At 37.6% G+C, this 144,179-nt stretch overlaps 3 protein-coding genes and 1 long non-coding RNA gene across 7 annotated transcripts; 3 read left to right on the top strand and 1 right to left on the bottom strand.

Annotated features, from left to right (window-relative positions):
* Positions 1–4,549: 4,549 nt before the first annotated feature.
* On the top strand, positions 4,550–21,996 carry znf281a (zinc finger protein 281a). Of its 2 annotated transcripts, none has more exons than XM_067418834.1 (7): positions 4,550–4,766; positions 8,718–9,253; positions 13,865–13,966; positions 14,070–14,193; positions 17,044–17,127; positions 17,280–17,398; positions 17,468–21,996. In XM_067418834.1, the coding sequence occupies exons 2-7, from the start codon at positions 8,813–8,815 to the stop codon at positions 19,130–19,132; spliced, it is 2,535 nt and encodes an 844-aa protein (XP_067274935.1). In that variant the 5' UTR covers positions 4,550–4,766; positions 8,718–8,812; the 3' UTR covers positions 19,133–21,996. The 2 variants fall into 2 exon arrangements, with proteins under 2 accessions (XP_067274935.1, XP_067274936.1); XM_067418835.1 differs by lacking the exon at positions 4,550–4,766 and adding an exon at positions 4,791–4,932.
* An 18,393-nt stretch (positions 21,997–40,389) lies between these two features.
* On the top strand, positions 40,390–70,697 carry si:ch211-198m17.1 (mucin-13). Of its 2 annotated transcripts, none has more exons than XM_067428967.1 (12): positions 40,390–40,628; positions 54,727–55,494; positions 57,986–58,087; positions 59,566–59,672; positions 62,161–62,219; positions 62,311–62,465; positions 63,174–63,308; positions 63,527–63,569; positions 63,860–63,897; positions 64,073–64,169; positions 64,302–64,488; positions 70,041–70,697. In XM_067428967.1, the coding sequence occupies exons 1-12, from the start codon at positions 40,580–40,582 to the stop codon at positions 70,161–70,163; spliced, it is 1,863 nt and encodes a 620-aa protein (XP_067285068.1). In that variant the 5' UTR covers positions 40,390–40,579; the 3' UTR covers positions 70,164–70,697. The 2 variants fall into 2 exon arrangements, with proteins under 2 accessions (XP_067285068.1, XP_067285067.1); XM_067428966.1 differs by having other exon boundaries at positions 64,299–64,488.
* Positions 70,698–73,477: 2,780 nt separating this feature from the next.
* mpp3a (MAGUK p55 scaffold protein 3a) lies at positions 73,478–112,497 on the top strand. 2 transcript variants are annotated; one of them, XM_067418832.1, is made up of 20 exons: positions 73,478–73,627; positions 91,956–92,011; positions 92,096–92,214; positions 92,385–92,462; positions 92,769–92,849; positions 92,948–93,085; positions 93,511–93,592; positions 94,113–94,198; positions 96,581–96,655; positions 96,769–96,965; positions 97,445–97,509; positions 98,003–98,023; positions 98,864–98,905; positions 102,913–102,978; positions 103,926–104,087; positions 104,693–104,773; positions 105,216–105,309; positions 105,406–105,514; positions 108,513–108,641; positions 108,946–112,497. In XM_067418832.1, the coding sequence occupies exons 2-20, from the start codon at positions 91,975–91,977 to the stop codon at positions 109,123–109,125; spliced, it is 1,842 nt and encodes a 613-aa protein (XP_067274933.1). In that variant the 5' UTR covers positions 73,478–73,627; positions 91,956–91,974; the 3' UTR covers positions 109,126–112,497. The 2 variants fall into 2 exon arrangements, with proteins under 2 accessions (XP_067274933.1, XP_067274934.1); XM_067418833.1 differs by lacking the exon at positions 102,913–102,978.
* LOC137053636 (uncharacterized) lies at positions 81,336–83,660 on the bottom strand. The gene is made up of 3 exons (XR_010899949.1): positions 83,542–83,660; positions 82,902–82,939; positions 81,336–82,210 (listed from the first exon to the last, which is right to left on the bottom strand). It is a non-coding gene; the product is annotated as an uncharacterized lncRNA (long non-coding RNA).
* Positions 112,498–144,179: the final 31,682 nt, after the last annotated feature.

Genomic DNA, 144,179 nt, shown 5'->3' with positions numbered 1-144,179 from the left:
TATTCATACAGCAAGTTCTTTATTTACCTTCACATTGCAAACAAGCAGAGATGGTCCAAACTGCAGTCCAATCCAATTGATTGGATGGTTTTGGTTTGCTATTGCTGTGATCTCATGTGAATGACAGGTTGTCCCGCTCTCAGAAAAGGGAAGGTCAAAGAAGTGAGGGCTGCACTGCACTGCTAACATAAAAAGTGTCTTTTTTCTAAATACTCTTAACTCATAATTTGCTCTTAACGTATAGCTTTAAAAAGTAGAGAAATGGCATGCTTATTTTTAGTTGTTGTAGTCATTCATTGGGTATAGAAATTTGAAACGGCATTCTCTTCCTCTCTCTGTTTGCTCCTTTGGGGAATCTTAAATACATGGGCAGCCAGCAGACCAGTTTATCTGTTTGTGTGTTTTATTAAACATTATTACAATCCCTACAATGAAAATTCTTCTGGCTCTGAGAAATAATGAACACAGATGAAAAAGCGCCTTTCTTGTTGATGGAGGCACTGTGTATTTAGGGAATTTATTAGGGCAATGACTTAATATCGATAATGAAATATTGAGCGGGGGTCTGGTATTTTTATTATCTAAGGCTGTGTTTATCCAAGAACATGATTAAATAAGTTTTTTCAAAGACAGTATTAAAGTATGGATTATGTGACTGGTCTGATTACATATCTGAACTGTGTTTGAAATGAATCAGGGTCTCATGTTTATTAGTGATTGACAGGGACAAGGTCGCCATGATGATCACTGGCCCCATGTGGGAGACGCATATTTTGGATTGCTATACTCTCCTCCCTGATGTATAAACAATATAATACAATACAAGAACCCCAGATGCTGTTACACAGCCTTTCAGATTTGGAAATGAAAAGAAAGAAAAAAAGATGAAAAGAAGGGAAGGAGCAGAAAGAGATGGGGACAGCAAGCATATTAATACATGCTATCTCTTGAATAATGAATGAGCTCTAAGAATTGATGGCTGGTATATGATATCACCGGACCTGTCCAGTTTCTTTTAATACAGTCATGAGCTGTAAATATACTATATTTATGGACTCCACTAGACCCCGGAAGGTGTGCTGTGGTATCTGGCATCAAGTTGTTAGACGCAGATCCTTTAAGTCCTGTAAGTTGGAAGGTGGGGCCTCCATGAACACTTTTTTGTTCAGCACATCCCACAGATGCTCGACTGGATTGAAATCTGGGGAATTTGGAGGCCAAGTCAACACCTCAAAGTCATTGTTGTGCTCCTCAAACCATTCTGAACCATTTTTGCTTTGTCGCAGGATGCATTATCTGTTTTCGTGAACCGTTTTCTATGAAAGGGTGTACATGGTCTGCTACAATGCTTAGGTAGGCGATACGTGTCAAAGAAACATCCACATGGATGGCAGGACCAAGGTTTCCTAGCAGAACATTGCCCAAAGTATCACACTGCCTCCACAGGCCCGTAGTGCATCCTGGTGCCATGTGTTTTCCAGGTGAGCGATTGCACATGCATCCGGCCATCCACGTGATGTAAAAGAAGTTACAGATGTGATTTATCAGACCACACTGTAAAAAAAAAAAAAAAAATGTCTTCAATTGCAAATTTTCAAGTGACTGATCACATCTAAATTTTTCAGTTGGCTGAACTGAAATTCTGTGAATTGATGCAATTTAATTCACAGAAATTCAATCCGGCCAACTGAAAAATTTAGATGTGATCAATCACTTGAAAATTTGCAGTTGGACCACTTCTGATAGATACTGATATATAATAAATGTAAACCAATATATATAATAATGTGAAAACAGCCTTTAGCTTCATAATATAGCACTGTCTCTCATTAAATATGAAATAATTGCATGTTCTACAATTTATGAAGAGGAAAATAAGCCTATGATAATATCAGACTGTATGAGCAGCCTTATTGTAATATTGTCTGATCTTAGTCATAATAATGTTTCAAATGAATTATACTGCGTTCCGAACACACATAAACACATTGACCTATTTGACAGAATATTGTCAGACTATAGAATTTGTGAAGAATGTTCTATGCATATTTAACCAGTCCAGAGATGGGAGAGATTTCATATACACCTATATTGAAAAATAAATAAACATGCTCCTCGCACAGCTGACCAGTTGCATGTGCATATTAGACAAATTCACGGAAAGCGGGGAAAAATCCCACACTCTCAGATTACAGGAATTATTATCTCTATTAAAACAGCAATATTTCAATCATACCAGATTTTTCAGGCATTTAAATAGTAAGGTACCAATGAGGAATGTTTTTGACCAACTAAATGGCTGTTCTCCAAAACTATTCAAGGTAAGCACAGTTTAGCGTAAATTTGGTTTATGTTTTTTTCTTATTTCATTGTCTATATCTTTGTTTCTCTCCGGATCTTCTCTTAAGTGTCACTATTTTGGTAGTTAATTAGGCGCTATTTGAGGATCTTTTTTTCTTGAATTGTGTCACAGCTATCCTATTAATTTGAGAGCCATATTACAATGGTAGGATGCACTGTGTCCTCATTTTGGAGGACCCAATGGGATGCCACCTTATTTCTGAGAGACAAACACAGCTTGAGAGAATAAAATAGGCAAGGCAAGGCAAGGCAAGTTTATTTGTATAGCACATTTCATACCCAATGGCAATTCAGAGTGCTTTACATAGAAATTAATTAAAACAGTGGTAACAAATGCATGTGAAAAAAAAAAGAACACCATATGGACGAATAAAAAATTAAAAACAAGCATAGTTAAAACAGTCGTAAAGATAATAATAGTAATTAAAAAATATATAATAATTAAAAAAAAAAAGATAAAATAAAATAAAATGGTCAGATCCACAATAATAGTCTGATATAAAAACAAACATTCTTCAGTTTACAGCCTACATACATGTACCATCTTAATTAGAACACCTCTCATTCATTTCCTTCTCAAGCACGTTCATAACATCCATTTTTATCACTCTTCCCTGATTTTTACTCAGAAACCTTCTTGTTAAAACCCTTACTCACTCATCATACCCTCCACAGATTTACACATACTCAAACCTTATTAAAAATAGGGGATGGAAGCTTCAATGGATTGTCATGAAATAAATAAATCAATCAATCGATCAATCAATGTTTTTTTTATTTTTTTATTATCTGTTAATGTACATGAATATGATGAATTTGCCAAAAACAAAATATTATCTTATATTTGTGAGAAGTATACACATGCTGCATGGAAACCCATTTCTGTCACATATTAAAAACATCCTAAAAATATAAAAATCATAATCAACACAAAATGTTGAAAAGTCAAAATTATGAATTTAAAAGGGACATCAATCTGTCTGAAAATATGACAAATATCCAGTTGAAATTTTGACATGGAAAATTGAAATAGCTTTAACTTTGACAAAGTTAAAATTGACAAAGACTTTAATTCATAACTTTGAATTACTACATCATAGTGTAATTTAGACTTATGTAGCCTAATAGTTGTGAAATAAAATGTTGTAATGACACAAGTCATTGGGACATAATAATTCATAATTATGAGGGGGAAAAAAATCTGGATTACTACATTCTACTTTATAAATATTAGAATTATAATATTAGAATTATAGAATTTTAATTTGAAAAAAGTATTGGGTAAAGGACATTTTTTTTAATACTAAGTCATGATTATGAGAAAAAAAGGTAGAAATTATGACTTTAAAAGACTTAAATCATAATTTTGATTTACTATAGCATAGGCTAATTAGGCCTACTTTTTATGTAGCCTAATACAATTAAATAAAAAGTTGTAATTATGACACAAAAGTCATAGGACATAATTTATAATTCTGAGATAACATTTTTTGCTAAAACCATAACTATGACATAATTTGACTGTCATAATTATGACAAAAGTAAAAATCATGAAAAGATTATATTGTAGGCTACTAAATCGAAATATTGACATATTTAATCATAATGAGACAAAAAAAAATTAAAAAAATATATTACAAGGTTCTCATAATTATGACTTTTTGATCTCATGACAGTCGTCATTTATGAGAGACCTTTTTCTCATAAATGATTTAGAAAAGCATGTTTTTTCTTCTTCTTGTGTGACGGAAATGGCCTTCCATTATGACACAAGTCATTAGTATGTCCTAATGACTTTTGTGTCATAATGGAAGGCCATTTAGAATTTTGAGATAACATTTTTGCTAAAACCATAACTATGACATAATTTGTCATAATTATGACAAAAGTAAAAATCATGAAAAGATTATATTGTAGGCTACTAAGTCGAAATATTGACATACTAAATCATGAGATAAAAAATAAAAATAAGAAATTACAACGTTCTGTCATAATTATGACTTTTTGATCTCATAATTATTATGACAAAGTCGACCTTTTTCTCATAAATAATTTACAAAAGCATGTTTTTTTTTTCTTTTCTTATATGACTGAAATGGCCTTCCATACGAGTGCGGTAATGCAAACGTGAATTCTGCTGAAAAGCTTCCCAATAGCACCCACTAGTCTAGCCCGTTCTTCTGTGCGATAGTTCACTATCGGACGCTGCTCCAATGCCCTGGATCGGAGCGTCTGTCTCCTCGCAGGACCCGTCGTCCTTTCTACCCACAGTTCCCCGCGCTCAGACAAGATGGAGGAACGCAGCAGCTGCGGGAGAACAATGTTTGGACTCTGAACATTAAAAGAAACGAGCGAGGGGGGAAATACAGAGCGAGAGAGAGCGCGCCAACGGTGGACATGCACTGGTAAGCGAAAGCCTGAGAACAGCTTTGCGTGAAGTTTGATGCGCCGTAGAGGTGCACGCAAGCGGGGCAGACAACAAAGCGCAGCGTCGTAGTGTAGCATATAGCCGCGTAGCTTGACGCGGAGCATCAATTGTTCGTTGGAGTTGCATGGTGCTGTTTATTATGGGTAAGCGCTGTCGCTCGCACAACCGCACCATTGTCCCTACTCTATATGCCTTCATTTCTTGTTTTGAGCATGTGACGTAAAACAAAATCCCACTACTTTCCAAAGTGCTTTTGTAGTTAGTTATTGCAGATATTTTTATTATATTTGTAATTATATGATTGCTCGTTGCATGTTCTACACTTCGCCGGTGCATTTTATTAATTACGCGTCGCTTAGCCGGATAGCTAGCGCGTTAGCGGCGAGGCCCTTTGTGAGTCGGCATGAAGTTATTAATATGGATCCCACCATAACGGTCCTGCTTTAATATCAAAAACTTAAAACTCCCACGTTCACATTATAAATTTCAGTGTCCCGTGCCACGGTTCGTGTTGTTTTTCTCTCTCTAATATGGCCACTCCGTCCTGAATTGAGTTTCGGTTTGATTTGAGTGTGTGAAATAAATGATGTATCTCTATGATTTATGAGCTAGCTCAGTTGGCTAACGTATGCACGAGCTATTTACATACCATCTGCGTCGCGTGCCGTCTGCGCGCACTCACAACAAAGAGACGTGAGCCGCGTGAGATACGAGACGCCTCTACAAGGACAAAGTGTTCCTTTATTACTCCACAACACGTTTGGACCCACTTTATATTAAGTGTCTTTAACTTTTATATACTAACATTTGAATTAATAACCTGATATGCGCTTATCGTGTACAATATCGTTTTTTTTCAAATGTATTTGTATAGCGCTTTTCACAATACTGTTTCAAAGCAGCTTCACAGAAAATGCATGCACCTACATTACAATTTAAAGTGATTTATCAGAGAAGACCAAGTTATGTATTTCAGAAATGTATACAAAGCACACAGTTAGCTAATAATGCATTATTAATATATGTAATAATTTAAGGCACAACATATGTATGTTTGCACGCACACACACACACATAAAGACACCTAATATAAATTTGGAACCACGTGTTATTATAAGATATGTTTTGAACCTCTAATAATTAGCCGCATTTTTGAACTGTCTATGTCTTGAATTGGCTCCAATTTATTGTAGTAGTTAGACTTCATCTTTGCCCTGAATGTGAAGTGACATGGATGGCGAGGTTCTGACTAATGCACGGCATCTGGTTCAAATCCAATCCAGCAGCCTTTTAAGGGGAAATTAATAGTATGAATCATCGGATGTCGCATGAATCCAAAGAGCAATTGGCCATTGACTTCCCGGAAACATCATGTGTGGCTACTCTCGTCAAATCTGCACACATGCAATAAGACAGGCATGGAGACCAATCTGTAATACCACTAACTTTAAACTGATAAAAGCTTTTTTTAATTTATTATTTTAGTGACGGGCAGCGATGAATAATACAATGCCCCATTTAAAAAGGGATATTTGGACCAAATGTTTTTAATAATTTACCTCCATGTTGTTCTAGACCTGTATGACTTTCTTTGTATCATGAAAGAATATATTTTGATATTTCTTGTCCATACAATAGAAGTAAGTCGTAATGAAAACTTTGGTTTGGTTACCTACATTGTTCAGAATATCTTTTATCTTTTAGGTAAAAGTCAGATTGTAATTGTAATTATTTAACAATGAAATATCTTTCAGTGGATGAACTCACTTGATCAGTTAGAATGGTTTCAGTGCATCATGATTTGACTCCTGTCATTGTTTCATTGTTTGTGCTTAAGTCACTTATTATATTTTTCATATTAGATTTCAAACTTATAGTATAATTAACATTTGGTTTGTTCATATGAGAACATGTAGGTAGACACAGTAGATTACATATGTGATTTTAAAACTTAAATACAGGGCTAAATAAATTTACAAACTTGCATAGTAATGTGTATCAATTCTATTAGACCATAAGAAGTCAGTGCTGGATGCTCAGTCTTTAAACTCTTGACATTTACATATAAAATAACCAACACAATAGATTAATGTAGGCCCCCATAAGAAATATTTCTCTCACGTTTTATTTGACACAAGACTTAAAAGTATAGGAAGAATATCCCACAGGCCACCATCCACTAACATTCCTAATGTTAGACAGGTTCACAGGGCACAACATCTGTGTTTATATTTAAAACATGATCTTAATCCTTAACGTTCAAAATAGAGCATGAGAGCAAACACTCGGCAGTTTGTTTTGCATATAGCGTCTTAAAATGACTGTGCATGTGTAAATACTGGGTTCTTCAGCTTGAAAATAGAAATGTTGTCATTACATTCTTTTCTAATTAGTCCTCCTGTTTGGTTTAATTTACAAAAAAATCAGCTATTGGAATGAGATCTTTGTCAGTAAATAACCTTTAAATGTAATCATAATCTTCTCTAGGTTGGGACATTTAATGAGAGAAGTGTTGTATTTGTGTGCTTTGGACTATTTACAATTAAAATACATGTAGATGTTACTGTGTTATGAAACTAGTCAGTTAATGACTCTATAATAATACGAGTAAAGATTGAATAATAAAATATTCTATGAGATCAAAGATTTGATCTCTGCAGCACATTTAGCTTTACAGCAGCTGACATGTCTTTTGTGTCTGACCCACAAACCTCTGTGATTAATCCAGTTAAGCACTAGTTGGATCAAAAGAGCATATGGCTACTGTTCCTAAGTTTGTCCTCAAATATCTACACATCACACTAGTGCATTATGATTTCCATCACTTTGGAAAACCTCAAACCATTATTGTTCTCGTGCATACATTTGTCTTAGTGACCTGGTTTTAAGGAACCTCAACAAAACGAAAACTCTTCAGAGAGTTCTGGTTTTAAAACTAATATGGCTACTTGGTTCTCCATGGCACATTTACACTCTTGTAGCTTTTATAGTTTTTGCCAAGTCAAGATTTATTTGATCCTCTTAGCAATGAAGATATAGAATATTAAGGAATTCAAATTCAAAAATAACTGCAAGATTGCAGTTGTGATGCCAATTTTTATGGGGTTGTATTTAATTACTGCTACTGATATCTAGAATGACATATACACTACTATTCAAAAGTTTGGGGTAAAACATTTTTAATTTAGGGGTCACATTTTCAAACCATTTTTACTTTGTGACAGGGTGTATTATCCTGCTGAGAGAGGCAACAGCCACTAGAGAATACCCCTTCCATGAAAGGGTGTACATGGTCTGCAACAATGCTTAGGTAGGTGGTGTGTGTCAAAGTAACATCCACATGAATGGCAGGACCAAGGTTTCTCAGCAGAACATTGCCCAAAGCATCACACTGCCTCCACCGGCTTGCCTTCTTCCCATAGTGCATCCTAGTGCCATGTGTTCCCCAGGTGAGCGATGCATGCACCCGGCCATCCACATATTGTAAAAGAAAATGTGATTCGTCAGACCAGACCCGTCATCCATTGCTCTGTGGTCCAGTTCTGATGCTCACGTGCCCACTGTTGGCACTTTTAGTTGTGGATAGGGGCCAGCATGGGCACCCTGACTGGTCTGCGGTTATACAGCCCCATATACAACAAACTGCGATGCACTGTGTATACTGACACCTCTCTTTCAGATCCAGCATTAACTTCTTTTTTCATTTACCTGTCAGTGGTCATAATTTTATGCCCAATCTGTGTTTTTTTATGTCTTCATTATTATTTTGTAAATTGCAAAAAAAAGCGAGTAAAATCACTTTTAGTACTCAATATGCAATTTACAAAACTAATTCCTTCTGCTACTTGGCTAATCGGACACAGTCGGCAGCATTGTAATGTACTGTATGTGAAAAATGTCAAATTATTTTCTTTTTTGATGTCTTTAGGATGAGTGAAGTGGCCTTGCATTGAAGCAGACCCCATCGCCCCCATTCCAGCATCAGTGTCTGTGTGATAACACTCTGAGTCGTGCCCCTTCAACATGAGCCTGATCCAGGACAAACTTGGCAATGAGTTCCTCCGCTCCAACGGTGGCATGGAGCCAAGCTTCGGTCCAGGCATGCTCATGTTCAGCCACCTGCCCCCTGTTACTAGTTTCACCCGCCTGGCCAGTCAAACAGTTATGGCTGACCTTCAGCCTCACGAGATGATCCTGAAGAAGGAGAGGGACTCGCCGGACTGTGGAGGAGGAGGGCTGAGTGCTGGAGGCATGGGTGGCGGAGGTGGCATAGGAGGGATGATGGGAAGTGTGGGCGACTATGTTCATGCCATGGGCATTAAACAGGAGAAGGTTTCTGAGCATGATTACAGGCTTCCTCTCTACCCGGGGGGTGGAGCTGGAGTACGAAGTGGAGGAGAGTTGCTGGAGGTGTCGCTGGGGAACCATCAGAACCTGCTGGTGCACGACCTCAGTCTGGGAAACGTAAGTGTGCAGTTGTCTGTCTGTAGAATTACCTTTAAACTGAAAATTACCCCATGATTTACTCTCAAGTCGTCCTAGGTGTAGATGATATTCTTCTTTCAGATGAAAACAATTGGAGTTATATAAGAAAAAAAATGTCCATGTTAAATCAAGCGTTATAATGGTAGTGAATGGCATCCCAAAATGTGAAGCCCAAAAAATTGCATCCATACATTGTAAAAGTAACTGCACGTCAACACAGATAATGATGCTGAAGTATAAATGAAAATGACATGTAGCTCACGGTGCAGGTCTGACACAGAAGTATAAAATCACCCTTAACCCCTTAAGTGTCACTGGCCCACCGGTGGGCCCATTTGCCACTGCATGTTTAAAACAATATATCCTATATTTGTCCTGATCTAATGTTGACAAACTATATATCATTCGAAAGCTTACGAACTCAAGATTCATCCTGTGCAAACCGATTTGAAATCGGACCTTGCATTACCATGGAAACGGTGCTCTAAATTATTCTAGCGGGCTCCTCCCCAAGTGGCGTTGTCATGTTTCATATTTATTTAACATATTTATTTAATTTATAATAAAAACCTTTTCTAATCTTGACAAAACGCATATCGTCGGAAAGGTCTTAGTCTCACGGTTCTATATCTGCAAACTGTTTTGTGATATTTACACAAAAATATATACATTTGACACAGGAAATTGCATTTTAAAAAATCTATGGAATTTCAATGACACCCGGTGGCTATTTGTGGTACAACGCCTAAAACAAAACTTCATGGGAACTTCAATTTTTGTGATATCAACTTCAAATTTGGAACACAAATTGATTAGACATATGGCTTTGATTTGATAGTAATTTTAGAGTCCACATTATTTTGTAACATATATATTTTATATTAAATATTAAATATCTAGTACAGTATTTTTGATTTACAGTACATTTAAACTTCCATAACTTTTTTAAACTTAACTTTTTTGAAATTATTTCACTTGAGCAATACTCTGCTGACTGTCTTCTTTAAAATGAGACCAAACTTATGTCTATATTCCAAAGCATTCTTGAATTGCAACCATTTAAGATTGGATAGTGAATTTTCATGTATATTTTCAAAAAGGGGGGTGACACTTAAGGGGTTAATGCCTCTTGCAGTTCAAAACACTTACATTTTTTTTTTGTTAGTATAAAGGACACAAGCAAAGCAGCTGTATGGAGAACGATTATAATTAGGGCTGGGCAAGTTATCGCGTTAACGCATTAATTAATACCGACAATTATTTTATCGCGCATTAACATAGTTATTTATTATATTGAAAGCACGTTGCTCACTGCCTCTGAATACACATACAAACAAACCATTGGTCACAGGAGAATACTGTCTGTAAGCCAAAGACTGGACAGTCTTGTCTGGGACAAATAAAATATTAAAATAAACCAGAAACACAAGAGTGATTCAGATTTTTTGTTGTTGTTGTTTTTATTATATTAAACGTAAACAGCGATTTGATGAATGTATCTCTGCCTCTGGTAACAAAGTCGCGTTGAGGCTCGCTGTCTCTTTGTGAGACATTCGTGGAGAAATCAAAACAATTGAGAAGCAATACAAACTCACAGATGAAACATACTGGGGTAAAACTGAGCTTTTTGTAGTTATTGATATTTATGATATTGTTAATAACACAAGTCGACTTTTGAAGACAATCACTTGCTGCCCCCTATTGGCAGTTATGTTTAAAAGTATGATTGCATGTTTTATTTAGAACATCAATCTTATATCATTAATTATTGCAGCTGTATTTTTTGCAGTTTAAATTGTTTAATTTGATTGGTACCAGCCTATAGTGTCTTTACTATTATAACTGAATTTATTAATCAAATGGAAGAATTTAACATGAAAGATGATGCATAAATTTAATAAGATTTTTTTTTTTTTAAATACCTTTATAAAATTAAATAACGCCCTAGGGTGAATATCTCAAAAATGCAGATTTAAAGGGATAGTTCACTTTGAAATTAAATTTTGATATGTTTTAGCTTACCTCATGGGCATCCGAGATGTAGGAGTATTTGTTTCCCCAGTAGTTTCAATTTTGATCATTTTAGGTCAAACCATTCTAGTCTGTGCCTTACATAATGCAGGTCTATGGTCACCACCTCAAAGAGCATACACAGAGAAGTCCAAATTAAACAATCCCCCATCGTAAGTACACACTGATGGCCTAAGACACCAAACAAGCGTTTTGTGTGAGAAAACGAACAGTATTTATATCGTTTTTACCTCTTGTACACCACGGGAAACATGCACGCGCACCCTCTGATCAGTCGGACGTAGTGGTGTACAAGAGGTAAAAACGATATAAATACTGTTTGTTTTCTCACACAAACCGCTCGTTTGGTGTCTTAATTTGGACTTCTCTGTGTATGTTCTTTGAGGTGGTGACCATAGACCTGCATTATGCGAGGCACAGACAAGAATGGTTTGACCTAAAATGATCAAAATTGAAACTACTGGGGAAACAAATACTCCTACATCTCTGATGCCCATGAGGTAAGCTAAAACATATCAAAATTTAATTTCAAAGTGAACTATCCCTTTAAGTAGGCCCATGTAAAAGCTGACAGAACACTGACGAGAATATTACTACAGAATCAATATATGTATACCACCAATTTAATTTGATTAAATTAATGTTTAAGTTGATATTTACAATAAATATTGTAACTGTTACTAACTTATAACTGCTGTAAAAAACACCTTATTTGTTTAAAGTGTTTGCAAACCATATGTTATTGCACTTTTGTTCATATAGCAGCACTTTTGTATTCATTTTGTAATTTTGCGCATACTGCGATTAATCCTGATTAACCACAGAAAATTGTGATTAATCGCGATTAAACATTTTAATCATTGCCCAGCACTAATTATAATGGATGAAAGCACTTTTTTTGGGCTCCCATTCACTGCCTTTATAAAGGATTAGCCAATCCAAAACTCAGATTGTGTTTTTTTCAAAGAAGGATGGCTTAAAGGGTTAGTTCACCCAAAAATTTAAATTCTCATTAATTACTTGTTCATCTTTGGAACACAAATGAAGATATTTTAGTTATATATTAAGGCCTTCATTTACACCAATGTCATTTCCTTCCTCAAGACCCATAAAGGCACTAAAGACGACGTTACAAAGCCCATCTCACTACAGTGGTTCTACAATCATTTTGTGAAGCGATGAGTAGTTTTTGTGTACAAAAAAACCTACATAACGACTTATATAGTGATGGGCTGATTTCAAAACAAAGTTTTGAACATCAGTTTTCAGATTTGAAATCAGTGTATCGATTCACGATTTGGATGGCCAATGTCATGTGATTTCAGTAGTTTGACATGCAATCCGAATCATGAATGCTTTTTATCATGTTGTTTTTGTTTTAATGTTTTTAAAATGTTAATATAATCAAAACGTCAAATTTCCTAGACTCGAGTTAAGCCAGATTTATCAAGTTCTAGATTCTTACAAGTCATATAGCTCTATCCAAAGCTGAGCTTAATGCAGAGTCCAAGGATTTTCCAAATTGTTCTTCCTGTTAGTGATGTCATATCATTTATGTGGATGAGTGACACGACTAATGCAGATTTGTCCGTGGAAATGTAAAACAGCACCTTTCCTTTTCATACTGTGATAATTAAGCCCTTTCCAGGGTTATAAGGGCAATGATCCCATTTAATCATTATAAGGGCTTATTGATCATCTCATCCGCAACGATCGCTGAAAGGAAGTCGAGCTGAAGCCGACTGCATCTGGCTCTGTCTTTGTGCAGTAGCCAAAGGCAACTATGATTACATTAATAAAATGGTGACTCATTTTAATCCACAATTATTTTTAGCAGTACTTCAAGAAATAGCACGCATAACATGTTTGTTCTGTTTTTTGTTTTCTGGTTGGTTGGTTGGTTTTAACCTATACCAGTAGCTCTTCCTCCATGCTGTTCTTTGTGTTGTAAGAAAGGTCATTTAAAAGACATCAGAATAGAGCAAAGAGTGAGGGTTTTTTTGTTGTCTTGTTTTCTATTTTATTTTGTCAATGTTTATTTTTATTTTGAGTGATAAGGAATAATTAATATACTAATCTCATTCAGGTGTTTTTTGTGTGTGTGTTTCTGCAATCTCTTGTTGTATACTGCTCAAATGTGACACGCTATTCAGATGTGCAGCTGGTCAATAATCCACGTGAATTTTTTTTGTTTTCTTCCATTGATGGAATCGAAAATGCCACTTATTCTCTAGGGATAGATATAGAGGCTCGTAAATGAGATTTACCACCATGCCTTCTGCCACATGCACAGTAGGGAATACTTTTAAATATTCAAACTAGACTTTCTTCTATTCTGTGCATATTAGGGAGTTTTGGCTGCTTTTTTGTTTAATTAAAAAAGGCACAGAGTGGCCCACATGCAGTGTCTCTCATTTACGCAATGCAAGTCTCAGCCTACTATGCATACAAAATGAAAAACAGATTTGCGTTTCACAAATGTTGTGTGAATGAATGGGGTTTTTGTTGTCTTTTATTTAGTCTGCTCCCAATCCCATTCTATCTTTGTTATCCTTCCAGCTGTCAGGACGGCTGGTAAAGGAATCCTCAGGGAGGAAAGGTCGAAGGTCAAACGGCGAGGGACAGGAGGGCAAGACACGGAGGAAACGAGGAGAGTCGAAGGTGCAATCACGCAAAGCTTTTACATACAACAAAATGTAAAGATATACCATCATGTAATAATATTAGTGTTGTCTAATGCTGATCATTGTTTCATTGTCTGCAGTCAATGATGCTGGATCCAGATGGAGGGAGCTTGTCTCCAAACTCTAAACCGCACATCTGTGAGCACTGCAATGCAGCGTTCCGAAGCTCCTATCATTTACGCAGACATGTGCTTATACACACAGGTCAGCATGCGTTTGCTTTTACACTCAAGAGCGTGCATAATTTAGCATGTGCTCTACACAGTAGACAAACATTGGCCTATGCGCACGGTGTCATCACCAATCAATTGGGTCCAAGAATTAACAGGCAGTATTAAGAAGAAATTTAAGGCTGTTTCAGACTGCAAGTGTCAGCAGTGCATGAGCTTCACGTCAGTGGAACTACACATTACTGCAGCTGCAAACTCGTGACAGCATTCACACTGGAAGCGTTTGTACAGCTTTACAGCAGCTCTACCTAATGCGCTACATAATGTTTACTTACATTATATAAGTGAGTATTTCTTTATAAAGATAACTAGCCTATATTTGTTTTTAGAAGTTGGTCATTTATAAATTTAACAGTCTTTTAACAGTTTAAAGTTTGTTAACATGGGGAGATGTAGGCTGCAACATTTGCATGTAATGGTAAACGACCAAGAAGACGGCTCCGATCATGCAGTTTCATTCACGCTTCGATATGTTTACAAGACAGTTAACTTTGCGGACAAACAAAAAAACCCTGCACACTGGTTTGATTTGGGTAGTGCTCGGGTAGTTATACTACTATTTACTATTTTGTCTCAGTGACAGTAATATTATTTATTTTTCTTAAGCAAAAAATAACTTCAGATGCAGCCACAAATCTAACACTGCAAGCTGAAAAGGGTATTTTAGTTTTACAATACTGTATAAATCTAGTAACAAATAAATCTAGCAATATAAAAAATAATTATGCATAGATGGTTGCTTATTTTTCACTTGAGATGTATTATTAGTATTATTACATAGAGATGCTAAATCTACTGTAGGCTATAAAAGTAACCTAATATATTATTTCAATTTCTTTACGTTAAACAGAATTTTTTTGACGGGTTGCCTTGAATACCTTTGAGTGTCAGTGTTCATGGTATGAAAGTTTTTCTCAAATGAAACAGTAAACTCATGAAGTGACAGTTTATGCATTCAAGTCCTGCAGAACATGTAGGAGTAATATTTAAATAGTATTTTGCAGTTTAATATTCACAGACACTAGTATATATTTGGCTACAGTCTGGAGCCCTGGGCTTAGATAAACACGGAAGCGGCTGAACACAGCAGCAGGTACCGAATATACACCGAGTCGGTAACTTGCTACTGAAACACTGGTATCATCAAAAAAAATTACATTTCAGTACCGAATTTCTGAAATACTGCTAATGCGTTTTCATTTTTTCTTCCTTGCTCTAAAAGTGGTTGCTTGTAGCAAAACGCAACTCGGCTGTCGTCATTATGGCCCGGCCCGCCGACTCTATACACGACTTGATTGGCCCGTCCAGATTGGGAGGAACACAGCTCAGAAGGGTATTGAGAGTTCCTAGACGACACTTGAGGGCAGATTAAATTTGCTGCCGCTAGGGTCCGTCTAGATTTCTAGGCTAATTGAAGTTAGAAACATATACCAATGTTTTACGTAACTTTAGAGACGGTCCCTCAATTTGCGAACGTCAAGCAGACTTTATGCCAGTCATATAAGATGCGCTAGTTCTGCTGCGTTTGTTTGAAAGTATTTTTGGGGCTGAAATAGAACAAAAATTGCCAATCACTGTATGCTGAATGAATCTCCTGCGTAGTACATCGCACAATCTTCTCTGCTTTTAGTGTAGATTTCAGTGAGAGAGCTTTGCGCTCTGAACAAAACTTCGGCTAATCTGAACGCCTCTGATTATTATATTCATAAACTCAATAGAAACACGTGTGATGTACAACGCGATTATAACAAATGGATTTTGAGAAGACCATAAGAGATGTGGCTAGTGTGAGTGTTACATGCGCCACAGCCAACACACACCCGCAGATGGCGATTGTTAATGTCATTTAGTCTTTTTTGAATGTTTGATTGCGTTCGGTGTGTGACGCGAGGGAGCTTCCATCTCTCTGAATTATGGTTTTGCAAACATCGTCTTGCTCTGCGGTGTATGGCTAGCCACAGTGCTGCTCAATGCTATCGTGCTATCTGGCTGCAAACTGCGAAATTGATTTCCTGAGCAGGGGCTTGTCTCATAACTCTGTGTCTCATTGATCCGTGCCTCCATTCAGGAAATCCATTCCATAGTTTGCAGACAGCTAGCAGACAAGCAGGCAGGAATCATTTCAGCAGACAACGTTAAAGCGCAGACATGGCTCATGGATATCGGATTTCTCCGCTGGTTGGATCGGGAAAATCTGATACGTGAATTACGCTGGTATCGGTCCCGATACTGGATCGGATCGGCCCCATCCCTAATTGCTGAAAAGATGTGCAACACCTAAGTGACAATATTTTGGGGATTATTTTTATTACAACAGACGTAACTGCCTGGATAGGGGAGCTTTTGAGGATTGTCATTGACAACGGGAACTTTTGAGGATTGTCATTGACAACGGGAACTTTTGAGGATTGTCATTGACAATGGGAACTTTTGAGGATTGTCATTGACAACGGGAACTTTTGAGGATTGTCATTGACAACGGGAACTTTTGAGGATTGTCATTGACAATGGGAACTTTTGAGTAAAAAAGGTTGAGATCCACTGCTTTAATAGTGCCCAAATAGGGCAGCCAGCTCTTCAGTTCTGTTTTTTTCTTCATTTCTTCAAATATTTCATAAAAAATGCTATTGTTTTTTTTTTTTTTTACTGATTTCTGGCAAATGTCTTTCTAAAGTACTTATTTTACTCTTATGCACACTGATGCCGGTACACACAGTACAAATACATAGGGGTGCTATAGGTCACATTAAAATCCATTATGTTGTATCTGATGTCATAATCATAATGTAGTCATTATGAACACGGTCAATACTCTCCTTTACAGGTGAGAGGCCTTTTCGCTGCACTCAGTGTAACATGAGCTTCATTCAGAAATACCTCTTACAGAGACATGAGAAGATCCACAGTGGTAAGTTCCTCAAATTTGTTCAAACTTCAGCTTTCATTTCCACATTTATGTCTTATTTGTTTGCTGCATGTTCATCATGCTTCATTGCAGGTTCTGTTTTTGATGTACATTTTTTGAATCCTGTTTGGTCTACAACTTATTTTTCTATTCAGGAGAGAAGCCATTCAGCTGTGATCAGTGCAACATGCGTTTTATTCAGAAGTATCACATGGAAAGACACAAGAGAACTCATAGTGGAGAAAAGCCATACAAGTGTGACACCTGCCAACAGGTGTGTTTCATGCAGTTTTAACCAGTTCTCATTTGGGTATGCTTTCGTCTTATACTGTTGTCCCTTTAGTATTTTTCCAGAACAGACCGGTTGCTGAAGCACAAGCGAACATGTGGAGATGGCATAAAAAAGGGCGTGGATGGAGCTGAGCACGAGTTGGGCGGCGCAGGTGATGGAGAACACGGCAGCTACGGAATCTCTCAGGGAAATGCGGCCACACCTGGTCGCAAACGAGGCAAGTCAAAAAACGCTGGTGAGGGGAGTGAACGCAAGCGTAAGAAGTCATCTGGGCCTTTGGGGATGACGCATAGTCAGGGAGCGGATGGTTACGGGGTGCATGACTTCAGCTCAGCTGGGGACCATGGGGTCTCAGCAACGTCATCTTCAGTCCAGGCGGGCCCCAGCATGCATGGTGAACATGGCCGGGCTCCCAAGATGGCCTTCAAGAAGGGGAACAGGAAGTCCCTGGAGAAGAATAGTCACCCTATGGATCAATCCAAGCCAGGAGGCATGGAGTTGCCTGGTGGAGTTGGCTTGGAAGGCCTTGGACTTCTTCCAGGTCCAGGTGCCAAAAATGGACCCAGCAGTAACTATGACGATGCCATGCAGTTTTTGAAGAAGAGACGATACCTCAATGTGACAAACAATGGTGGTGCCGGTTCTGGAGCTTCAGACTACGATGTGGGTGTCAATCATCTCCAGTCACAACCGACAGTCATTCAGGGTGTCGTTTCTGGAGTTCTAGATGCTGATGCTGCGCTAGGCCTGCTGGACTCGTCTCCTTTGGGAGATTTAAAGCAGGACAAGTCTGGAATCCCAGATGAGGTTCTCCAGAGTTTGTTAGACCATTATGCTCACAAGTCTGATGTGACTTTTGACATCACTGATCCACATCACGTGGAGCTCCAGCCAGCCGGAACGGATGCCACAGACCCATTGGGACCCGAGGGCTCCCCATCAAGTCCCAACAGTGGCGACAAAGCCGTAATCATGCACGAGTACTCGCGTTTTCTTCTCCAGGCACTAGAGCGAACCAGTCACAATGCAAGCTTCCCTTTGGGTCCCAGTCCTGTTTCTGTCGTGACTACCACGGGACCATTTCCTGGGCATAGCCCGCTTTTGTCAGATAAGCATGTGTATACTTCCTCACCTCTCGAGTACTCGTTCTCACAACCAGTCTCTTCTTCGCCCTCCCTTTCGTCTGTGCCAAAGTCTCACTTTGGTCTCCTAGAGGGCTCTTCGCCTCCAACGGGCTTCCACATGAGCAGCCTGGAGCAATCTGCGCACGCGCAGCAGCTCACACCTTCCCAGGAGCTCACAGAACAGCTGGACAAGCAGCACACCACTCCTCCTCCACCTTCACACACCCCCAACGCCAACGCCTACCAGATCGCACCTCAGCCTCCTGACCTGGGCGGTCTAAAAGAACCGCAAGGGCCAAAAAATGGAGCCGCAGCCACTACTGGAGGATTCGCCCTGGCTTCTTCCCAGGACCTGGCCACCCTGGACCCAGCCAAGGCTTCTTATCAGATTGAAAACTTTGCCCAGGCTTTCGGGGCACAGTTTAAAGGGGGCCGAGTGCCCCTGGCCTTCAGCAGTGACTCGGGGCTAGAGGTAAATCACCGCTTACAGACATCAGTCTCCGAATTCTCAGGGTATAGCAGTCTCTTGGCTGATGCCAGTGACCCAGTCAGCAGTGGCTCCAAAACCCCAACAAGCCAAAGTTACAGGTGAATGGGCTCCTGTGCCTAGATGCTCAGATGGTGGTTTTCTATTTTTTTTTGTCATGCTGTCTTTATTTTGTGTTGTTGTTGTTGTTGTTATTATTATTGTTATTATTATTATTATTGTTATTATTATTATTGTTGTTGTTGTTATTTAGTTCTCCAACTTTAATGAAATTTTAATATTTTTCTCACTGCCATTTATGTTAATTTGAAATTTCACTGTCCTTTGGCCTGCAATGCATTTTCTATTTCACCCCCCCCCCCCCTCCCTTCGCGCTTCAATTTCCTTTGGAAAACAAGGAAACACATCCTTTTTTTTTCTTTTTTTATTCTTAGCAGACCTTTAGTTCTGCTGTTAATCAATAGATGGGAAAAAAAACTAGTGAAATAGTTTACTGTTTCCAACATTCACTCACATTTTAGTAATTGACTTCACAAGCATGTTAAAATAACTATGAAATTGCAATGGCAGGGAGTCACCCAGAACTGAAATCGTCTGTTACAATGATTCAAGTATTACTCAGGAAAATGTGTGGACGGCAAATCTATAAGAAGGGTAGCAAGCATTCATCGACGAGGCAGACGCTTTGCAAATACAAAGAGCTTTTTCAGGAGATGTTTTTTTTTTTTAAATTATTCTTCTGAACGAGTGCAACAAGTAGAAGACCGAAGCGCTGCCTGCTAAATTACACTGACACCACTTTCCACTTAGCTGTATAGAGATTATGGTACTTTTATCTCAATGTGAAATGCTTACATTCTCTTTCAGTAAGGGCCATATATATATAAATAAATATATATTTATAAGAATATCTGTATGTAAAATAACATATAATCTTTCTTGAGACTGGCAGGTTTTTTGGAGGGAGACGGAGGGATTGAGTTTGTGAAGGGAGTCCTGTGACTGACAGCACACAACGGCTCCTTCACTCTGTCCTCCTTTTTTTCCCCTTGGATTGTGAAGCCAAGGGCTGTACACTAGAGGGCGCTGCATGCGAGCATGCAAGTGCCTCTTGGCACAGGCCAGATCATGGGATTCTTCTGTGCCTGTCTGGCATGTTCATCTCTTTGCCCACCCCACCCCCACTTCACCTTCTTTGTAAGAAAGAATCCCATCTAGCACTTTTTTTAAACCTGTTAATTTTACATGGTGAATGAAACTACCCAGGCTGATGATCACAGTATGTGAACTCTGCTAATGACATGCTGTTTTTGAAAAGGGGCGGGGTTCATTTTAGTAAGTGTAGATTATGTTGAAAAGGCCATTGATGAGGTCTTTCTGATGGAAAACTTTAGTTTCAATGGGACTTGTTTGCTGGAATTAAGGGTGGGCTTTCCTTGGGGTGGGAGCATATAGGGTGTATTTTTAAAAATATATATTTTATTTCCAGCTTCTCATGGATGTAGGGCAGGTTATAGTTTGTTTTTAGAGGGTTTTTTTTGTGTCCGTTTTGTTTTATTTAAAAAGTATTGGATTTGGAAAATGTGCGGTGTTAAAATGGCCCCTTTTTTACAGATTATCGTGTTTTTTCAGGCCTTTCATCAGAGGCAACTTGTAAAATGTCCCGCTCTTAGTAATTTATATAATATAGTTCCTAAATATACTGACTTACAGTCCAAAAGGAATTCAGCCAACTTATTGCAGTGTGCATGCAGGGCAAAGTATTACCTTGAACTACATTTTTATACATTTGTTTTGTACTGTACAAGTATTATGGTTTTTTTGTTTGTTTTTTGAACGATCAATAACTGTCTTCCATCAGCGCTGTTGGCGGCTGTTACACTGTCCTTGACTTACTGTCATCTAACATTGTTCTTTCATGTTTTACTCCTTTCGCACCTGCCAATACCCCAAAGGACAGAACCACATGCAAGATTTTTTGACAGGTGTCCGTCTCTTGGGGAACACAAACAGACCACTCTAACTCATTTAGGAAGGTTGAGGTACTCCGTTCACAATAATGGTAGTAATAATAATCACAATAAGGAATGTGATGATTTGACTAAAATGAAATCATTACAGCTGATGATTTTCTACTTCTTATCACTGGTGACCGAAGCAGGGATATCAAAGAGCAACTTTTTGTAGCATAACTGATGTGTGGCTACCATTAAGAAGCGCCTTAAATAGGCACTGATTTTCCTCTTTCGGGACAATTTTCTGCAAACAAAGCCTAATGGCATAGACATTGATTGTTCTCTGTCCGGACCATGCGCACAGTGTATTTCTGAACATAATTTCCTTTTCCGTTGGTCAATTTGTATTGTTTCAATAGCTGTAAGGACAGGAGATCCAAAGATGTGATGAATAAACTTTGATTTGAATTCTTAGCATGCAGATTGTGCACAATCAGTTTACTTGTGTTTAGAACTCATCCCGTGCCCTGCAGTAATGTTCATTGTTTGGTTTTATAATTTGCCGTGGAGCACAGCTGAAATATGATTTCACGTTCAATGTGTAAAGCACCCTCAGACACTGTTACGCCTCAAATGAGATCCTGTTTGGCTTGAATAATGTCAGCCATCAATCTGTCAGTGGTTGTCACAATTAAGTTCTCTTGACGGTTTCTTTTTTTTTTTTGTGCGATCCTTGCTGTTTATTCCTGAAAGTATTTATTTTGTTTACACACAGTTAATAACACTACATTAATTTCCTCTCCCTTGGTGAATTTATTTTTTACTTTTTTGCATGTACATTTCTGATAACTGTTCTTTTCGCCCCCTTTTTGTCACCATGCCAAATTTGTAGCTAATGTTCTTTTTCTCTCCTCTTATTTTATTACCAGATTCTTGTGATCTGATACACAGGGCTATACCTGTCCATTTTGACTTTATTATTGATTAGGAAAAACAATAAAAATGCTGATATCATTGTGTTCGGACGATTGTTTTTTTTCCCCATCGTGGCATGTCACAGCTCTTTTTACTTATATCTTGTTTGATAAACGCATTTTTGATTAGCTCAACAGATAGAATTGAAGGACTTGTGTAGGTGGACTTAAGGTTCTGGAACGCTACTGCAAGAGCAGAGGTGAATTTGAATCTAATCTTGATTATTGCTGCATGTCATTATATTGACTATACGTCAAGGTACTTACCAGGGTAATTACTTTATGAAATCAAGCAATACATGCTAAAATTATATTTTATTATTGGTATATCATCGCTTGCACTACTATGAGGTAATATATGTAGCGGGAGTGTGGACTGTTTTCCCGGTCTTTTTATAGCTATCTACCCAGCCCTGTATGATGTCTGTTCCTATGAAGTTGATCAGAGTTAAAAGTATAGTTCACCCAAAAATGAAAATTCTGTCATTTACTCACCCTTATATTGTTACAAATGAGTTTCTTTCTTCTGCTGAACACAAAAGAATATATTTTGAAGAATGTTTATAACAAATCAGAACAACCATTCACATAGTAATTTTCCCCTACTATGGTAGTGAATGGTTGCTCTATCTGCTTGGTTACAAACATTCTTCCAAATATCTTTTGTGTTCAACAGAAGAAAGAAACACTTACAGGTTTGGAACAACATGAGGGTGAGTAAATGATGACATAATTTTCATTTTTGAATGAACTATCCGTTTAACCATTCCCAAAGAGCCATTTAAGCTCTCCATTGAAATGGAGTGAAGGGCAAATCAAATAATTTTTGGTTCAATATACTCTACTCTGCACTTACACACTACCCTCTTTTAAAAGTAATGCTTGTATTACTTTAAAACAGCAAGAATGTTAAATTGACCAAAAATTTCTTTGTTCATCACATTACATGGTTTCCACAAAAAAAAAAAAAAAAAAAAAAATTAGCAGCACAACTCAAAAGTCATCATATTATAATAACTTCTGAAGGATCATGTGACAGTAATGATGCTGAAAATTCAGCTTTGCATCTCAGGGATAAATTGCATTTTAAAATGTTTAAAATGAAAATCTTGAATTATATTTCACAATATTATTGATTTTACTGTGTTTTAGGGGTGTGTATTCCTGTTTTCTCCTTTAAAGTACTTATGTTCATTGACATCTTATTCTTTCTTTTTAAAAAAAAGGTAAAACCACTTTTATAATTGACTTTTATATTTAGATTACATTTATATTTAATAGCCTACACAATTAGTTTACTAGATTTTTTTCTAATTGTAAAACAATATTTTAACGAAAATAGCATTATAGTGTCATTAAGTTGTCACTGGATATACAAATTAGGTAGGGCTATCTGAAGTTTCAGAAAAGCTGTATGACTAATTTGTAATGACTAATAGCCTACTTTTTTATTTTTTATGTAGTGACATTTTTAAAACGTTCTTCTAACAATGTAAGAATAACGTTTTAAAGCTAACATTTTTAGATTATCAGTAGGCTAGCAAATAACGTTGGCACAACGGTCTAATAATGTTAATGCAAGAACATTTTTTGATAAGTTTGAGAGAACTTTCAGAGACCGTAGCCAATGTTCTGAGAACGTTCCATGTTTGCTGGGATGATGTATGTTTCTGAATGAATTATAGAGCAATTATTGAACCAAGACGAGAGAGGAACTGGCCTGGATTTATGTTGTTTTATTATGTGTGTGTGGGCAGTCGTCCGTGATGGGCTGCCCGTGTTACTTTCGTTTTGTTTAGTTTTACTTCATTAAAAGTTTTTTAATGTTTGCCGGTTCCCGCCTCCTTCCTTCCCATCTGAACCCCATTACACGGCGTAACCATAAACCTATCGACAGTTCGACACAAAGTGTTTTGCCTCTTACCCCGATGCGCGTCATATAAACGCATTAACCTGCTTTCTGTCGGCTTTTTGAAGTGCGCATGTGTGATAGGTGACAAAAACGCAAACTTAGCAGATTTAAACGCATCCAGCGGGTGTTTTGCATAAAGGAAGGACATCACAAACGCAGACTCTTTTAAGACCCAGATTTATAAATTATAAAATTATAAAAATGTGTTCTCATCTCATGCAGCAGATGTAGAAGAGGTTCAGTCAAAATGTAACCTCGGTTCCCTGAGAAGAGGGAACAAGTATTGCGTATGGGAAAAACTCCTTTTCTCGAGAATATGAAGCAAAACTTTATTAATAAAGGTAAAGCAGTGCAGCTGCAAGGCAATAGCCAGGCGCGAGGAGTGCTCTGATTGGCCGGGCCGCGGCAACTGCAGGAACCTATGGTGAGGCGGCTAAGAGGAACAAACCAATCGGGGCGCTCCAGAGAGACCACCGAAAAAGGGGCTTAAATTTGCGTACAGGAGGCTATATAAGACCCTGATTCGCCATAGGTGTCAGGTTTTAAAAATCGACTGAAGTGACACCTGAGAAGCACGAACACGGCACGCAATACTCGTTCCATCTCTCAGGGAACCAAGGTTACGAAAGTAACCGAGTACGTTCCCTATCAAGAGGTTCCTCGCATTGTGTATGGGAACACAATGTAAAATGCCATGTGTGCTGACTGACCCAAAATCCCTAACTGAATGAGGGAAAGACAAAAAACCTCTTGAGAGACCGACACAGGCAGGCTTCGTAAGGGGAATGAAAGAACCGGAAGAGTTGGTTCGTTTGAACACCTGACCGGACATAGTCGGATCTATGGTAGAGTGTAATGTTGCTTAAAAACGATTGTGTATAAGTGGAACGCCATAGCAATCGTGTTTCCAGGGCTGCAGAAGGGCCCTTAGACGGAGAAAAGCACTGCTTGTAAAGCTAGGACCTCCAAATTGTAGAATCTGATAAAAGTTGACAGATAGGTGCTGCCTGCCGCTGCACAGATATCTTCCATGGAAGTGCCACATGACCAAGCCCAAGACGAGGCCATGCCTCTAGTGGAGTGAGCTTTAATCCTGTAGGACAGGTTAGGTTCTAGACCTATATGCTAGTGAGATCACAGTGTGAGAGTCCTTGTCTCATGACAGCACAATCTTAGTGCGGCCACCGAAGCAATGAAGAGCTGATCTGACTGTCTGAAATGGGGTGGAGCACTCTAGATACAATCTCAATGCTCTGACTGGGCAGAATAGGTTTGGGTCTTATTCTCTCTGAGACACGGGTAAAGGAAGCAGTGTAATGACCTGCATACTGAAAGGGGTTGATAGCACTTTGGGTATATAACCATGTCTCGGTTTGAGCACAACCTAGAAGTTGTTGGACCCGAACTCAAGACAGGAAGGGCTCACGGAGAGTGCGTGTAAGCCACCCACTCGCTAAACCGAGGCCAAAGCTAGCAGAAAAGCGGTTTTCAGTGATAAGTGCTTCAAGCTCGTGGTCTGAAGTGGTTAGGAGGGGGGACACTTCACTGCTTCTAAAATCACGGCGAGGTCCCAAATAGGGACTGAGGAAGGGCGAGGCGGGTTTAATCTCCTGGCCCCTTTAAGAAAACGTACAATAAAATCACTTTTCCCTAGTGAATGTCCCGCGATCTGAGCGTGGTTAGCTGCTATGGCGGCGACAAACTTTGAGCGTGGAGGGGGAACGACCCGCATCCATTAGCTCTTGGAGAAAAGCAAAACAAACTTTATTAATAAAGTTTTGCTTTATATTCTTGAGAAAAGGAGTTTTTCCCATACGCAATACGAGGAACCTCTCGATAGGGAACGCTGCGTTTGTAACTAGATGAGAGAATATGAGCCGAAAAATGTCCCGCTGACACGGTGCAAGCCACAGCATATAGAGTCTAGGACCGGAATATGCATCTGTAGCTATACTCCTGAAAGCCTCAAGCAATCCCCACTGTATGGGGAGGGGGTACAAGAATAAGTAAAAGAAACCGTGGTAACAACTAAGGATCGGGACCTAAAATAGAAATTTTCTCCAGGTATCTCTGTCTGTCTATCTCATTCAAATGGACAGTTTGGCGGCCACCGGGCGAGATCGGTCGTAAATATGGCAGCGTTCTGTTTGGTAGTGATGTAGGTGGCATCTATACGGTGGGTACGGAAAGTATTCAGACCCCCTTACATTTTTTACTCTGTTATATTGCAGCTATTTGCTAAAATCATTTAAGTTAAAATTTTTAAATTAAATTTTTTTTCCTCATTAATGTACACACAGCACCCCATATTGACAGAGAAAAACAGAATTGTGGACATTTTTGCAATATCACATGGTCCTATTCAGACCCTTTGCTGTGACACTAATATATTTAACTTAGGTGCTGTCCATTTCTTCTGATCATCCTTAAGATGATTTTACACTTGTATTTGAGTCCAGGGGCCTGTTCTGCGTAAGTAGCGAAGCTGGATTTGATTGTTGAGGATTTCACATTGGATTGTTTGGTTCTTCAGAATTTTTTTTTTCTTAGTCAAGTTTTTTGCAAGGTGACTTTTTGAATTATATGATGTCATTACATTGTCTTGACGCCAGCCAATCGCAGCATTGTTGATTGTGGTTTGAGTATTGCTGCATCTGCCCTCTTCAGGGAACACAAGAACGTGCAGAGATCTCAGATAACATAATCCTGATATTTTAATCCAATCCGCAACTTTGTTTGAAGAAACAAATTAGCCAGAGATCAGTTATCACAATTAGAAGATCTGTGATCTGTCAAATCATCTTAGATATATTAAGCGAGGTACGAAGAATGGACCCCAGCTGTGTTTGATTATACTGATTGGACTTGATTAGGAAAGCCACACACCTGTCTATATAAGACCTTACAGCTCACAGTGCATGTCAGAGCAAATGAGAATCATGAGGTCAAAGGAACTGCCTGAAGAGCTCAGAGACAGAATTGTGGCAAGCCACAGATCGGGCCAAGGTTACAAAAAAATCTGCTGCACTTTAAGTTCCTAAGAGCACAGTGGCCTTCATAATTCTTAAATAGAAGACGTTTTGGACGACCAGAACTCTTCCTAGTTTTGGCCATCTGGCCAAATTGAGCTATCGTGGAGAAAAGCCTTTGTGAGAGAGGTAAAGATTACTGTGGCTGAGCTCCAGAGATGCAGTCGGGAGATAAGGGAAAGTTGTAGAAAGTCAACCATCACTGCAGCCCTCCACCAGACGAGGCATTATGGCATGGCCTGACGGAAGCCTCTCCTCAGTGCAAGACACATGAAAGCCAGCATGCAGTTTGCGTGGATGGTGAGAAATAAGATTCTCTAGTCTGATGAGACCAAGATAGAACTTTTTTGTCTTAATTGTAAGCTGTATGTGTGGAGAAAACCAGGCACTGCTCATCACGGCTCAGTGTAGCATGGTGGGGGAAGCATCATGCCGTGGGGGTGTTTTTCAGCTGCAGGGACAGAACGTCTGGTTGCAATTGAGGATAAGATGAATGCGGCCAAGTACAGGGATATCCTGGACGAAAACCTTCTCCAGAGTGCTCAAGACCGCAGACTGGCCATACACTGTAAAAAATTTCTAGTGCTTTCAACTAATTATTATTTAGTAACTAGTTCCACAGATTTTTTACGTTCACTCAATTTCGTTCTAGAGATTGTTACCTGAATTAATATTTTTTAATTGGCTCAAACTTGACTTCAACATTAAAATGTACGTTTGCTCAATTATTTTTAAAGTTAATTGAATTAATAATTTTTAGTTGGCTTAAACTTGACTTCAACTTTAAAATGTACGTTTACTCAACCTGTTTTTATAATTAATTCAACTAAAACGTTTTAATAAGGGGTTTCATTTTTAAATGGTTTTAATTGTTACAAGAAATTGCAGTGGTGGAACTAGTTACAACATGTTATAGTGAGGATAAAAACAAATTAAAGCACATTGTATCATCTGCATTTATAACATTTGGTATACAAACAATACATTTTCATAAGAATTAATTTCAAATTTCTTTAAATAATAAAAAAATGACCAAAGCCCTTGTCACTTTTCTATAATGTCTTTAATGCACCTTTAGTTTTGAAAATACACACACAATCAAAGTCGATACAGTGGAGCATTCTTGCATCTTGTCAGTGTTTCAGCTGGTAAAGGGATAGTTCACCAAAAATGAAAATTCTGTCCTCATTTATTCCCCCTCATGTTGTTCAAATCCTGTAAAATTTTCTTTGTTCTGCTGAACACAAAATAAGATATTTAGAAGAATGTTTGTAACAAAGCAGATTTACTACCATAGTATTTTCCCCCCTACTATAGAAGTAAGTGGTTGCTCCATCTGCTTGGTTACAAACATTCTTCCAAATATCTTATTTTGTGTTCAGTAGAACAAAGAAACTCATACAGGTTTGGAACAACATGAGGGTAAATGACAGAATTTTCATTTTTGGGTTAACTATCCCTTTAAGAAGAACTGACTGGCCTGGATGAGAAGCTTTGCAACGAAAACCAATGGATATCTTGGTCACACCCTGTTGGAGAAAGAAAGAGAAAATTTAATAATAATAAATAAATAAAAATGTCTTTATACATTTGATCAATATTAAGAATTTACTTGCATGTGTAACTAAACTAAAGTTTAGAATTCGTCCCACTTGTGGGGACGATGAAATGAGCGCCATTTTATCATAGTATTCATGGTTATGTTGTTCCCTTAATTTACAGGACAATTTTACAAGTTGGAACGCGAAAAAAATCAACACAACCACGTAACCCTAAATAGCGTACATTATTTGGTCTACATTAAGTTACACGCGTTTCAGTAAATTTGCACGTATAAAATCACCATGGCACCTTGGCCTGAGAGAAAGTTTGTCTGACACGATAGCACACAACACGCTGAGATTAAATCTAAAATACATTATATAGTATTATAGTTTAAAACAAAATTATGTATTATTACTTAAACATGGTTAAAGACCACATTAACGTAACGTTAAATCATTTATTCAATGAGGAGTGAACTTGACGTCGACATCACTTAGGCCTAAATAATCCCTATTTCCCTTGGATATATTTACTTCTAATTTACTTCTTACTTCACGTCTAACGTTAAATATCTACACAATCCTAATATGTTCGACATATTGTTCTGCAGTTTAATCATTAACACTTACCTGACGCGTGAACTGCATCCTCAAAATTGCGGCTGCTGCCTCTCGGTGCCTTGCGAAGTCCTTTGATCTGTCTCCTTCCGCGGATCAAAGTACTCCAGAGATTCTTCCGCGAAATCAAACGAGCAATACAGATCCCTCCGCGTAGTCAAACAAGCTCTTGTACGTTATTCATTAAAATTAATTAGGCAGATTAAAAGCCACAATTAACTACATATGTTCATGAATTATATATGTATATTAAACATGTAATATGTAAGTGTTGTGGGATCCATCTTCTCATTATAATGCAGATACCATCATAAACAAAATATCGAAAATACATCGAATTTCACAAATATTGTTCTGATATAGGCTATTTTATCAAATGTTTCCAACAGCCCATTTCAACAGCACAAACAAAAATCTATTTACCATAGTAAAATATTGTGTTGGCCATATCCTACTTTTATAAAATGTTGACTGGATTCGTGTTTTTTAGTCCAGTCAACATTTGCAATTCTAAATGTTAACTGGATTTGAAAATATCAATTCAGTTAATGTTTTTCAAATATATTTCTGAAGACTTAATATAATTAGTCTTCTTAACTAAGCACAAGTAAGAAAATTAGTTCAACATATATTTTTTTGCTCTTCCAACATTTTATTAATTGGATTTTTTAGAGCGTAGGTTCACCTTTCAACAGGACAATGACCCTAAGCACAGCTAAAATAATGAAGAAGTGCTTTCACAACAACTCTGTGACTGTTCTTGAATGGCCCAACCAGAGGCCTGACTTAAACCCAATTCAGCATCTCTGGAGAGACCTGAAAATGGGTGTCCACCAACGTCATATCTCATATCTCACAACATTAAGGAAGTTTTAATAATATTATAGTCAACAGAGACATTTATGGCGCTGTTTGTTTCAGGGTAATAAATTCAGCTTCATAATCAATAGAGGCCTTGTTCCAGTTGTTTGAGGAGTGTAGAAATTTGAATGTATGAAAAATAAAACGTCTTATTTATTAAAATATGAAAAGTTTATTAGGTGGGGATGGGGGTGTCCTCATACATTTCATCAAGCATAATATGATTTTTTAAAGATCCATGTATTAATGTGATTAAATCTGTATTTATAATGTTATATAACTAGGGCTGTCAAAGTAACACGTTAATTTAAATAATTAGGTATGTAAAAATAACGCACACAAAAGATTTAGAATGAATGAAGAGAATAAATCTGCTTTTTGAGCCAACTGAGTGAACCAAATAATAAAGTGTAATAACTTCTATGTTGAATAATTTCTTTCTAAAATCTTCTTTTTTCATTTAACACAATAGTGACTTTAAATGATCTTTTGGGGGTAATTTCTCAGTGCATCATGTTTAATTTTTAATAAATGTGATTGCTTGACAGCCCTAGTTATAATATAGGCACATTGTGCAGTCACTCAAAAGGATTAAAGTCCATGCACTGTTTGTTTGTAGTCATTCACGTCACATGTTAGATAGGCCTGGCCAATCTTAAAAAAATGAGTTTACTTTAGTGCTCTCATCTTATCAGGCAAGTTTCTAAACTAAGGTTTCTAAATTTGCAACAGTTCCAATAAGAAAAGAGGCCAACGAAGTGTAAAAATTTACAATGAAGAACAGGATGGCTTTTATCACCACGGCGACTTGCATGTAATGAAGCCATAAATGTGTATATTGTCCTGAACACACCTGATCAAACAAACAGTTATTACTGTGATGGAGGGAATGTGAATTTCAGCCCAAGCATCTGTATGACTGTATTAGCCTCCAAGTCAAGGTTATGATTAAGGTTGTGTAGTGTGAGAGTTCAAATTCATTTGATCAGTTTCTTCTTTATTATTTCTGAGATCGCTTTATGTCATCAGAGCAAATCCCTATACTTTGAGACTTTTGTTTCACTGTATTTTGCTCGTAAGCATATTATGACAAAACTGCTTATACTCAACTTCCTTGTGCTTTTATTTCATTTCAGCACCATCTTTTTAATAATAGAATATCCCAAGAGAATTGAAATGTGAAACTCAGTGTGGTGTTTAAGATATCACATCTTTAGTTTAGCATCAAAGGGACAACTGTATTAGGATGCTTTTCTAAAGAAAGGTTTTTATGGGCTGCTGAATTGTTATTTGTTTGCTATTATGATTCCAAACTTCATTTAAACCAGAACAGTAAGGAAGAAGTGACATTTTTACTGTAAATATACCTCTTCCTGCTTCCCCTGTCCTGGAACAGACCTTCCAGTGGATCTAAACTCAGAGTACATTTGAGACTCTGGACCACAAAACCAGTCATAAGTCGCACGGGTATATTTGTGGCAATAGCCAACAATGCATTGCATAGGTCAAAATGATCGATTTGTCTTTTATGCCAAAAATCATTAATTAAAATTCATGTTCCATGAAGTTATTTTGGAAACGTCCTACCGTAAATATATTTTAAAAATGTATTATTATAAGAAATATTTGACAACTTTAAAATATTTTCTTATTACTTCCATTTTTTTGCAACCTTTTTTGGTTTTCATAGTTGTATCTCGGTCAAACATTGTCCTAACAATGTTATTTATTAGCTTTCGGATGATGTATAAATCTCAATAAATAAATAAAAACACTTTATGACTGGTTTTATGGTCACATTAGGTTTACAGACAAACTGAAGTTTTTATTCTTGTTAATAATTTAATATTCAAAAACAACCTTCTGCTTCAACCCAAAAGCTTTAAAATAAATTAATCTTAAATTTGTGTTTACATTTTTCTTTACATCAGAACATGAAACTAGAGCTATTCGGTCTGGTCCGTGGGATTATACAGTGTAGAAAAGAGAAAAGACCTTTCCTTGATTTAGGTTCTTGAAAGGTCTCCAAATTATAATCAGTATTGCAGCTGTAAGCCTGACAAGTTTACCATAACCTTTTTTTAATTTATTTTTCATTTAAAGGTCCAAGGATTTACTGCAGTTTTTTGTGTCCTGTCCTTTGAATGAATGACTGGCCATACGTAAAACCTTCTGTCCTGTGTATCTGTAAGAAAGCGGCACATTGAAGCATGGTCATCTTACGGAACTACCACTGAACCACTCACACATAGATTATTATTATGCTCAAGATATGAGACAATAAGCATCATAAAAGAATAATGACAGTGATGGTAGGTGATACATTGTGGAACTTGTAAATGGAACTTCCATTTACTTCTTTGTATGCATTTAACAAATTATTTGTGTTCCCATTTCCTCATTTTACTTCCTGTTATATGTCAATAACCAGTAACAACGAACTCCCATGTGGTTCATAAATGCATGCAGTGGGTCAGAAATCATTGTTACTTAAAAAAAGTTGATTTAATACAAGATTCAGGAACAGATAAAGTATTAATTTATAAAGGTATAATGATGCTACATTATATTTTATATGATAAATATTGTCTATTATATATATATATATATATATATATATATATATATTGTGTGTATAGACAACCTTTGCCGTTGCACGCACGCACGCACGCACGCACACACACACACACACACACACACACACACATTGTTTTAACAAATTAAGTTAAGAAATGTTAAATAAGTGTTTAACTTTTTTACAAGTTATGCAAGATGTAACTAATTTTTTTAAGTCAGTTTAACATAATCTAACTTGAAACACCGATTGAAGTCGATTGAAATTTCAGGCTGTGACTTTTTATTTATTTTTATAATGTATATACATATATACACGCACAAGTCCAAAATAATATGTTTTAATTAACAAATAAACATAATTAATGCTCTTATCATTGAGTCTTCCAGAGAAGGTCATGTTTCAGGAGACTATAACTACTATAAAAACGTATACAATCTACCATTTCTGCATTTAAACATCTATTCTTTAACTAGACAACAAAATATTTTCATATGCTGCAAATGTTCTGTAACAATTCTTGTAATGATGGTGGCCAGCTATCTGCCTTCCTCTCATTTGCCTGCCTAATAATAGGCTACTTGTTTGAAATCATTCCCTCACATTTTCATGAGTACATAATGCAGTCTGTTCTCTCGAGATATAAAGTTATAAAGCTTCTGTATACTTATTGTGTGTAAATCATCATGCATAGCCTTTATATTTTAGGCCAGTAAAATGTCAATAAGGCCATAAAGCCTGAATTTAGTCTGCTTCCTCAATCCGTTATAACCAGCACTGAATAAAACTTAACCTGCTGCGAGTCCAACAAAAGTGATGCGTTTGCTCTAAAAACTTGCAGTTAGCTTCTCTAAAATGTTGTTCCAATTCTCATAGCTGATTAAGAATCATTGAGCAGATCATTGTATTTGATGGTGCTGGTGGACTGGGAGTATAGGCCTGACAGGACCAATCCATGGTATCGGTTAGATCACAACAACTGGACTAGAGATTGTATTGTTCTTGACACACAGTAACTAAAATAATTTTTTTTTTTAAAGAAACGGCTCAATTAAATATTGCATAGATATGCGATGATATATCTTCCCCTTTTGTTACTTCTCAAAGCACATCATCCTGCACACAGGATGTACATACACGCTTTATGCCGCTCTTTATTATTGTACTTTTGCTCTATGAACGATTATTAATAGCCTTTCTTGTTCTGCCCTATCTATAATATGTCGCTGCCTCATAAAATAAATATAAAATATATTAAAATAAATACATTTAAAATAAACATAATTTCTTAGTATATAGGCCCTATTTCTATAAATATATTTACCGGTTTTTCATGAATGTATTTTACAACAACGTGTAACATTTAACCAGATTTAGAGCTACACTTATTTAATTTTTTCCCTAAATGTTTATATTTTATACAAATGATTTTGTAACTTTTGCTGACTTATCTAATATATCTACCATCTAGTTTATAGTAGTAGTATTTTTGTCATAGATTTGAATAGATTCTGCCGATACTCGATTGGACAGAATTTTTTATATCGGATTGGACCTGAAAAAAAGGGTATCAGTGCATCCCTAGTTCTGACCAATATGACTGCAGCTTATTTTTGCAGTGGAGGTGTTTGATCCTGACCCAAACCCGAGCCTGAAAAAACCTTTCACATGCGTTTAAATCTGAAAACCTGTGCGTGACAAACGCTGTAAGGTCCATGCTGGCCGGTGCCAGAGGAACTTGCAGGAGGCATTTACGTAAGTCCATCTTACCAAAAACAATGGAGCCATGGAAATGGCTAGTGAGCTCATCTGCCATAAGTAAAGGGTACTTATCAGGAATGAAGACTTTGTTTACATCCGTGAGGTGACACAGAGTTGCAGTCCACCCCTTTTTCTTGGCTATCACCAGGCTAGACACCCACGGTGTCGACAGGCTCTATGAGGTCCACCTCCACCAGGCGATGCAGCTTGGCTTCCACGTGTCATGGAGAGCAAGGGGAATGCACCGATGAGGCTGGATAATAGGGCAGACCAACATTTAAGACCAACAGTAGGCTGGTGTACAAATCCAGACATGTGGCCCAGCCCGTTGAACAGTTATGGGTAGCGGTCAGGCCAGGAGGCGGCGTCCTGCAGGACATGCAGGCCCCTAGCATCAATCACAGTAAAACCCACGGTAAGGAACAAGTCTAGGCCCATAATGTTAGCTCCCTTCTGGGTGATGCAGAACTTAGTGGCAGGGGCACATTTTTGATCATATCTGATGAGGAGGCGGGCCACTCCCAGAGTGGAGATGGGGAAATGGCCATAGCCTAACAGGGGTTTAGCCACTGCTTCCAGAGGCACATTACTAAAGAAGTGGTCAAATGTGCAGTTGTTCTGGATTGACACTTTAGACCCCGTGTCCACGAGGACTGGAATGAGAGCTGTGCCCACACAGCATGTGCAGAGCTTGAACTGCTGTGAGGCTGTGAGGTCTGTACAGTGTTTATGGGGACAGCAGCAGTAGCATGTCTCAGTCTCTGACGCAGCGCGGCCGAACTTGCGTACTTCCATTCGGGCCGTTTCCAACTGCTTTCCAATTACTAAAGCGTCCACCAGAGTCGTGGTATGACTCTAGTAAAAGTCTCTTCCTTAGTTGATTACATGATGTTTTCTCTATTAACTGGTCAACTATAAATCTATCCATCCAGTCTAGCCAGCTCACGTAATGCTGATACATACTCACCCAGCTTCTGGGTTCTCTGACAAAACTCAAAATGGTGCATCCACCTCCTTTTTCCAGAGCTAAAATTAGTCTTCAAGGTAGCCATGGCTGTGACGTACTTATCATCCAATAAGATGAGCATTGGTAAAGATTTGCTGTCCCTCCTGCCCGAGGCAATGGCGTAAGAGTGCGCTCTTCCTTTCCTCCGCTAGGTCCTAAAGCCAGTGATCCCACGGAAAAGCTGGATCACCGGGAACAGGTAGTAAAGGTGGCGGTGGTGGTAAAATGAGTTCAGACATGCTCATTCGCCAAATGTTGTGTTTGTGAAGGACTCAATAACCACACTGTGTAGCTTCGTTCACTTGTGTTTACTCAACTAACGCAAAAAACGACACTTTTATTTACGACATTTGCCGTCAATCACTGCTGTAAGGCACCGTAGCCTGTCACTAGTAATGCATAACATAGAGTCCAACAGGCCATAATACTGAACATTTTGAGACATAACAGTGTTGATCCCAGAAAATTGCCATAGAATTGCTAAAGTGCCTTCTGTGAATGCAAACACATCCCAGGAGTGATCCTGGGATAGGGACCTAGTAACATTGCTGGGATCTTTCCGGGGAATTTTTCCTTTATGAAAAGGGGTGTGTTGTAGTGCTGACGCTGAAGCTGAGATCGTTCGACAGCTTAGTGGGATGGTATGTGCTAGTTTATGATTGAATCAAAAGAGAAATTGCAGATCATAAGCAAACTTAAAGGCCCACTGAAGTGCCTTGAAACGCGCCGCATTATTCAATGTGTTGACGTAATTTCCCCTGAAACGGCTTCAGCTGTTAGCAGCTCCTCCCCTTTTTTGAAACAGCCAATAGCGTTTCGTTAATATACAGTTTGACTACAGCGCAAGAGCGGACCTTCTCTCTCTGTTTGGTAAAGCCAGTTTCCCCTAACACTGTTTACCATCATAATCTCCTCCATATCGCTTTAAAATGCAGCATTCTGTGCAGAATTCAAATGGGTCGATATGTTTGTTGTCTGTGCGGACTCGTGCATATGATCCGTGCTGCGCTCTCGTGTCTCTAAATTTAGACCAGAGCCGTTGGGGTGTGTGTGTGCTGCTGCGGTGTGTGAAACTCACGTGAAAACAGACTTTATTCGCCTCAAATGAAAGCATATTTACACTTAATCGTTTCCTGTCACATATATAGTGTGCTATGTGCCTTTCACCATGTAGAAATTTGTAAATGTGTGTTAACAACTGACCGATTTTAGCCTTAGCTTCGGCAGTGTAGGGGGCGGGCCTTAGATTCTAGAGAGCATTTTGATTGGACAGAAGATTTGACGAGAAAGTGAAGTCTGTGATGATGTCACCAAAATCTGAGATTTGTTTTAACGGAAGTGGGAGACTGTCAATCAACTCAATCAACTTTTTTTATTTAGCGTTTTTACAATCACGATTGTGTCAAAGCAGCTTCACAGTGTTAAACAGGATAATATTGCAACAAAATTAGATTTGGCTCTACAGTCATCTGGAGAAAACAGTGATGTTATCAGCTTATTTTAATTTATCATATAGCGACAATGTTGGCAGATCTGTATTATAGTTTATAGAATTAATTAAAACCTAATTCATACATTTTATTTGTATAATTAGTTGAATAACTTTGACCATAATTTTAGTGTCCCCAACTGAGCAAGCCAAGCCAAAGGCGACAGAGGCAAGGAACCAAAACTCCATCAGGGCATGATGGAGAAAAATAAACCTTGGGAGAAACCAGACTCAGTCTTGGTGCCAGTTCTCCTCTGGCCTATTAACACACCGTGTATTATTATTATTATTCTGGCAACCTTACAGGTCAGAAATCATATTAGATCGGAATATTAAAAATTTCAGGGTATCACGGAAGAGACGGGTTTATTTAGGATGGTGCGTCGATTACACAAGAGTATGAATACATGAAAGATCACAATTATTGCGCCGGAGACTGTATATGTTGAATGCTTATATCTCCTAAATGCAAATTTTGTCATAGTTTTGGAACATACCAGCTTATTCACAACTTTAAGGCTAACACAGTCATATCATTTCAGTGGACCTTTAAGACGCTGCAGAGACATTACACATCACATCCTGATGTCACGTGTCTTTGCACGATGTGTGTGAATGCATGCTAAGATTCCAGAAGGTATATTGTATTTACAGCTTTATTAATTTATACACAAACATTTGTTTGTGGGTTACGTGCCTAACCTATTACATGCCATTAAGTACATATCATATTCACACTATATAAATTGCGCAATAAATACAATTTGCACTATAGATATGTAGTTTCTACAATCATGCTGCCGGTTCAGCCCGATCTGGAATTTATGGAATCTCTGTGTGAAAGGGGTTTTACAGGTCAATCTAATAATTTAATTCACTAATAACAGTCTTTTTTGAAAATGCCAAACATTTTAAAACAGAAGAACGTTTTTAATGAAACATTTAAAAATACCATGATTTAAATGAAGCTTATAGGTGCTTTATCAGTAATAACAACATGGAAAAATCTGACGTGTGGTTTATCCCTGTCTTTATACACTGACTGATATGCTCAACTCTGAGTGACTTTTGCATTCCTACACAGATTAGAGTTCAAGCCCTCCTCATTACACAGACCTCATTTGTCTTTATAACCATTTCGAAATGTTAACAACACGGTATGCTATGGCTCTAGAACTTTTGCCCTCCTATATACAGAATGCCAGCACAGTTCATTCTTTATCATGCAATAAATGACACAGAAGTGGAAGCTTCTGATAAAGTCTAAATGAAGTGTGTAGAACATTCAGAAGGTGAGAGATCATGGAGGTTCTGATCACTAACGTTCTACAGATACAATATTCCTCTTGTAAAATTAATATTTTTATTTGTTTATTATAGGTGTATAGAGGATTAAAAAGTGTTATACTTTTTGTTTTGTTTTACTGTGAATTAGAAATGCATACATGCGACTAGAACTAATTCTAGTCAAGCCGCATTGTTTGGCTTCATTTTGCTCTTGTATGCTAGTTGACACCGCATCTTGGCATGCCTAAGTTTTATCTTTTGGGACTTGGAGTGTTCACAGTCTTTCTTTTTATCGCTGCTGGTTAAACAAAAGGCCTATGTTGCCACCCTGTCCTTGGCAATCCACAAATTTTCCAAAGTGATAAGAAGGAAGGGAGTGTCTGTAGCTACTTGATACAAATTGATTGAGTTTGAGCACTAAATGTCAAGACATTCTTTTTTAAAACAGTATCAAACTGTCCATTGAAGATGTGAGTGCTTCCCACCCTTATTGTTAAGCTCTAACTGAGTTTCAGAATGAATCAGGGTAATAAAATTTGACGTCAGACTCTTTTCAATACTATTTTCCTCTGTGTGGTTTTAAATTTTCATATATGTTATTAGGGTTTACTTATAGCTTCATCATGGCATCTGCAAACATCAAATATGACTGTAATGTTGACATGCTCAGATATAATTTAGTTCAAAGCAGGAGCCATTTTATAGTCTCATAAAATACATATCATAAGACTTGTTCATTTTTTTGAAACAGAATTTGTAAAATGTTTTACAATAAGGTGTGCTCTAAGTGACAAACTCCTATGTTTGCGTCAGTATGACCAATATGACGATATAGGTTGAAAGGTTATAACACCTCCTGCTTCTGCTATAATTGGATTTATGATCTAAATGAGTGTTTCCCTCATAAAGTGATAGAATAAAGGGTAAAGGGATATATATGCTTTAGTAGATTAGCAATTTGTAGATTTGCAATTTGTGAACAGAGAAGGATATAAGGAGAGGAAACAGTAACATCAGATTGATCTGAGATGCATCAGAAGGAAGACAGACGGCATCAAATACGACAATTTACATCAAAGTATACAATGGAATAAATTAAACAGAGGAATTATAATGGTAGAGACTGTGACATTACTGTAACACACTGTTCATTTTACTATAGGTTCAGTGGTATCGGGAGAAAATTTACTGTATTGGCAGCAAACTCTTTTATGTCAATTACACAACTTAAGTGATGCAAGTTTCTTGTTGAATGTATCATAGCCAGCATAGCCTGCATTACTAATTATTTTAGCAATAAGGGTGATTGAAACATGTATCTTGTATTGTTTGCTGTTGAATGAACTGATTGTGGAATCAGTCCAGATGAGAACTGGCACCAAGACTGAGTCTGGTTTCTCCCAAGGTTTATTTTTCTCCATCATGCCCTGATGGAGTTCTGGTTCCTTGCCACTGTCGCCTTTGGCTTGGCTTGCTCAGTTGGGGACACTAAAATTATGATCAAAGTTATTCAACTAATTATACAAATAAAATTAATTAATTAAGTCTTATTTAATTCTATAAACTATAATACTGATCATCGTCGCTATATGATAAATTAAAATAAGCTGATAACATCACTGTTTTCTCCAGAACGATTGTACAGCCAAATCTAATTTTGTTGCAATATTTTCCTGTAAAGCTGCTTTGAAACAATCGTCATTGTAAAAACGCTATTAAATAAAGTTGATTGATTATTGGAAAAATAACTAAATTGATAGATCATGTTGTTTCGGTGATTTAACCAAATGTTCTCATTTGGGGCTTGAAATATGAAATATGTATAACCGTAATGAAAGATTGCAATCAGGTTTTAATAGCTGTGCTTTTTGGACTAAGGGTTTTGAAAATGTACACATAAAGTAAAATGAAAATAGCCTACTAAAGTAATAATAAAACAATTCTGAAATTTGTATTACAAGTAAACTATATAACCTACTGACACTCGATTCTTTATGGATTTTTATTTTTTTACATCAGTTCTAATGGATTTTCTGACCTCATTCCCATCACTCATGCTATGCTATTGCAAATAAACTGCATATTAATGCGTTTCAAACGAATGCAAATAAAGCAATACATAAGCCCGTTGAAAGTCTAAACATTTAAAAATAGGAAGTTAGCCATTGATTTTTTTTAAAGAATGGAGCTCAGTTAAAATGACATTTTCTCAACAGACTCATGACGTTGAGGGCGGGGGTGGGGGGTATATGCCGCACTGATTTCAAGAGTCCTGTTGCGCAAACTAGGTTGTAGCCTAAAGTAGCCTTCCCTCCCCCTGCAGGCGTATTTAACTCGCTGGGCTCTTAGAAGCCACCTGTAGCGGATCTGTGTCCTCCAGCGGAAATAAACCTCCACCGAGACAGCCACCGAGTTCACGGACATAAAGCCACGGAACAATTCTTCTTCTGAGGAATTTGTGTTCATTATTTTTGCATTAGCCTATTAATATATATTTATAGCCTATTTGTATTTGTATGAACGTCATTTACGTAGAGAATCATGTTACGGACGCATCAACTCTTCCTATTAACATTAATCTCGACTTCAGGTAAGCCCGCATGTTTTTATGTGCTGATGTTCTATTTTAGATATACAATAAGCAGTGCATAGCCTATTTGAAAAGAATAACTATTTATTTTTGACTACCTCACTAGTGTTCATTTGACTCGGGCAGGGGTTATGATTTAAGGACCATGGACAGTCTCGAGTGATCGACAAAAAAAAAAGAAGAAAAAAAAAGATACTTCTAATGCTGGTGTCTGTGTGTAAAAAACAAAACTTGAGGCAAAACGTGAGGCACATTTGAACGCTTCCGTAGAAGCAGTCTATCCGGTTTTTGAAGCGGAATAAATTATGAAAAAGTGTTTTGTGACTGTAAAAACTAGCCACTGACGCATTTTACAGATGTCAACTATAAATTAAAGTGCACAGTATCTTGATTTCATGTTAAAAAAATATGTATGGTTATTTTAAAGTCACATGACCACGTTAAAGTAGGCCAATACGAACACAACCGCCACAAGTAGATTAAATATAGTATTGAAAGGGTAGCCTATATTATATCTGTATTTATTTAAAGATTGGCCTTTCTCACATAAAACATGATTACACGCAAATATGTCATTGGTCACAGTCGAGTTCAGTGGAAAAGAGACTCTATGAATAAACTATTTTGAATAAGTATTTGAAGAATGATTCACATTAAACCTAAATTTGTAGGTTTCAAAGTATCTACATTAAATGTATGCTACATTTAATGAAACAAGTGATAGCAATAATTTAATCTTGGATTATTCTCCTTTTATTCAATATCCACTATTGTCTAACAGTAAACCTATTTTAATAGCTAGTAAACCTACTATATTACCTATTTTAATAGTAAACAAATACCAAGATTTCTGTGCACGATAAATATGAAAGATGTTAAACACTGACTTTAAAATGGATAGAGAGCAAACTTTTCTTTGTAATTCTATAATAAAACACAGGATATTACAAAGATGAGTTTGTTTCTGTTTAATTTTGGCATTTTGTGTGGCGTGAGGGTTAGTCTGTGGTGAGTCAAGTCTGTATCACACACACAGTCAGACATGACTTTGAGACACTCCAGTGTTCATTCAAGCACACACACTTGGGTGTAAGGGATTGGCTACATCACATCCTTTAGTTAAGCAGCTACCACAGAAATAGGCTATCAAATATTGTTTGTTTCATTCAGGATATGTGCTTTTATGTTGCAGCTCTGATGTGACTCTACATAAGCCTTAATTCGATACTCACTGATCACAGACCGATAAGTTTATTTTCACTCAAATTTCAAGTTATGAAATTACCATTATGGCAAACCAGACACCAGTTAAACATAATGAACTGTGTATAGATCCAGTATCATGTACCTTTGCCTAAGGGTTTATTTGTGTTTCTAATAAAGTAAATTCAAATGTGTGTGTGTGTGTGTGTGAACTTAGAGGAATAGCCTGTGGGTATGCCCTGCCTTTCTGTCTGGCACCAAATCCAGCTGTGTCCTACCAGGGGATCTGTCAAAGAGAGAGAGCAAGGGAAATAGAGAGTGAGATGACAAGATGTCGTGTGAGGGAAATTACGTGTGTGTGTGTGTGTGTGTGTGTGTGTGTGTGTGTGTGTGTGTGTGTGTGTGTGTGTGTGTGTGTGTGTGTGTGAGAGAGAGAGAGAGAGAGAGAGAGAGAGAGAGAGAGAGAGAGAGAGAGAGAGAGAGAGAGAGAGAGAGAGAGAGATTTATATGTATCTTCCCTACATCATCAGTAACCTATAATCATTGTGCATATCATATTACTGATGGAGGTTTACCAAGGTTCTGCTGTGGATGTTATGGCCCAATATATATTATTTACATACATAAATACATTACATAAATTGAATAACATAATTTTGTTGTATATATTACTGCCATTTGAATAATTTACTTATATAATTGTTTAGTTCAAAAACGACTATATGAATTAGTCATTGAATAATTTGCTAAACCGATTAGTTAACATTTAAAAAAAAAACCCCAAAACAAACAACAATTTATAGTGTTTTGCTAAAGTTCTGACGTGGCTTTGTTTGGGACTTTTTTCATGAAAAGCAAGATCCTAAAAGTCTAAAAGTTATTTGATATTATCCTCTTGTTTATTGAACTATATTATAAAAGCTATGCCGTTGAATTCTGCTGCCTCAGAAACAATGCGTTGTTAGTTCTAAGGATGTTTTAAAATGAGTAGGCCTGGACACATCTTCTGATCTAGCAATTTCAGATCATTCATTTTAGGCATAATAATAATATAGCGATATTATTATTCATACTCCTTGTTTTTTCATTGTTTTTTGTTTTTGTTTTGTTGCAATAGTAGCAGAATAATATTAAAAATTATTATAAATTATGTTATTGGTTCCTCTGAGGTATGATTAAGTGGGGCTGGGAGGATTGTGGAATAAGGCCTTTGTTTAGAAGTGTGCTCTAATCCAGGCAAAGTGCTGTAATGCTAATCTGGCCATCTGAGGGATAAAGAAGCTCTCTAACACAGCCAATATAGTTAATTAATGCTGCATGGTTTGTAAATTAACCATAAGCTTCATCTAAAACTACAAAGAGTTAATTGCAGATTTGTTCACCACCCCATATATATATATACTCACCTAAAGGATTATTAGGAACACCTGTTCAATTTCTCAATTATCAAATCCCATGGCAGTTGCTTCAATGCATTCAGGGCTGTCGTCCTGATCAAGACTCATCTCCTGAACTCCAAACTGAATGTCAGAATGGGAAAGAAAGGTAATTTAAGCAATTTTGAGCATGGCATGGTTGTTGGTGCCAGACGGGCCGGTCTGAGTATTCCCCAATCTGCTCAGTTACTGGGATTTTTATACACAACCATTTCTAGGGTTTACAAAGAATGGTGTGAAAAGGGAAAAACATCCAGTATGCGGCAGTCCTGTGGGTGAAAATGCCTTGTTGATTGTTCAGAGGAGAATGGGCAGACTGATTCAAGCTGATAGAAAAGCAACTTTGACTGAAATAACCACTCGTTACAACTGAGGTATGCAGCAAAGCATTTGTGAAGCCACAACACACACAAACTTGAGGCGGATGGGCTACAACAGCAGAAGACCCCACCGGGTACCACTCATTTGCACTACAAATAGCAAAAAAGGGCTACAATTTGAACGAGCTCACCAAAATTGGACAGTTGAAGACTGGAAAAATGTTGCTTGGTCTCTATGTGCTGGATGTGCATCCCACAAATTTCCATCAACTGCAAGATGCTATCCTATCAATATGGGCCAACACTTCTAAAGAATGCTTTCAGCACCTTGTTGAATCAATGCCATGTAGAATTAAAGCAGTTCTGAAGGCGAAAGGGGGTCAAACACAGTATTAGTATGGTGTTCCTAATAATCCTTTAGGTGAGTGTATATTTATAACATTAATTCTCTTCTCTTCTCTTCTCTTCTCTTCTCTTCTCTTCTCTTCTCTTCTCTTCTCTTCTCTTCTCTTCTCTTCTCTTCTCTTCTCTTCTCTTCTCTTCTCTTCTCTTCTCTTCTCTTCTATTGGGATTAGAGGTTGTAAATCTGCCCCTTTAATTGGACAGCATAGGCTGACTGTACTTTAATTGGATATGATTGAGTGTGAGTTTGTCTAGTATGTTCTAGCACATAAATGCTTCTCCAAGGAACCATCTGTTACCTAGGAGCCAGTTAAAGCTTTGTAAGCCTATGCAAGAGAGAGTAAGGGAGAGTATATAGCATCATAATGGCTTGTTGTGTTTATAAATGGCAAAATCATACAAAGAAGAAGTGTGTTTAAGGAACAAAGAAGAGGGGAACTTTATCTAAAACAAGTATCAAAGGCTATGTAAATATATATTTTATACATTTTCTAAATAAAATGGTATGTGGGTGTTGTGGATGTTTGCAAGGTTGTTGCTTAGGGGTTTATAAGTTATGTGGTTGCTAGGGTGTTGTAGGTGGAAAAAGTACATCAGGCAAGCTGCTTAGAAAAGTCATATCATGCCTTTCCCCCCAACAAGCCATTGCACTTAAGTCATCATTCATGTCCGCAGCATGTCCACAACTTAGAAGTCTGATTTTGATCAAATGATGTGAATTGAGAATGAATCAATATTAATTATTTTAATTAATCTTGGTAAGTAAATCTCCAGTCTTATCTTGTTGTATTGTATGTACTGATATAGTATTTATTAATACTTTGAAGTAGCTTTTATTTTTATATTTTCAGTTTTAAATGTTCTAATAATTTTGTTATGTGCCTGTTATGTCATTTTTATTAGTATTTTTTCATGTTTGTCATTCTTCAATTTATTTTATTTCAATATTAGTTTTAACAATTTGAACATGCTACTTAAACTTAAAACTCGGGAACTAACTGAATTTTTTTCAGTTAGTTCCCGAGGCAACATTTTTCATTTTTTAAATGTTTTCCCATCTAATATATATATTTTATTTTATTTCATCTTTATTTAAATTCACAAAAAATTGTTTTAGTAGTTTGAGTGTTATTTAAAAATAACAACACATCTGCAATTAAAATGACTTTGTTTTTAGCAGTTCAAGAAATCCCTTTCAGACCTCAAGAGACTTTTAATTGTTTGGGCCCTTACTTTAAGCCAACTACACCTGGTTGACCTAACATAGATTTTGAGCTGACTTCATATCTGTGGTCTGATGATTTTGTTCTGATTAACTTGACAGAACAGATGTGATTCTGCTTTAAATATGATAAGGATTACTGGTGCCATTTTGAGTACTGGACTTCAGAAGTTTCAGTTCAAGAATCTAGTTCTAGAGCACCAGGCAGGTACCCCTAAATAAAGGTTAAATATCTCCAAATGCTACTGATATTATGAATACAGATTAGGTCGTGTGAAAGAGGAACAGACTGAGAATAGGAGAACATGCTGTGCCATAAGAAAGAGAGAGAAAAGAATAGAAGAACAACAATTGTCACGGCAGAGTTTGTAATGATGAGGAACGGTAGTTTCTGTGATTTTTGAAGTGCCATTTGCTTTGGGGATGTGTCGTCCCTCTAGGGAAATGTAAATTATGTTGGTCATATCACTGTAAATATATTTTTTAAAGCCTTATGATACACAGTTGCCTGTGACTGAAAGATGTACAGTTTTTATATGCTAAAACATTTTTTTTGCCAGATACATTTGGTAATATAGGCTTCGGCGATCCCAATAAAGCAAGGCTGGCAATTTTGATGTTAAAAATAGGAACAAAGATGCAAATTATAAGTAGGACAAATACAATATGAAAATATACAAATTAAATAAACTTTACGTTTTTCAGGTACAGCCAAGCTTTATTTAACATGTATTAAGAATGTAAAAATAAGAATAATGCTGTATGGTCTTCACTATATTATTTAAATATAAATTGATACATATTAAAGATACAAAAAATATTTTGTCAAAAGCAGTAATATTTTTTAATTATTAATATTAATGAAACAGATTTGATAGGCTGATGTCCCTTTAAGAATCTAATATAATTGTTGTATAATATAATTATATCTAATAATGTATATTTTTGTATTAATTGTTTTTATGCTGCAAATTAGATTGTTCCAACATAATTTCATTGTATAAACATTTACAATGACAATAAAGATCTAATCTAATCTAATCTAATATAAACGCATTACACATCCGATTTTCTCCTAACTGTTAGCGTTTGTGTATGACAAAAGATTGTGTTATAAAACTCCATATGTACATTTTGACATAAGTGATTGCGTGTGCGTATTTGACCGTGCAAGTGCAATAAGGTGTGAAAGAGAATTCGAGATTTGAGGCCCTGTATTATTATTAGCCTATTATTATTAACATGTCAATAATTTTAAGCAGTACTGGGAAGTTGAAGAAATATAACACTTTTGAAAATCGATTTTTGACATTTGTGAATCAATGCGAATTAGTAGGAGATAGAATTGTGATTCATATGTGAATCGACTTGATACTTACTACTGCTAATGCATACACAACAGACTGCTGTAAGCAAGAAAGACATGCTGCTGCTGTAAAATATAGTGTACATGAATTACCCTTATAGTATATTATACAGCGGGAGCTGGGGAAGGTGGAAGGTTTCTGACAGTGCAGCAACTGCAGAGCAAGTTTTTGAAGGTTGAGCAGTGAGCTCATTGGCTACTGATACAGCAGGAACCAATCATCTGTGTCCTATAGAGAACGATGTGATTGCAAACAGATTGAGTTAAGGACATGTCAGCTTGCACCATCTTTTCATAACAGAACTTAGCATAAAACTAGGTATATTAACATTACACATTATATCAATTTAATGTAATATAATTAGTGTTGTCAACGTTAACTCATGCAATACGTTTTTTCCAGTTTATTGTCCATATTTTCATCATCTTTTGGCTAGCATTACAATATGATAAACTTTTATACATGCAAATGCTTTTAAACCATTCAAGCATGACAAGACAAAGAGAACGGGCAATGACATCATCGTCATGTATATACTTTCCATTTTAAATGTCTGTGGAGGAGCTATGATGTCATATGTGGCACCATTTGAAAGCTTAGTCTCTACTTTCAGGAAATATGCATCGCTTTGGCATTTGTTTTACACAAAGTAATTTATTTACACTACATTACTCTGGTGCCATTTCCGCCTGGATTTGGCCAACCCAAATTGAAAAGCCTCCCATACACACATACAATGGACTAGGTTCAAAATGTTGGTGTCATTTAACAGGAAACCCATTCAAGTTACATAAAACACTGCTAAAAGTGATAAACATAAGTATATGTTGTGTCAGCTTTTATAAACCCCCCAAAAAGTGGGTGCTTTTTGATTTTTTTATATATAAATTCATTTTTGAAAGTGTGTAACTCAGGCCCTGTGTGCTCTAGGACCCTGCAGACAGTTTGGTCTGTTTCCAGAATATATAATTAATTTAATGACACTGGGATATTGCATTTATATCACTGTATATGGTGGTGGTGGTGGGGGGGGGGTCGAAGGGGGGGCAAAGGGGGAAAAAGGGGGGTCATCCCTCCAGACCCATTTGAATAAATCTTGCATACAAGTGGAAATAGTCCTAGAGTTCACAGGGCCTGAGTTACACACTTTAAAAAATGGATTTATGGGAAAAAATCAAAAAGCGCATTTTTTGTGTGTGTGTGTGTGGGGGGGGGGACAGTGATAAACATGTAAATACTTACATGTTTATCACTTTTAGCAGTGTATTATGTAACTTCAAAGGGTTTCCTGTAAAATGACACCAACATTTTAACCCTAGACCACTGTATGTGTGTATGGGAAGCTTTTCAATTTGGGTAGGCCAAATCCAGGCGGAAATCACAAAAAATGGCCCTGGAGTGTAAGAGGTTAATGTCCTGACTATGTAACACACACACACAACACAAAAAGACGCACACCAGTATCATGCACAGACAGCACTAGGATTGAGATCTCTTTTGCACTTGAATGAACAATACACAGTTATGTCAAAATGTCAGTTTTGTAGATGATCCATATAAGAGCAGTCTTAAATTAGTACAATAACGTTTTAAATGAATGTAAAATGTTGTGAGAAAATAGGACGCGTGTGAGATCCACGTCATGTGCATCAATGGCATTTCTTAAAGTGACAGCAGTCACTAATGCTGTCTGTCATGAATGGTAATCAAAGAACAAAGGTAATAGAGAAATTTACTTACTGCTCTTGACTAAAAAACGTTTGTATCTTTAATAAGGATTAATATCAAGCGTAAAATCCGTTCTGGCAGGTCATGTTAGTCAAGCTGGCTTCCTCTGGCTGTCAGCTGATCATGTCTACCTATAGGAATATGCTGACTATCATACATATATAAGCTCCTCAGGAATATCAGCAGCTATCGTGTTTCTCTGGCGCTAATAACCCTCCTCCATCCCCAGCTCCTCCTCTCATCCAGTCAGGATTTGGTATTCGATTCTCCTTGAATCAGACTAAAATATTCCCTGTTTATTTTAAATATTGACATTAACGATATTTTCAACACATTATGTTGGCTCTGTTGTGGGGGTTTATCGCTGCTCTCCCTTCTCTTATCCAAGCGACTCCCTGCAGGGAGTTCTTGCCCAGAACAGAACCATACCAGCAATCCAAATGATATGCTAATAGTCAATCAATGCTCTTTAAGGATAGTGGTCCTGACATAACTATATTTAATTCATTATTTATGCAGTGCAGACTGTTTGATAACTTTATTCAATTTCTATATATTTTTTATAGGGCACATGCAGGTAAACATGACATTTATTATGGGTTTATGTGAGGATTGTTTTAAGTTCACATTAAAAGTTGTGCTATTGTTAAAGCCTAATTATTTTTTTACAAAATTGATAGCTTTCAATTACATTGTAAAGTTGAATGGCTATAATTAATGTTTAAAATAAAAAAATAAAAAAACATTTAATTGAGAAATCAGTAGTCGTATTAGTATCAGTGATACCTGCCTTTACAACAGATATTTGAAATATACTTATGTTGTTTCTACATTAATTTGGAGATTAACTGTGAAATTATTACATTATAAAATATATTAAAAACGTATTAAAATGTAAGTGTTTTTAATTGCGATTAACTACAGAATCTAGTAATTTTTTTTTTAATTGATTGACAGCACTAAATATAATATATTTTATTAACTACAGATCTGTTTTAGATCAAAGGTACTGACATTGCTAAACAAAAGCATATTTGGTTCAAACTGCAAATGCTAAATACATACATGGGTATCTAATTTTAATATTATATTTAAATAGTATATTTAAATACTTATTGTCAAAAAGCCAAAACTCAGCTTTGGCTAGTGACTCAGATGAAACCACCTTTCTTACTTAACAAAAGATTTGAATTGAGCCATGGAGTGAATGGAGGAGATGATTAAACAGAGAGAAAGGGCAATCCGTGTGCGTCACAGAAACTCAGACATTTTTTGTTGGGTCACAAGAAAAGAGAAGGCTACGTGTGTTTTAGAGTGCCAGGATGATAGATGATTGTGTGGGTGTGTGCATGTGTTTTTATCTGTGGGAGGAAGAGGTGAAAGCAGCTTACAGTTTTTAGGTCTCCCTGCTGCCTGGCGTCAAGTTTGCTGCTTTGAAGCAGCGAGCCACGACTGCAGAAGACTCCAGCCTCAAGGCATCTCAGATCTGCCTGTCAACCCCCACGTTTCACTCTTTCTCAAATACATAACCTATCTTATTTCATTTTTCTTACACTGTCTGCCCCTCAGGGTGTGTTTGATCTAAAGAATTAATATTGGCTTTATAATGTACACAAGCTTATTGCCACATAGTTCACAAACCTGGGAGTGTTTCTGTGTTAGAGGGAGCGGAAAAGCTTCAAGGTTCTATGTGGACATGCTCCAAGGTCATTTTATACCTTACACACACACACACAAATTCAGAAATAGAGGTCCTACTGTACATGGCATTAGTGGAATTTGGTTAGAGGACAGAGTGTTGAGACATTGACTACTCTGGTAACAGGAAAGAAGCAACTTGTCTTCCTTTGACCTAAATGAATGCTGTAATTGAATGCTTGGGAGACCCCAATAATCATATCCTGTGAGTACTCTCAGCAGACTAGTAGTCATTCATTAGATGATTAACTTTAATTGACCTTAAAGTTAATGACCCATACAGTTACCGTTGTCACATGTTCAGTTTGTTTTAGATTTCATGAACATTTTAGCCTGACAAGCCAGACCCACATCAAGATGTTTGGTCTGGAAACTCACCATTGACAGGGCTCAATCTATGGGGCGGGATAAACGGTTGTCTTTCAAACTCCCTCTGCACGCGATAGGATAGCACTACAACCAACCACAGCAACGTGAAGTGGAGCTAGTTGATAGATTAAACTTTCGCCGTATCTGGTCAGCAAAACTCCGAACACGTCTTCCCTTTTTAAGAATGACTTCAGTGCCGTTCTTTGTTCTTTTCTCAGAGAAAAGCTTAACTCCAAGTCTTCCAGATTCGCGGTCAAAGCTGATCCGAAAGGCTGCCGTTCGCCAGCCTCAAGCGGAACTCGGCCATCATTATGTTAAGCCCCGCCCACCGACTCTATACACAATGTGATTGGCCTGACCAGAGTTTGGTTTTTACAGCTCAGAAGAGGAAGATTAGCGGAATATTAAAGCTGCCGCTAGGGTACGTCTAGATTTCTAGGCTATGCACATTCAGATTGTCACGTCTTCCTCTGTTAATTTGCTAGTGTTTACACACTGTTAGGCCGTTTGAGCTACTTCAAAGTCACTGTTATAACTTTGAGTCATTTAAAAATAAACCTTGTAAAATTTTTGTAATCAAGTTCATCTTCTTCTCTTCTTAATAATTATTAATATTCTTAATAAAACCTCTAAAACAAATCCAATGTGATCTGTTGATAATTTGGTTGATTTTAAATGATTTGTTAATTTATTTGTTTTAAGAGTTAGTTTACCCAAAAATTGTATTCTCTCATTAATTTTTCACCCTCATGTCGTTCCAAACATGGAACACATTTGCTTATCTTTGGAACACTAATGAAGATATTTTTTAAAGGTCCCATGGCACGGGTTGTTTTATTGTTTTATAATGTTTCCTGTGGTGTACTTATATTGTTAGTATGATTTTTACATAAAAAATGTCATAATTTAGAAATAAAAGGCATTTTTTCTATACTAATATTAGCCCTCTGTTTGGAATGCTCTGTTTCAAGAGGCGTGTCTGCTGTGAGTCTTCAGTGAAAACACCCACTGTTGTGATTGGCTGACATCTTTGCATTTGAAATGAGAATACGTGCGGAGGGGACGTGGTTTAGTCAGGCACGAGCTGAGCTGCAGTGCTGCCAGCCAAGAGAGAGACGGAGAGAAACGGAGCTGGGGAAAGATTGCTGAGGAAGTGTTATTGTACCAAGTTTTTGAGAGCGCAAGTTTATTTTGTTTGTATCTGAGAGCTCTGGATAAACACGACTGAACTTTGCAACGTTATTTCTCTCACAAAATGCTTTCACCACAGCTAACAACAAACACGACATCGACATGAATACAGTAAGAGCTTCTGTTGAGCATAATGAGCAGCGTCATTCACACGTGTGATTGACCAATCCGAACATTATAGAGTGTTCTTTGGTCGCTCTCTGTAGTTTAATCATTTAAATAACAGTTTTGTTTCATGCTGCTAACAGAAATGATATGAAGCTGATGGTTTTAGTCACTGGCTTGATTCACTGATGCGTTGACATAGCCAGCAGCGGGACTTAGTTTTAAACGATTTAGAACAGAATGATTAGCTACACATCAGAACTCACTGATCCCAGATCAGGCATTAATGAACACTGTTACTCACTGTTTGTGGCGGTGCTGTTGAATCCATACGGTAAAGCCTGTGCTGCTGACATCCACTGATAAAACTGACTCCTTTCTCTACTAATTCTCTGGGCGGGCAAAGCAGAGGAAGGGGCGGAAACCTTTCCTGCTATGACGTCATAACAGGAGAATTTAAGATCAGCTCCTCTGAGCTCTCATTTTCTCAAAGGGAGAGAAAGACAGCCTGAAACTGTATTACACCGATCAAAAATTCTAGCGACATGGGGACAACATTCAGGCTAGGGGAACTCATATTAATGTTGAAAAACCTCATAAAATAAAAATGTTATGCCATGGGACCTTTAATGAAATCTGAGAGATTTCTGTCTCTCCATTGATATATGAAACTACAACTTTCAAACCTTATTTCCTCTGGAAATAAATATGAACCATCCATTTGATGTTCATTGATATTATTTTAATTGATATATAAATAAAACTTGATCAATAAAACATGGACCTTTGCTGTCCAGACACTAGCCTCAAATAAGAGATATCCAGAAAAAGATTTGTAGAAAGTTCAATTAACTTAGTAAATTCCGCTAAGATCTCATCTGACCTGACCTCTGCTCTGGTCAGAAGTAAAGTTGTGTGTGCTCTTTGACTAAGACAGCCGCATTCCTTATTCAGACTTAGTTTCCTGGTGATGCTTTGAGCTGGAACTGACCTTACGTAACCCACTCATCTCTTTTGTGTCTGGAAAGGATTAGCAAGTAGTAAGCTAATCACCCTAAATCATGGACTGCCCTTGGGAGAACACACAAGATTTGTTATTAAAGCCATTGTTTTTTTTGTTTTGTTTTTTAGCTGTATAGTGTCATTTTTACTTTCACTTTTCTTATATGTGATCTTTAGTCTTGTCAAAAAGATGACTTTTCTACAATGTTATGTCATGTAATGCCTTTTATTTTTGTTGTATAATATTTAAATACAATATATATAAAAAATACAATTACATTTTAACTACATAGTACTTGAAATATATTTACTTTTAGGTAGTGCACCATGGTAAATGTTGGTAAACTATGTAGAGAAACAGCTGTTTCTGATTTGAGCATAGTGCCTCTGAGTCTAGTAGATCTTTACTTTTAAAGAAGCCCCTTAACTCCTCAGGAAATACAGATTCCAGAGCTGCTTATGTGATAGTGAAAGTCTGTCAGCATCTATCTTTGTTAGACATGGCTCACTGATGTAGTACCTAAAGGGATCTATTAGTTTGCTTTACAAAGTTCACCCAACATGCGAGACATTCAAAGAATCCATATAAACGTTTGTAAGCCTACTTTTAATTTAATTGATTTCACATTATGACATGCTCATAAATGAGAATTCTGCTTACAATCTTAAGACATACATGAACATTGTTTAATAAGGTTGACATATGGTTCCATTTAAAGAAGTGTTGATAACCTTTTTTAAACCACTTTATTGAATTGTATTGTATTTTCTACTAAGCATGAATATGCGCCTTTATTGCTGGGTAAACTGTGATCTATCTGTGAATGTGTAGGCGAGTGGAAAAAAAAAGTTAATAAATAAATGGGCAGTTATGCAAATAGCCCGATAGTTCTTTCTTTTAAATGCCTTAATCGGATAATTACTGGAACTCCAGGATCATCCAAAACATTTCATTGAAAATGTCAATTATGCTGCTCACTGCTTAGGAATAGTTGAAAATGACAATTCCATCAGCATCTACTCATCCTCACGTCGTTTCAAACCCTGATATATTGTTCCCATGGACAACTTGAAAAATGTGATAGTGACCAGACACATCAAGGCTAAAAACTAGCTCTCAATCTAATTAAATTTAGTTATTTCCATGCATTTGGATTTCTATATAATAATAATATATAATAATACAAATAATAATAATAAAAAACATGACATCTCTCTCTCTCTCTGTGTGTGTGTGTGTGTGTGTGTGTGTGTGTGTGTGTGTGTGTGTGTGTGTGTGTGTGTGCGCGTGTGCGCGTGTGTTCTGGAGTCTACTTTTCCTTGTTAATCTGTTGTTCTTTTGTGTGTGACTGCTATGTATTAAGATAATCAGCATAGCTGCAGGAGCCAGTCACTCTATATGACTCTTTGTTCTCTAAAACTGTTGAAATTACTATCAGGATGTGGTGCATACTCAGTGTAGTTTTTGTCAGAAAAATATTGTCAAGTTTTGTTTGACAGTAAATTGTACCTTATTTACTACTGAAATGCAATAGATGTGCCTGTTAACAAGAAACAGACAGGAAACCAATTGAAGATTGAAATTTGTGCCCCAAAATTGTATGTATTCGTTAGACGTTGTATATGTATCTTATGCCATCTGATATCTGATACATGTTCAAATAATTTTGCAATGTTTTTATACTGGTTTACTGTCTGCTATATGATTAATGAAGTGAGGACGGGCTTTAAGCATGAACAACTTCTAGTTATAGCCATACATAAATATTACCAGACTTTATTTGAGAAATTTTGTCTTGACTTGTCTTATCTTGGTCATTGTTATTTATCCACAGCTTAATTCAGATATTTGTCTATTAATGTTTACTCTCACATGCTTATTTCTGTCTCACATACTTATTTCTGCTTATTACCAAATATTATTACTAAATGCAATATATGCTATACCCAGTGTGTGCAACTGTACAGCTTCAGGCATCATTGATTCTGGTTTAGATTAGATTTGTTAAACTTTATGTATTCATCTTTTTGTGATTTTATGTTACACAACAACAGCAGCAACAAGCATCACATCCTGGAATACAACTATACCATTCCCAAACAATGACACAACTCCGCTGCTGCCAACGCATGGTGGTAATGTCACATCTCCACCTTTATCTACTCAAGGCAACATAACAAGCTCTGTACCAGTAAATCATACAAGTACATCAGTGAGTACATCAGGAAATACCACAACTTCACCTGCACTTGTAACTACAGCCAACACTGCAAGTCCACTTGTACCTACATCAGGGAATGCTACAAACCATCCTGTAACTGCACTAGGCAACAGCACAACTACTCCTTCACCTGATCCAGGCAACAGCACAACTACTCCTTCACCTGATCCAGGAAACAGCACAACTACTCCTTCACCTGATCCAGGAAACAGCACAACTACTCCTTTACCTGATCCAGGGAACAGCACAACTACTCCTTCACCTGATTCAGGAAACAGCACAACTACTCCTTTACCTGATCCAGGCAACAGCACAACTACTCCTTTACCTGATTCAGGAAACAGCACAACTACTCCTTCACCTGATCCAGGCAACAGCACAACTACTCCTTTACCTGATCCAGGCAACAGCACAACTACTCCTTTACCTGATCCAGGAAACAGCACAACTACTCCTTTACCTAATCCAGGAAACACCACAACTCTACCCCAAACTACAAGAAGCAATGACACTACTCATCCCATTATCACACCAGGCAACAGCACAGCTTCACCAATTACAACACCAAGCAATGTAACAATTACAGCACAAACTACATCAGGTAATGCTACAACAGCAAACTACTACACAAGTACACCACCAACCACTTCAAATACAACACTTACACCAGTAAATCCTAACACACCACTCCTAACAACACCAGGAAACAATGCAACAAACATGACCACTTCATCCATGACTACACCAGAGAACAATGCAACAGTAAACTTTACCACTTCATCCATGACTACACCAGGAAACAATGCAACAAACATGACCACTTCATCCATGACTACACCAGAGAACAATGCAACAGTAAACTTTACCACTTCATCCATGACTACACCAGGGAACAATGCAACAAACATGACCACTCCACCCATGACTACACCAGAGAACAATGCAACAGTATACTTTACCACACCACCCATGACTACACCAGGGAACAATGCAACAGTAAACTTTACCACACCATCCATGACTACACCAGGGAACAATGCAACAGTAAACTTTACCACACCATCCATGACTACACTAGGGAACAATGCAACAGTAAACTTTACCACACCATCCATGACTACACTAGGGAACAATGCAACAGCAAACTTTACCACACCACTCATGACTACACCAGGCAACAATGCAACAGTAAACTTTACCACTCCATCCATGACTACACCAGGGAACAATGTAACAGTAAACTTTACCACTCCATCCATGACTACACCAGGGAACAATGCAACAGTAAACTCTACCATTCCACTCATGACTACACCAGGCAACAATGCAACAGTAAACTTTACCACTCCACTCATGACTACACCAGGGAACAATGCAACAGTAAACTTTACCACTCCATCCATGACTACACCAGGGAACAATGTAACAGTAAACTTTACCACTCCATCCATGACTACACCAGGGAACAATGCAACAGTAAACTCTACCATTCCACTCATGACTACACCAGGCAACAATGCAACAGTAAACTTTACCACTCCACTCATGACTACACCAGGGAACAATGTAACAGTAAACTTTACCACTCCACTCATGACTACACCAGGGAACAATGCAACAGTAAACTTTACCACTCCATCCATGACTACACCAGGGAACAATGTAACAGTAAACTTTACCACTCCATCCATGACTACACCAGGGAACAATGCAACAGTAAACTCTACCATTCCACTCATGACTACACCAGGCAACAATGCAACAGTAAACTTTACCACTCCACTCATGACTACACCAGGGAACAATGTAACAGTAAACTTTACCACACCATCCATGACTACACCAGGGAACAATGCAACAGTAAACTTTACCACTCCACTCATGACTACACCAGGGAACAATGTAACAGTAAACTTTACCACACCATCCATGACTACACCAGGGAATAATGCAACAGTAAACTTTACCACTCCATCAATGACTACACCAGGGAACAATGCAACAGTAAATTTTACCACTCCATCCATGACTACACCAGGCAACAATGCAACAGTAAACTTTACCACTCCATCCATGACTACACCAGGGAACAATGCAACAGTAAACTTTACCACACCATCCATGACTACACCAGGGAACAATGTAACAGTAAACTTTACCACTCCACTCATGACTACACCAGGGAACAATGTAACAGTAAACTTTACCACACCATCCATGACTACACCAGGGAACAATGTAACAGTAAACTTTACCACACCATCCATGACTACACCAGGGAACAATGTAACAGTAAACTTTACCACACCATCCATGACTACACCAGGGAATAATGCAACAGTAAACTTTACCACTCCACTCATGACTACACCAGGGAACAATGTAACAGTAAACTTTACCACACTATCCATGACTACACCAGGGAACAATGCAACAGTAAACTTTACCACACCATCCATGACTACACCAGGGAACAATGCAACAGTAAACTTTACCACACCATCCATGACTACACCAGGGAACAATGCAACAGTAAACTTTACCACACCATCCATGACTACACCAGGGAACAATGCAACAGTAAACTTTACCACACCATCCATGACTACACCAGGGAACAATGCAACAGTAAACTTTACCACTCCCCTCATGACTACACCAGGGAACAATGTAACAGTAAACTTTACCACACCATCCATGACTACACCAGGGAACAATGCAACAGTAAACTTTACCACACCATCCGTGACTACCCCAGGGAACAATGCAACAATAAACTTTACCACACCACCCATGACTACAGCAATAAATGCTACTACACCCCCCATAACCACATCAGGAAACACTACAACAGGGAATGCTACCACACCATCTACAGCAGGAAATTCTACCACACCATCAATTACCAGCTCAACGACTGGGCCCATCTTATCTACTACTAACCCAACTAACACCACAACCACACCAGGTGTGTTTGAATGAATGTGTTGTGTGATTGTGGATTGCAGTCTAATGTTGCATGTATTTTTAATCTTACAATACCTAATATTTTTTCCCATTCTCCCTTTGTCCAATTCCCTTTGTTCTTTTAGCTATCTGTCCTTCAGTGCCCTGCCCACCACTCAGTGTCTGTGTGAACTCCACCTGTCAGTGTATAACAGGAACTATTCAATTGAATAATGGCTGTAGGGAAAGTAAGTATCTGTCTGATGCCAAGCCTCTGTCAATCATTTTTCATACCATGGGACCAGTGGCATGCATGGGGTGGGGGGAGGCCCTCTTGAGCCCCTGCCCTTTTGAAAGGGAAAGTGCCTTTTCGATCGCACTACAGTGCCCCCGTTAGGGCTGCACAATTAATCAACATCGAACCACAATCGCGATTTGGATGATGTGCGATTATGAAAGCTTAAAGGCTGCAATTTTAACTAAATAAATAAATACCCAGTGTGTTAGCAAAGAGCGGCTCTGAGATCAGGAGTAAACGCTGCTCCGTCTGAAAGACTGCGAGTTTGAGTCGCTTATAACATGCGTTTGAAAAAGCAACACGAGTCAAACCTCTTCACAAACTAGTGAAGAGTTCGTAAACCTGTTCAACAAAAGACAACGTTTAATAACATGTTTTACCTCACTTCATATCGTCAGACGAACTGTTTGTGAACTGATGTGGCTTCTCATCAGAGTGAGGCAGACGATGCGTTATTTTATAGTATTTTACGTCAATCAGCACTGCATTATAATACACTTTATTATTATGAACATACCCTAGATGGCTTGAAGAATTTTTCATATTTTGCTGCAGTCGTGTTTACTGTCGTCATGTTAAATCAAATCGTTTCTATCTTCTGTTTACAGCGTTAGCTTCACATAAGGGGTTTCCTGGAAATTAACGTCATCATATCACTTCTCTAAGGCAAATGTGGCTTTTCTGTTCGAGGGCGCCCTCTGGCTTTCAGTATGAATTAAACATTTGGGTAATAAATTATAAATAAGAAAAATAATACATAAGAAATTAAAAAACTTAACAAACTTAAAAATTAATACATTTAAAGGACAATCCATATTTTCAATCCATGTACAGGAGTTTTTTTCCCTCACAGTTGATGCCCAAGAGGTTAATATTTCATATTAAAGACATTGAAATTGATATTGCAGATAAACAAAATATTTAATTTTATTTATTTTATTATATATATATATATATATATATATATATATATATATATATATATATATATATATATATATATATATATATATATATAGAATTATGAAAATGTTATTGTAATGGTCATTTCTTATTTTTACAAAAGCAGTAATAATAATCATAATAATTATTATTAGTCATTGGTTATTATTATATATTAATAGGCCTATATAAACGCAATGTTATATACACACACTTAATTTGTGTAAAAAAATAACAAACAAAAAAATCGCATTTTAAATCGCAATCACAATTATATATTTTCCCCAAATCGTGCAGCCCTAGCCACCGTGAACATGATTTCCACCGCGCCTGAGCACGTTGAGTGGCCTGTGCACGCCACTGCATGGGACATTAGAGAAAGTCTATCTGTCTTTTGATTTGTATAATAAGATTCATATGTTCATAGTTATTGAAAACAACAAACAGTGCTAGCAATTTAACACACTGACTCTCTCTTTTTCCTAGCTAAATCCTTCCCTAGTTCACTAAGGGTGAACCGAACATTTGTAAGTGAAATGAAGGATCCCCAATCACGTGAATTCCGGGAATTTGCCAATGAGATTATTATTGCGGTATGTCACAACTAACATTACAATCTGGTGTTTTAGCTTTAACATTCCGGTTATTACTAACAAACATTTTATGCAGTTTAGGAAGTCTGGCTGTATAACTATTAAGTAAGAAGGCATGGAATACATTTTTTAATCTAATAAGGTCCTTAATTCAAATTATTAGTGATCACATCTTTATCTAAACTGGTTGCTGTGTAACTGATTGGTTGCTGTGGCATCATCAGCGGCCAATGAGCTTGCTGCTTAACATTCACATTACTTAGCACTTGTTAGTCTGGAGCACACTTTCAGACCCTTTTCACACTTTCTTTTTCTCCACATTCCCCAGCTCCACCTGTATAGATCTGCTATGTGGGTATTTTTCATGTATGTTATATATGCAGCAGCATGTCTTACATGCTCACAGCAATGCCTGTGAATGTATTAGCTGTGGCAAGTCTCGGTACTTGCTCTACAGCAGTAACAGCAGCAGCGTAGCAGATCTATTTCGCCAAGACCAAATTCATTAACTATAACATTCATGCTATATCCATTACCACGCCAAACACTCAGAGGGTTGTCATGACAGAAATTATATATATTTTTGAAATGCAGAATTAGGAATGTACCTTTATAAATGCACTAATAACTAAATATTTTGCATCAATTTAGTTAATTTCTTATATAGTGTAATTTATAATTTTTAAGCTATACAGTCCCTGACAAAAGTCTTGTCGCTTATCTATTTTCTAGAAATACCTGATATTAACCTGACTTTTAATTAATTCATTGGAGTTAGAAATAGCTCATATGAAAAGCTAAAACCCTCCCAAATGATGTTTAATGCACTGAAATAAATAATGTTCACAGAAAAAATATTTATCATTTAATCAAGACAGAAAGGTCAAATTTTGGCAAGACAAAAGTTGTGTCGCCTATACATAAATTGAACAAATTTACTGCAAATACAAAAATATGTCAGCAAATTAAGTTGTGGTGCTGTGAGATCCAAATTTAATATCTTGTATGACTTCCATGAGCTTGAAGGACTGCATCCATGCGGTTTGGCAAGGATTCATACAATTTATTGATGAAGTCATCAGGAATAGCTAAGAAAGCAGTCTTGCATGCCTCCCAGAGTTCATCAATATTCTTTGGTTCCATGCGTCCTCTTTCATCCTACCCCACATATGCTCAATGATGTTCATGTCTGGTGACTGGGCTGGCCAATCCTGGAGCATCTTGATCTTCTTCGTCTTGAGGAACTTTGATGTGGAGATGGAAGTATGCGATGGAGCACCGTCCTGCTGCAGAATTTGGCCTCTTTTATGGTTGGGAATATAAGAGGTAGCTAAGATTTCTTGGTATTTTAGACTATTGATGTTGCCTTCCACCCTGCAGATCTCTCGCACACCCCCATACTGGATGTAACCCCAGACCATGATTTTTCCGCCACCAAACTTCACTGTTTTCTGGGTGAATCTCGGATCCATTCGGGCACCAGTAGTTCTCCTGCAATATTTGCGGCGACTGTGGTGTAATTCAACAGAAGATTCATCTGAAAAATCCACCTTCCAGCATCCATCCTTTTAGCAGACTGTTGGTCTTGGCAAATGCCACACAGTTTTTCAATTGTCTTTTGTTTAGTGCGGGCTTCTGGGCACTGATTCGACCATGGAGGCCATTTCGAGACAGAATCCGACAAACTGTTCTGGTTGACACAGGGACTTCAGATGACCAGGTCTCGTGGAGCTCTGCTGCAGTGGAATATGGGCTGGCCTTGGATTTTCGAGCCAACAAACGGTCCTCTCGAGCAGTTGTCTTGCGGGGTCTGCCTGACCTGGGCTTGTCAAAAACGTCTCCAGTCTCTTCAAATCTTTTTTTTATCGTCTGTACTTGACGCTGAGACACATTGAAGGTGTCTGCCACATCAGCAGTGGATCTGGTCTTCAGCCTCTTGATAATCAAAACTTTAGTCTCAGGGTGAATCTTAGGCATGTTTGCAGAGGTCTAGTTGCAGTTGATGTGAAGGTCTAGTGTACTGGGGTTCTTTTTATACACACTTGAGACCTAATTGATCCATTATTAGTCACAGGTGAAGCTCATATGACAAGGTGACAACACTTATGTCTTTGCAAAAATTGACTCAATGGGCTTTACCAAGCTGTGAATATTAGAATACTTTTTGAAAGTTTAGTTTTTCACTGAAACATTATCACAAAAGCTGGTGGGATTAAAATGAGCCATTTCTTGTAAAAAAATCTTGATTAGAAATATATTTCAGCGGCACTTTAGGTCAGTTTGTACACAAGCGACAAGACTTTTGTCAGGGACTGTATGCTCTATATCATTTAAAATATTGCTATATATTGCTTTGGGATTACAGACTAGTTAATAGTCATGCCATGAAAGCATAATTGAACTTGGCACTACCATGAATGAAATAAAATACAATATCCTTCAGTCTCAGTGAGTCTAAACCATTACTCATTCTTCCCTTTCACCATAGGTAGATGAAGTTCTGCGTAACCAGCCAAACTACATTCATAGCACAGTCATTAGGTTGACGTAAGTGGCCCTTCCAAACAGTTCTTAACCATAGCTCTAACACATTTAAATCATATTAGCCAGTTACTAATCTCTGTGTAAATGTTTCCAGGCCTGGCAGTGTAGTGGCTTCAGTAAACAGTTATTATGAGCCCAATTCTCCAGTCACCCAGGAATCAGTTGTATCGGCCATTGAAACTGCTATAAAAATGGCAACGAACTGTGGAACGACAAACTGTACTATTCTAGCTGATGCTCAATACACTTGTGAGTATCTTGAAAAGATTTAGAATTTAAGTTTTGCTTTATGAACATAGTGAAATGTGTTGTAATTTCCACATAATAAATTATTACAATACATTATATTGGTTTCATAAGTATACAATACTTTGTTTCGCATAATTTAAAAAAATAATAATATAAAATCATTATTTATATAAAATACATTCTTATTGTATTTTTCTACATTCTACATTCATGCAAATACATGCATTCTTCATATTTTTAATGCTAATTTCCACAAAGATTAAAACTTCTCTTTGGAGTTGTATTAAATGCCCAAACATCTTTGTCAAATAGAAATACAATTAAGTGCAAGTGCCCAAACTTGGGGTGTTTAGAAATGTTAAGCCATGATTGTGGCCATGTTTTGTAATTGTGATATTGAACATGAAATACTTTTGGGAAGCTCATGACCAATATACCACACATGCTACCATTTACAGCTTATATATACATATATATATATCATTATGCTCATTATTTTATCATTATTATGCGGTAGCTTATGTATGTTTTACATTATTCATATTAAATAAAAATACATTTATTTAAATTAGTCTCTGAAATATTTATACTTTAAAAATCTATTTGCATCGCAGGACTATTTAAAATAATAATAATAATAATAAAAAATGCTCTAAAAACTTTAGATAGCCACTACTATACTCTCTTTCTCTCTCACTCTCTTGTTAGTAAGCAGTCTGTGCCAGCAAGATCTTGCTCCGTGTGATGTTGACACTACAGTTTGTGAGGACAAAGATGGGATAGCTAAGTGTACCTGCAAACCTGGCCATGTGCCCAGCCCTTACCAGACCAAAAGCTGTAGAGGTGAGTGTTTCTCTTTAGGATTCCGTTTGCATTTGAGGTGGAGAAAAAAAAAAAGACCATGTGTTTTTGTGTGCAAATCATAATAATTGGTGAACCTTTGAGTTTGACGTGGAATTATCCATGGTAACAGACAAATTAATCCTGAGTGTACAGTACACCAAAAATAAAGAAACAAAAAACAAACAAAAAAACAACACAACTATTTAATCTTTTCACAGTTTGCCCAAGTGGATACAAAGCACAGGGAGATGACTGTGTTCGGTGAGTACCACATCATTTCTTTGTTTTTAATACACACACTCTCTTACAGTATTGCAATCATCTCCTAAACAACAATGTTAACTTTTTAATAGAGCTGTTTACTTGTAAGATTTTTTAAGTAAAACATACCTCAAATGTGATGGATCAGAAATACTACTTTCCTTCCTTGTTTTAAACTGACAAGCTCTATGGTTGAGTGCATGTGTACGAGTATTTGGAATAGAAGTTACTGCCCCCTTGTGTTGTGGAAACATTGCAACAGTCACAACATTTCTTTTCTTTGTTAACAGATGTTCTTTTGGCTATTCTGGTTTCAACTGTGATGACTGTAAGATAATATTATTATTACTATATATATATATATATATATATATATATATATATATATATATATATATATATATATATATATATATATATATATATATATATATATATATTTTTTTTAAATAAGAAATATTGTGTGTATATGTGTGTCTAATGACCTCTTTCTCCCTACGTAGCCTCTTTGTTGGCTCTAGTAGTGGTGGCATGTGTGTTAGGGGGACTTCTGCTCATTGTGATTTTGGTTGTTCTCATCTACGTCTGTGTAAATCATAGGTGAGTGTTTATGAGAGGTCAGATTAGGTAGGCATGCATTTGAATCTCTCTTCTGTGTCTTTTATGCTTGGGTATGGATGTACATTTCTCACTTGTTGACAATTTGTGCGTTCATTACTTATTTCGCAGCAGGAAGAAGTCAAACGACAATCATCACAACAGCCCGTATCCTGCTGAAGAATTCCAAGCCACATGGCCCTCTCAGAATATTAGCCACCTTCCTCGAGTCACTCTCACATCAACTTCCAGCAATGATCCCTTTGGCAACAATCTGGAGATGGTTGAAGGGCCAGGCAAAAAAGGACATAGTAATGGATTGGTGAGTAGTCAATACTTCACAAATAAGTAAACATACTGATTCACAGAGAATTTACACGGATCTTTACCTTACAGTGGGTTTTGTACTGATTCGCCTATGTGTGGACTTTTAAAAATGAAATAATAAATTGTTGTAAAATAAAACAAAAACATTATTATATTATATCAATAATTATGTTTATTGAGCACCAAACCAGCATCACTGATCATGTGACACTGAAGACTAGAGTAGTAATGCTGAAAACTCAGCTTTGCCATCACTGGAATGAGCAGAAGAGATTTCTTTCAAGAAGCATTCAAATTCGTACTCACCCCAAATTTTAAGTTAGTGCATAATTTATATATTATTATTTTTTAATAATTGTAGAAATTAACCCACTGTAAGTCAGAGTTCCCTCCAGTTATTTTATTAACCCTGCATGTAAGCTTATACTAACACTAATATTAGGGTCATCAGCTGCATGATAAACTCATCACACCACTAACCAATACTAAACATATTGTTCAATCAGATCCAAGACATTTTCAAATCTTTACTCTTTACTTTTTAATTATTACTTGACCGAATGATTGAATGAGAGACAGATCTAACCAGGCCACACATAAAGGGTCTATTGCATTAGTGCCTTTGCAGTTAGCATGAGGAAAAGGAACACTAACAGTAGTATATCACTTGGGAAACTGAGATATCACTCAGTAGGTTTCATTATTTTAATGTTTGAAATCAGAGTATTATCATAGTAGACATGTACGTTTTATGATCGGTTAGCTCATAAACAAACCTCTTTGTGTGTGTTTGTGCACGTATTTGTGGTCGCTGTGTTGTGTATGTGGTATCCCGTATATGGGCTTGATTCTTCCTCACTCCAAACACTATGACCGTAGAAGATTAGAGGAAAGGTAAGTCACCGACGATGAAAAAATTGGTCTGTTAAAGTGTGTAATGGTGCGTCGTCAGGGACTGTAGAAGGCAAAGACGGTCCACTTGTACATATATGAATTCACAACATGAACATACATCCTGTAGTTCAGCCTTAAAGTTAAAAACAGCAGTCACGTTATTGAAATGCTTAATTTGACGGCTGTAGGAATGGAAGTCAAGACATCTGAAACAAATGCGCATTTACTCTACATGCAACATTAGCTGGAACAGCCTGGAGAAAAATAAATCAATCAAAATAAATACATTTTTAATTAGTTTAAAAAAGGGTTAGTTCACCCAAAAATGTAATTTCTGTCATTAGTTACTTACCCTCATGTCGTTCGACATCTGTAAGACCTCCGTTCATCTTCTGGACACAAATGAAAGATATTTTTGTTGAAATCCAGTGGCTCAGAAAGGCCTTCATTGACACCAATGTCATTTCCTTTCTCAAGACCCATAAAGGCACTAAAGACGTCGTTACAAAGCCCATCTCACTACAGTGATTCTACAATAGTTTTATGAAGCGACAAGAATAGTTTTTGTGCTCAAAAAATAAACAATTAAATAACTTATATAGTGATGGCCAATCAAAACACCACTTCGTAAAGCTTCGGAGCTTTACGAATCAGTGTATCTAATCACTGGTTCAAATGAATCGATCCGAATCATGAATCGATACCACTGATATACTGATTCATAAAGCTCTGAGGCTTCAGAAAGAATTGTTTTGAAATCGACAATCACTATATTAGTCGTTATTTAGTTGTTTTTTTTTGGTTATTTAGTTGTTTTTTTGTGCACAAAAACTATTCTCGTCACTACATAAAATTATTGAAGAACCACTGTAGTGAGATGGGCTTTGTAACGTCCCCTATAGTACTTTTTATGGGTCTAATGACAGACAGACAGACAGACAGACAGACAGACAGACAGACAGACAGACAAATTGGAGGCCTTCTGATTTCAACAAAAATATCTTCATTGATGAACAAAGGGTGTTGAACGGCATGAGGGTGACAGAATTTACATTTTTGGGTGAACTAACACTTTAAAGCTACATTATGAAACATTTTCATCTGCTAGAGGGTGCTATTCAAAACAAAGGCAAAGCTTGATGATGCCAAGTTTGAGTTCAGAATCTCGGGACGTGGTTTTCATCTCACAGCCAGTGGAAAAGAATCGGGATAGGACTCGGGTAAGAAATCATGTTCATGGATGCGATTATTAATGTTACTGTAGTATGAAGCAGAGCAGGGCCGAGTGTTGAGGGAGCTGAGCAAGGCCGCTGGAGCGATTGTTGCCAAACACGTGGCTTGGGAGCAGCGGGACTTTTACTATGGCGGGATGGGACACAGTCACCGGCGACATTTCCGGACACGAGTATGCGGTAACGCAGCTCGGTTTATCATATCAGATACATTTGTGTCTAAAATGATGTTATGACGTTACTCTGTGTGTTCACTCGGTGGCTGCTGTGGCCCTTGTCGCACACTGCTAAGAGTAAAGCGTTTCTGCAGAATAAAAAAGGAAACCGAGGGTAACGGAGATATAACGCAATTGACAGACTCCCTCAGATGTCTCGGGTCCTTGTTTAAAATAGCAATTTTCTCAGATTTTACAAATAGTTGGAACTATATGGGATATTGTAAGCCCTTGCTAATACAGCTCGTCCATGAACATGATTTCTGCCCGAATCCATTGGATTCCTTTCCATCGGCTATGTTGGTGAAGAGTTAAGACTACAACTCCCATGATCCAGCAAACCACAGAGTACCTCGATGACGCTGATGGCATATACATTCGTCTCGACGGGAGCGTGTTCAACCTGAGGTGTCTGCAGGCTCACACAAAGACCATGGAGCTACTGATCCGAGAGCTGCTGTTTGCTGATGATGCCGCCCTCCTTGCTCACACAGAGAGGGCTATGCAGCGAATCACGTCTTTTTTTGCAAAAACTGCTCAGATCTTCGGTCTTGAAGTCAGCTTGAAGAAGACTGAAGTTCTGCATCAGCCTGCACCACAAAAAAGTATCATCCACCAAGCATCTCTATTGAACAAACAAAATTGAAGGTTGTCCACCATTTCAGCTACTTGGGGTGCGTGATCTCGTCTGACGCCAGGATCGACAAAGAAGTTGACAACAGGCTGGCCAAGGCAAACAGTGCATTCAGCAGGTTATACAAAGTGTCTGGAACAACAACAACAACCTCAAAAAAGACACGAAGGTCAGTGTATACGAAGCTGTTGTGCTGACCACCCTCCTGTATGGCGCGGAGTCCTGGGTCACGTATAGTCATCACCTGAGACTCCTCGAACGTTTCCACCAGCCCTGCCATCGCACAATCCTCAACATTTCTTGGAGCGACTTCATCGCCAACACTGAAGTCCTTGAGTCAGCGAAGGTCTTTAGCATCGGTCCTCAAGGTACAACTTCGCTGGGCAGGGCACATTTCCAGGATGGAGAACCACTGCCTACCAAAGATTGCACTGTATGGAGAGTTGTCCTCTGGTTACCGAAACATTGGGGCACCACGAAAGTGGTATAAAGACTCCCTGAAGATGTCACTCACAGCTTGCTGCATTGATCACCGTCAGTGGGCAACACAAGCAGCTGATCACGACTCCTGGAGGCACACAGTCCATCAGACTACCTCCATCTTTGAAGTTACCCGTAGGGCCACTATAGAGGACACAAGAAAAAGAAGGAAAAATCTTGTCCCCTTAGGAACCATCATGGACCAGCCCTTAACCTGCAGCTGCTATGGCAGGACTTGCCTGTACCGTATAGGCCTTGTCAGACACCAGCATGCCTGTAGCAGATGTGCATGTCCATCTTAAATGTTTGTTCGTTCGTTCGTTTGTTCGTTCGTTCGTTCGTTCGTTCGTTCGTTCGTTCGCGAAGCCAAGCCATGATGATGACAACTGCCATGATTTTTTGCTCATTAACATTGTCATCATGCTATGCCTTTTTTTTTTTTTTTGAATAACCGACCTCTAGCAGTAAAAAAGTTACTTATTGTGACTTTAAGGGGTACAAAAATATGATAAGATAGTGGTTAGATTTTATTACTGATTTGAAATACACTACCATTCAAACTTTGGGGTTATTTTTTAAAGAAATTAATGTTTATTCAGCAAGAACACATTCAATTGCCTCTAAAAAAATCTAACTTTCTGAGTTTGCCTCTAAATCTAAATTTCTAATGTTATTTTGAACTTTCTATTCATTAAAGATTTATGAAAAAATTATCATGGCTTCCAAAAAAACAAAACAATAATAACAACACATTTTAAATATTGAAATAATTAAGAAGAAATGTTTCTTGAGCACCAAATCAGCATATTATTATGCTTTATGAAGGATCATAGATTCATTAACATATAAAACATTTATTACAATTGTAATAATATTTCACAATATTACTCTTTTTATTGTTTGTTTGTTTTTTGCATTAAATAAATGCATTCTTGGTGGGCTGACGAGACTTTCGATAGCACTTTATTTTGCAGTCCATTACATACGATGTACTTATTATTGTAATTAAAATAACTGGGTAATAACTAGATATAACCCTGAACCTAACCTTAACCCATGTAGTTACTTTACCCAGTACTTTCTTAGATAAGTTTACTATAAGTGCATGTACTGTAAATATAAAGTGCAACCGAGACTTCTTTCAAAAACATTTAGAAACAAAAATACAGGGCCCAAACTTTTGAACAGTAGTGTATGCGATTGAAATGTAAGCTGAAATAGCTGAAAGTAGCATTGTGTTATGAATATGGTCACCAAGTGAACTGATGTGCCTTAAAGGGACTTTAGTGTTCAAGTTCTTCCAAGTAAAGGAATATTCTGGATTAAAAACAATTTAAAGGTTAAATTGTTAGTCATTAATTACTCACCCTCATGTCGTTTCCAAAGCGTAAGACCTTCTTTGGAACACAAACTTCTCCATAGACAGCTATTTAATGAACACTTTTCAAAGTTTCAAACACTTTAAATGGTAAGCCGGCATTTTGCCGTAGCTTTGACGTAGCCTGGAACCACTTTTTATTTGCAACGTAAACTGCGTCGGAGACTGACGTTATTTTTATTTTTTTTGTGCGCAAAAAGTATTCTCTTCCCTTTATAACATTAAGGTTGAACCACTGGAGACACATGGACTATTTAAACAATGTCTTATACCTTTCTGGACCTTGAAAGTGTTCATTACATTGCTGTCTATGACTGAAATTTCATTTTTGGGTGAACTATCCCTTTAAGTTTATAAATTCTGCATCACTAGCAAAACCAAAATAATGAATGCAGCACCAACATCAACTATGACTCAAACAGAAGGGAATATTCCTTTACTTTGTTTTCCTTATCTTTATTTCTTCTTTTTGCTATGTGAATGGCATCACTTACCGCCACTATATACATTCTGCATTCTGAGGCGAATTGCTGTTACATTCTGGATGAGATCTTGATTTTGATCTTTGCTTGCATGCCATCATAAGCTTTGCATGAATTTTTAAGCAGTTATGATTTTCCTGCATGCTGGTAATAAAAGAGGAGATGGGCTGAGAGAGTAAAGGGTTGTGGGTTGTGTTTACCTGTATGTGGCTAATATGAACTTCTTCTGCAGACGGGCTCATATGACCTCAGAACAGATGACATGAGGACCTTTAAGGGCCAAAACCCCACACGGTACTCTTATCTGGTGGGTCATGAAAACCCCTACTTCATACAAGGAGATGAGAAGAGATGAGATGAAATAAGCAGGAAAAGCCATTGTAAAGGAACAGGACAAAAAGAGTGCAATAACTATATGAATTATAAAAAGGCCTTGGATCAAAAATGTTTCAGGAATGTTAATGGTTTCAAAACCATACAGCTGATCACAGACTCAAAGTATACACACAAATGGCATTGGAGAGATATATTGTTTTTAATGTTTTTATCCTAATTCCCTCTCACCCAGGATAAAATGCTCACTTCATATAAGTGCATTGATGATTGGGTTTCTTTTACCACAAACTTGACTGATGTGTCTTATGTATGTTGATGAGAGATTCATTTCTTACCATGTTTCTTATGCACAATTTATATCATATTTAATGTTTTGTTGTCTGTCATGCAATTTACTGTGGTTTTCAACTCAAAATACTTTATTATAAAGGTAATTTTGTCCTTTAACCACATTTTGACCACATTTTGGCACATTATATTTAATTTGTCTTAAAGGGTTAGTTCACCCAAAAATGAAATTGATGTCATTATTGACTCACCCTAATGTCGTTCCACACCCATAAGACCTCCGTTCATCTTCAGAACACAGTTTAAGATATTTTATATTTAGTCCAACAGTGTATCTAAGTGTATGCACACTATACTGTCCATGTCCAGAAAGGGAATAAAAACATCATCAAAGTAGTCCATATGTGACATCAGTTAGTTCATTAGAATCTCTTGAAGCATCGAAAATACATTTTGGTCCAAAAATCAGTGCCTTTATTCAGCATTGTCTTCTCTTCCGCTTTTGTTTTCAATTCTCAAATAAAGATTCAAATGGTTATGAATCAGCGGATTGATTAATAAGTCGGATCGCAAATGTCAGTTTGCAGTTTGGCAATTTGACACGCGATCCGAATCATGAATCAATATGCTGAGATTCATGAATCTTTATTTGAGGTTTGAAAGTAAACTCGGGTGAGAAGACAATGCTGAATAAAGTCACAGTTTTTGTTATTTTTGAACCAAAATGTATTTTCGATGCTTCAAGAGATTCTAACTAACTAACTGATGTCACATATGGACTACTTTGATGATGTTTTTATTCCCTTTCCGGACATGGACAGTATAGTGTGCATACACTTTGATACGCTCTCGGACTAAATATAAAATATCTTAAACTGTGTCTGAAGATGAACGAAGGTCTTACGGGTGTGAACCGACATTAGGGTGAGTCATTAATGACATCAATTTCATTTTTGGGTGAACTAACCCTTTAACTGTGGAAGCAATAAGAGGCAGAATATACAGTGTAATCCGGTAGATCTGGTTGCATCTAATCTATATTCTGATACAGTAATTGCACTTTGGAGAGCTTGTCATGTGTGTCTATGTTTGTGTGTTTGCGTTTTAACTTATATATGATGCTTCTGGTTTAGTTATGAATTTTTTTCTGCATATCCACATTTTTGAACAATGCATGCCACCAGAAATCGATTTCTGTGCCTGACTTTAATGTTGTCTTTTGAACAGGAGACTTATGCATTGAAGAGGAGTTCTTAATCATGTTTCCTCTTGTGCCAATAATCATATTTATTTAAATCAGAACATGATGTTCTTGTTTACTCAACCATCTGTTTGCTTCATTCATGTGTATATATATATATATATATATATATATATATATATATATATATATATATATATATATATATATATATATATATATATACACACATGAATGAAGCAAACAGGTGGTTGAGTAAACATATATATATATATACACACACACACTTATGTATCACTGAAATATTTTATATCTGTACATAAAACTTTTGTAAAGTAAAAATGTAAAAAAGTGATTTTTTTTGTTGTTCTGTATATTATAAGGAAATAAATTAATATAACGATGTAGTTATATTTGTCCAGCCATTCTTGTATTTGCCTGCACATGTGCATATGCACATTCACAAATGTATTTCTTCCGGTTTTTTTTAATGATTTTGTTTTCCAGTATTGGTAAACTAATATATTCTCTACCTACCTACCTACCTACCTACCTACCTACCTACCTACCTACCTACCTACCTACCTACCTACCTACCTACCTACCTACCTACCTACCTACCTACCTTAAAAGTACATTCTTTAAATAATTAATATGTATTAAATTCTGAAAAGTTAAAAATTACACAATCAGCAATACATAATCAGGTTTAGATATTGTGAAAACATATGTTTACATTTAAATAAATAGATGTTTTGATGTGTGTGTGTGTGTGTGTGTGTGTGTGTGTGTGTGTGTGTGTTACAGCTAAACCCTATGTTATAGGCACAGAATGTCCCTACAAAGATAGGGATGTGTGTGTGTGTGTGTGTGTGTGTGTGTGTGTGTGTGTGTGTGTGTGTGTGTGTGTGTGTGTGTGTGTGTGTGTGTCCCTATCAAAAACACACTGGTTTTGAACCTATGAGTCTGTATTTAATCTTCTATTTAGTGAGATTTGGTATTGATTATGTTCATGCTATAATGTTCATGTTACTTTATATGATCCATTACATTTTTAATACAAACGTTTTAATTGAATGTTAACAGTTAAACATGAACAAATGTTTTCATAAATTAGAATAGCAATTAAATTATGCATTTTTATTATAAATTATATTACCAGTGACTGTCAATTAAAAACAAATTAGAAAATAAAAAAGAATAAAAAATGAAAAAAGGTATATATGAATATAATAAATGTCACAAATGTAGTTGTTATTTTATTTTAATCATGACCTAGTGAAGAATCGTATTTATTTATTTTCAAACTTGATCAAAATCATCTGTTCACATGTTTATTATAAAGAATAATAAAAAATTAAAAAATAACAATAAATAATTTCCGATATGGTCTCCTATTCTGAACCCTACTGTACATGCAATGCTGTACAAGATCAGAGACCTCTAAGCTCTGGACGGGACTAATCCATTTATATGTACAACAAAGAAACAGCAACATATAAGCATGCTGCATACCCGTGGAATATAGAAGGGGGTGGGGAGAGTCTCTTTTCTCTTTCTCTTCCATCTGACTGTGAGTAAAGGAGTGCTACGGCTTTCAAAGCTACTCAAGTGAACACAATAATCTAAAGCGAAAAAAGACAGAGGGTGCGAGGGGGAAGGGGGAGGTGGGTGGTGATGAGGCAATACAACCTCTATGTGTCTTACAACGCCCACCTGCTCCTGTCTATGGTGACATAATGACAGCAGAGAGCTAGAGAGAGAATAACTGGGGGATACAGTACCGGAGGAGAGAAGGGGAGGAGATAGGAGAGGAGGGAGGATGGAAAGGGGAGGGGGTTTGTGTATGTGTGTGGAAGAGAGACAGAAAGAGAAGCGACAGACGGCAGGGGCGGCAGCCGGAGGAAGAGTCACAGCGAAAGGATACATAAGGCAACCTTTTGGGAACGACAGATCCAGAGACACAGAAAACAGAGAGATAGACGGAGTCAGAGGTAGGCTGCTCTTTTAATTACGTCCATTTGCTTCATTTTACCGGAGCTAAACACAAAGCAAGGCCCAGTATGCACTGCACGAGATCATACGTGCAATTGTATCCATGTTTTTTTCTTTCCTGTTGATTATCTCATCTCGAGGGGCTTTTTTTTCTTCTCTATGAGAAAATCAGTGGCATATGTGCAAATCAGCACTGCACTGCAGATGGAGGAAGAGAAAGACTGTGTGTGTGTGTGTGTGTGTGAGAGAGAGAGAGAGAGAGAGAGAGAGAGAGAGAGAGAGAGAGAGAGAGAGAGAGAGAGAGAGAGAGAGAGAGATGTAAGGATGCATCAAACATCTGAGCAGAGAAAAAAAGTACTGATGCTTTCACAACACTGCTGAGGAAAACGTGCCCACCTGTTTCCATTACTGACAGCAAGAGTCCATCTATTTGTGTTTTGAGCGTTGTCTTCGGTGCATGCGTATGGGTTTGCACATATTATTGCAACAATCTAACAATGTAAGTGAAACAGAATTAGGTCACTGCGAGTTTAAATCTAATGGTCTGTATCTGTTTGGAGGTGGGTGATGGGTTAAAGAAACGCTTTTTGTGCCAGAGCAATACATATTTGAGTTTTGTTCATGCCAACAGGCAGTTGAACTAATAATGAATTTGATCTTGCAAAATAACGAGTCTAACATTAGTACAGCCTCTCAGTTAAATTACATTTTTGAAGATGGTCCAGGAAAACATTTAAAACTCTCTTGCTGTGATTTTATTCCCTTACAAAAGTAACAAAAAGTATCTTTTGTTGTAATGGCTGAACTTTCACCCCATGGACAGATACTACTCATAAATCTCCTTTGGCACTATATGAAATCTCCCCTTATGTCATAAAAAAAACATGCATCACTTTCAGCTTCAGACTGGCCCTAAATACTTTAAAAGTTAGAATAAGGACTTGCTTGTTGGCAAAATATTGTTCTACATCAGTGGTTCAGAGAAAAGATGAGCACAAGATGATTTAAAAAGTATATTATAAAATAACAAATCCTTAATTTAAATGCTAAAAATGCACACAATCAGTTTAAATCCATTTAAATGTATTTACCCTTAATAACAACACTCAGATTCTGTTAAATAAAAAAGTTTGATACCAAGTTACTCTAAAAATTACTCTACAAAAGTAATTAATTACTAGTTACTAATTGTACAACTTCAACAGTGTAATTAGTTTACTGTACTACAACAATCTCCAAAAAATACTGCATTACTAATTATGAATTGCTTCCTAAATTCAATTATCACCCGTAACCAGTTGAAGAATACAAGAATAGACATGAAAATGCTCTTTTAATACTTTCAAATAATGAAATTGCATAAATTATTCTTGAGCTGACCAAAGAATTAGAAGGGATAAGTTTACATTAGAAAATTATTAGACATTAACAATTGCTTTTATATTGTTCTATAATCTATAGCAGGGTTTTTTAAACTTGTCCTGGAAGAACCCCAGCACTGCACATTTTGTATGTCTTCCTCATCTAAAACACTTCATTCAGCTCATGAGCTTATTATTAGAGACTGCAAGACCTGAAGTGGGTATGTTAAATATGGCAGACATAGGAGGCATGGGAGGTTCCATTCGACCATAAGAGGACCGCGAAGTGGACTTCACACAGTATTCCGCCATCTTAAATGCGATTCCAATTCAAAATTATTTGAACACCCTGCTATTTTGCAAGTTCTCCCACTTAGAAATCTTGGAGGGGTCTGAAATTGTCATCGTAGGTGCATGTCCACTGTGAGAAACATAATCTAAAAAAAAAAATCCAGAAATCACAATATTGATTTTTTAACTATTAATTTGTATGATACAGCTGCAAATAAGTATTTGCACACCTGTCTATCAGCCAGAATTTTCAAAGACCTGAACAACTCAGAGACCTGTTAGTCTGCCTTTAAAAACCCACCCTCCACTCCATTTATTATCTGTTTGAGGTTGTTAGCTGTATAAAGACACCTGTCCACCCCATACAATCAGTAAGAATCAAACTACTAACATGGCCAAGACCAAAGAGCTGTGTAAAGACAAGACAAAATTGTACACCTTCACAAGGCTGGATAGGGCTACGGGGAAATTGCCAAGCAGCTTGATGAAAAACGGTCCACTGTTGTAGAAAAAAAAATTGCTCCAAGGTTACTGTTGGTAATACACTAAGACGTCGTGGTTTGAAATCACGCAGAGCACGGAAGGTTCCCCTGGTTAAACCAGCACATGTCCAAGGCAACCGTCTTAAGTTTGCCAATGACCATTTGGATGATCCAGAGGAGTCATGGGAGAAAGTCATGTTGTCAGCTGAGACCAGAATATAACTTTGGTCAATTCCAGTAAACGTGTTTGGAGGAAGAAGAATGATGAGTACCATCCCAAGAACACCATCCCTACTGTGAAGCATGGGGGTAGTAGCATCATGCTTTGGGGGTGTTTTTCTGCACATGGGACTGGGCGACTGCACTGTATTAAAAAGAGGGTGACTGGGGCCATGTATTGCGAGATTTTGGGGAACAACCTCCTTTCCTTAGTTAGAGCATTGAAGATGGGTCAAGGCTTCAAGTCAACATGACAATGACCCAAAGCACACAGCCAGGGTAACCATGGAGTGGCTCTGTAAGAAGCATATCAACGTTCTGGCCTGGCCTAGCCAGTCTGCAGACCTAAACCCAATAGAGAATCTTTTGAGCGAGCTCAAACTCAGTGTTTCTCAGCGACAGGCCAGAAACCTGACTGATCTAGAGAAGATCTGTGTGGAGGAGTGGGCCAAAATCCCTCCTGCAGTGTGTGCAAACCTGGTGAAAAAACTACAGGAAATGTCTGACCTCTGTAATTGCAAACAAAGGCTACTGTACCAAATATTTACATTGATTTTCTCAGGTGTTCAAATACTTATTAGCAGCTGTATTATACAAATAAATAGTTAAAAAAATCATACATTGTGTTTTCTGGATTTTTTTTAAAAGATTATGTCTCCCTCCAGTCAATCGCCTCGGCATGTCCACACATTGGCTCCACCTTAGCTCCTCCATCCCTTGGCTCCACCAGAAACCATTGCCCTTACAGCTTCACTGGGGACCCTTGTCCCCCCGGCGTAGCCTTGTTCAGGCATCGTCCTGCCTGCACCTTTGTCTGTCTCCGCCCTCCCCCGGCTTCACCTTCATCCTTGGTCCCTCCAACCTTTGGGCGTTCATCGTTGCGGCTCCACCTCAGTTTTAAGTACCATCTGTCTCCCGTGGGCTATGTGGCTCATCATCTCCATCTTCAGCAGCTCCATCTCTGTCAGTTGTCCTTAGGTTATCTTCCATCAAGTTATTACCATGTCGCCTCTTGCCATTTTACCTAGTTTTCTTGAATTGTTTTAGTCATTATGTTCACCTGCCGTCCATCATCTCATTAGGTTGTGTTAATCCTGTGTTATTCTCTCCAAATGTATCATTAAAGACTGTTCCCTTTCATTCTACATGTGCTTACTTATTACAACCAACTCGTAACAATTAAATTACAGTAATTACTTGGTAATGTATTACACCCAACACTGCTGATAAGTACAATTATACAATGGGGGTCTTTTAGTCAAAAAGGCTGAGAAATACTGTTCTACATATCATTTAGTAAATAAGGTCATAGGCTACTATATAATCCATAGATATTTGAGGATGATTCTTATTTTTATTTTAAAGTGTCCTGATCAAAATGTGATGCTTTATCTCAGACCTCACTTTACACGCCCAGCACTAGATCAAAATTCATCCTGAGGGATATAAAAACTCCTATATCGTGTACATGCTTTTATCTCTGTCTGTGAAAACCTATCCATTTCTTATATAACCTGATTGAAACATCCCTCCACTATTATAACAGTTTAAAGGAGCAGTATCCCACCTGCCATTAGACAGCAGGCACCATTCTGCCAAGAACCTGCTTTCAGCTGTGTTAGCACACAATTCATTATGATTATTTGTAATAACCTTCCCATCAGTCACTAGACACCATCAGTAAAATTACATTCTGAGTTTTGTAGCTTTAAGTTCAGTGAGTGTGTTAGATCATGCTAGTGTGCTGCTAAACGTTCACAAAAATTGTAAAATTCACCAATTCAGAAAAAAATGACTATATTCACTATCTTGGCTGCTCTAAAAGTGGTTGCTTGTAGCAACATAGCACAACTTCCTGTGCTTACAATGCATTCTGAGCAGCGAAGAAGAACCTTATTAGTAAGTTGTGGCAACAAATTAATTAATTTATTTTAAAGGGATCCGCTATCATTCAAATTTGGTCAATATGTTATATATACACTCACCTAAAGGATTATTAGGAACACCATACTAATACCCCCTTTCGCCTTCAGAACTGCTTTAATTCTACATGGCATTGATTCAACAAGGTGCTGAAAGCATTCTTTAGAAATGTTGGCCCATAGTGGATGTAAAGTAGGCTATGCAATATATTATGTGCAAATTGGGGGTTTACAATCTTAAAAACAAAATGTATAATAGAGTATATTAGTGGATAAGACGGATGGAATCAAGTACATCATTTTACATTACAGTATATGCCATGTGATACTGTAAATAGATTATCATGGTAGAGACTGCCACATTACTGTAACTCACCCTTTAGCTCAACTACATTAGATTCAGTCATATGGCACAGTGAGAACATTTTCTCGATTGGCTGCAAACTATTCTATAGCACATAACCTCATGGCTGTGTCATAACTTTATCACACCTTTTGATAACACACTAAATAGATACTATTACAAATATTATGGATTAATGCCTAAGTTAGGTAATGGAAAAACATTTTCTTATGTGGCATGGCATCTGTAGCCTGTGTTACTGCAATTTGAAACATGTATATTGCATTGTTTGCTGTTTGATGAACTGATGGTTTAAGGTACTAAATCGAAAGATCATACAGTTATGTTTTGTTGATTAAACCAAATCATCATCATTACAATAATCTTGTATTTGAAACAATGATTATGTGGAGTGAAAATATGTGCAACTGAACTGGATTTTTGTACTAGAGTTTTGATATAATGCATGTGTCATGTTGAGGACAAATTGTATTATGCACTTTCCCTGCAGCTCACTCTGCTCGTTCCGTTATGTTTCAGATGCGGTTCATATGAATCTGCTGTATATTGATATACACGGTGTTGCCTCATTCCGTATCGTCTCTTAAAAATATATTGATATATTGTACAAACTTTATATACTGCCCAGCCCTATTCTGAAATTCAGCACACATCCGTGAGAATTAGGAAGGCCAAACAGATTTACTATCTGCTGAAGACTGTGTGACCTAAACGGACCTTTAAAGCCAATAAGGTTGCAGAGAGGTCTTTGAGTGTATGTGTGTGTGTGTGTGTGTGTGTGTGTGTTTGTGTGTGTATGTGTGTGTGTGTCTTTTTAACATCTAAGCCAAAAAGAACTAAAATGGCTCTAAGCTGTTCTGGACAGAAATAGTGCACATGATGACGTGTTCATGCATTTATGCCAAAACTCATATTTATCTTTGTAGGTCTATGACCATGCCCTATAACACAAACATTTATACTCATTAAACTCACACACTCATTCCATAGACGTGGTTTTTATACTGTACAAACTGTATTGACCCTCCCCCGTCTAGGCGTTAAGGGCATTAGCAATACAACAATGCAAAAATATGCATCGTGGATAGTAACAATCTTCATTGTGTATTGTTTAATCAAAAATAAAATTACTTTTAAAAAAAATCAAGTTTAGAGTTTGAATGTCCGTACGATGTAACGATTACCAGTTTCACGATAAACCACGATAAAATTTCCTGACGGTTAGTAATATTGTTTAAAATTTAATTATCATTAAAACCGTCAGTGATTATCACGATTTTGAAAACTCGCGGTAAATCCTGTCCAGTCTGGTGCAGGCGCGCGCAGCACGTGACGGCTGTTTTCTGAGAAGAAATGACAGAAGGCAGTGACAGTACCGGGAGATTTTCCAGTCTTCTAAAAGTAAAAAATCTGAGGCGTGGCCATATTTTGGCTTTTACAAAAGTCCTAAAGGGGAAAATGAATCAAAGAGGCTCTGGTCACCCTGTCTGCAGCAGAACATGCCAGAAGAAAGTCGCTGTATGGGGGAAACACTTAAGGCGGGCGTACACGATGCGATTTTTGCTATCGTACGAACTCGCAGACGATTTTTTTTTCTCGGGAGAAATCGCGTGGACATCGTGGATGCTCGTATGGTCGCGGCTCGCACCGTGTGAGAGGAAATACGAGACGAGCCGAGCACGTTAAGAGCACCTCCCGACCTTACGATCATTTTTAAACATGTTTAAAAAGTTCGGGGAGTCGGCCCGATTTTTACCAGCTCCCAGCAAACACAGCAACGTTGTAAAAACGTTTTTTTCACGTTGTGAAAAGGTCGCGATAACGTTTTTATCCGACGTATTTAATACGACAGATGTCGGGTTTTTTTCACGTTATAAATACGTTTTTTCACAACGTTGCAGAAACGTTCTTATAACGTCTTTATCACGTTCCCACGTCTCCTTGTAACGTTGCAGAAACGTCTTTATCACGTTACCGCGTCTACTTACAACGTTGCAGAAACATATTTATAACGTTTTTTTTATCACCTTACCATATCCTCTCCTTCCAACATTGCAAAAATGTGTTTATAACGTTTTTGTCACCTACCACGTCCATCTCCTTCCAACGTTGTAGAAACGTACCACATTCAAACTGGTTCTTCACTTCACACATGCTGTGATCAAAATGTTTTTTTGTTTTTACTGTTATCTTTAATATAAAAACAATATTATAACTACAGTAAGAAAAATATATTGTGGTCTTTTTAGATCTCTGTATAATTTGTCAAGGCTAATCACACGTTATAATATTTCTGTCAATCTTAATATTCAGCTTATTAATAACGCTTTTTACATTTCACCTTACCTGTAGGCCTTACCTCTGTTTGTTTCCCATTTTATTAAACTACATAAACATATGTAGTACTAATAATTTATACTACACACAACATTTGTCAGTCATTGTATTTATTCACACAATATAAAAAGCAATATGATAGAGGTAAGTTCACAAAAAAAGAAAAATCTGTCATTTACTCATCCTTACATTATTCCAATCTAAATCTGTATGACTTTCCTTTGTTAAACACAAAGGGAGGTGTTAATGTTAACCTTAAGTCAGGAGATATTAAGCATAATGTTCCTTATACACTATTCACTTTTTTGAACAAAAGAAAGTGAATGGTGAATAAGAAACATTAACTCGAATGTCTAACAAAGTCATACAAGTTTGGAACAACAACAGAAAAGTTACATGATAACAGCTTTTTCATTTTTAGTAGAGATAATGTAAATTGAAATCATTGAGATAATTGTAGAAGACTACAATTAAAGCTCTCATTAATAATAAGAAAAAAATTCTAAACAGATAAATAAAAATACCGGTATGCCAATAAAACAAAATGGTACAAATAAAGTACAGCACATGCAAATTATGCAATGACTGGGAATTTAAATAAGAACATGAACAAAAAAATGTAGAGAAAAATCCATAAAAATTCAGTGCACAGATGTTATAACAAAAGAGATTAATCTATAAAATGTAAATTCTCATTTTAACTAATTACAGATTATGTTATGCATATGTTATTTTACTGCAATCTATTTTTTCTATTGTACCTGGTGTACATTAAACAAGCTAAAAACCCCAGGAACAAAACCCAGAAGTTTTTATAAGCTGTTGACCCCAAAAAAACAACGAGTGTTTAAAGACTAAAGTGGATACAGGCACTTGAGACAGAGCGCGTCATGCTATATTACACTGAGAACTACACACACTGGAGGGGAAAGTAATCAGCGACAGGAAATATAATATATAATATATAAAACTGACATTTGGATATTTAACAAAAGGTTTACTGCACACGTAGGCATATGGAGTGTCAGGATCCCAAAATTGACCCATTCTTCTTGCTGAAGCTTCACGTCTTATTGCCTGTATCCACTTTTGTCCTTAAACGCTTGTTTTTTGGGGTCGACAGCTTATAAAAACTTAGTTATGTGTTTTTTACCTTGTGTGCTGCACACCTCGTCACATATGAGCTTTTAGACATTGCCGTTTTTGTTATAAGTAAAAAAAGACGAGGTGACCGCTTCACGCAACACAAAATCAATGGAGAGCGTTGGAATGTTTCCTCCCCGGTGTGGGCGTGGCCTAAATACACTCTGTCTCTATTATTGTTCAATAAATAATATTTTATAATATTGGCATACCTGATTTTGAGAAACAGTCAAGTGTTTTAGTCTGTTTCACATTGGTACACTAAATAGATGTATTATAGCAAACAAAGTTTAGTCGTGTTCCTGAGTAATATCTGCATGCACCTAATTCTGCAGAGAACATATAATACACCATTAGACAGCAATCCATATGAGACAGAAGTCTGGTCTGGAAGGTGGATCTGGAACCAACTTCTGTCCTGGTTTTCACAACATCTCTTGTTTATCCCTCTTCACAAACTGCCCTGAAATACAATTCAAACATCAACAAGGATTGTTATAAATATAATGTGAGGTTCATACATTCACAATGCTCATCTGGCCTCGGTGGTGAAGTGTGCAGAAAATTCTGCCGGACTGAAATTTAGTCTTTTAGTCTTACCCTTCTTATACTAATGGTAACAAATTTATAACACAACAATAATTCACTCTCAAAACTACCTCTCTTTAATACTGCAAATACCACGTAGAGCCAAACATGGATGAAATCACAGAATCCAGTCACAAATGGAATTTACTGTAGAATTTAAGCAGAACGTTACAGAATTTGAAAATATTCTTTATGTATAAATCAAAATAAGGGCTCTACAATGAATCAGATATTGATACAGACTAGTGTCTGAATATTAAAGCTCAAAAAGACTGGAACTGAAATCTGAAGTCTTTGTTCTGCCATGTCTATAGTATGTAAATAACTACTACTACTTAAACCGAAGCACGCCAGACACTCGTGATGATTTCAGTATCTACTGTCTCCCTATATGCACACATGAACTGCATCTGCAAAGTTGATCTCAGAGTTAATTAATGAACATTTAACCATTTAATTTGCTAGAATGATCAACATATACACACATGAATGTATGTATGGTTGTATGTATGTATGTATGTATGTATGTATGTATGTATGTATGTATGTATGTATGTTTTACTTACAAGTCAGATGGTTCATAGTGCTGGACAGCCATCACAATCTAGGAACATAAACAATTTGTCACAGAGCCAACAATAAGTGGTAAACTATACAATGTCACTCAGGTAGGTTTATTAGAAATAAATAAACTAGTGCATAGGTGAAAATGCAGCAAAAAAAAAGAAAAAAAGATTAATATACAGGATATATACAATATATAATATCGTAAGATACCAGAATTTACGTTTAGGTTTTACAGATGCATGGTTATATACGTGGTCAATACTTGTTTACTATGACAGATCAAACATGTTTGAAATAGCGCATGTGACGTCACCGAGTCACGTAAAGTGCAAACTGTTTGGTTAAATACTTAAATTAACGTTCCTTTCATTCAACCATTGACAAATAGCCAGCAAAACATTAACAAAACCTCTTATCTACACATAATATGGAATTAAAAGCCCAACTTTCATAAATAAGAGCTCAGGGCTATAGCCTAACGTTAACTTACCTCTCATTAGCCTAACGGTTAAGAGGCTAACGGACTTTTTCCGAAGACACTAAACCATTTCTTAAAAGTAAATATTCAACAGAAGCGTGTTAGAAAGTGTCAAGAACAGTTGTATGTATTATATGTGTAATATTAGGGACTTAACTTACCTGAAATTAGTGAAAACAACAGTGACAGACGGAGCTTTGCTGCTTGTTGTCAGACGAGCTGCCCCGTTTCCATGGTAATTCCATCTGCTCCAGTTTGTTTAAAAGCGACTCGAATGTTCAACACGTGCAGTGTTGCGTTACCATGAATACATATTTTTATACTGAAGTATAATATCCCGATAGTTAAGTAGGCCACCGTTTAAGTGGAAACTGCAGCCTATGCCTACGTAAAACTTTAAATGGAATGAGAATGAAAGCTTGTATAATATAATATAATATAATATAATATAATATAATATAATATAATATAATATAATATAATATAATATAATACTCTAATATAGCTATTCTATCAGTTAAATGAGCACCTTAAAGTATATTCACAACATTGATATAGAATGCTCAGCTCTGCATCAGCCTCATCTGTTACTCGATCAGTCACTGAATCGTTGATGTTAAAATGTTACTGTCACGTTCTGTTTATATTCTGTGTATATTTTTCACAAACAGAACGTAGCCTACCGTTGGAGGTTTGGCATATGGTTGTATTTTGGTACTACCATGACGTTTTTAAAACGTTTTATTCCAACGTGCAGATAACGTTATTTTAACACCTGAATAAAACGTCTCCCAAAAGTTGTAGTTTGGTCTAGTTTTGTTTTCGTAGTAAACAAACGTGATATTTACGTTTTTTTGACTACTTAAAGAAAACGTCCCAGATTGGTATTTTCACAACGTTTTTAAAACGTTTTATTTTGGTTACATTATTTTTCTATTTTAAAAAACGTTTTTAAAACGTCTTTAAAACGTTGTACTACAACATTACCTAATTGCAACCAGAATACAACGTTGTGGAACGTTGTAAAAACGTTTTGTGTTTGCTGGGCTGTCCCCTATTGCCAAATCATGCACAAGCACGTCACATACGCTCAATCTATATGACTAGCTCAGTGGCTGCCACATACTGCGTTCACACACACACACACACACACACTTTCTCTCTCGCACGTGCACTCTTCTCTCTCCCTCCTGTTGTTTCGGTTAAAAGGAATGGCTGTTCTCTGCTTTTCAACAAATCATTTTCACACCTTTTTTCTTTATTTTTTTGTATCTAAAGCCATCAGCAACATTGAAAGCTCCGGTGTCTGTGTTACATGAAAACTCGTGTGATCGCGGCCGGCTCGCGGTGCAAACAGTCGTGCCGTGTACCAGCTGATTTGATGCGATGATCAAATTAAATGACTCGTAGCGTCTGCAATATCTCACGACCTTCCGAGTGTCCGAATTCGCACAGTGTACGCCCGCCTTTAGGGAAACACTTCAAATCTGCTAAGATTTGCGAACGCAAGGCAAGTGGACTTTGACCTCCATACCTATGTCCATACCTACCTACGTCTGGGAAATAATAACGTGAAGCTTGAGCCAAAGACGAACGAACACGTTCAGACACGACTAGGGTGACATTTAAGGAATAATAATCAGGGCTTGATAACAATCCCCGTTTGTGTTTATTTCGACTGTGGCGTGTAGCCTTACGCTGTCCAGGGTTTGAAAACCACTGTCACCTACTTATTATAGGCTTCTCCAAAAGCTATCTATTATAATCGAGTTGCGCATTATAACCTATCACACGTGTTTCTATTGAGTTTATGAATGCAATGTCTAATAATCAGATCATCATCAGCGGAGTTTTGTTCAGAGCACGCTCTCACTGTAATCTGCACTCAAAGCAGAGATGAGCGTGCGATGTACGCAGGAGATGCATTCAGTATACGGTTGAATGTTTTTGTTCTATTTCAGCAGCGAAAATAGTTCAAAACAAATACCGCAGAACCATAGTGCATCGGATATGACTGGCATAAAGGTGGCTTGACGTTCGAGATAATTTAGGGGCCGTCTCTAAAGTTACATGGTTATGCGCGTTTGCATAACACTGACTGTAAAGTGTTCATATATATAATGCACACCTTTTTTATTTTTGATATTTAATAAAATAAACTGTCAAATCATATTAAAATATGGATATGATTTATTTTCCTGGGATACTGTTTGGGCTCAAAATATGCTAGATTTAAATGTGTCATAGCTGATGTAGGACACGGATGAGAATATTGTTTGAACATATTTATAGAGATAATGTTAGAGATTCTATTTACAGCAAATTATTACTTATGGTGCTATTGATGCCGGCCAATATAAGGAAGGAAATCCCACAGAATACAATGTTGCTTTTAAAAAGTGCATAGAACTGCTTGATTTATTTGTTGTTTGTTAATTTTCAAATATAAAAGTTGTTGACATGTTTTCAGTGTGTGCATTGGTTCTTTTTGAACACTTTATCTAATTTGAACAAAACCGTGATAATATTGATAACCGTGATAATTTAGGTCACTATAACCGTGATGTGAAAATTCAATACCGTTACATCCCTAGTCAGTACTACATTAAAGTACTATATAATGTTGAATATAATATAGTATAATGGGGGAATATTTGTGGGTCCAGATAATGCCAAATGTCTCATGTTACCAGCAAAAAGGGCCTACATTATTATAAATATATCTAGTCAGTGACAGTCCAAGCAAGGGTATTCGTTTAAAATAATTCTGTATTTTCAGCTTCAGAATTATGAATATTTTTATTCTGGTGTCACCATTGACCTGTGCATTATGTTACCAGTATCTAGTCCAAGCCTATTCATTAATTTCCACCCCCAGCTCCAATATAATACCAAATTTAACATTTGAATCAACACTACATTTTATGGTAACCTTTTACCATATTGGAGCATCGCAATAATATTGTATCGTGAGTTCAGTATTGTGATATGTATTGATTGAACTGTGACAGGGTATTGGTACGCCCTTGCTAATAGGGCTGGAATGATTTGACCTAAAATATAAATCTCGATTAATTCCACATTTTACCTCGGTTACGATTAATAAATGTGTATTAATAAAATTTGGCCTACTTCGGATAAAGGCCTACATTACATTTATTTGAATGCATTAATGAGAGAATGATTGTGCTTGTGATCTCTATTAATTATGAAGCTCTGGTAGTTACTTCAAAGGTAGACAGGTCTATCACAGGACAGCGTTGACAGTGAGTTTCTGCACTCCTCTTTGCACGTTTTTCACATAATATGTGAGCTATTGTCTGTTAGTGTTTGTGTTTCACAATATATCAGGCATTAGTTCAACATAATACACATCCGATAGTCTAAAATCGCTTCAATGTTCAAACAGGCGTAAAACACATACAATTGACAAAGATTTGTGGGGATGGAAGTGAAAGTGATCTGGCTTTAGGGCATGCGGGTTGTTAGAGACACGACACAACTCGGCTCTCTGTTTCACAGAAAAAAAGCTCATGAGCACTGAACGGAGATGTATGATGAGATCATTCTGTATCATTTATATGTTTGTTTCCTCATGGGGACCAAATAAAAAGTCCCCAAAGGTCAACATTTTCTGGTATTACTATTCTTGTGGGAACATTTATCAACAATGTAGGGAAAGCTGTGTGCATTCAGGTTGAAGTCCCCACTAAGATAGAAAAACATGAACACACCTTTAAATACACACCTCATACCCCTGTGTATTGCTTCCACAAAGCTCTTTTGCAAATTACATCATTACCAGAACAGCATAAAGTGGAAATGACATTATCCTTTAAAGCAAAACTGATTGTGGATTCCTGTCTGTGGTATTCATGGTTGGATTATTTGTTTATATCTCACATTCACTCTCCTGATATTGAGAATTTAATGCAGCTTTATTGTATTATGGCCTGCAGCTATCCATCAGCTCCTATTTTATTTTTTTATTATTTGTTATTATTTACAGTTTTTTTTTCTTCTTTTCACTTTGGTACTACTTTCACGGGCAAGGTGTACATTTTCAAAACTCATAGTACTAATATCCCAACAGATCATAAAAATGTCACTTTTTTTCAAACATTTCAGCATATTTTCAATTGTGTTAGTACACTGTTAAAAATTATTTAGAAAAAAAATTACCTGGTTGCCTTAAAATTTTGAGTTCATTGAAATTCAAATTGAGTTAATACGATGAACATTTTCCTTTGCACTACACAAAATAAGAGTTTCAGCTACATAAATATTTAATTCACAGTATCCACCTTTCATAAATCTCTTACTATCAAACTTTTAATTTGAACCTCTTCTCATTCAGTTTAATACATTTTTCTTTTATTTAATCCAACTGATCGTAATGGTTAATCAACAAATCATTTGGTAAACATATAAACTATATATCTTGTGTGGCATCTGTAGCCTGTGTTACTGTAATTCAGCAAGGAGGGTGATTTGAAACATGTATATTGCATTGTTTGCTTTTGGATGAACCGATTGTTAAAAGTACTAAATTGAAAGAAGATCATACAGTTGTGTTTCGTTGATTAAACCAAACGTTCTCATTACATATTACAATAATCTTGTGTTTAAAACAATGATTATGTGGAGTGAAAATATGTGCAACTGAATGAAAGCATGCGATCAGGTTTTGAAAGAATGACTAGCTGTGTGATCACTTTGGATTTTTGTACTAAGAGTTTTGAAAATGTACTTACTTGTACCTTACTTGTAAAAATTGTACCAAAGCAAATAAAAAAAACTGTATTAGATGTATTCATTTTTTTTTTTTTATAAATTCATCTGTGATTTGCAAAATTATTATGCACATATATGTATGTATGGCTTTTCAGATGCAGGTGTGTTTTTTATTTTATTTTTTAACAGACACCAGGAAGTGTATACGCTGTTATATTGTGTCACTATATAGAGCAGTCACATACTCTATGCACATCTATGTGTTCACATCAGGGTGATACATAAAATCTGTAGGATTGGTTGATTGGTTTGACTTCAGCCAGCTAAAGTACAAGTGTGTTCATATATACAAACCTGATTCCAAAAAAGTTGGCACTGTACAAATTGTGAATGAAAAAGGAATGCAATAATTTAAAAATCTCATAAACTTATATTTTATTCACAATAGATTATAGATAACATATCAAATGTTCAAAGTGAGATATTTTGAAATATACAGGTCCTTCTCAAAAAAATAGCATTTGTGATAAAAGTTCATTATTTTCCATAATGTAATGATAAAAATTTAACCTTTTATATATTTTAGATTCATTGCACACCAACTGAAATATTTCAGGTCTTTTATTGTTTTAATACTGATGATTTTGGCATACAGCTCATGAAAACCCCAAATTCCTCAAAAAATTAAGTTTATTTTTTATCATTACATTATGGAAAATAATGAACTTTTATCACATATGCTAATTTTTTTAGAAGGACCTGTATGCTCATTTTGGCATGAGATCTATACATTCCCAAAAAGTGGGGACAGGTAGCAATAATAGGCCAGAAAAATTAAATGTACATATATGGAACAGCTGGAGGATCAATTTGCAACTTTTTAGCTTAGCTGGCAAGCCTCTCGGAGTGGCAGTGTCTCACAGAATTCAAGATGGGCAGAGGATCACCAATTCCCCCAATGCTGCGGCTAAAAATAGTGGAGCAATATCAGAAAGTATTTTCTCAGAGAAAAATTGCAAAGAGTTTACAAAAAATCTGGAACAATCTCTGTGTGTAAGGGTCAAGGCCGGAAAACCATACCGGAGGCCCGTGATATTCAGGCCCTTAGACAGAACTGCATCACAGACAGGAATGCTACTGTAATGGAAATCACAACATGGAATACTTCCAGAAAACATTGTTGGTGAACACAGTCTACTGTGTCATTTGCTGTTGCCAGCTAAAACTCTATAGGTTAAAAAAGAAGCCGTATCTAAACATGATCCAGAAGCGTAGCCGTTTCCTCTAGGCCAAGGCTAATTTAAAATGGACGGTGGCAAAGTATAAAACTTTTCTGTGGTCAATCAAATAAAAAAAAAAAAAAGTTCTTTTTGGAAAACTGGGACGCCGTGTCATCCGGACTAAAGATGAACAAGGTCAACCCAAGTATTATCAGCTTACACATCTGGAAAAGCACCATCAATGCTGAAAGATATATTCAAGTTCTAGAACAATATATGCTCCCATCCAGATGTCATCTCTTTCAGGGAAGACCTTGCATTTTCCAACATGACAATGCCAGACCACTTTCTGCATCAATTACAACATCATGGCTGCGTAGAAGAAGGATCCGGGTACTGAAATGGCCAGCCTGCAGTCCAGATCTTTCACCGTTAGAAAACATTTAGGACATCATAAAGAGGAAGATGCGACAAAGAAGACCCAAGACAGCTGAGCACTAGAAGCCTGTATTAGACAAGAATAAGACAACATTCCTATTCCTAAGCTTGAGCACTTGTCTCCTCAGTCCCCAGACATTTACAGACTGTTATAAAAAGAAGAGGGGATGCCACACAGCGGAAAACATGACCTTGTCCCAACTTTTCAGTTCAAACATTTGATATGTCATCTATGTTGTAAAATATTGAAATTTGAAACTTTCACATCATTACATTCTGTTTTTATTTACAATTTGTGCAGTGTCCCAACTTTTCTGGAATTGGGTTTGTACAATGAACACATTTCTCAGTCTTGACATATCCACCTACATCAGTATTCATTCTAGACTCTCAGTCTTATTATAGAGGCAAGCTTCACTGTAGCTGATTTCTGACTGGTTCAACTGATAAACTTGTTAGAACACCTAATACTCTGAGCGTTGCGAGGAAGGAAAAAGCAGCAGTAGAGTTTCTATTTTTTGTCTCTTGTCTCTTTTCTAGACAGATCAGTGCTTGTGGAAATGCTATTTCTGTTCCACTTGGCACTCTGAAAGTACTGCACGTCTGAATTGCTCTGGGAGAGTGTTTGTGAGGGAGAAAGAGTATAAAAGAGGAAGTTGTGGCAGCACTCTGAGCTTTGAGTTCCTGCTGATGTGGCCTCTCTGCACCCACAGAAGAGCATCCCTCATCTCTTACAGTCACTCTCTCTCCTCTATTCTAGCACTTTATCATAGCTGAATAGCCATTAATCCTATCAAGGCAATGCACACTAGCTCAGTAGAACTAAATTAAATATAAGTTGCAAGCTTAAAAGTATTGGGATTTGATGTACTGATCCAATGCAGGTATTTAAACAGATTACTATGGCCTTGAATACACAAAATAGACAGATGGTAGATGAATCATACATTGTAAAACAGGATTTTGTAGATTAAAGATAAAGAAAAAATAACAGGTGCTTTTAACAGGGTTAACAAGGAGTTACCTATTGGTTTCATGGTCCTGTCACCTTTGTGAGTTTGTTTCTGCTCAACAGTGATGGTATTGTGAAATGCCATTTTTTTTTTTTTTTTTTTTTTTTTTTTTTGAGTGTTCAGGGTGCTGCAAAGTTCAGTTCAATTACTGGGACAATGTTTTACAAAGTTTATAAATTATGAAATAATTCTAAAAAGCGATGAATATTTAACCGATTCATTAAAAAGAACTGGTTCATAATGCCAGTGTAACCCGTGACAGTACATTATGGCAGTGTTTTTTTTCCATCCTGCTTCCTGTGAAAGTACACTGGAACGGCAGTCAAACCCTTGACGTCCCACCTGTGAAATCGAACTAGATCATTGTACTCCCAGTTACGAGTTCTGAATTTACATAGACCGTGAAACAACAAAGGCAACCTCTACAGATGCGGTGTTTATGAAAGTCGTACATGGTATTTTACAAATTACAGTTTTCCTCAAATAAGTAAGGAGTAAGCACCTTAGTTGTTAGAAATGATTGGTCCATCATGCTTTGTTTAACATTCCCTTTCCTTTTGCTCAGGCATTTTGGCGTGACTTTGCCTGGTAGGCTACAAAGTCGTGAGTCGTGGTTTGAAGGCATGACTTGAGGGCATTCCAGGCAGGTTTTTGAGCCCGTAAGTTATGATGACTTCAAACCACTATTCACAACTTTGTAGCATTCCAGGCAAAGTCCTGCCAAACTGCCTGAGCGCAAGGAATTGGGGTAGCTAGATGTAAACAAAATTGCGCAATTGGGGCATGATGTAACCCTGCGTTACAATGAGCCCTATTAGAAATGCTATTATATTCTATACTTTTATGAATTCTTTTGAGAAACCATGAGAAAAGGTTGAATAATGACTGAGAGTCAATCTTTAGAAATTAATCATTATTATTATGCAATTTGGAGTATTTGGATTATTCGGACTAGTGGTTATGGCCCTCGTTTGCAGGTAAAAACGTAGACGCTAAAGATGTAATTATACAACTCTATGGAAGATATCTGAAAGTTAGTGTCGCAAATGTTTACTTTTTCCAAGTACTTTATGCAAACTTAAAATTTCAATGAAAACTATCAATACAATAAACACTGTCAGGACTGTAGTGTGCATATACTGCTATAATGGTTACTTCTTCTTTTTTTAGGTCAAGACATTCCTTATCGATGAAAGAAGCCATGCCAGTCCTCTCTGCAGGAGCAGGTACGCTGCACAAATGTATAAATATAAACATAAACACTTACGTACAGTCACAAAGATGCTTACCGATCCCCTGGGTACATGTAGGGTTGCATGAGACGCTTGCCCTGCTGACCTCACAGCTGCGTCCAGATGCCAATCACAAAGAGGACATGGTCTTCCTCAAGGATGTCTTCAGTGAGAGAAGTCTCAGCTATCTGATGAAGGTGTGTTTGTGTGTGGGGGCTTTGCACTGAATTTGCCTCATATATGCAGCATCATATGTTATAAATTACTTAATACATGCATTATTTACCTTAGCTTAATTTTAAGGTATGGTAGCAAATGTGTAAAAATCTTCTCCAGCTCTTGTATACATATGTGTATTGTGTTTTAGATCCACGAGAAGTTGCGCCAATATGAAAGGCATAGCCCCACCCCAGTTCTCCACAGTGCCTCCACTCTGGCAGAGGATGTAAGTGCTGCAGTCTGTCATAAATCCAACACCTCAGGCAAGATTAATGGCCTTTTACAATAATATATGAGACTATAGTTAATGGAATCTGTGGGGAAAAGAGGGAACCTTGAAATGCTTGACAAAGCAGCTTTCTGTGTTACACTTTCTTGAGAAAGTTAATTAAATTTGTGTCTCTAATGTTTCTATTCTTTGAGGACAATTTTTCTTAAAACGTCCTTTGAAGTCAGCTAAACCAATAAAAGAAATTAGAAGACTATATTTTTAAAGAGATTTTGATTTTGCTCTACCCTTACTGATTGGTAGGTGGCAGAGGAGTTGCAAAGTGGACCGATGAGTGTTGAGGAAAAGGAACTGCTACATTTGCTGACATCACCTCATCTCAAGGTACAAACAACATTTTCATTTCATCACAGTGTTCGATCTGAATTAAAATGGTTGGCCGGAATCAAAATCTAGTTTTTCACATCCCTCCTGCTTGTTAGGCGGTTTTGTCAGTTCATGACACGGTGGCCCAGAAGAACTTTGACCCTGTGCTGCCTCCTCTTCCCGATGACTTTGAGGATGAACTAGACGAGGACTCTGTCAAGATCGTCCGCCTAGTCAAAAACAAAGAGCCACTGGTGAGAGAAAGAAACCATGCCAGTTGTGATTTTGCTATTATTTACGTACTATTATTTTGAATGTATCTGTTTTTATTTTAATTTTAGTTTAAGGTGTAGTAATGTAAAACTATTGATTTATTTTTGGTTTCAGTTTTATGAAATAATTCAATTTAGTTTTAGCCACTTTAGTAAGGTAAATTATTTCAGTTAGTTGCAATGTAACATTTTTAATTATTATTTATTCTACAAGTTTTTCATCTAAAATATATATTTGATTTTATTACAAAACACAAGAAAGCAAAAGTTGCAAGAACATGTATACACTATAAGTGTGACTAAAACGTCTAATAGACTTTTAGAGGTCACCGAATATGATTTCAATCAGATAATCAATCATTATCAATATTTAGGTCATTGTAGTTTGGTGTTTCTCTGTCTCTCAGGGTGCCACTATTCGGCGGGATGAGTCCACAGGGGCTGTGATTGTGGCTCGGATCATGAAGGGTGGGGCTGCAGACAGAAGTGGTCAGTGAAACTTAAAAGAAATATGTCTTTAATCAAGACATCTCATTTTACTCCATGCTGGATTCCAAATCAATCATGATGCAAAGCTATTTTACCAAATATACCCTTGAAATATGTTTTATCTTTTTCAATTACCATTGAGTATATCAATGAAAAACAACTACAGTCTTCAAAGGTTTTGTATTCATTTCTAAACCCATTGAAGTGTCTGAATATCCCTGCACCTCTACTGAGCGTGCTAGATACGCCTATTTTCATGTACGTGATGGGCACTGTGCTGTATATCTGCTGCAATGGCCCGTCTGTGTGTTCAAAGAAGGTCTCCCGAGACTCAATCAAGAGAATCAGTGGACTCACTAACCACCTGACCACAGCTGTTGCCATGGGAATAGAATCCAGATTTGCTGTGTGTGTGGTGGGAATGATCTTGGTCATTAAAAATGTATTGAACTTATGCCTGTAAAGTATATTGTGGATCAAACACAGCGGATGCAGCTTGAACAGTAGTGAATCTCCATAGGTCTGGTGCATGTCGGAGATGAACTGAGAGAAGTCAACGGCAGCTCTGTAATGCACAAGAGACCAGATGAGATCAGTCAACTACTGGTAAGAACTTCCTCCACATTTATTTATAATTGTGTTATAAAACATATATAACATATAAGCAACACACAAGCACAAAATTAACAACACATGCTTCCTAAATTTTGTATCAAGGTATTTTCTATCATCAAAGCATTTCAATCTTGACACAATATTTTAAAGAGATAGTTCACCCAAAAATGCTAATTCTGTCATCATTCGGATCACGTGTCAAACTTTGGTGACTTTGGCGATCTGAGTGATGGCGATCGATACACTGATTCATAATGCTTTGAAGCTTGGGGGAGCTGTGTTTTGAAATCGACCATCTCTATATAAGTTGTTATTTAGTTTTTTTTCGCGCATAAAAACTATTCTCGTCGCTTCATAAAAGTATTGTAGAACCACTGTAGTGAGATGGGCTTTGTAACGACATGTTTAGTGCCTTTATGGGTCTTGAGTGAGGAAATGACATTTGTGTCAATGAAGGCCTTTCTGAGCCATCAGATTTCATGAACGACATTAGGGTAAGTATTAATGACAGAATTTAAATTTTGGGGGGAACTAACCCTTTAAGATAAGTTAGATTAGCTTACTCCTCGTAAAAAATAAAAAATAAATTGTTTATCACAAAATACTTCTTAATTCATGAAAAAAATCACAATAGGCCACAAGTGTAATATTAAGAAAATAAATTTGACTAATATCTCATTGTCTCTAAGAGAATATACGGCATTAATGCAGCGTCACTCAGAGGCCACAAGCTCGGGTAGTTTTTACTTTCAGTTTCTGTACTGAATAATTGACACTTGAGTTTGAGACTTCTTCACTGGCATAACTCTCGCACAAGGTTTGCACATCGTGATAATACCTCGTCCTGGCTCGTCCTCACGGTTTAAGATGCAAATATTTTCAATATTGCGATGTGGAATTTTTCTTTATGGTCACGCAAAAGGACGGACAAACAATGATTTAGATTTTAAGCGCATAATTTCCAGTGATAAAATTAAGTAGGATAAATTATTAAATAAAACAATTACACAATTATTAATTATTTAACTTAAAAAGAAGTTAAATAAAAAACTAAGAAGAAAAATTAAACTAGTTTGCTTAATCTCTACGAATACTTTTGCTGAATATATTGTACATATATTTAGCAAAAGAGTTAATTTCTCTAGTGAACTAACCAGCTGTGGACACTGAATGACTTGAATGACTGAAATTTCATGCTGTGACATTGTTTACAAGCTGTTTTATTGGCATCTTACCACCATTGAAACACTGATTGAGTGATTAAATGACATATTATATGTTTCAGTAAGATGTATCCTTAACATACCTTCAGATGTTAATTCAATGTATTCTTTGTAGAGATGATCGTGTTCACTTGCGCACAGTTGTGCCGTGCCTATACAGTGATATTAGCCTGACATGGTCATACTCAATTCTAGGGTTCGCGGGTTGTTTTCCATGTCTGGTTGAAGTTGAAGTGACCTGAATTATGTGATATTTAAACCCAGGAAAGCGAATTTTAGTAGGAAACCTTGCCAAAATAACACACATTTTACCCCCCAAACGCCATTTTTTTCAGGAGAATCCAGATTTTGTTGTAAAAACTTGGCAACCCTGTCTGCACACGCGCTGGAATAAACGATCTTTGGCGGTGTTGTAAAATAAAAAAGAATTTAAGGATACACAGTTACTTACCAACACGGTCATCATTTCAGAGAGAAGAGGTGAATGCATATACAAACAAGCTCTCCGTTTAGGATTTGAACAAATTCAATCCACGGAAAGCGTCTTTGATGACGTGCATGATTACGTTACTGTTTATCATCTGTCCGTCATCGTCTAAAACCCGCCCTGATGATTTCATTGGTCGGTATAGTTTCTGTTCGGACATAATTACTCCTCTATGGATCAAGTCCGGACCAAACTGCCCAAGCTCAAATGTTGTGGGCGGGGCTGAGTTCGGCTGGCATCCAGGCTACAGTGAAATCTAATGACACATTAAAGAGCGTCAAAACGGCATTTATCTTTGAATTTCATGAGAAAATGGACAGAATACTTAATATGTTTGGGAACTCGGACTGAAGTATGCTCCACGTGTAAAACAGGCCTACTGTTAACTGTAAACAAATGCTTTTTGTACTGTTTGGTACACACATGCACCGTACCGGAAGTTTTGTACCGTATAAGTGTACCGTTACACCCCTAGTTGACGTGGACCTGCTAAATAACAAACCTCCAGGGAGTCGCCCATAAAAAAAAAAAAGAATAGAGAAGAGTCTGCTGGTAAAAAGAGAATGCATAATAAGAAAGAGTTCATAATAAAACAAGAATCAACATTGGCTTGATTTTTTGTAACCAATTATTATATAATTTTAGCAGTTTTCTCTTTCTTAGTCTCAATCACAAGGCTCTATCACACTGAAGATCATCCCAGCAATCAAAGAGGAGGACAAGCTGAAAGAGAGCAAGGTGATTGACTATAAATAAGCAAAAAACCTAGTAATTTAACAGTAACCCGCCCAGCAGTATTTTTGTCTTGTCCACTGACTTTGTATCTTGTTTTTATGATGTGTATTCTTCAGGTCTACATGCGGGCACTGTTTGATTACACTCCTCTGGAGGACAAAGCCACGCCGTGTCAGGAGGCAGGGCTTCCGTTTAAACGTGGAGATGTCCTGCAGGTGGTCAGTCAGGATGATCAGACGTGGTGGCAGGCCAAGAGAGTGGGAGACTGCAGCCTGCGTGCAGGACTCGTCCCATCCAAACAGTTTCAAGAGAGGTGGGACAAATCATCCATAAAACACACAGTCTACTACCTCAGAGATGTTTAGTTTGCATGAAACTGCTAAATATTTTAGGAGCCCCACTCAAAAAAACACAAAAAACACCTTTTGCCTTCTACAAGTGTACATTCAAATCAGTTATTTTTTCACATGGGTAAACCAACACAAGGTAACTTAGGTTGCTTAAAAAACAAGTGTCTGTAATATCAGCATGCGGTTTTCTTAGGCTAAATCAATTAAATCAATTATTAATTATTCCCCCTATGGGTGTTATTAGACAGAGATGGGCCAGCCTGTATTTTGGTCTTTCATCTCAGTCGGGTGTATTTTGGCTTGATATACCAAGAATAGGATTTTGTTTGATCTTGCGCAATAGTATATGATGGCTCAAGTCAGACCAGTACACAATATATTTGCCAAGGGATTGGATATTTTCAGCTGTTTGAAGTTCTCCTCATATGGTGTTCTTCCTCAGGCGGATAGCCTACAGAATAAAAATGGGCACTCTTCAAAACTCCAAGTCTCCCAAAAAAACTGTCTGTGAGTATTTCAGTGATTCTCCTTTCCTTACCAAAAACCTGTTCAGTTATTAATCAGTGTTGACTAACGAGGGTGGGGGGCATCATTTGCTCGTGTGTGCTTGTGTGAAGTGGCCAGGTGATTATTGAGCTCCAACCAAGCGCTTCATGTTCACTAATCTAAAGCTGATTAGAGAACAGACACATCTGCAGTTTAGCAACATGCCCCCCCCCCCACGCACTGTCTCCCTCACTCACAGACTCTCATTACATGTATTATATCTGCTCCTCCTCTGCTTTTTCCTTTATTACTGCATCTCTATGTGGTCTATGTACTCATGAGCTCACTGTTGACCAGCATGATGTGGGAAGGATGTCATTTATGAATAATCTCTATTTAATAAATAAACTCCAGGGCCAGTGTAGCAAATTTTCCTGTTCAGAGTAAATTAAGCAGTTTTGGCTTCTTTTGTTGTCATCATATATTTTCCTTTTCCTTTTACTGCTGACACCAGATGACCAGGGATGTGATAAAGGTGGGATTTCTAGATTTGAGTTCACGCATTCACACTAAAACACACATAACACACACGTATTGGTACCACAGTGATTAGGAAATTAGGCCAGTCTTTCACCTAATCTATTTTAATTCCTGGACAGAGACTACAACTGCTGTTCTGCTGTACAAACACACACACACACACACGCACGCGCGCGCACGTTTTACCTGGGGCTAGTCACCTCATCAGGGTCATGTTGAGATCATATAACCATCCAAATACAAGTACTTTATCTGTAACACTTTCGCATATGGAATAAATGAATCTGGCTGACTGTAAATAACACATTTTTACAGTGGCACCAGTAACTGACACCTCTTGCTTTTGCATAATGCTACATTGACACAATTGGGTGTCAGTAGAAGTCCAGTATGGATAGCATTTAGATCAACACAACAAAAACCAAATTACTGATTTCACCACCTGCAAGTATTCCCATGCTTTCTTTCTTAGATTGTCTATAACTGTCAGGTGATGTTATATTCCATTCCATTCTATACCGCCTTTTCTCGCCTCTTTTTCAATCTAAATGCCTCATTTCTGTTTACCGTAGGTTATAAAACACCCATTGTTTACTCTGAGTCCCAGTCAACCACAAAAGCAAATCTTATTATTTACACTTTAACACATCATCATCTTCTTCCTGGCAAATAAAAAAGCCTCTTGGTTGGCCACAGCCTCCACAGTGTGCTGAAATACCTGCTGCCCGCCTGCCTAATCGTTGAACCTGCTTGTGTAACTGTAGTTCTGCAGCCCTGCTTCTTCTCTCCTGATCTCCTCTGCTCACTCCCTCTCTCCCTGCTTGCTTCCCTACAGAAGACTGTGACTGTGAGGGCTATTTCAATGGACAGTACATAGGTGAGAACCTGCATGCCCACTCCTGAACCCAGGTGGCGCCTGCTAAATCTGAAATGTACTAACATTCTGCCTGAGTGAGCATCTATTGCTGCCTGCCTCTGTGCCAAGAGCCATGGCTGAGCCCTTGGTGAGGGGAGGCCGGATTGAGGGGTATTTGGCAGCATGATGGAATTTTAGGTCAGTCAAATCTTTCACTCTGAAGAAGCCAATTTGCAGTGGTGCAACTGATGTTTCTCTGGAAGAGAGACTGTGAGGCGGGCTGCTATTTTTTGTTTAGTTTTGATTTCGATTTTGCATAGTATTTGATTTTTATTTTACATAGTAATAGAAAGAGTATGTGAGTGGAGCAGAACAAGTATTTTCTCAGTAATCACTGCAGGGATTTCCATTATTCGCTTCTTACTCGCTTTTAGGCCCATGGTCATTTCATGCATTTCTTTAAATTGGATAGGCATTGAATTGTGAGAAGACCAGGTGTAAATGCCCTTCAAAATGCATTTGAGACGAATTGTAATCCAACCCAAAACAGTAAAAAATAAAGGTATAGGTTAGGAAAAGGTGTAGCCAGATCCTCCGCTACAATCAATCAATCAATCAACTTTATTTATATAGCGCTTTTACAATCATGATTGTGTCAAAGCAGCTTCACAGTGTCAAACAGGATAATATTGCGACAAAATTAGATTTGGCTGTACAGTCGTACTGGAGAAAACAGTGAGAATATCAGCTTATTTTAATTTATAATATAGCGACAATGTTGGCAGATCAGTATTATAGTTTATAGAATTAAATAAGACCTAATTCATACATTTTATTTGTATAACAACACGCAGCACCGTAGATATGGAGATGATGAGTATCTGTTTTCAGCAAGCAGACGCACAAACTGCCGCAAATTAAACCCAACGTTCTGCATCTCATCCTGAAGCTCAACACAGTCATCTTCATTAAACATGGCGAATGCTGAATATTCTCACCAGTGCTGATTCCACTTTCTCTCCTCTTGTGGCCTTTGATCTTGAAATCAGCTGATGATAAATAAATTGCTACACATAGCCTATCTATTACTTTCAGTGACTAGATATAGCGTGGGGAATGAATATCAGATCTACATTCATTTGGCAGACACACATTTATGTGCCCAAGTGTAAATGGAACAATTGGGACAGGATAGCTAAAAAACATGAAGTAGTCAAGTGTAAATAGGCCCGGTGAGAGAAAATCTGTTAAAGGAATAGCATGAGTGTCTGAGCAAAAGATGTATTATGTACGCTAAGTGAAATGAAATGTGTGCAATGTATGTACCGTTGTCAGCAGAATTAGGAAAGTTTCCAACATGGAACAAAATAAATAAATAAAAAATCTCCCAATTCTTAAGACTTTTTTTCTCAGAATTGCGAGTTTATACCTCACATTTCTTGCAACTCTGACTTTATTTCTTTATTGTTTTCAACATTAATGGATTGTATTCTGAATTCTGAGATAAAAAAAACTCACAATAGAGAGAAAAAAAAGTCAGAATTGCGAGATTTAAATGCGCTAATCTGAGAAAAAAAAGCCAGATTTGTGAGATATAAAAATAAAGTTGCGAGAACTTTTTTTTTAAATTGTGAGATACCGCAATTACCTTTTTTATTCTGTGGCGGAAACAAGAATTGATTACCTGTCACATTTGTGACCCTGGATCGCAAAAGCAGTCATAAGGGTCAATGATTTATTCTTTGAATTTGAGATTTATTCTTTGAATTTGAATTTATACATCATATGAAAGCTGTCTATTGATCTATGGTTTGTTATGATAGAACCGAGATAAAACGATTTAAAAATCTGGGATCTGAGGGTGCAAAAAAATAAAATCACCTTTAAAGTTGTCCTTGCAAGGGATGTTACTGCTAATAATACATTTTTGATATATTTATGATAGGAAATGTTCAAAATATCTTCATGGAACATTTTCTTTTTGCATAAAAGAAAAATCAATAATTTTGACCCATGTAATTTATTGTTGGCTTTTGCCACAAATATACTCGTGCGACTTGACTGGTTTAGTGTTCCAGAGTCACATATATCTGTCTGTTTATTTTTCACAAAATGTTTTGTAATTTTCATCAACTCCTTTCCGGTAATGTAATTAGTATAACATTAATATGATTACAATACATTTTTGATTACTGCTCATAAGCAGTGTTTTTACCATAGTGAATTCTTGGTCACGTGTAATGGAACAGGTTTGGAGGTAACTAACTTCAAAAATCATGCTCTGCAACACTCACATACTCTGATAATAACAAGAGAGAAAGGGTTTGTAATGCCTCTGAGTTAAAAGTGTTAAACATGTCTACCATGTTTCAAGTCTCATTTGTTAATGAGCGTTAATTTGAGGAACTGTTAACAGAGTGAAGACAAGAAGTGATATTCAGTTTATATAGTGTTAGATATTTCATTCACAGGCTATCACATTATTTTCAGAATGTGTTGCAGAAATCTTGCCTAGGCCTAAATGCGTTAGTCTACTGATAGTTTCTCATCTGCAGATCTTCACTTTCTGAAACGCTGATGCAATTTATCTGCACAGAAACCTAAATTTCACAGAAATTTATGCTGAAATAGCATTATTTAAATAGAACTTTCTTTTTTCTTTATTTATGGAGCATGGCATTAGTAACTGATTAAATTATGACAAAAATTTAACTTGAAATATATGCTCTACCCTTCAAAGGTTTGGGATCAGTAATTTTTTCTTTTTTCTTTTTAATTAATAGCTTTATTCAGCATAGTCATAGTAAAACATTTATAGCAGTGCAAATGATTTCCATTAATTGCTGTTCTTTTGAACTTTCCATTCATCAAAAGATCCTGAAAAAATTTTAAGCAACATACCTATTTTTAACATTGATAATATTAAGAAATGTTTATTGAGCAAAAAACAAAAACAAAAAAAACATCAGAATATTATAATGATTTCTGAAGGATCATGTAGTGAATGATGATGAAAATTACATGTTTTCAGTTTTTTTTAAAGTGTAATAATATTTCTCAGTATTACTCTTTTACTGTATTTTTGATCAAATAAATGCAGACTTCTTTCAAAAACATTAAAGAATTTCACAGACCCTAAACGTTTAAACGGTAGTGCACACGGACCAACAACAGGGTCAGCATGTGAAAATATGCTATCGTTAGGCGAAATTCATTCTTAGTGAGACATGTCCTCTGTTTCAGATGTGACCAAATCTTAGTTTACATTGAAACTATAGATGAGAATACATTATTATAACCTTACCTTCCTCCCCTCTGGCAGGTAGTACTTTCCCTTGCCTGGTCTCTGTGTGAATGTATTCCTCTGCTACCTTCTGCTTTATTTAGTCCTCCATCCCTAAAAACCCCACCCCTCCAAATCCACTGTCAGGCTGCTGCCCTTCTATAGGACACTCTGCACATTCCACCCTGCACGATTGGCTGTGCACTCACTCACTGAGTCAAGTGTGTGATAGCTAAAGTGCGTGATGGCAACGTTCAGCCCTTAGCCACTGACCTAGAATCATTTCAATAATCTAATGGCAATAGTACTGGGAAGTGCCAAAGATGACAGTGGGAGGGTCTAGAAGTCAGATTTACTGACAGCAAAGAATCTGCCTCCACAGAATATTATCAAACGTCTGGAAATTTCAGCAGAACTCCTCAAATATCTGTTACTTAAAACGTTCTGCATATCCCTTAAATTATTTTGATAATGTGTTGTTGCTTTCAGCTGCTCTCTATTACATTTAGCACATTTTACTACATTTAAATGCATTAAATCTGCATGCTGCAGATTTTTCCTCACAAACGTCACATAAATTGTGATGAACGTGCACATTCTGAGCAGGCTGACTTTAGGGGTAGTGCTAATGCAGAATTCAACAACTCTTAACAACCTTAATGATCTCAAAAGTGATTTTGGGTCAGCTGTTGAAGGCAGAGTGTGGCTTATGCACAAGTGTGAGGTGGTCTAATGCGCATTGTAGTCTCTTCGAAGTGTAATGCAGTGGCACCCTCCTGTGGCCAGGTGTTTTCCTGGGAGTTTTACTCAGGTACAGTCATCAATCTTCCCACACAGCTGCCACCACTAACCTCCATGTCCTGAAATATAAAAACCCTTCACAACATTTTTCATAACATCTGCAATTCTGTTAGCGGTCGGAGTGAAGATCACAAGAGTTAAGAGGCAGAAAGTGTCAGTTGTAGGATATGTCTAATCACAAATCAATATTTTCAATATTTTGTCATTTGGCAATGCCTTTATCATTACTATACAAAGTGAATGTTTGACAAGTTTAAAGAAAGTTGACTGCTGATAGAATTTCATCAATTAAATTGTCTTTGATTGTCACATTATTCTGTCATAACTATAAATACATTAAATGTACTCTACTATTCAAAGGTTTGGGGTTAGTAAGATAATTTTTTTTTTTATATTACAATACTTTTTTCCCCAGTAAGGATGCATTAAATGCATGAATATTGCAAAAGTAAATCATGTTTACAAAAATATTATATAATAAATAATTAATAAATCATACAATATATATATATATATATATATATATATATATATATATATATATATATATATATATATATATATATATATATATATATATAATACTATATATATATATATATATATTTATTTATTTATTTTTTTTTTCTCATTATTTCTCATCATTGATATAATAAGAAATGTTTCTTGAGCAGGAAATCATCATTTAAGATTATTTCTGACTGATCATGTGACACTGAAGACTGGAGTAATGATGTTGTAAATTCAGCAGAAATAAATAACATTTTATAGTATTTCAAAACAGAAAAGTCATTTTAAATATTGATAGTTTCACAATATTACTGTTTCTACTGTATTTTAAAACTCCCACTGACTTTTAGTAAAACGATTAGTCTAGATTAGATTAGCAATTATATATTTTGTCTTCTCTTAGACATGTAATAAACAGTTTTTTTTGATTTTGTGACTCTGTCTCAGCCGGTTTAAGGAGAAGTTTTCGTCTAAGCCGGAAGGACCGTCGTGGTTCTTCAGGAGATGCCAATGCTTCTGACCAGAATGACACAGAGTTCCTGACCTATGAAGAAGTCACACGTTATCAGCAGAGGCCCAATGAGAGACCCCGATTAGTAGTTCTCATTGGTAAGATAACATAAAACATAACATTTCAACTACAGTTCAATGTTTCATATACTGTGTATATTGTGCAATGTTTAATGTTGGTGCAATACACAGCCCACTGATTAACTGAAATATAGAAACTAATATTAGTATTAAAAAAGTACTAATAAGTAAAAGTAGTATTAAATATTAATCGGAGGACAGATGGTTGTCTAAATCCTCGCCATTTTACAAAGTAAAAAACAGCCTAATCAGTATGACCTTGTCCTATTAAGCACATTTAAAATATGATTTAGTACACTTGGCAGCTAGAACAAGGAAGCGAACTCGGCACACTTAGCAATTCCAGAAAATATGCCTGTAAAAAATATTATTTAAAAATATATAATATTATAATTAAACAGAATTTATCCTTAAAAACTAGACTGGAGCTGCATTATACCTTCTAAACCACTGCCTGTATTAGCAAGATTTTCACTGCATCCCACATTCTGATGATACACTGACCCCTAGTGGCAATAATGATTTTTTTTTAGCTTCAGAATATCTATTATTTCAGTAACTTTCTTGTGTAGCACTTTAAGTAAATATGGTACTATAAATGCTCTCATTTTAACTTTGCACAGGTTCTCTGGGAGCACGCATCAATGAGCTGAAGCAAAAGGTCATTGCAGAAAATCCCCATCGCTACGCGGTGGCTGTGCCCCGTAGGTCTTGCTTCTTGCTGTTTCCTGATGATAAAACTAATTACATTATACAAACATAGTTCAAATCAGTAACATTGAACATTTCCAGTGTTTTTAAGACTTTAGAAATGATCTGTGTCCCTTTAAATCAGCAAAAATTGTCATTGTTTACTCACCCTAGTATTCTTCTTCAGATGACACAAAATGTAAATTTTTGAAGAATATCCTTGCCATTTATATATATCAAAGTGAAATAGAGTTGGGTGCAAAAGCACAAATGGACCACTTATGGTCTTTTTACATCATTTTTTGAAGCTTGAAAGGAAGATTCAGTTCCTATTATGATTGCAAAGAAAAGTCATACATGCTTTGAAGTACATATGGGTGAATAAATGATAGCATCATTTTTCAACTATCCCTTTAAAACCGCATGACATTTTTGGCTCTCTGTCCTCAATCACAGACACCACACGGCCCAAAAAAAGCCATGAGAAGGAGGGAGTGGAGTACCACTTTGTGACTAAGCAGGCTTTTGATGCAGATGCACAGAATAACAAGTATGTGCTGCTATGATGTGGTATTCTTGTACTGCTGCTTCTTTGCTACCATTTGAAAATATACTGCCCTATTGTCATACCCTGGCTTTTCTGCAGGTTTATAGAGTATGGAGAGTATAAGGAGAATCTGTATGGAACAAGTATAGAGGCCATCCGCTCTGTTCAAGCCAAGAACAAGATGTGTCTGGTAGATGTACAGCCTGAGGTAAATTACAGAAGCTTTTGCCCTGGGTGCTGATTCAAGAACTACTGTAAATGTTATCATTTATAATTTACATGAAAACAGCTAAGCCATTCTATGATACACTTAAATTATTCATGAAAGCATATGTCTTATTACATTTTGCACGTTTTGTAGATTTCTACAAGTTGTTCTGGAGTTCTAGAGTTGTTTTGGTTATATTTACAATATTCCTGCATCACATTCACTTTCACAGCCATTCTCCAATGCCGATATGTACTGACTGGTTTCACCTTCAGGTGGAGCTACTTGCCTATTGCAACAAGCATATTAGTTGTGCAAGACCACATGCAGCACTTTACCCCAATGGCAAGAATTCTTCTTATGGTCATGGCAAGAAATTTAACTTGCATTATTCTTTTTACCGCTACTGGCTAAAACTGAACATGAAGTTTATAAGTGCTTACAGACCTCATCATTTACTGAATATTTGATTTTGTAAATGGACTTCAGAAGTTCATTGCTGGGTTTAAACCACTGATCTATATAAATTACTGGATTTCTCAATGCTTTCTAAACTGCCATCACGTGGTGAAGCCACCGGAAGGGTTCGATCTGTCATCTTACTATTCCCTACCGACAAATGGCATCTCAAATGTATGGCATTTAGTTTCCATATAATTAAATTGTTATGTATGCTTTTGCTATAATTTTGTTAAATTAATTATTACATAACCAGTATTTATTATTAAATCATTAACTGATCTGATGTTCACTACTGTAATATTAATGTAATATGTTCATAACTGAATATGAATGTAACTTTTCAATAAACGGGAAATTCCTGACACTAAACGAATAACCATTTACATGCTTAGGATGTTTATATATAAAAATGTTGTCTCATCAGGCAATGAATTTCTCAGGAAAGTCATATAATTTCCTATTATTTCAACAGAACTATATAGTTCTGACCTATATGTCTCTATATAGATCAGTGGTTAAAACTAGACTGCAAAAAATCTCTTGGTGAACATTTCGTTTTTTAATATCAAACCTAAATAAAGAAAAGTTTATGAAAGTCAGGTAGATAAGGGTCAAATCTTTTTTGTTTTTAGAAATTTTTATGCTCACTAAAGCTGTATATAGTTGGTCAAAAATACAGTAAAACAGTACTATGGTTACATTTGAAAATGTTTCTATTTTTCTATACATTTGAACATTTTTCTATTGTAATGTTTTAAAAGGTAATTTTGTAGTGTGATGTCAAAACTGAATTTTCAGCATCATTACTCCAGACTTCAGTGTCACATGATCCCTCAGAAATCATTCTATGACATTATGATTTGGTGCATTTTTTACTATTATCAGGATTTTTTGATGACTTAAAAGAGAACATCAATTTAAAAAAAAAAACAGCATTTATTTTAGATACTTTTTTGTAACATTTACAATGCTTCCAGAAAGTATTCACAGCACTTCCACATTTTATGTTATAGCCTTATTCCAAAATGGATTCAATTCATTATTTTACTCAAAATTCTACTAACAATACCCCATAATGGCACTGTGAAAGAAGTTTGAAAATCTTTGCAAATTTATACCAAAAAATAAAATAAAATTCACATATACATAAGTATTCACAGCCTTTGCTCAAGACTTTGTTGAAGCACCTTTGGAACCAATTACAGTCTTTTTGAGTATGAAGCTACAAGCTTGGTAAAGCTATCTGTGGGCAGTTTCTCCCATTCTTCTTTGCATGGCCTCTCAAGCTCCATCAGCTTGGATGTGGAAAGTCAGTGCACAGCAATTTTCAGATCTCTCCTGAGGTGTTCAATCAGGTTTAAGTCTGAGAGAGATGTCCTGTAGCCACTCCTTTGTTATCTTGGCTGTGTTCTTAGGGTCGTTGTCCTGTTAGAAGATGAACCTTCACCCCAGTCTGAGGTCCAGAGCGCTCTGGAGCAGGTTTCAATCCTATCCATCAATCCTGACCAGTCTCCCAATTCCTGCCACTGAAAAACAGCCCCACATCATGATGCTGACACCACCATGCTTAACTTTCAGGATGGTATTGGCCAGGTGATGAGTGGTGCTTGGTTTCCTCCAGACAAGACACTTGCCATTCAGGTCAAATAGTTCATTCTTTGTTTCATCAGACCAAAGAATTTTGTTTCTCATGGTCTGAGAGTCCTCAAGGAGCATTCTGGCAAACTCCAGGTGGGCTGTCATGTGCCACTCCACCATACAGGCCTGATTGGTGGAGTGCCTCAGAGATGGTTGTTTCTACAGAGAAAAGCTTGAACTCTGTCAGAGTGACCATTGGGTTCTTGGTTGCCTCCTTGACTAAGGCCCTTCTCCCTGATTATTCAGTTTGGCTGGGCGGCCAGCTCTAGGAAGAGTCCTGATTGTTCCAAATTTCTTCCATTTACAGATGATAAGTCACTGTGCTCATTGGGACCTCCAATGCTGCAGAAATATTTCTGTACCCTTTCCCAGATCTGTGCCTCGATACAATACAGAAAATTCCTTGGACTTTATGGCTTGGTTTGTGCTCTGACATGCACCATGGAACTTTTTAAATAATGTCCAATCAAATGCCTTTACCATAGGACTACAATCAAATTGTAGAAACATCTTAAGAAAGATCAGTGGAAACAGGATGCACCTGCGCTCAATTTCACAACAAAAGATGTGACTACCTATGTACATGTGATTTATTTTTTACATTTGCAAAGATTTTAGACAAACTTCTTTTTGTTGTCATTATGGGGTATTATTTGTTGAATTTACTATTTGAGCAAAATGGTAGTATACTTTTGGAAAAGGGCTGTAACAACAAAATGTGGAGTTCTGTTATTACTTTCAGGGTGTACTATATGTCTTTACTGTAATTTTTGACTAATTTAATGCATTCTTACTGAATAGTAGTGTGATTTATAAAAAAAAATAAAAAAATAAAAACAGTACTATACATGGATAGGTAGTGTCAACATTACTGGTTTTGTTGTTTTACCTGCTGCAGGCTCTGAAGGCACTGAGGACAGCTGAATTCAAGCCTTATGTTATTTTCGTAACACCACGAATCCCGGAGAGTCGCAGACGCCGCAGTGCCGGCACCTCGCCGGGAGGAGGTGAACATGGACGAATCACAGTGAGTCTCATAACAGGTTTACATCACTCAGCTCTCAAGAAACCCTGTGGCACTGATCAACAAAAATTCTCCCAACCACTCAAAAGTCAGCCTTGAAATTATATCATTTAGTAATAATTGCAATACAATTCCTATGACTGTTTGGCTTTGAAAATCAGCTTAAGGTTTGTCTCGTTTGCTAAATTTATGGGGAAAATCACAGAATCTACAGACATGGTATCGCTAGCTTGATTATTATATATTTTTGCACACATTCTCACTATTAATATTTATGCCCTACACTCTCGCATCTCTTTATTTTCAGGAGGAGGACCTGCAGGAAATGCGTCTGTCTGCACAGCAGATAGATCAACAATATGGTCCTTTCGTGGATCGGGTCCTAATTAAGGAGGACACTGCCAGTGCCTGCGCGGAACTACGTAGCATCCTGGAGAGACTGGAGCGGGAGACCTTCTGGGTTCCTATAAGCTGGGTCAAGACCTAGGACCCTTCCTCCCTTAGCTTCATTCCAGACTGTTGACCAAGTGGAAGTCCACTGAAGGCTTCTTTTCTTCGATAGGGTGCAGTCAGACTGCACATGTCCTCCTTGGCCTGGCTTCTTTCAGCCGTCCACCATCTGTAAGGGAAGATAGAGGTCTGTTGGTGATGGATTGTTCAATCCTGCTCCCGCAAGATTCTGTCCTGCTCCTGCTTCCACTTACTCCTGCCAAAAATGTGATATATTTTATCCTTTTCCAAACCACAACTTTCACGTTTAGTCCCGTTACCACAAGCAAAAGCCTGTAGGAAGAGGTATATGTATATTTTTCAGTTCTGAATAGAATCTTGCTCCAGTGTCTATAGGCTATTTTTTCCCATTTACATACTCACACAACACTTGTGTGTCTCCATACACACAACAGTTGTATCTCCAGTAACAAACTTGTGCATGCAGTTATTATATAAGACAATTATATGTTTGCGGGAGCCAAGTCATTTCAGCACATCATGATTTTGCAGATGTGTTCCTGGGGCAACATATTTTGTTGGTCCTGGAACATTACTTTGTGCAAACCATATCCCTAGCCGTAAACCTAACTGTACCCATAAGTTATCCTAAAATCAGAAGGAAATGATTGGTGAATAACACTGATGTAGAAGCACCTAACACTGGTTGTTAGCATAAATGTAGCATAAACTGTAAACGTGTTTCCCTCAAATCTGATTGGTTGATTGAAATGTTGTTCCACGATCAACAAAAGCCGCGGTTCCACCTCAGGAACTTTTCCCAGGAACCAGGAACTTTGGGTGGTACTCGGTGTGTTTTGACCGTAGGAACCAGGGTCTAAATGAAGTTCCGGGTAAATATTTCCCCCTCCAAACCAGCCCTGCTCGCGAGGTAGTACTTTTTCAAAGTTCAGGAACTTTCGAGGGCGGGACTTGGGCGCTGAACATGCTGATTGGTTTAGCTCACGCAGCATTTTATTTAAACCGGTATTTTTAAAAGTCTTTTGCAAAGGTTCGGTCTACGTTCAGTAAATATCAGTCTTGCTCTCTGTCTGATGGCGCGCGGTCGTCTCAGCCATCTCACGTTCAATGTCCGTAATAGCTGATAATAATATACATTGTCATTTTAAATCTAGCTTTACAAGCTTTCTGAATATGCTGCTCTTTTCTGTCATTGTTAATTACCTCTTTAGTAAACCTATATACATAACCAGCAAAAGCAGCACAGCTTGAATCTCTTCCATACTTGTTATTAATTTTTTTATAGTCTATTTTTCACCATGTAACCAACCTGACCGATTACTTTTAAGTGTGCGTCCTTACATGACGTGACAGCGCGCGCCGTGCTCATGTTGACAAGAGAGGAAAGTTCATTTGTCTGAGGGGTAAACTTTTTATTTCGTAAGTTATGAAGATAATGTTGGAATAATGACACAGCGTCTATTGCCCCAGCCTGACAGAAGAATTTTTTTTTTCTGAGATGATTATTACACTTTACAACAAATAAATAGCTAGCTTATATAATGCTGTATTAGTCCTGGTGGCCGTTAAGAGTTGCTATGGCTACAGTTAACACATTCCAGCTGCTGGAGAAAACGGCGTTGACATTTTTGATGCAGCAGACAAACTGCATGTGACAAAATGATTGCGATTGAAAGTCATCACATGTAAACACCAGATCGGTTTAGATAACGTCTCATGTAAACAGTCCACTAAATCTTTCAATCGGTACACGCAAAAATGATTACTGTCCTTCACTGATTTGGAGGAGCAGTCGCGCGCAGTCCTGCATCACCGGACTAATTTGCCTAATCTTCACGGAACTTTAGATCGCGGTGGAAACGCAGACATTTGCAGGTCTGGGGGTGGGGGGTTCCTGTAAAAAAGTTCCTGGTACAAATTGTTCCGGGTAATTTTGGTGGAAACGGGGCTAAAGTTGTTGATCCAGGAACATATGTTGCATTTGGCGAAATCAGGTTCTGCCACTTATCAGTATCTTTCCACCCGCATGGACTCAGCAATTCAAAACTTGTGTTGGGTCCCGTAGACCTCTAAGGAAGACCTCATAAAGAGACTCAAAAAGGGGAACTGCGTATCGAGGGTGTCTTTCTTAAAATATGTTTTGTTTCTAGTCTGGGACATGCAGGCACATAAGCACTTGAATTGGCATGAATTATATAATTTATTTTTGAATGACTTTATTTATTTATTATTTGCCTTGTCATAACATTTGTTTATTTGAGACTTTTTTTGTTTATTTGAGACGTGTTTTTAGGTTATTTAAAGAATGTCAGTAAACTGTTCATTAAAGCAATACTTCAGTTATAAACATTATATTTTCAGAAAATATATGACCTCACCTTTAGTATTAAATGTGGAATTTGGTTATCAAAAAACTCCACATCTGACCATAGCAAGCATTTGCAGATTTAACGGTACATTTTTCTACAATGCAAGCCTTTCCCACGCACACCCATGCAGAGACTCATTTAGCAACCGTGACTACTTCAAGTTTGAGATAATTTAAAACATTTATTTCATAAAGTGTTGCCTATCAGACTTTGTTGTTTAATTTAATCACAGAAATCATGTTCTTTTTTAAGAGCATGATTGATCAATGTTTCACAGGAAAATATTAAACTCCTGCTGTGCCAATAACCGTCTCAATGCACCAAGCTTTTCTTCTCAGAGATTTTCTTCATTCGTAGGGTTATGAAATACCATACCAAAGCACTCAAGCTACACATTATCTGTGTAAATATTTAACTAAGTTTAGGCTTGTTAGGTGTAGATGAACTGAGACATTGTTGAGTTGAGACAGTAACACAGGCCCTTTATTTTAAACCAGACTTTGGTTGTAAAGGTCTAAGCGTATGTTACAACTCATGTATCTTTTGCCATTTAACTTTCAGGATACACTTTATTTTAAGGTGTCCTTGTTACAGTGTAACTATACATTTAAGTACAGAGTAAGATTAATTAACTACATGTACTTACTATAGGGATACTATAGAGTTAGGTTTGTTGTAGGGTTAGTTGCATGTAATTATGCATAATTTAAAGTTCAGTGACTACATGAAACGTGTCACAAGGACACTGTAAAATTAAGTGTTACCATCTTTCACATTCAAAATTTCTCGAGAACTTTCTACCATTTCCCAACATATCATACAAATCCTCTTAATCCTACCTCACCCTGTTTTTGAACTGAAATCTTTCGCTTTGTGTCAGCTGCCATTCTTTGTTGTAAATACTTAATTGTATGTCATGTACTGATTGCAAGTAAAAATCGTAACCTATCTAGAAGCTGTCTGTCTTGAATGTGTGCAAATGTGAATATTATGACAAACGCTGCCTCTTATTACATATTTGTCTACTGCGTTCAGATTGGAATGACAGTAAATAGTACTATGTGTTTTTGTGGATTATTCTGTCAGCCACTCTATTGTGCATTAACATTATGAATATACTCTTTGCTGCGGGCAGTCAAACCCAAGACTGTTATCCCATTTCCAAAGCTCGACTGGCTTTTGTTTTTCCTGCTTCATGTTAGATTACATTTATGACAGTTTGACAGCTGCTGTCCTAAAACAGAACTGAAGTACACAAATGTTAAATCTGACTTCAATATTTGAGATGTCCACAACACTCGGATGAATCATTTCACCTAATAGGCAAGCAAAAAGGTATTCGCATCAATCAGATGTGGGGTGCTAGCTCTGCCAAATTCAATCTGGAAGTGGTGAAAAGATGAAGAAAACAGCTAAACAACACATTTCCTTCGTTGAGTCATACTTTAATCCTTTAAAAGCATAAAAGAGAAGCCAGGCCTCCGATCAAACAACCCACTGGCGTAGACCTCTGAGTGTCAGGCTTGATAATTCATTAGTAGATCATGGTCTTTAATTGGAAAATGGCTAGAAAGGCCTGGCCTGTAAGCCCAGCTAACTTTAGCCAGCATTATTTCACAGGTCTCTGAGCAGTGGCATATTTGTGTGATAGCCTTCTATCCTCTTAATTGGGCTGAGAGGGAGGGGATGTGATGCTTGCTAATTGACATTTGTTTGATTGTGTGGGAAGAACTGTTATTTGTTTGGTGGCAGAAAGATCCTTTGAAGTAATCCTGTCTCAGTCTTGTTCTCCCTCTCGAGCAATTAAGTTCTGGAACATTTTGGTTGCCCTATAAGACAGATGGGAAGACGAAGAAAAAAACAATTAAAATGGGTGGTGACTGATCTCATTAGTATGGAAAGCTTGGCAGAGGAGTGGATTTCTATTACCAGCACGGAATCATAATGTCATAAACACAACATTTTCAGAAGAAGCTGAAGCCAACGCCGCACACACATTGCACTTTACTGTGAAACTACTGAAAATGCAAAATAGACTTCATCTTCGTGAACATGTGACAGCAAGTTAATTTACTGTATTGTGTTATTTATCATTAAGGGCATTGCTAATAACTCTGATAAAGGCCAACGTTAATAACATTTTCAAAGCAGTATTCTGTTCAGCTTTTTAATGGCCTATACCTTTATTTATGTTCACTGAATGTCAGCAATTGATATTGCAAAATTGGGATGGCTAGGGGGTCTAATTGTATTATTGTTTAATGCAGCCTGGACTATCAGCTTTTGCAGTTTTGCTTTGGTGTTCAGACTAAAAACTCCTTATGTTCATTACACAGAAGTAATTTAAAAAGTTCCACAAACTTCCTGAGGCTTGACTATCAGCCAGTTACATCAGACATGGCATGATGTCTGTTTATGAAAACAGCACCACTGGCATTATAACTTGTTAAAACTTGAGGATTATACTGTACTGTTAAAAAAAATGTGCAAAAATTGTACCTTTAGGGGTATGATGACAGATTGTCACCGTGGCCTAAAGGGTATATTAGTACCCTAACGTGTACTGCAGGCACAACGAGTGTATTTAAGGATGCTGCCCCACTGACAAGCTGCTGTTGTACCTCTAAAGCTCAGATTTTTTTTTTTTTTTTTGACAGCAAACTTTTTTGCGGTTGTGCTGCAGAATTACTTTCTACTTATAGCTCAAAACCAACTGAGTATCTGTGGTCTTCTGTATTAATAATTAAACAATGTAAATGTAAAGTGACCAATGAAGAGGCTGAGGATAGTTTTGACTTCATGAACAAAAATGAATTGACTCATCACAACTAAAATGTATGTAACAGTAACATAACAGTGGACATAACAGTGGCAAAATATTAATTGGATCTTGTTGGACTAACACAAACAAACTGTCCAACACCATCAGGGGGGTATTCCAAAAAAAGCAAGGTTAACTTACCATCATATAGCCTGAACCTTCGGTTGATAAACCCAAAGCTTGCTTAATTGAGGTATGCTGGTACCATAAAATGATGCGTAGGGCATAAAGATGGCCAGCAGCGGTACTGGACTTATTTAAGGGCAAAATTTGTCCAGATAGTTTTACAGGTCCATTTACAACCCTATAAATTGTCCCTAGGATGTAATGCTCTGTTTTTGCCTTATTTGGAAGGGTCATGAATATTAATGTTGAGCTCTGCTCTGATTGGCTTATTTCAGCAGCTCACAGCAGTTCAGTAAAGCGGCTCGTGAGTCCTGACAGAACACAGACAGACTGAATGACACTTTAAGCAGAACATCTCAAATGAAGATTGCTGAAATGCAGCTTACTTGTTTATTGGTGTTTTCATATCACCCACGTGCGAGAAAGAGCTTGTGTGCTTCTGATTTTTGCTTGCCAGATTTCAGTCATTAAATCCCCCAAACAGAGCTTTTCTGTGAAAAGAAACTCATATACTATCCGGTGTTTTACCTAAACATGTCCAATCTGGCAACCATATGCATCCAAGCTCTCTCTCACGCGCGGATGATCTGAAAACACCAATAAACATGTAAGCTGCATTTCAGCAATCTCCATTTGCGATGTTCTGCTTAGTGTCATCCAGTTTACATTTTAGACTTGTCTTTTTTCGTCAACGATATTGCATGTTTATATAACGTTAGTCACAATGTAGGCTAACGTTACGCAGTCACTGTGATGTACGCTGAAAGTGTGCAAAAACATCAATGGCCTACTTCAGTTCTCAAAAATATAAATATATAACATATTTTTACAAAATAAATAGCCTTATTTATTTTATATCGTTTTAACTTATATGGTGGAAAAGGGGACGTTTGCTAGAAGAATGATCTGTAAGCAAAGTATCTAGGGTTGTATTTTGTAATACAAAATAATATAACCCTTTGTCATTAGACACACTATTTAGTTTGGTATGGTACTCGGTGTTTCATATTGTTACTGTAAGCATCTTGCGTTATCTAGAAAATGCTGTCTCTCTAAATAACTTTCAATTTAATCAGAATTTGTTTAAACAGTCAATAAGTGGATAAATCGCTACTTACTGCTTGCAGGAATACAGTTGTAATTGCCACTTTCTTCAGTTTAAGACGCTGAGTGAAGCTTGCTTGAAATGGGCCTAACAAACGAATGATCTTGAATTAAATTGTTGTGGTATCGGATTCTAATAAACATCAACACACACACACACACACACACACACACATGTTGGTCTATGTGGTTTACAGGGACTCTCCATAGGCGTAATGGTTTTTATACTGTACAAACCGTATTTTCTATCCCCTTACACTGCCCCTGCCCCTAAACCTACCCATCACAGGAAACATTCTGCATTTTTACTTTCTCAAAAAAACCTCATTTAGTATGTTTTTAAGGCCATTTGAATTATGAGGACATCTGATATGTCCTCATAAACCACATTTATAGTGTAATACCAGTGTAATACCCATGTAGTTATACAAATTTGTGTCCTCATAAACCACATAAACAGGCTCTCACACACACACACACACACACACACACACACACACACACACACACACACACACACACACACACACACACACACACACACACACACACACACACACAGCGCTTCTCTCGAGTCAGATCGACCAGCTTGCAACAGTTCTCAGATCACCAGTACAGAACCGAGAACCGTTTCTATCGGACACGTTCGATCTTTCGGACATATTCGATTCTGAGAACCGGTGAGTGGAGATATCAGCATGCGTGATAGCATTGTAACCGAACTGTTTCTCTCAGAGTGGGACAGCTGATGCTGATAATACATGAGCCCGGGTGAACCGAGGATTTGTGTAAGTTTATGTTTTGTCAATGTAAGTTTATTTAATCCGTGTAAAACATCACCTGTTTGTATTGAGTGCTGTTGCAAAACATAAATGAAAAAAATTATCAAAGATGACGATGATGACAATAATAATTATTACTATACTAAGTTTTGATTAGAAATGCTTTATATGGCTGTGTTTGAATGTGTTTTCAACCGCCGGGATGATAGAAATTACATCATTACGTAAAGATGTAAAAGAACCGGTGATCCGTTTTTTTTAACCGGATCATTGAAACGAACTGTCCGAAAGAACCGGTTCATGGTAAAGAACCGAAGTTCCCATCACTAATGCAAATGTTGGGGGCATGCGTATAAATGATCCCCAACGCTTGCGTCACGGTTGGGTTTATGTTGAGAAGCACTTTTTTTCCCCTTGTGTTATGATTCACGAGATTTACATAAGAAGTAGGAGGCAATAGTGTTTGAGACTCTCAGTATGTGATGTCTATGTACTGAACTCTTATTATTTCACTATGGCAAGGTTAATTCAATTTTTCATTCTAGGGCACCTTTAATGGCAATTTACATAACCTACCTAGTACACATCGCCACCTATTTGGTGGCTGTGCAATCATTTCTTCAAACTTTTTATTCACTGAAAATCAGGATTATATTGTTTGTTTGATGCTAATTCATTGAATGCAGATCCGTGTGTAAGATGACAGCAAAATAAATAAGAAATATATTCAAATTAAATTAACATTTAAACATTACCTTGTTATAATAGTGCTTTAGAACTCATATAGAATAGTCAAATCAAATCAAAGTTTATTTATAGAGCACCTTTTTAAAACAACAGATGTTCACCAAAGTGCTGTACAGACATGCAATAAAATAACATGCAATAATAAATACAATAATAATCAGAAATGCACACTTAAGAGAAACTCCTAACAGGTAACTCTCATACTGTGTTGTATGCTGCACTATACAGATAGCCAGTGAAGGTGCCTGCCTAATGTACAGTCCCTGACAAAAGTCTTGTCGCTTGTGTACAAACTGACCTAAAGTGCCGCTGAAATATATTTCTAATCAAGATTTATTTTACAAGAAATGGCTCATTTTAATCCCACCAGCTTTTGTGATAATGTTTCAGTGAAAAACTAAACTTTCAAAAAGTATTCTAATATTCACAGCTTGGTAAAGCCCATTGAGTCAATTTTTGCAAAGACATAAGTGTTGTCACCTTGTCATATGAGCTTCACCTGTGACTAATAATGGATCAATTAGGTCTCAAGTGTGTATACAAAGAACCCCAGTACGCTAGACCTTCACATCAACTGCAACTAGACCTCTGCAAACATGCCTAAGATTCACCCTGAGACTAAAGTTTTGATTATCAAGAGGCTGAAGACCAGATCCACTGCTGATGTGGCAGACCCCTTCAATGTGTCTCAGCTTCAAGTACAGAGGATAAAAAAAAGATTTGAAGAGACTGGAGACGTTTTTGACAAGCCCAGGTCAGGCAGACCCCGCAAGACAACTGCTCGAGAGGACCGTTTGTTGGCTCGAAAATCCAAGGCCAGCCCATTTTCCACTGCAGCAGAGCTCCACGAGACCTGGTCACCTGAAGTCCCTGTGTCAACCAGAACAGTTTGTCGGATTCTGTCTTGAAATGGCCTCCATGGTCGAATCAGTGCCCAGAAGCCCGCACTAAACAAAAGACAATTGAAAAACCGTGTGGCATTTGCCAAGGCCCACAGCCTGCTAAAAGGATGGACGCTGGAAAAGTGGCAGAAGGTGGATTTTTCAGATGAATCTTCTGTTGAATTACACCATAGTCGCCGCAAATATTGCTGGAGACCTACTGGTGCCCGAATGGATCCAAGATTCACCCAGAAAACAGTGAAGTTTGGTGGCGGAAAAATCATGGTCTGGGGTTACATCCAGTATGGGGGTGTGCGAGAGATCTGCAGGGTGGGAGGCAACACCAATAGTCTAAAATACCAAGAAATCTTAGCTACCTCTTATATTCCCAACCATAAAAGAGGCCAAATTCTGCAGCAGGACAGTGCTCCATCGCATACTTCCATCTCCACATCAAAGTTCCTCAAGACGAAGAAGATCAAGATGCTCCAGGATTGGCCAGCCCAGTCACCAGACATGAACATCATTGAGCATATGTGGGGTAGGATGAAAGAGGACGCATGGAAGACGAAACCAAAGAATATTGATGAACTCTGGGAGGCATGCAAGACTGCTTTCTTAGCTATTCCTGATGACTTCATCAATAAATTGTATGAATCCTTGCCAAACCGCATGGACGCAGTCCTTCAAGCTCATGGAAGTCATACAAGATATTAAATTTGGATCTCACAGCACCACAACTTAATTTGCTGACATATTTTTGTATTTGCAGTAAATTTGTTCAATTTCTGTATAGGCGACAAAACTTTTGTCTTGCCTAAATTTGACCTTTCTGTCTTGATTAAATTATCAATATTTTTTCTTCGAAAATTATTTATTTCAGTGCATTAAACATCATTTGGGAGGGTTTTAGCTTTTCATATGAGCTATTTCTAACACCAATTGATTAATTAAAAGTCAGGTTAATATCAGGTATTTCTAGAAAATAGATAAGCGACAAGACTTTTGTCAGGGACTGTACAAAGGCAAATTATTCCAGAGTTTGGGGGCCGCTATTGCAAAGGCAGGGTCACCTCTGCTCTTTAGTCTTGCATTAGGGCATACTAGAAGCAGTTGCCTAGTTGGCTTTAATAGCTCTGAGAAATATTTCGGAGCAATATTATTTAATAATTTAAAAACTAAAAGTAAAATCTTAAAATCAATTCTAAACTGAACGGGTAACCAATGAAGGGAAGCCAATATAGGTGTGATGTGTTCTCGTTTACGCGTCCCTGTTAATAAACGTGCAGCTGCATTTTGTACCCTCTGCAAACGTATATTTGCAGAGGGTACAAAGAATAGTCCATATTATATAAATGTAACTATATAACAACTTTAGTTATATTAATACAACAATATTAATTATAGAACACGCCTCTGAATACCTCTTTAGCAAACTAACCCTGAATCATGAGCTGCTCTCGAGCAGGTTATGCTCAGAGAATGAGTTGCTATGGATACTTACATACCCTAAAAGTTATCTCCTTTATTGGAACTGAAAGTTGAGGTTATCTGCGTACTTGCTCTTAAACATACCCAAGTATGTCACATAACCTGCTTTCTGGAATACCCCCCAGATAAAGATGTCAGGACAACAGCCAGACTCATCTTAGAGGGCAAGAAGAAGACCTCTGGCACTAGCCCTTGTCACATTGACTATTTTATAAGGGTTTGGCCTGTGACTGCCATAAAAATGCGCCAGGGCCTCCAGATGCAGCAGCAGTGGCTGAGAGAAAGACCACAACGATTCATCCAAATCCATTCATGTTTTCAAACCTTAAAACTGATTTTAAAAAATGGCACATCCATTTCATACTTATTTAGAAAATAAGAATTCTCAGTGACTATTTGTCATGACATCTTACTCAAATTCAGCTGTTAATGTACAGAAAATAATAATGTTACATTTATACAGTGCTTTTCTAGGCACTCAAATCGCTTTATATATAGCATGCATGACGGCTTAATCTTTTTCCAACTTGTTAGATCCCTATTTGATTTTAATATTGCCAAAGGTATTCTGGTGGTGTCTTGGGAAGTGAGAAATTGGTAATTGGTAAAACCAATTGGTAAAACTTTAAAGACATTTTAAAGACTTCCAACTGTGTGCTTCATGCAAATGAGTTTCAGAGGGCAATGAAGGGTGGGCCACACTATGTGTGTTCCATCTGATGCCAGCAGTCAATCACAGTACTGGAATGGAGAAGTGCCAAATTGCAATCTCCTCCTCATCGAATACAACTAAAGGTACCCTTTCAATTGACACTCCTTGTTCTGGGTCTCCCATCAGGTGAGACATAACAGATATGAATCTGTCCTGTTAGGGGATAGACAGAAACAGATGAACACAGAGACATTAACAGATACAGTCTCATTCTAAATATCTAGCCAGCAAAGATGAGACAGAAACAGATCAACACGTTCTAAGCCTCTGGCCTGTTACTGGGAAGGCAGCAACATATACACTGCACCATTTTGAGCCTCCGGTTCATCCAAAGAGACAACAACAGACCAAGTTCTGAGTCTACAGCTTGCGAGGAAGCAACAGATACGACCATGTTCTAAAATTCCAGTCTGTGAGAAAAGAGACTATAAAAAACATGTTCAGAGTCTTCATCCAGTGAGACAATAACAGATGCAGCACATTCAACTCTCCATGCCAAAGAGACAAATGCAGATTGACCAAGTCTGGCCCCGAGAGGCAGAAGATACACAGAGACTTTTCAACAAGTTAAGCTCAGGAGAGCAAACCCTTACTTCAAGGACATTTCATCTGCGTGTTCCAGATTTTTAGGACCATTTTGGTGCTCCAGGAGATCAGTATTTCACAAAATTTAGTTTGAAGGCTGTTGAAATGGATTCTGGTTCTATTCCCCACTGCGTTGTTATCCAACACAACCAGTAGAAGAAGTCACTGCCATCAGACTGCTACTCAACCTGTGAAACATAAATATCATTTAACCAAACCTTTTTTCCAGAGACTGTGACATTATTTGGTTCGTCTGATAATTATTGATTATTATTTTAATAAACACTTTTTGTCTGTTTAGCATCACTTTTGCTACGGTTGAGGTTTTTTTATCAGTTGCTAACAGGCATCATGCAATGCTGAAGTCACATAAATTAAGCTTTCACATAAAATGCATTAGATGACCACATGTTTCAAAATCCATGAACATTTGTCATTCATAGCCTACTTCACCATCTGCAAAACATATACAGGTGCTGGTCATATAATTAGAATATTATCAAAAAGTTGATTTATTTCACTAATTCCATTCAAAATGTGAAACTTGTATATTATATTCATTACACACAGACTGATATATTTCAATTGTTTATTTCTTTTAATTTTGATGATTATAATTGACAAGTTGATGATTATAATTGACAAATTGACTAAGGAAAATCTCAAATTGAGTGTCTCAGAAAATTAGAGTATTACTTTAGACCAATACAAAGAAAGGATTTTTAGAAATGTTGGCCAACTGAAAAGTATGAACATAAAAAGTATGAGCATGTACAGCTTTCAATACTTAGTTTGGGCTCCTTTTACCAATCAGTCTGTGGCACTGGTCAGGTCCTGTGAAAGCCTGATAGTGGCCTTCAGCTCTTCTGCATTGTTGGGTCTGGCATATTCCATCTTCCTCTTCACAATACCTCATAGATTTTTTTATGGGGTTAAGGTCAGGCAGGTTTGCTGGCAAATTAAAAACAGGAATACCATGGAAACCAGGTAGGCCTACTAGTTGCTTTGGCACTGTTTGCAGGTGCCAAGCCTTGTTGGAAAATGGAATTTGCATCTCCATAATGTTGGTCAGCAACAGGAAGCATGAAGTGCACTAAAACTTCCTGGTATATGGCTGCATTGACCGTGGACCTCAGAAAACACCATGGACCAACACCAGCAGATGACATGGGACCCCAAACCATCACTGACCGTGGAAACTTTACACTGGACCTCAAGCAATGTGGATTGTGTCTTTCCTCTCTTCCTCCAGACTCTGGGACCCTGATTTCCTAAGGAAATGCTAAATTTACTTTAATCAGAGAACAAAATTTTGGACCACTCAGCAGTCCTTTTTGTCTTTAGCCCAGACGAGATGCTTCTGACGCTGTCTGTTGTTCCACGAGTGGCTTGACACAAGGAATGCAACAGGTTAAACCCATGTCTTGCATATGTCTGTACGCAGTGGTTGAAGCACTGACACTGATTAGTTTTGTTTCACAATCATCTCCAGGGTGCGGTTAACCCTATTGGTTGTACACTTTTTTTCTACCACATCTTTTCCTTCCCTTCACCTCTCTATTAATGTGCTTGGACACAGAGCTCTGTAAACAGCCAGCCTCTTTTGCAATGACCGTTTGTGTCTTGCCCTCCTTGTGCTAGATGTCAATGGTCATCTTTTGGACAACTGTCAAGTCAGCAGTCTTCCCCATGATTGTGTAGCCTACAGAACTAGCCTAAGAGACCATTTAAAGGCCTCTGCAGGTGTTTTGAATTTATTAGCTGATTAGAGTGTGGCACCAGGTGTCTTCAAATTTTGAACCTTTTCACAATATCCTAATTTTCTGAGAATCTGAATTTGAGATTTTCCTTAGTTCTCAGTTATAATCATCAAAACTAAAAGAACTAAACATTTGAAATATATCAGTCTGTGTAATGAATTAATACAATATACAAGTTTCACTTTTTGAATGAAATTAGTGAATGTGGCGGAGGGGGCGAGTTTCGCGGGGTCTGTAGCATGAGAGAAGGTACGGGGCAGTAAGTAGGTCAAGTGCAAATGAATAACACCTGTGTCTATTTGCAGTAATTGGCGTGGAGAGACAGCACAAAAGCCACTGCGGGAGGAGAGGAAGAGAGAGAGAGACTGGGACTAGTCGGACACCCCTGAGCCTGAGACGATAGTGATACTGAAGAGTTCAAGAGTTGTGAGATTGAGTTGGAGAGACAGAGTTTTACGCCCTCGTGCGTGTTTGTGTGTACACGTTGTGTTTGAGAAATAAAGTTTCACTAGTCCCAGTCATACGACCCCGCCTTCTTCCTTCCCCACGAGAGAGTTAAAAGCCACGAACCTGACTACAGTGAAATACATCAACTTTTTGATGATATTATAATTATATGACCAGCACCTGTACTAATCAATCAGAATGTTAAGATAACATTTACATTTACATTTACATTTAATCATTTAGCAGACGCTTTTATCCAAAGCGACTTACAAAAAAGGGGAGAGCAATAGAAGCAACGAAACAGACAAGGCCAACAACCTGTAAGAGCTGTAAGAAATCTCAATTAATTAGCACAGTACACAATTTTTTTTCTTTTTTTTAAGACATCTACAACAAAAACTCACGTACGCAAAATGCCGAACACTGGATTTTGATAGCTATGATATAAAAAATATAAAAAAACAACTTTCAGGTGCATACCACTGAAGAGTAAACATTAAAAATTGTTGAAATATCACATATATTTCAAATATCTGTGACAAAAAATACTTAAAAATAAATATTGTAAGTATGGATCTACGGGACGTCAAGAAGGGGGGAATTTGCCTGTACTGGCACTTCTTCTGGAAGGGCATGGGGGCAAGCATGCCCCACCACACACTTTGTTTGGCTTTAGAGAAATCAGCGGTTGTGTTGCGCTGCACTGCACAGGTCAAAGGACTTCCAGAAATCAAAAATATCACCAAAGAAGTGGATTTTGGTTGCCAGTAGGATAGCCATTTCCATAACACCAAAAAGGAGGACACTTTGCAGCATTTAGTGAGAAAAGAATAATTGCATAGGACTGGTGTACTTGCAACTACAATACAGTTGTGTCCATCGTATTGCTGGTATCATGATACAGTGATTCTGAAATAACCTATTCTATTCATTGCTTATTTGATCTAAGATATATCTTGATGTAGACCTGTGTAACGGAAGCAGCAAAATTCTGTTTGTTCACAGAATTTGTATTTATTCAAGATATTGTGATGAATCTGTCTTGCAAAGTGCACAGTGCTTGAAAAGTGAAAACATCCATGAAAAGTGTCTCTGCTTTTTGATATAAATTTGTGCTGTTTTTGTCCATTCTGGATTATATGAGGTCTGACTGTTCAGCATGTTAACATTATGATATGACAGACAGCATGTAGACATGGAGGCTTGTTTACATTTTTAACCAATGATATATCAGATATTGATTTAACACCGCTTTCAGCTAATCATGTGTTTGACCAGAGATCTAATGGCATTAGACGCTATGCTGCTCCGCCCCAATAAAGATTATAGAGCGGGGGTTTTCAAGGCCAATTTAGCACAACTCCAAAAAGGAGGACAAATGAGTGTCCGGCTTGAAGCTGCGCCTTAAGGGGGCTTAAAATCCGGACTGTCCGGCCAAAATCCAGACATATGACCACCCTAGTTGCCAGGGGAAGACAATCCTCTACAGCTTTCCAAAGAACCCAGCGTTAAGGGAACAGTGGATGTAGTTTGTTTTTCTGGAGCAGCAATGGAGTTGCGCAAGCGTTTTTGTTTGTTCCCTGCATTTCCGAGATTATTGTTTTATTCGATGCTTGTTTAGCAATTGATAAAAACCTGTAGCTAGAGTTACAACAAGCAATGCATTTGAGAACCACAAGAGGGCATATGAGGGGTAATTAGATGCTCCTACACCTATAACATTGGCTATATAAAATGTTTTGGCAATATGTTGTGTTTATATATATATATATATATATATATATATATATATATATATATATATATACAGTCTTGTTCAAAATAATAGCCGTACAATGTGACTAACCAGAATAATCAAGGTTTTTAGTATATTTTTTATTGCTACGTGGCAAACAAGTTACCAGTAGGTTCAGTAGATTGTCAGAAAACAAACAAGACCCAGCATTCATGATATGCACGCTCTTAAGGCTGTGCAATTGGGCAATTAGTTGAAAGGGGTGTGTTCAAAAAAATAGCAGTGTCTACCTTTGACTGTACAAACTCAAAACTATTTTGTACAAACATTTTTTTTTTTCCGGGATTTAGCAATCCTGTGAATCACTAAACTAATATTTAGTTGTATGACCACAGTTTTTTAAAACTGCTTGACATCTGTGTGGCATGGAGTCAACCAACTTGTGGCACCTCTCAGCAGTTATTCCACTCCATGATTCTTTAACAACATTCCACAATTCATTCACATTTCTTGGTTTTGCTTCAGAAACAGCATTTTTGATATCACCCCACAAGTTCTCAATTGGATTAAGGTCTGGAGATTGGGCTGGCCACTCCATAACATTAATTTTGTTGGTTTGGAACCAAGACTTTGCCCGTTTACTAGTGTGTTTTGGGTCATTGTCTTGTTGAAACAACCGTTTCAAGGGCATGTCCTCTTCAGCATAGGGCAACATGACCTCTTCAAGTATTTTAACATATGCAAACTGATCCATGATCCCTGGTATGCGATAAATAGGCCCAACACCATAGTAGGAGAAACATGCCCATATCATGATGCTTGCACCTCCATGCTTCACTGTCTTCACTGTGTACTGTGGCTTGAATTCAGAGTTTGGGGGTTGTCTCACAAACTGCCTGTGGCCCTTGGACCCAAAAAGAACAATTTTACTCTCATCAGTCCACAAAATGTTCCTCCATTTCTCTTTAGGCCAGTTGATGTGTTCTTTGGCAAATTGTAACATCTTCTGCACATGCCTTTTTTTTAACAGAGGGACTTTGCGGGGGATTCTTGAAAATAGATTAGCTTCACACAGACGTCTTCTAACTGTCACAGTACTTACAGGTAACTCCAGACTGTCTTTGATCATCCTGGAGGTGATCATTGGCTGAGCCTTTGCTATTCTGGTTATTCTTCTATCCATTTTGATGGTTGTCTTCTGTTTTCTTCCACGTCTCTCTGGTTTTGCTCTCCATTTTAAGGCATTGGAGATCATTTTAGCTGAACAGCCTATCATTTTTTGCACCTCTTTATAGGTTTTCCCCTCTCTAATCAACTTTTTAATCAAAGTACGCTGTTCTTCTGAACAATGTCTTGAACGACCCATTTTCCTCAGCTTTCAAATGCATGTTCAACAAGTGTTGGCTTCATCCTTAAATAGGGGCCACCTGATTCACACCTGTTTCTTCACAAAATTGATGACCTCAGTGATTGAATGCCACACTGCTATTTTTTTGAACACACCCCTTTCAACTAATTCAACTAATTGCCCAATTGCACAGCCTTAAGAGCGTGCATATCATGAATGCTGGGTCTCATTTGTTTTCTGAGAATCTACTGAACCTACTGGTAACTTGTTTGCCACGTAGCAATAAAAAAATATACGAAAAACCTTGATTATTCTGGTTAGTCACATTGTACTGCTATTATTTTGAACAAGACTGTATATATGTATATATATATATATATATATATATATATATATATATATATATATATATATATATATATATATATATATATATAATTAAAAAAATCAAAAGCTTTGTTTGAAAACACCCTTAGCTGAAATTAGTATTAATGCACAGGAAAAAAAAAAGGTGTGTGTCATCTTTGAAGGATTTAGATAAATTACCTCTTGCAGATCATCTTCTCCCTGCATATACTGTTGCATTTAGCCTCAGGGGGCTTATTCAGACACCGTATTTTCTTCTACATATTGGCTTTATGTTGTCAAATTCAGAAGAATGAATAATAATGAATAAAAAGCACAGATTTGAGGATTTAAACGTTCCAGATATATTGTGAACATCACAGAGCCGTTGGATTGTATGGACTGGAGATATTGAAATAGCACAATCACAAGTAGGGGAGACCAGGGGAAGCTGTAAAAATGGTTTACGTTTCCTTCTTTAAAAAAAAAAAAAAAAACTACACTTGAAATACACTAGTCATCTTTTGATACAAGAAACATAGGTGCACTAATTATTAATTCAATTTATATATTTCTAAAAACAACTGTAACACTGAAGTCATATTAACCCACTGTATCGCTAATAAAAGAGTACCTCAATGTAATCACTATTCCTATAGTATCAAATAATGATACTTATTTTTTTATTATATGTTCTTATTATAGACGCCAAGTAAAATTTCCATTCAAAAAGCAAGTCTATCTCTTTATTTTTGCAACTATTCTAGTGGTAACTAGATTTTTATTATTTGAATAAATATTTTACTCAAATAGCCTACATTAATCAGCTGATGATAATATTCACATTTTATGTCAAACACATATAAAACACATTATTTTACAAAGAATGTATGTTAGGCTAATTGATGATTTATGTTTATTTTTATCACATTTATTTTTATACAACCCTTTATTATTACATTTTAAATTTAGTGAAATATGTTAATTTTCTAACAGAAAAGTATGTCAACAAAGACTAACAAGATGTTTACATTGGGCCATGCGCTAAAACTACAAGCCTAATAATATACATTTATCAAATATTGAATACAATGAACAGTCAGTAATAAAGTAAGAACAGTGCTAAGAATTAAGTGCTTGAAGATTCAGGTCTAACAGTAATTCAGGTAAGGAAATGTAATAATCAAACGTAAAGCATTGCATAATCTTCACTGTATGAAATATAGATTATTGCATGTCAAAACTACACTGTATTTTTTGTTGGTTTAACTTAAAAAACAAAGAAACCTGGTTGCTTTAAAAGTTAAATATTATTGTATCTAAACCACATTAAAAAATTGGCATGTTTCACTGCATCATCACAAATAAAAGACAGTTACCCAATATGCTTAGAAAATCTTTTATTAAAATTTGAATAAAGTTTGCGATTCTCAAAAATGTTAATTGTATGAACAAAAAAAATGTATTTCAATGAACTAAAATGAAGGCAACCAGGTAACTTATTTAAAAATCTGTTTAAATTTAGCATCTAATGTTAATATAATGTGCCGTGTTTCCATTACCCTTCAAATTGAGCAAATTGAAATCGGGAATTGAAAATACGCCAAAGCGTTCAAAAGGGCTATTCGAAAACGGACGTTTTCTCAAAACTGCAATGGAAACAGTTTTTTTTTTTGCATTTACAGGTCACCTGTCGTATTCTTTACAGATGACATCTTTATTAAACTCATAAAATACAATAGAATTACAGTAATACTGGATTCTAGACAACAAAAGAAATGCCACAAATGATCATGAACATCTTGAGGCAGATATAAGGGAGAAACACCCAGAAACAGCTCAAGTGTGCTTTCCTTGCCATTAATTCTTGGATAACATAAGCCACGTCTCCTTCCATTAAAAATAATGGCCAGTGCAGTGGATGTGATATAAACCCAAAAACACGTGGCATAATTTTTGAAATGAAATTGTGAGAGGCAAAAAAAAAAGTTTTAGTCACATAACGGATGTCCCGATCCGATGTCCCGATCCGATGTGCATCATCCGAAAGCACGCACTCGTCTCACAGCGAGCAAATATTGAGTTCTCTTTCAAGTCTTGGCTTAAATGGACCAACTCACACAAGAAATATGTCAACATGTCCATCTTGATGAGTATCCAAGTAGACATAGTCTGAATATGCTTTAAAAGGACTTTATACAGTCGAGAAAGACGACGCAGAGCCTTCCATTACGTCTTAAAGGGGCAGTAGCCTTTACTGCTGTCTGTTTAATGTCAAACAAAAGATAAGGAATCACTCGCTGCTCTTGATTGAATAGCTTTTGTAAGGATTAGTCTTTAATTTAAAAAGTTAAATATGCAGCTATTTTACATTTGATTAGCCTATTTGATTCAATTTCTCTACCTAAAAACTAATGTTAGACCTATAAAAACCTGAAAAGCATTGTTAATTTTATTAGTATCAGCTTTTATAAGCTGCTGCTTGTATTTAAGTTATTTGTTCTTATTTTCTTTATTTTTATTTGACAGTTGTCCTTTTTCCCCCTGAACATAGCAAATACCTAACCGTACTGAAACCATGAACCTAAAACTGTGATACAAACCGACCCGTGAACAATCTGTACCGTTACACCTCTAACGTAACGTATGCGAGGTTGGTTGCCACAAAATTTTGAAAATGTTCAAAGGGTGCCATGACTGAAAAAGGTTGGGAAACACTGAGCTAATGGACGCGAGGCAAACTAAACTATCAAATTGCACTTCAAATATTTTTTTCCCCCAAAGTTGAGTTATTTTTCCCCAAATGTCATTGTACGCAGTTATCATCACGATGATTTCATTTCAAGTGTTAATTTTTTTAATAAGTTTAGTTTTAGTTAGTTATTTGGTGCTGTTTAGTTAGTAAAACGGCTGTGTGATGTCATGATTGACGGCTGAGATCGATGTCTTCTCTGAGTGAAGTTGTCACTGATGCACTAACAGACTTTTTTTTGCGGGAAAATAAAAAATAAGGAACATACTGGATCGTTTTTTCACTCTTCTTTATTCTTTTTTATGTCTTATAGAAGTATCGAATCGGGACTCGGTATCGGCAGATACTCAAAATCAAATGACTTGGACTCGAGGGCAAAAAAACCTGATCGGGACATCCCTACGCATAACATTGTTTAATGGAAACAATGTTATTTTGCAATAGTTTTTCATCATCATTTAGAAAACATCTGTAATGGAAACGCAGCTATTGTGGGGTCAGAAAACTCTCAAATTTCATCAAATATATCTTCATTTGTGTTCTGAAGATGAACAAAGGTCTTACAGGTTTGGAATGACATGAGGGTGGGTGAGTAATTAATGACAATTTTCATTTTTGGATAAACAAACCCTTTAACGCAGTCTCTCCTATCATACTGCTTTGAAGACTCTGCTGTGTGCGGTCATGTTTTTTGAAGGAGGCGTACTCTGAAGAGAGGGTGGCATCTTATGCTTTCAAAGCTAGCTGGCTATTGCTTGCATTTCTGAAATTGCTTACCTTACCTAGCAAAATGAAGTACTGAGAGAACGGATTCATAGAATTGCTGTAAATGCCTCATACTGAGATTATTATTTGTAAAACAGCAAGAATGTAACATTATTCCAAATGGCTACCAATGCCATGTTCATCAATAGTTGTTGAGAACTGTTTAAATACCATTGATTTCCCCAGGCCTTGCACCCTTATCATCAGGGTATATGCCATTCAATTAGCCAGCAGACTCTCAGAGGAAGTAAACAAGAGCGATTGCATATGACTTTCCATCAACATAACCGCTGCCTGTGAATTAGAAAACACCTCTAAAATATTCCTGGTATTTGGATGGGGAAATAATGTGTCGAATCACTAATTCTGATTAGTTTTGTGACGAAGGGACTGACGACAAAACCCATAATTACAATGAAAACAATTTCTTCCAGATAAGCAGTCTGGAACTGAGAATACATAGTGAATTAATGTGAGCTTAATCAAACAAAAATGTATTGTAATCAAGTGTGACAGGTGACATCTAGCGAGTAAAGTTATGAGTTGAGGGGGTGTGGTTAGCGCGGTATAAAGGTCCGTGGTAGGAACGAGAACGGTAGGTGCGCTTGTTTCTGGCCGGCAGGAAATGATCGACACTCCTACTGTGATTGCGAGCGGTTCGCATTTGGGTTCGCTTGGATCGCGGAGATAGGTATGAGTTTAGGTGAACTTCTAAATGTTTTAATATGTTTGTTGTGGGAAGAATGATAAATGTGTTTTAATGTGTGCATTTCAGCTCTACGGAGCCCATGGTTCATATGCAAGGGATTCGCGTATCGTCTTTTGGACCATAGGTACAAGTTGTGTGATGCACTAAAACATTTTAATAAGTGGTTTTTGATATAAATAATAAAGGTATTTTATTGTGTTTCAGCTTTGCTGAGCCTATGTGTTGCTTATTTCAAGGTGGGCCTTGTTACATTTTGGCGTAGTCGGAATTTTTTTTACCCATGATTATTGGTGGCAAAATACTATAACTGTGAGTGGGGAAATATTTTTTTTCTGTCTTTTTTTAACAAGAGCAACATTGGGCTGTGTGTGTGCTTGTGAAGTAGACTAGTTCCAGCACCATGTCTGTGGAAGGAGCTGGAGGCGGTACCATGGATCTGGAGCAACGGTCACAAGGACTTGATTCACCAACTACCCCATCTAGGCCTTCAAGCAGTGGCATGGACAATGTGGGTTCAGCTACAACTGAGGTGGAGAGAGGGGGCCAAGTGGTGTTTATTCAACAAACTGAGAAGGTACCAAAGTTTTCAGGGAATTTGGATAAGTCAGATTCTTTTACTATAGAGGAATGGATTGAATTGGTGGAGATCCATATTCAAACAAAAGCTACTGAGAAAGAAAAAGCTTTGTGGGTATATAATCATTTGGAGGGTGCTGCCCGAATAGAGGTGAAATATCTTCCTAGGGAAGAAAAAGAGTGTATAGATGGTATATTTAAAGTGTTAAGAGAAATTTATGGGTGCTCACATTCTTATATTTCCCTGCAACGTCGTTTCTTTAATCGTAAACAACAGGACGGAGAGTCTCTGTTGGATTATTCCCATGCTTTGATGACTTTAATGGATCAAATTGTAAAGTCAAATGATTTGGCTCATGTTAAATCCCAAAGAGATCTCCGTGACCAGTTTTGTGATGGGGTTAAAGATCACAATTTGAGAGTAAGATTGAGAGACCAAGTGCGGTTACATCCTAATTGGACAATTCGTGATGTACGAAAAGAAGCTGTTCAATGGATTGCACAATGTGAAGGACAGTCTTTTACACAAAAACAAAAAGACACTTTATATTTCTCTAATGAGGCCCAAGTTAAGGTGCAGCAGAGTGAGCCTAAATGTGTTAATCAGTCAGAGTATTCTGAACTTAGAGCTCTTATTGAAGCACAACAGAGTCAATTGGACTCATTGGTGAAGGCTTTGAGCCCTTTGAATACTGGAGCAAATGTTCCTGCATCATTTTCGACATTTAGAAGTAAAAAAAAGGCAGAAAGTGAGTTGAGATGTTTTCGTTGTGATCAGCTGGGACATATTGCACGGTATTGTCTAGCTCCTCCACGTCCTAGACCTGCACATCCAGAAAAGGAGACTATAACTCAGTCGGAAAACTAGAACCTGCCAGTGTGCAGAGCCACACACTGGTAGGGGTATCATCAGGCTCTAATGCAGATATAGTATCTGCATTGGTGAGTAATTGTCCAGTGATGGAAGTAAAGTTTGGGGATGTAGTGATTTTGTCACTATTGGATACAGGTTCAATGGTTACTACCATAACTGAGAGTTGTTATAATAAATATTTTGCTCACCTCGAAAATGTTTCATTGCATGAGTGCTCATGCTTAGATCTTAGAGCAGGAAATGGCCTAGAATTGCCATATCTGGGCTATGTAGAGCTGGATATTACAGTTTTTGGTAATTGCATGCCATCTATGGGCGTCTTGGTAGTGAGAGATCCTAGGGATCCCCAAATGCAGTTTAAAAAGCTTAAAACTCCTGGAGTATTAGGTATGAATGTTATTAAAGGGTTTTATCAAGAGTTGTTCCAACAGCATGGACCCAGTCTGTTTGGTATTCCTTATGTGCAGGAGTCAGCTCCAGGATGGAGACAAGCTTTGAGGCATTGCCAGGTTGAGGAAGCTGTATTGAATTCACTGGAAGCTTATAAGGTAAAAGTACGTGGTGGGGCTCCAGTATGTGTGGCTGCGGGTGCTTTAACATTTGTTCCCGTTACTTGTCCTAAGGTTCCCTCACAAGAACAAATTCAATTTTTAGTAGAACCATTAGAGTTTGAAGAGGGTAACCTGCCAGAGGGGTTGTTGGTATCTCCAGCTTTTATCTCGTCTGAGAGGGGAATTGCTTATGTACCTGTGACCAATGTAAGCTATTCTGACGTGTGGTTAACTTCACGTAGGGTTATAGCAACTGTCTGTGTGGCTAAGGTAGTCGCTGAGCAGAACCTTCAGGTTGAGTCTTCTGTGAGGTTGGGTGGCAGTGAACACATGGCTCATGTTACTTCTCAGCAAGTTGAGCATGTGGGGGGAGAGAGTGTACATTTTCCATCTTTTGAGGGTTTAGACGAGGGGGAACAAGTGAAGGCTAATGCTTTATTAATGAAGTATCGCTCTTTGTTTGCTAAGACTGATATGGATGTTGGGTGTACTAATTTGATAACTCATGAGATCCCTCTTTTAGATGAAACACCAGTCCGCCAGCCCTATCGACGAATCCCCCCTTCACAATACGAGTTGGTTAGGGCTCATATTAAACAACTGTTGGATGGCCAAATTATTAGGGAAAGTAGTAGCCCTTATTCATCCCCAATCGTATTAGTACAGAAAAAGGACGGGGGACTTCGAATGTGTGTAGATTATAGGCAGTTAAATTCAAAAACTAGGAAAGATGCTTTTCCATTGCCTCGGATTGAAGAGTCCCTAGATGGTCTTGCCGGGGCAAAATGGTTTTCGACACTTGACTTGGCCAGTGGTTATAGTCAGGTAGAGGTTGCTGAAAAGGATAGGGCTAAGACAGCTTTTTGCACCCCATTTGGCCTATTTGAATTTAATAGGATGCCATTTGGGTTGTGCAATGCTCCTAGTACTTTTCAGCGCCTCATGGAGCGCATGTTTGGGGACTGCCGGTATCAATCAGTTTTGTTGTACTTGGATGATTTAATTGTTTTTTCTTCTTCTGTTCAACAGCATTTAGAACGGTTGGAGGAGGTGTTTTCCCGTCTCGAAAAACAGAGGTTGAAGGTTAAATTGTCTAAGTGTAATTTTTTTCAGACTCAGGTTAGGTACCTTGGTCATATTGTCTCGACGGAAGGGGTTGCTACAGACCCAGATAAGGTGGCAGCAGTACGAGATTGGAGAACACCAAGTAATTTGGCAGAATTAAGATCTTTTATTGGGTTCTCCAGTTATTATCGTAGATTTATTGCTGGTTTTGCACAAATGGCAGCGCCACTGCAACGGGTAGTGGCACAGTTAAATGTAGCCGGAAAAAGAGGAAAGACTCCAAGGAGGCCTCTTGCCGCTCACTGGAATGTAGAGTGTGGTGATTCCTTCTTTCGGTTGAAACAAGCTTTGATTTCGGCTCCAGTTTTAGCTTATGCTGATTTTCAGAAGCCGTTTATCTTAGAGATAGATGCCAGCCACTCAGGCCTTGGAGCAGTGCTGTCACAAGAGCATGAGGGCAAGATACGGCCGGTTGCTTTTGCTAGTAGGGGGCTTAGGCCATCTGAGAAAAACATGCAGAACTATAGCTCTATGAAGCTGGAGTTTCTTGCCCTTAAGTGGGCAGTCTCCGAAAAGTTTAGGGAATACTTGTTGGGTACATCTTGTACTGTGTATACTGACAACAACCCATTGCGATATTTGGATACAGCCAAACTTGGCGCAGTGGAGCAGAGGTGGGCGGCCCAGTTGGCTGCATTTAATTTGACCTTGAAGTACCGACCAGGGTCTCGTAATGGGAACGCTGATGCGTTGTCCCGTCAGTATATTGAGCCACAGTTGGCTGAAGCTTCCAAGGGAGGAAGTACTGTGGGGAGCATTCCTTTGTCTGTTCAGTCTGATATTGTTGCTCTTCCAGGTTGTTCAGAGGTTGATCTTGCCTTGTTGCAGAAACAGGATCCAGTGATTGGGCCTTTTTTGGTTCACTGGAAGGGAGGTACATTTCCGGGCCCAAAGGAGCGAGCTAAGTTTGGGGCAGGCACGAAGGAGCTTGTTCGACAGTGGGATCGGCTTAAGGAGAAGGATGCTGTACTGTATCGTTGTATTTATGCTTCAGATGGAGGTAAGGAGATTTTGCAGTTAGTTCTGCCTCAGTGCTTGCAGCAGAATGTGCTTTCCAATCTTCATGATAACCACGGACATCAGGGCGTTGAGCGTACTTTATATTTGGTAAGATCACGTTGTTATTGGCCATGTATGACAAAAGATATAGAGAAGTGGTGTCATGAGTGTGGAAGGTGCATTCTGGCTAAGGCTGTACAACCTAAGGTTAGGCCCTTTATGGGTAGTATTCAGGCCAGTCGTCCACATGAGGTAGTGGCAATAGATTTTACTGTGTTGGAGCCAGCTTCGGATGGTAGAGAAAATGTCTTGGTGTTAACAGATGTTTTTTCTAAATACACCCAAGCTATTCCCACAAAGGACCAGCGAGCTAGTACAGTGGCAGAAGTGTTGGTGAAACATTGGTTTAATTTGTTTGGCCCTCCTAATAGGATACATTCAGATCAGGGTAGAAACTTTGAGAGTAGCCTGATACAGCAGCTCTGTAAGCTTTATAATATACAAAAAAGCCGCACAACACCATACCATCCGCAAGGCAACGGTCAGTGTGAGCGGTTTAACCGCACACTACATGACTTGTTGCGTACTCTATCCCCTGACCAGAAGAGGCGTTGGCCACGGTACCTTTCCCAGTTAGTCTATGCATATAATACAACAATTCATCAGTCAACTGGTAGGACCCCTTATTATCTGATGTTTGGACGGGAGCCTCGTTTACCAATTGATTTTGTGTTGGGTGTTCAGTTAGGTGAGGATGGAGAAAGTTCTGTGGAAGAATGGGTGAAAGAGCACCAGGAATTGTTAAACGGAGCTTATGATCATGTGAGGCGGAGGTTGGAGTCTAGGAGGCAACTCCGAGATCAGAGTCATGAGTCTAAGGTTACAGATACAGGTATTGAGGAAGGAGTTCTGGTCTATACCCGAAATCATGCTGTGAAGGGTCGTAACAAGATTCAGGATAAGTGGGATTCCACCTTGTATAGAGTAGTACAGCAGCCTAAGGAATGGGGGGCCCCTTACTCTATTGTTCCAGTGAATCAGGATGGTCCAGTACGGCAGGTACATAGAACTGAGCTTAGGAGTGTACCGATGGCCGTAGGTGGAGTTGAGGAGACGCCTAGTGTTGCTGCACAGGGAGAAGTTGCAGAAGGAGATGAGGAAGAAATTTTCCCTTTGGGGTCACTGCACGTTGAGTCCTCTGAGGATGTTGTTCCTGCCTCTGAAGATTTGGAATCGTTAGTAGAGGAGGATCAAGATGAGGGGACTGAAATCGAGGGGGGTTCTCAGGTGGTGGAGGAAGGTCCTCGGAGATCCTCTAGAAGGACAGCAGGTCAACATTCTAATCCTTACCATTGGCCAAGAACGATGGTAGGGAATGATTATGTAAGTACTTAGTTATTTTATATCGTCGGGTCGCCGATACATTTGGAGGGGGTGGAATGTGACAGGTGACATCTAGCGAGTAAAGTTATGAGTTGAGGGGGTGTGGTTAGCGCGGTATAAAGGTCCGTGGTAGGAACGAGAACGGTAGGTGCGCTTGTTTCTGGCCGGCAGGAAATGATCGACACTCCTACTGTGATTGCGAGCGGTTCGCATTTGGGTTCGCTTGGATCGCGGAGATAGGTATGAGTTTAGGTGAACTTCTAAATGTTTTAATATGTTTGTTGTGGGAAGAATGATAAATGTGTTTTAATGTGTGCATTTCAGCTCTACGGAGCCCATGGTTCATATGCAAGGGATTCGCGTATCGTCTTTTGGACCATAGGTACAAGTTGTGTGATGCACTAAAACATTTTAATAAGTGGTTTTTGATATAAATAATAAAGGTATTTTATTGTGTTTCAGCTTTGCTGAGCCTATGTGTTGCTTATTTCAAGGTGGGCCTTGTTACACAAGCATCATGAGAATATCGTGTTATCCTCACACCTGAAATCCGATCAGTACTGAAGTTGTGAACTGAGCAGTATGGAAGTTGCAACTGACTTTATTTTATTTTAGTTGTGTGATGTATTTTCAGAGTGAAACAGAATAATGGCTCCATCCATAAACTGACTCGTTGCCTCGTTGCCTCAATGCTATTGCCAATGTTACAAGTGATAAACATTTAAAGGTGTCATGAACTTTTTTTTTTTTTTTAAATGTAAACTTTTGTCAACTTATGACATTTGCATGGTTTTTACATTCAAAAACATCATAACTAATAAGCAATAAGCTATTTTCTACGAGGTTCTCTCCAAAACGTTGGGTTTTGATGGACGTGCCGCACTGAAGACTGAAGTAAACACCCACGGCTAGGATTGGAGAAGATTTGCATATTTAATGAACTTCTGCTCCCATTAGTTCACGTGAGGGGGGGATTGTTTTAAAAATGGCCGGAATAATTTTTTGACAGGGCTCAGTCTAAAAACATATTTATCAAACACACACAATGATTTATCTCATCCACCCGCGATTGATTTTTGTTTTAATTACTTGGTCCGTCTGATCGGTGGATAAGCGCGAACCACACACACTCACGCTCGCACGCTTCAAAAATAACGCAGATCAAGAAATGAAAGTTATTACACTATTTAAAATTCACTGGCCTGCCAGTGTGCTTACGTTTTGGTAGCCCGTCTGGAAAACACATAGCCCCGAGGGATGTTGGGCTTTGCGAGCTCTGGGAGTCTGAACCCGAATCGCAATGAACCAACTAATTAGGGAATATCCAGCCTGTGACAGCGTGCTGGTATGCTCTGTTAGACATGTCACGTACACATAATCAATATGATCTGTAACAAGGCAATAGCTACTATCGCATATAAAAAAAAACATGTTTTACTCACATAAGTGTGCTGCACTATTCCTGTTTTATCCAATATAGGCACAGCATTGTGTTTTAATCTCAATGGCCCTCATTTATCAAAAGTGCGTACACCAAATTTCCAGCGTACACCTTGCGTACACCCAAACCCACGGTGACTTTGAAATTTATCAAATGGACGTTGGCGTACGGCACGCTCAAATCCTATGCCAGCTCAGGAGGTGGTGTACGCACGTTTGAGTTAGTGGGAAAAACAATTCCTAACACCACAAAACGCACTGACAAGATATGCTATATTATGACCCACTGTTAAAAACCACAACAACAACATTCAGTGTTTATTTTTGTGCAACATGAACGTCAATGTTTAATTTGTGTGACTTTACCAAAGTGTTTGATGTGTAGGCATATGTATTCCTCCAGTCGCGAGCCTGTGCGCTTTATCTGACGTTTCAGGCCCGTCTGGCCCGGTGCTGCGCACGGACTGGGACTAAAATAATTCAGACTGACAAAATAATAAAAATGACCTTCTTCTTTTAAATAATAATAAAATCAATAAAAACGACATTCTTCTTCTGAATAACAAGCGTCATTAAAAATAATAATCATAATAATAATAATAAGAAGAAGAATCTTACAAATCGTGATGTAGTTATTAATGTGAATGAATAGTACTCCACATCACATCATCATCACTATTGTACACCCCAATACATGTGCCGTGATATGAAATTAAATGCTAATTGTTTCAAAACGTGCTGTAAAATAATGCATTGTGATGGTAATTTATCATCCAAACAGCTATTTAAACTGCTGGAGTGCGCTTCTCAACCTCCACATTATTAACAGTACTCGTTATTTGGGTCCATATTTTGTTTTTGTAGGTGCCTTTAATCCCACTCTTTAAACTCCCAAATAAAACAACTTCGGGTTTTTTTTCCACTTCCCTGGTGATGGTCTCGATGGGCACGTCTCAATCATCTCAATAGTTCAGTAGTCAGGGCACTGATCAGGGAGTCAGCCCATTGACTTATGCCCTAATCACTGCCCTGACTAGTGGACTAGTGAGATGATTGAGCGCGCCCGATCTCCACGTCTGAGAAGTTTCGCTTCTTTGCCGTCTTCTGTTTGTCCATGACGTAAAATGAGGGCGTGGGAGAGCCGGAGACTTGAATATATAGGGGCGTGTTATTCTAATGACGATCGTTTTCAGCCACCACATTTATCAAGGGCAAGTATTGCGTAGACCTGGATTGCAGAGGTACGCACAGCTTCATAAATCAGGCGGTGAAAGGAGTGTAAGCATAATCTTACGCCAACATATACACCCGTTTCTACGCAAGATTGATAAATGACAACCCGTTCTCACTCCCAAGGCGTCAAAATCCGAAGCATGGTCAAGTGCCTTCCGCGTCACAGTTAAGACGCTAAAGGTGCCCCTGGGCGTCATTTTGCGACGCGCTGGGTGCTTCATTCATTACAATGATAAACCTTTGGCGTCATAAACAGACGCATTTCATTATTTGCGTTTATAAAAGCAGACATGATTTTATTAATATTTAAAGGCTACTTTTATAGTTTGGAGCAACTAACTCCACTCCTACCCTAAACCTACCCATATATAAACAATATAAAACACATAACAGGCAAATAAATGTACAGTCACAAGTATTTATTGCAAAAACTGACCAAAGCAGTATAAAAGTATTAACTCATGTTGCATTCCAAGTCTTCTGAAGTCATACGATATCTTCATGTGAAGAACAGAGTTGATCTTGATGTTTTAATCGCTGAAATGATGATCCCGCTGCCCCGTGAACGAACTCATTCATATCTCATTCAAATAATAGGCTTGTTTGAGATGCGCCTTGCCTCGCCTGAAATAAAGGCGAGACTAGGCGGCTGCAGTGAGGGGAGGAGTGAAAAAAGTTCAGGCAAGCCGGACAGTTCTCTCTTCTCGTATGGATCAGACACCTGCGAGATCAGTTGCGGATATCGCGGGATTCACACTCGTGCGCTCTGTTGCTGATAAACTGGATGTAATTTAGGTTCTGTAGCTTTTATATGAAAATAAATATTATGAACAAGACACCCAAAGTTTTTGTTATTTATTTCCATTCGAAAGGCCTGTTTATCAAGCATTTTTACTTTAATTACATACATTTTGTATATATTTTTTATTAATATGACAACAATCACATAACCAACAGAGAGATCGCACTTTTGAGAATATCCACACATAATTTATACACATAAAAACATGATAGAGTTTTAAAATAAAATATTTAAAAAAAAAAAACATACATCACGGTTGTTTGAACCAATAAGCATTAAGCTGTGTCGTCAGCAAGTCGTTTCCCATCATGCTTTTGCTCCGCGCAGTCGATGGAGAGCAACTGCGCTCGACTGCAGAATCCAAGGGGGTAATCTAGCGCTCGGAAAGCGTTCCACCCCTAGGGGCTGCCATTGCTAACCAAGCCATCACCTGCTGTTAGCATCCCATTGACTCCCATTCATTTTTGAGTCACTTTGACAGTGAATAACTTTACATCAGAGGCGTTTAAAGACTCCATTTGTCCATTGTATATTTCTAAAGAAACACGACAATGTATAAAAGGCTCCATTACCTTGTATCTTACACTATCGCCCCGCAGAAGCTGTTTTTGTAAAAATAGGCTAACGATTGCGTCATAACCAACGCGACCCTGTCGCACAGTTGAGAAATTACCGTATAGACCTGAGGAGACGCTCGCATGCAATCTTTTACTGTCTATGAGACAGTCGGGGGGACGTGGAGACATGTCCTGGAGACTAGTCTGATAAAGTCAAGGGGGAAGAATGGGTAGAAGCCCATAGTGAGCCAAAAGCAACGGGAGAAAATATTTAAACAACGTGATTCAGCTTTCGCTTTCCACATCTACTAGAAGACTCACAGCTGTCAGACAGGAGGCTCACGTCACATCTACGTCGTCAAGCTCAGTCTGAGCCTGCGCAGTTCGCTCAGCCATCAGGAAGTGAGTGCCCCTAGGTTGACTTCATTATTTCGCCGTAGACGTCAATGGTGTCGCTGTGTCCATTTCTTTTACTGTAGGCTTGTTCGATTTCACCTAGCGATGCGCAGACCGATCGGCGGCTGACTTGAAGCAGTGCATGCCGGTTAGAAATGTTGTCCGACTTGAGACAGCGCCGACAGCACGTGACTGTGACGTATGTCAACAAAGTACCGCGAGAGCGAATCGAGAGCAGCCGGCTGATGCAGCCGGTGCAGAATAGGCTTGTTTGAGATGCGCCTTGCCTCGCCTGAAATAAAGGCGAGACTAGGCGGCTGCAGTGAGGGGAGAAGTGAAAAAAGTGCAGGCAAGCCGGACAATTCTCTCTTCTCGTAGTGGATCAGACACCAGCGAGAGCAGGTGTGTGTGTGTGAGATTAGAGTTCTCTCTTCTCGTAGTGGATCAGACACCTGCGAGATCAGTTGCAGATATCGCGGGATTCACACTTGTGCGCTCTGTTGCTGATAAACTGGATGTAATTTAAGTTCTGTTGCTTTTATATGAAAATAAATATTATGAACAAGGCACCCAAAGTTTTTGTTATTTATTTCCTTTCGAAAGGCCTGCTTATCAAGCATTTTTACTTTAATTACACACATGTTTTTATATATTTTTATTAATATGACAACAATCACATAACCCACAGAAAGACCGAGAGTTTGAGAATATGCACACATAATTTATACACATAAAAACATGATACCAGAGTTTTAAATTCAAATATATTAAAAAACAACCTTGCATCACGGTTATTTAAACCAATGAGCATTAAGCTGTGTCGTCAGCAAGTCGTTTCCCATCATGCTTTTGCTCCGCGCAGTCGGTGGAGAGCAACTGCGCTCGACTGCAGAATCCGACACATCCGCCTCGCCATCGCGAGAGATTTTTGACATACGTCGGCATGACATCAGAGCAAGGCGGACCGCCCTCGGACACATTTCTAACCGGCATGCATCTCGCGCTGATCACCGGTGATCGATTCTGCGCAGATTTTGCTCATCTCAAACAAGCCTATTCTCAAGGGTGGCTGCAGGAGGCTGCTCGAGCTCTGATGACGACACAGCTGATCCACGATTGGCCGGATTCACCGCATGACAGCGACCACGTGTGTTTCATGTTTATTCTAAAACCTTATGTTACACTAATGCTCACAAATCATTTATTTATAACAGTAAAACCTCTTTTCATGTAGTCGCGACGTTATATTGTCATGTTTATCAAACTAAAACTGATAAAAACCGTTGACAACACTTATATGTTGAACTTTAATCTTGTCCAAATAGACGCTTTATTAAACAGTACATAAAGTATTGGATAAAAATATCATTTGAAACATCTGTGTATTTGAGAAATACTGCATTTATTTAACTTCAGCTGTGATAAAGTTTGCAAACGCAGTGCAAGCGTCACCACGAGAAGCAGAAAGTGTCCGACTTCACGTCTCCGTTTGCAGCTCCTCCCCGCCTGCACTCGGCTACTCTCGCCGATCGCATCCATCCAGCCGCAGCCGATGTCGAACACACCTTAGGCTTGTTTGAGAAGAGCAAAATCTGCGCAGAACCGATCACCGGTGATCAGCGCGAGATGCATGCCGGTTAGAAATGTGTCCGAGGGCGGTCCGCCTTGCTCTGACGTCCTGCTGACGTATGTCAAAAATCTCTCGCGATGGCGAGGCGGACGTGTCGGATTCTGCAGTCGAGCGCAGTTGCTCTCCACCGACTGCGCGGAGCAAAAAGCATGATGGGAAACGACTTGCTGACGACACAGCTTAATGCTTATTGGTTTAAACAACCGTGATGTATGGTTCTTTTTTAAAATATTTGATTTTAAAACTCTGATATCATGTTTTTATGTGTATAAATTATGTGTGGATATTCTCAAACTCTCGGAGAGTGTGATCTCTCTGATTAAGTAAAAATGCTTGATAAACAGGCCTTTCGAAAGGAACTAAATAACAAAAAGTTAGTTCATAATATTTATTTTCATAAAAAGGCAACAGAACTTAAATTACATCCAGTTTATCAGCAACAGAGCGCACGAGTGTGAATCCCGCGATATCCGCAACGAATCTCGCAGGTGTCTGATCCACTGCGAGAAGAGAGAACTGTCCGGCTTGCCTGAACTTTTTTCACTCCTCCCCTCACTGCAGCCGCCTAGTCTCGCCTTTATTTCAGGCGAGGCAAGGCGCATCTCAAACAAGCCTCTTGTCTATGGCAGAATCCGACACATCCGCCTGGCCATCGCGAGAGATTTTTGACATACGTCAGCATGACGTCAGAGCAAGGCGGCCCGCCCTCGGACACATTTCTAACCGGCATGCATCTTGCGCTGATCACCGGTGATCGGTTCTGCGCAGATTTTGCTCATCTCAAACAAGCCTAAAGGTGTGTTCGACATCGGCTGCGGCTGGATGCATGCGATCGGCGAGAGTAGCCGAGTGCAGGCGGGGAGGAGCTGCAAACGGAGACGTGAAGTCGGACACTTTCTGCTTCCCGTGGTGACGCTTGAGCTGTGTTTGCAAACTTTATCACAGCTGAAGTTAAATAAATGCAATATTTCTCAAATACACAGATGTTTCAAATGATATTTTCATCCAATACTTTATATACTGCTTAATAAAGCGTCTGTTTGGACAAGATTAAAGGTTCAACATATAAACCACACTATCAATGAAGTGGTGTCAACGGTTTTTATCAGTTTTAGTTTGATAAACATGACAATATAACATCGCGACTACATGAAAAGAGGTTTTACTGTTATAAATAAATGATTTGTGAGCATTAGCGTGACATAAGTTTTCAGAATAAACACGAAACGCACGTGATCTCTGTCATACGGCGAATCGGCCAATCGTGGATCAGCTGTGTCGTCATCAGAGCTCTTGCATCCTCCTGCAGTCCCCCTTGAGAATCTGCAGCGGCTGCATCAGCCGGCTGCTCTCGAATCGCTCTCGCGGTACTTTGTTGACATACGTAACAGTCACGTGCCGTCGGCGCTGTCTCAAGTCGGACAACATTTCTAACCGGCATGCACTGCTTTAAGTCAGCCGCCGATCGGTCTGCGCATCGCTAGGTGAAGTCGAACAAGCCTTAATTCAAAAGACTCCTGAGCATGACGCAACCGGTCACAAGACACACGAGAGCCAATGACATTTTACAATCAATGCTGACGTAATGACGCAGTTGGTTACAAGACATACGAGCATAGATATCCATAATAAAGGCTAGATGTCTCGTGCGCGCTGTTGGCCAATGGAGGTCGCCGTCCGCAACTTGCGGCCATCTTGTCACAGGCAGCTCGCTCACTCGTAACAGTGTGTTTTAATGGTGCATGTACTTTTAAATAACCATAACTTGCTCAATTTTCAACCGATTTTCACACTGTTTCGTTTGTTATAAATGACAGAGATGTAGTTATGACACTACATACTTATGAATAATTATAACCATGGACTTTAATATGAAAGTAACATTGAACAGAACAGATGGGTGCAATGAACACACACACACACACACACACACACACACACACACACACACACACACACACACACACACACACACACACACACACACACATGGTATTTATGTTAAATCAATATATAGGCTACTAA

This window comes from Pseudorasbora parva, chromosome 2 (assembly GCF_024679245.1).
Source record: "Pseudorasbora parva isolate DD20220531a chromosome 2, ASM2467924v1, whole genome shotgun sequence".
Taxonomy (NCBI): domain Eukaryota; kingdom Metazoa; phylum Chordata; class Actinopteri; order Cypriniformes; family Gobionidae; genus Pseudorasbora; species Pseudorasbora parva.
This window is presented reverse-complemented; position numbering and strand designations above follow the sequence as displayed.

Coding starts and splice junctions, on each gene's coding strand:
- znf281a (XM_067418834.1), top strand. CDS start 8,813: ATGAGCCTGATCCAGGACAAACTTGGCAATGAGTTCCTCCGCTCCAAC. Junction 17,128..17,279: donor ACATGAGAAGATCCACAGTG/GTAAGTTCCTCA, acceptor TTTTCTATTCAG/GAGAGAAGCCATTCAGCTGT. Junction 17,399..17,467: donor AGTGTGACACCTGCCAACAG/GTGTGTTTCATG, acceptor TTGTCCCTTTAG/TATTTTTCCAGAACAGACCG.
- si:ch211-198m17.1 (XM_067428966.1), top strand. CDS start 40,580: ATGTTACGGACGCATCAACTCTTCCTATTAACATTAATCTCGACTTCA. Junction 58,088..59,565: donor GAATAATGGCTGTAGGGAAA/GTAAGTATCTGT, acceptor TCTTTTTCCTAG/CTAAATCCTTCCCTAGTTCA. Junction 63,309..63,526: donor CCAGACCAAAAGCTGTAGAG/GTGAGTGTTTCT, acceptor ATCTTTTCACAG/TTTGCCCAAGTGGATACAAA.
- mpp3a (XM_067418832.1), top strand. CDS start 91,975: ATGAAAGAAGCCATGCCAGTCCTCTCTGCAGGAGCAG. Junction 92,850..92,947: donor TGACATCACCTCATCTCAAG/GTACAAACAACA, acceptor CCTGCTTGTTAG/GCGGTTTTGTCAGTTCATGA. Junction 98,024..98,863: donor TGACCAGGGATGTGATAAAG/GTGGGATTTCTA, acceptor GCTTCCCTACAG/AAGACTGTGACTGTGAGGGC.